Source organism: Citrus sinensis, chromosome 7, assembly GCF_022201045.2.
Source record: "Citrus sinensis cultivar Valencia sweet orange chromosome 7, DVS_A1.0, whole genome shotgun sequence".
NCBI lineage: Eukaryota > Viridiplantae > Streptophyta > Magnoliopsida > Sapindales > Rutaceae > Citrus > Citrus sinensis.
Window position 1 is genome coordinate 4,625,347 of NC_068562.1, and position 140,236 is coordinate 4,765,582.

The 140,236-nt window shown below is 34.8% G+C and overlaps 17 protein-coding genes and 2 pseudogenes across 25 annotated transcripts in view; 12 read left to right on the top strand and 7 right to left on the bottom strand.

Moving 5' to 3' along the window:
• Positions 1-2,484, top strand: part of LOC102618179 (heterogeneous nuclear ribonucleoprotein 1-like) — a 4,804-nt gene extending 2,320 nt beyond the window's left edge. Inside the window, exon 2 of one of the 2 annotated variants that reach the window (XM_015533061.3) lies at positions 1-782. This exon is cut by the window's left edge and continues 964 nt beyond it. Coding sequence is in view for 1 of the 2 variants with exons in the window: in XM_006466362.4 (XP_006466425.3) it covers positions 808-809 (2 nt within the window). In the remaining variant the exon portion in view is untranslated. Of the gene's footprint in view, positions 783-807 lie in introns of those variants that run through there. The other variant, XM_006466362.4, reaches the window with a different exon arrangement.
• Positions 2,485-2,653: 169 nt separating this feature from the next.
• LOC102613211 (short-chain dehydrogenase ptmH) lies at positions 2,654-3,883 on the top strand. The gene has a single exon (XM_006466517.3). It carries the CDS (start codon positions 2,941-2,943, stop codon positions 3,778-3,780), a length of 840 nt encoding a protein of 279 aa, XP_006466580.1. The 5' UTR covers positions 2,654-2,940; the 3' UTR covers positions 3,781-3,883.
• Positions 3,884-9,151: 5,268 nt separating this feature from the next.
• On the top strand, positions 9,152-13,419 carry LOC102617899 (AP2-like ethylene-responsive transcription factor ANT). 2 transcript variants are annotated; one of them, XM_025097583.2, is made up of 9 exons: positions 9,152-9,966; positions 10,057-10,738; positions 10,966-11,048; positions 11,229-11,237; positions 11,335-11,423; positions 11,551-11,624; positions 11,711-11,761; positions 11,877-11,956; positions 12,361-13,419. In XM_025097583.2, the coding sequence occupies exons 1-9, from the start codon at positions 9,645-9,647 to the stop codon at positions 13,014-13,016; spliced, it is 2,046 nt and encodes a 681-aa protein (XP_024953351.2). In that variant the 5' UTR covers positions 9,152-9,644; the 3' UTR covers positions 13,017-13,419. The 2 variants fall into 2 exon arrangements, with proteins under 2 accessions (XP_024953351.2, XP_006466424.2); XM_006466361.3 differs by having other exon boundaries at positions 9,157-9,966; positions 11,880-11,956; positions 12,361-13,315.
• Positions 13,420-23,544: 10,125 nt separating this feature from the next.
• Positions 23,545-25,771, top strand: LOC102617615 (receptor-like protein 44). Its single transcript, XM_006466360.4, has one exon. The coding sequence runs from the start codon at positions 24,366-24,368 to the stop codon at positions 25,179-25,181; it is 816 nt and encodes a 271-aa protein (XP_006466423.2). The 5' UTR covers positions 23,545-24,365; the 3' UTR covers positions 25,182-25,771.
• A 3,505-nt stretch (positions 25,772-29,276) lies between these two features.
• Positions 29,277-35,611, top strand: LOC102617323 (DEAD-box ATP-dependent RNA helicase 16). The gene is made up of 15 exons (XM_006466359.4): positions 29,277-29,621; positions 29,741-29,899; positions 30,002-30,097; positions 30,227-30,355; positions 30,662-30,762; positions 31,240-31,354; positions 32,212-32,343; positions 32,450-32,515; positions 32,728-32,907; positions 33,255-33,350; positions 33,836-33,973; positions 34,573-34,655; positions 34,967-35,004; positions 35,103-35,314; positions 35,407-35,611. The coding sequence occupies exons 1-15, from the start codon at positions 29,439-29,441 to the stop codon at positions 35,494-35,496; spliced, it is 1,818 nt and encodes a 605-aa protein (XP_006466422.2). The 5' UTR covers positions 29,277-29,438; the 3' UTR covers positions 35,497-35,611.
• A 2,979-nt stretch (positions 35,612-38,590) lies between these two features.
• On the top strand, positions 38,591-42,498 carry LOC102616721 (squalene epoxidase 3). Its single transcript, XM_006466357.4, has 8 exons — positions 38,591-39,147; positions 39,742-39,853; positions 40,141-40,315; positions 40,471-40,639; positions 40,852-41,070; positions 41,218-41,493; positions 41,629-41,907; positions 42,007-42,498. Exons 1-8 carry the CDS (start codon positions 38,923-38,925, stop codon positions 42,112-42,114), a joined length of 1,563 nt encoding a protein of 520 aa, XP_006466420.2. The 5' UTR covers positions 38,591-38,922; the 3' UTR covers positions 42,115-42,498.
• On the bottom strand, positions 42,243-45,215 carry LOC102617023 (pentatricopeptide repeat-containing protein At3g49740). The gene has a single exon (XM_006466358.4). It carries the CDS (start codon positions 45,076-45,078, stop codon positions 42,877-42,879), a length of 2,202 nt encoding a protein of 733 aa, XP_006466421.2. The 5' UTR covers positions 45,079-45,215; the 3' UTR covers positions 42,243-42,876.
• A 175-nt stretch (positions 45,216-45,390) lies between these two features.
• Positions 45,391-49,365, top strand: LOC102616429 (endoglucanase 2-like). The gene is made up of 6 exons (XM_006466356.4): positions 45,391-46,390; positions 46,505-46,788; positions 47,002-47,439; positions 47,577-47,724; positions 48,291-48,457; positions 48,819-49,365. Exons 1-6 carry the CDS (start codon positions 46,105-46,107, stop codon positions 49,149-49,151), a joined length of 1,656 nt encoding a protein of 551 aa, XP_006466419.2. The 5' UTR covers positions 45,391-46,104; the 3' UTR covers positions 49,152-49,365.
• A 1,344-nt stretch (positions 49,366-50,709) lies between these two features.
• On the top strand, positions 50,710-51,545 carry LOC102616140 (eukaryotic translation initiation factor 1A-like; annotated as a pseudogene).
• Positions 51,546-52,778: 1,233 nt separating this feature from the next.
• LOC102615847 (putative pentatricopeptide repeat-containing protein At5g65820) lies at positions 52,779-55,836 on the top strand. Its single transcript, XM_006466355.4, has one exon. The coding sequence runs from the start codon at positions 52,935-52,937 to the stop codon at positions 54,849-54,851; it is 1,917 nt and encodes a 638-aa protein (XP_006466418.2). The 5' UTR covers positions 52,779-52,934; the 3' UTR covers positions 54,852-55,836.
• On the bottom strand, positions 55,790-58,876 carry LOC102612909 (DUF21 domain-containing protein At2g14520-like; annotated as a pseudogene).
• Positions 58,877-62,158: 3,282 nt separating this feature from the next.
• LOC102615545 (GTP-binding protein At3g49725, chloroplastic) lies at positions 62,159-68,659 on the top strand. 3 transcript variants are annotated; one of them, XM_052444157.1, is made up of 13 exons: positions 62,164-62,752; positions 63,067-63,131; positions 63,261-63,327; positions 63,428-63,513; positions 63,621-63,733; positions 64,460-64,528; positions 65,926-66,070; positions 66,163-66,218; positions 66,352-66,402; positions 66,518-66,569; positions 66,659-66,715; positions 67,523-67,642; positions 67,750-68,659. In XM_052444157.1, the coding sequence occupies exons 1-13, from the start codon at positions 62,374-62,376 to the stop codon at positions 68,278-68,280; spliced, it is 1,791 nt and encodes a 596-aa protein (XP_052300117.1). In that variant the 5' UTR covers positions 62,164-62,373; the 3' UTR covers positions 68,281-68,659. The 3 variants fall into 3 exon arrangements, with proteins under 3 accessions (XP_052300118.1, XP_052300117.1, XP_052300116.1); XM_052444156.1 differs by having other exon boundaries at positions 62,167-62,752; positions 66,515-66,569; XM_052444158.1 differs by lacking the exons at positions 65,926-66,070; positions 66,163-66,218; positions 66,352-66,402 and having other exon boundaries at positions 62,159-62,752; positions 66,515-66,569.
• Positions 68,660-69,232: 573 nt separating this feature from the next.
• Positions 69,233-72,660, top strand: LOC102615263 (probable pectin methylesterase CGR2). Its single transcript, XM_006466353.4, has 6 exons — positions 69,233-69,583; positions 69,693-69,732; positions 69,841-69,882; positions 70,833-71,207; positions 71,681-71,736; positions 72,273-72,660. Exons 1-6 carry the CDS (start codon positions 69,461-69,463, stop codon positions 72,423-72,425), a joined length of 789 nt encoding a protein of 262 aa, XP_006466416.2. The 5' UTR covers positions 69,233-69,460; the 3' UTR covers positions 72,426-72,660.
• A 228-nt stretch (positions 72,661-72,888) lies between these two features.
• On the bottom strand, positions 72,889-75,466 carry LOC102614971 (pentatricopeptide repeat-containing protein At3g49710). The gene has a single exon (XM_006466352.4). The coding sequence runs from the start codon at positions 75,303-75,305 to the stop codon at positions 73,149-73,151; it is 2,157 nt and encodes a 718-aa protein (XP_006466415.2). The 5' UTR covers positions 75,306-75,466; the 3' UTR covers positions 72,889-73,148.
• A 7,232-nt stretch (positions 75,467-82,698) lies between these two features.
• On the top strand, positions 82,699-84,898 carry LOC102614668 (1-aminocyclopropane-1-carboxylate synthase 3-like). The gene is made up of 4 exons (XM_006466351.4): positions 82,699-83,019; positions 83,118-83,249; positions 83,353-83,513; positions 83,632-84,898. Exons 1-4 carry the CDS (start codon positions 82,873-82,875, stop codon positions 84,599-84,601), a joined length of 1,410 nt encoding a protein of 469 aa, XP_006466414.2. The 5' UTR covers positions 82,699-82,872; the 3' UTR covers positions 84,602-84,898.
• Positions 84,899-104,604: 19,706 nt separating this feature from the next.
• On the bottom strand, positions 104,605-106,726 carry LOC102612601 (transcription factor RAX3). Its single transcript, XM_006466515.4, has 3 exons — positions 106,275-106,726; positions 105,967-106,096; positions 104,605-105,804 (listed from the first exon to the last, which is right to left on the bottom strand). The coding sequence occupies exons 1-3, from the start codon at positions 106,408-106,410 to the stop codon at positions 105,006-105,008; spliced, it is 1,065 nt and encodes a 354-aa protein (XP_006466578.2). The 5' UTR covers positions 106,411-106,726; the 3' UTR covers positions 104,605-105,005.
• Positions 106,727-112,327: 5,601 nt separating this feature from the next.
• Positions 112,328-117,901, bottom strand: LOC102614378 (branched-chain amino acid aminotransferase 2, chloroplastic-like). 2 transcript variants are annotated; one of them, XM_006466350.4, is made up of 10 exons: positions 117,591-117,899; positions 117,419-117,507; positions 116,937-117,114; positions 116,269-116,445; positions 116,049-116,180; positions 115,309-115,407; positions 114,729-114,845; positions 113,614-113,709; positions 113,301-113,413; positions 112,328-112,725 (listed from the first exon to the last, which is right to left on the bottom strand). In XM_006466350.4, exons 1-10 carry the CDS (start codon positions 117,753-117,755, stop codon positions 112,608-112,610), a joined length of 1,284 nt encoding a protein of 427 aa, XP_006466413.2. In that variant the 5' UTR covers positions 117,756-117,899; the 3' UTR covers positions 112,328-112,607. The 2 variants fall into 2 exon arrangements, with proteins under 2 accessions (XP_006466413.2, XP_024954930.2); XM_025099162.2 differs by lacking the exon at positions 116,049-116,180 and having other exon boundaries at positions 117,591-117,901.
• A 2,209-nt stretch (positions 117,902-120,110) lies between these two features.
• LOC102613597 (protein CROWDED NUCLEI 4) lies at positions 120,111-127,192 on the bottom strand. Of its 4 annotated transcripts, none has more exons than XR_369400.4 (8): positions 126,797-127,188; positions 125,178-125,387; positions 124,820-125,073; positions 123,587-124,052; positions 121,554-123,385; positions 121,035-121,440; positions 120,555-120,722; positions 120,111-120,454 (listed from the first exon to the last, which is right to left on the bottom strand). XR_369400.4 is itself a non-coding variant. In XM_006466348.4 (8 exons), the coding sequence occupies exons 1-8, from the start codon at positions 126,971-126,973 to the stop codon at positions 120,615-120,617; spliced, it is 3,342 nt and encodes a 1,113-aa protein (XP_006466411.2). In that variant the 5' UTR covers positions 126,974-127,186; the 3' UTR covers positions 120,111-120,614. The 4 variants fall into 4 exon arrangements, 3 of the variants coding, with proteins under 3 accessions (XP_006466411.2, XP_006466410.2, XP_006466412.2); XM_006466348.4 differs by having other exon boundaries at positions 120,111-120,722; positions 123,587-123,670; positions 123,782-124,052; positions 126,797-127,186; XM_006466347.4 differs by having other exon boundaries at positions 120,111-120,722.
• Positions 127,193-128,912: 1,720 nt separating this feature from the next.
• Positions 128,913-135,807, bottom strand: LOC102613309 (uncharacterized). The gene is made up of 10 exons (XM_052445087.1): positions 135,279-135,807; positions 134,928-135,114; positions 134,514-134,647; positions 134,303-134,415; positions 134,050-134,173; positions 133,432-133,581; positions 133,163-133,318; positions 132,231-132,310; positions 132,100-132,149; positions 128,913-129,227 (listed from the first exon to the last, which is right to left on the bottom strand). The coding sequence occupies exons 1-10, from the start codon at positions 135,696-135,698 to the stop codon at positions 129,088-129,090; spliced, it is 1,554 nt and encodes a 517-aa protein (XP_052301047.1). The 5' UTR covers positions 135,699-135,807; the 3' UTR covers positions 128,913-129,087.
• Between the last annotated feature and the right edge of the window lie 4,429 nt (positions 135,808-140,236).

Consider the following 140,236-nt stretch of genomic DNA (forward strand, 5'->3'; position numbering starts at 1 on the left):
CCCCTGAATTATAGTTGTGAGTGAAAACAATTCAGATGCAAGTTTAGGCCCAGAAACTGTGAATTTGTAATTGTTGCTTGCTCCCTAACATTTTGTCCCCATTTTGATATTTTATTTATTTCTATAATGATCGTGATGTGTCTCTTTCACTCTTTTATTCTCATTTCTTTCCTTACTTTTTTTTTTGGACATTTTTTTTTCACTCATCTGATATCATATCAATCTAAAATATCTTACCTGGGAGACTAGGACTTGTCATTTGATAAAATAATATAAGTTAGGCCAACTTGCATCTGGAAATAAATACAACGAAGACAAGTAACCAAGTGTGAACTGTGACAAGTTGTATTTAACTCAAATAATTCGAGTACCTCTTTTGACTATTCTCATAGTGTTTCCTATTTATTTCTTTGTCCTGCCACAACTGCTGCAGGTTTTGTTTCCTTTTATTGCATATTGAACTATTGAAGTGTGCTGCATGTAGCCATTATTTGTTTGGTTTTCATTTATTCTTTTCACATCTCCTGTATCTCTGAGTAGGGAGAAATTTTAGCTTCTAAAATATTATATTAGTCATATAACCAATAAATAATATTATAACATATATGAATTTACTCCTTAAGAGAATTTTTCTTGTGATTAGGACGTTTCCAAGCGTTTACCTGTAGATGATTGTTTTATGCTCTGTTTGTTACTCATGTCTCTTAATTATTATTATTTTTTTTATATTTTTATATTTTATTAATTTATGAATTTTCCTCTTGACTAAAAATTGATTATTCAGTGTTTTCTGTCCGAATTTTACAGAAGCACCACACGCATTACCATTATGAACAGCAGTGGAGGAGGGAGGAGTAAATTTTATGCTGGAGATTAGAGATGGCACTTGCAAGAATTGTACAGAACAAACAAGAGAAATGAACAAGATTGATTAACATCCTTTTATTATTTGCATCGCAATTGGGTAACATGCACGTTGACCCTTCATAAGAATTTCATTAATTGCATAGTTTAAGGATTGTGATATTCATTTAAAGTGATGCTGTCATTGATTTGCATTGCTTTTCAATTATAAATCCAATTCTCCCTTTTAGAGGTGCGTGCATATTGCACTAACCGATACCATGCCATCCTTTCAGTAAAATTCAACAATTGGTGAAGATTATGCTGTCACGCAAATACAATGGAGTTAAATTAGCTGGGTGGGTGGCTGTCTTTTTCAAAACATTTGAAGTCAAATTTGTCTTACGTCCATTATTAAAAAATACCCAGATGCCTAAACAAACATCCACTTTAGCCTTATACCTTGTGCTTTTGAGGAGACAAATCAAAACTGAATAGCAAATTAATCCATAATTCCAGGACCTTTGCAACCAGGGTGGGTTGAAGGGTTTGGATGTATTCTTGGAAAGAAACCCCACCAATGACCAATCACCATATTATTGGATTGATATATTTTATATTTATATTTTATCTCATTTCATTTATTTCCCAGAAGACTTTCTCTGTTACCACTATGTTTCAGACAGTTTAGGGGTCATAGGAATGTGGTTATTTTGGTGACTGTGCTTTTATGGCTTCAAATTTCAATTAAGTGGATGGGGTTTCACTGCTGCTTCAGGCTTTGCTTGTTGTATAGGCGGAGGGGCTTCTCTATTTGTGATAGGAAATCTAGTAGCATATCTAAGCAGGCCTAGAAGGCTAGAACAAGTCCGGAGTTTAGAGTAGTCACAGCCTTTTCACACCTCATGGTTAGAGGAAATGAAATCAATTCAGTAAGCGTACTTGGAAAAGAAAACATTAATGGATAAAACAAAAATATTGCTAAGTGCTTGCAGCTGTGGCCAAAGTAGCTGTATCTGTAGCTGTAGAGAGAATCTTGTTTTGAATGCGACATGTCAAATTTTGCATTGGACCATGACATTACAGAGAAGAGAGAGCCTGCTGGAGAGTATGGTAAAGCTAGTTAAAGAGAAGTAATGAGGTTAAGAGTTTTTTGCAGAGAAACTGGCATGGCATGGCATGGGTTAATGGTCACTTTATTGGCGGCAAGTTTTTTACAGTCTCTCTTTCTCTCAAAAAAGGAAAAGAAGCCAATTAGCTTTCAAGTCTTATGCATACGGTGTAGCACAAACACTGCCTCTGTGGGCTATGGTCGCTCTCAGATGAGTTGCTATCCACAATGTCCTTTTTCTGATTCTATAATCTTATTTAGATTTTCTGTTCCCCATTTGAAATACCAAACAAACCCCATTCTTTGAAAAATTTATGTGCATTACTCACCTCTCAGGTTATTTAATATTATTTATTACATTTGTTTTTTTTTTTTTTTTAATTTCTTTCTCTTTTCCTTATTGTAAAGAAAAGAAAAGGGGAAAGTTTTCTTACTTATTTGGGAAAACTGTTAAAAGAAGACACGCCGAAGAACTCCTTTTCCATTAGGCTTATGGTTCAGCAAAATGAGTCAAATTAATATGCGTCTTAATTTTGTTTACAATCCTTTATTCCCACATCATAACCTGATGATCACACGCTTGATCGTCATTTATACACAACCACAATTATAAATGCGGTGCTCTGTTTGGTCGGTCGTTTTCATTAATTTATTATTGAAGGCATCGCCCCATGTTTCCCATTGGGAGAATAGAAACAGCATGCTTTAAACCTTTTATAGCCGGTTCCTACTTGCAGTAAGCAGTGTCAGTTGGCATTTTGTGAGTAACCTAATTGCAGAGTCCAAATACAGAGATGGATTCACACTTGACATCTTTGCGACATCAATGGACTGGCCTGGCCGGAGCCGGCCAATTTTAATTGAGACAATAAAGCCCTTGAGCATATGCTAAAGCATATACTAATTGGCGGATGTAACGCGGTAACTCTAATAGCTTATAAGGATGAAGAATCTTGCTGAACAAAATTTAACGAACAAGAAGAAATATGAGTGATCCAAAGGTTGTTCTAGTCACTGGCTGTGCCAAAGGTGGCATTGGTTATGAATACTGCAAGGCATTTGCCGAGCGGAATTGCCACGTCTTTGCATCTGACATTCCTCAACGTATGATGGACATTTCAGATTTTGATTCAGATAAAATTGAGGCGCTTGAACTTGATGTCTCATCAGATGAAAGTGTATCATCAGCAGTGAAAACAATCATGTCAAAAATTGGCCGTATAGACATTCTGGTCAACAATGCTGGTATAGCAAGTGCCGGCCCTCTAGCCGAGCTTCCACTAGACGCTATAAGGAAAGCTTGGGAAATTAACACATTGGGGCAATTAAGGTTGGTGCAAAATGTTGTTCCATACATGGCTTCAAGGCGCAGTGGGAGCATCGTAAATGTAGCAAGTGTTGTAGGAAAAGTGCCAACACCGTGGGCAGGGTCTTATTGTGCTAGCAAGGCTGCAGTGCTTGCCATGTCCGATACTTTGCGCGTTGAATTAAGGCCTTTTGGTATTGACGTAGTGAAAGTACTCCCTGGTGCTGTAAGATCAAATTTTGGCAGTAATAGCATGGAAGGTTTGAGGAATCATGATTGGAAACTCTACAAGGAATTCAAAGAGGCTATTGCCGAGCGAGCTAGGGCTTCTCAGGGTGGTAAATCAACTGATGCTACTTTGTTCGCAAGGCATGTGGCGAAGAAAGTTTTGAGTCCCAGACCACCAAAGCAAATTGCATTCGGTCACATGACTGGTTTATTTGCTATGCTTTCTTGGTCTCCACTTTGGGTGAGAGATTTGTTCTTTTCGACTCGTTTTAGTCTAAACAAGGAGGTCTAAAGATTTGGGGCTGTTTGCCATTTACTATTTTATAAATAATTAGAAGAATGTTCACATGTACTTCATAAATTTGACGCCATTAGATTTAGGTTTTATTTGGTACAACTTTAAATAGAGCTTATTTAAGTAAATCTTTTGATAGTAGAGCTTTTATATAAAAAAAATTTAGTTGTTTGGTTGTCAAAAAGAGTTTTTATTAAAAATTTATAAAATTATTTTAATAAACAAGTTTTTTTAAGTTATGTTATTAAAAGAATAAAATAAAATTGTCAAATAAGTAGAGAATATTTAAATATTTAAACATTTAAAAAAAACGTTTCAACCTCTACTTTCAAAAACTCAATTTGAGCTTTTGCTAATAGAGTCAAAATAACTTATTTAAGCTCTAAAAACTCAACTAAAAAAACAACCAAATAACAACAAAAATTATGATAAGAGCTTATGAGATTAAATAAACACTTATGTCAATTAGATAAATCATACCAAACAAACACTTAGAAAAAACTTTGCTCGTGATGAATGGCATAAGAAATAAAAAATCAAGAATCTCATGACAGGTTGCATTGGATGTAAGTGCTTGAAATTTCGTTTGCTGGTTTAAGCCCTGTGTAGGGTGGTGTAAGTGTAATGTCGATGCAGCTATAGTTAGCTCAAGGGGAATGATTAGTCTTGGGGCTGTCATCCGGTTTGCTCAGGGTGACTTCATTGCGGCTAAAAGCGACATTTTTCCAGGAAGATTCGAAGCTAGAGAGGCTGAAGCGATCAGAGTTAGGGAAGCTCTTAGCTGGTTTAAGAAGTTTGCTTTCCAATCTGTTATTCTAGAGATAGATAGTTTACAAGTTTTCAATACGTTACATGATAAGACTGTTTATCCTAATGGTTTTGGTTCAATTATTGATGATTGTAGAGCCTTGGCTCGTTCTCTAGGAGAAGTAGCTTTCTCTTTTGTTCGTAAATCTGCGAACTCCGTTGCCCACATTGTGGCTCGGGTGGGGGGTTCAATGTCAGGTTCGGATGAGTGGAGGTTTGTTCCACCCCCTTGGTTGGTTGAAGCTTTGGCTGTTTAATGAATTCCATATTTTTCCTAAAAAAAAAAGTGCTTGAAATTCTGTTTCCAGGAATTTGCATGTATTAACATTCATATCAAAGGCATCACTTACAGAAGCCATGTTCAGCATTAAGATTAACGTAAACTTCTTTACTTAGTTCTTCGGATTTGAATTTTTTATTTTATTTCTAACAATAAAATCGAAGAGCTAGTGAATTTGATTTGTCTAATGCTATTATGTGCACATACGAAAGTAACTTTCCGTGCAGGGCATCTTAGCATCATAACTCCTAAGCTTCGCCGTGATATGAAACTTAATTAGGAGACCAGGATCCAACAGTGACTATGCCCAGCAGATGATGTCAAAAGGCAAGAATTTAGCTGTAGTAGCATTTTAAATTATACATCATACTCGTATGCTTCCTGTTTTATACGAGGAATTTGTGAGTTTAGGTCCTTGTCATTGTAATTACGGCACTGACAAGCTATACGCTGAGGGTTTTGCTGAAAAGAGATAAAGATTGTTATTTCTAACATCTTTCCTTAATTTGGCCTTGCAAAGAATTACTGAAGTCAATTTCCATCAATTTGAGCAGGGGTTAATTCTTGTATCCTCGTAAAATATCACTCTGGTCCAGCAAAGGATGATCAAATACATTATTTAAAAATTATAAGTGCAACTAAAAATTAGAGAATCTTTAAAAGACTCAATTAAAATACTTATTACTTACTTTGTGGTAAATTGAAGAGTGAAAAATAAAGTTTTCTCACAAAAAAAATCTCCAAATAAAAATAAGTTTATATTATTTTAATCAAAATTTTCTCTTACCAAAAATAAATCTCCTCGATTTTTTCTATAATCTAGTTGTAATATTTCCTTCTCTTTAATTATAATGATATAAATAATAATATAATGTTATTTGAAGATAGAGAAGTCACTCTTCAATTTTAAAGAGAGAAAATGGCATCCTTATTTGAACATTTTTGTGGATATCTTATTGTTAGTGTAGCTCTCTCAATAAAAGATGAATTATCATTTAAAGAGCATTTTAAAAATGCTATTAGGTTGATTTTTTAAAAAATATTATAATTAATCTGATAGGTATAATAGATATTTTGATGGAATTGTTTTCGCTAACATTAGCGGGACCTACTTAGTGATTGAAGTATAAGTTTCAAGTTAATTCTTCATAAACATAGTATTTGGTTTTGTCTTAGTCCCGGAGGGCAAAATGGTCTATGTCGGGCAAAGACATTTGGGCTCAAACAAATTGCTAATAAAGGTTAGTGAAAGGCCATATTAAAAGCATACAATTAAGAGAAAAGAAATTCCACCAACCAAGCAAGGCCTGAGGGGCTCCCCATCTGCTTCCCGCCTAAGTGTGGCGACCGGTGAATTTTGATAATGAAATAAAGCAAAAAATTTGCCAAGACAAACCACGAGCTTCTTTTGTTAGGCAACGAACTGTTTCTAGTAAAAATGTCATTGGCTTCTTGGGTGGATTTACTCATCATTACTGCAATCAAAAAGAAACTTTGCCTCCAACACTCCACCACTCTTCTTTTCAAAGCAAATGATTCTCACTAGAAAATCTGTCCCCGCAGACTTGTTCATGCAAATTTGCATGCAGCGATGATTAAACAGTAACATAAGATGAAGCCAATGTACGTGTACTGAAGAACCCTAAAACAATGGGGCACACTCCCCCCAATTGAATGCAAAGGCATGGTTCATTTTGCCCTTGTGCATCTGGCCACCTAGTACGAGTTCGTTGCGACACATTATCCTGAACCACCACTAGAACTTACTGCTCTGTTTCAGCTAACTAAAGTAATAAACGCAATACAAACCAGTTTTTATTTACCATTTCGGGAAAGAGATTAATAACTTGAATTTTGGGGAACTTTGGGTTTTTTAGTATCATTAATTCTTGTTGTCGGTGGATGGTGGCCTTGTTAGCCTTAGATTACTACAACTGAAGGAGATAAGAAACAATTTTAGTCCTACAAACCGTGCTGCTTTTGAAATTGAAAGTGGACCTAAAAACGATTTAGAGGAATCCAAACTTGGGTTAGCAATATTCTCCGAGCATTATAAGGCTCGTAATAATACTCCCAAAGGATATAAAGTTTGCATTCTACAAAAAGCATGCTCTTTTTAAGGGCCCTTCACCATCATTCAAGGAATATTGATCGACTTTGAGTTAACTGGGACAATATATTTACGACGAACTTTTGCTCACATAATAAACAAGCATTTTAGTTGCCGTTAATGGCTTTAATGATATACGGCTTTTGAAAAAAAAAAAAAAAACTTTTGACTAGTGATCTATGTCATTCGTCCGGTGATAGAAATTTTTTTTATGTTGGAGCAAGAGTTCAAGCTTTTAGAAATTTATTATGCATTTATATATATTTATAGGTGAGAAGAAAATCCGGTCAATTTTATTAATTATCTCATGGTATATTAAAGACACAAGTATCATTGATCTACGAGCTCAAGTAACAGGTAACATAAATTTACTTTAAACTATTTGTAGGCCCTTGCTGCAATAGTGTGGGTATGGATCTTTTGAGTATATGCATTTGTTAGAGAACCTTATTAAACTAAAAACAAAAAGCAGCTTGGGATTTAAAAAAAAAAAAAAACTAAATTTCAGGTCAAGTTAAGAGATTAGAATGAGAAAAAAAGGGGCTCTTGCCAGGGTCCCCTTGGAGGTTGTCTTGGTGCCCCTACCTCATACTTTTTTGTCTAGAAGCAGGTGTTGACTTTATCTACGATCTAGATGAATCTGAAATAAAGATGAATAATTTTTTTTTTACTGTATCCTTGCATTGCCCATCATTCAATTAATTTTTCATTTAATTTGTTCTTTTATCTCTCAATTAGAGTTTCTGCTTTTGATGGAAAAACATCATACATGGACAAGGATAGGTCTACTTATAAAAATCACGCTGGACCATGTTTTCCCACATGATCACCGTATTAGGATTTCAGTAACGTGATGTCATCCCTGTTCGTTAGATTTTGCTTATTTATTTATTCATGTGGTTTATTTTTTTCTCTTTATTAGCTCAATTTATTGTTTCTTGTCTTTTATTTCGGCTACCCACAATCAATAAACAGTTTTCTTTTGGATTGGAGAAAATACGGCATTGCGATACTTTCTTTCTTATATAATAAATTTTGTTGGCTCATAGATTTGGTATTAAATAACTATACCACCAAAAGCAAAAACAAAAGATTTTGGCATTAAAGTGAATTGAAGTAACCACGTATATAAGATATTGTTTCCTAGCTTCTTAATGATCATCCAAATAGACTCGACAACAACGAACAAACCCAATTGAGGAAGCAAAATAATTTGAACAACATGATGAATTATATTATATATATATATATATGATATAATACAGCTGCCGTATAACAACTACAAAAGGTGCTTGTGTTGTGATTGAACCAAACTGAAGAAACTAGCGAATAGCGATCACCACCAAATATCCGATTTCTTTCAAAGCGAACTTAATTGACCTGTCGTGTCAATCAATAGCTTCTGTGATTAGGGTGGTTCAGGCTTTGTGTGGTAAATTCATAGTAGTGGACTTTGTTCCTGGCGCATTTTTGCTACATCAAAAGAAGTAAATAAATTGTATAAAGGAAAAGGACGGACAAGCTGTGCGAAATAGCGAATCAAGCAGTCGAATTAATTGTAAAAAAAAAAAAAAAAAAAAGAGTGATTTGATTTGCCAAGACTTTCGTACCGTAAAAGCAAACGGCGTCGTCTCAACGTTGTAGGATTGTCATGTAGCCGCTTAGGATCTGTGAGTAGTGTAGGAAGGAAGAGGTAGTAGGGCCAGTTGTGAAGCTGTCTACTGCTGTGAAAAGATCAGATGCACAGTTTGTCTTCTGCCTGTGCGAAAAATCCTATTGAAGCTAAAGGCCCCCCTCAGCCTCAAAGCCTGCCTCTCTCTCTTCAGACACATTAAAAGCCATTAGCCATTAGCTAGCCATTAGCAAGCCCACACTGACTGTCCTTGTTTATTTATTTTTTAAAACATATATTAATATTAATACACTGCACCACCCACAGTGGGACGTTGTTTTTAACCGCTGGGTTTTGGGGATATTTACCCGAGAGGCTGAGCGAGCAGTCATATATCCACTTGAGAAAGTCAGGTTTCTTAGGTTCCAAGTACCAGCTACTATTGCTATACTTCGTGGTACAATGTTCTTGCATTGGGGTTGTTTTTTTTTTTATTAATTAATTTAAAAAAAAAAAAAACGTTTTAAGGTGGGAGGGGGAAGGAGAGAGTCTTAAAGAGAGAAAAGAAAGAAAAGAAAGGCGAGAAGGGTGGGGAGGGGAGCGTAGGGTAAAGCAAAATTAAAGAAGAGGTCTTTCTCATACACAGATCCCTATGGAATGCAGCAAAGATGCCCAGCATTGCTTGTTGGAACTCATTCCTTTTGTTTAGTTTAAAGGAACTTGCTTTGTTCTCATTTGAAATCTTTTTTCATTGAGACAGACATACAGAGAGAGAGAGAGAGAGAGAGAGAGAGAGAGAGAGAGCCCTAGATTGAGTCGCAGGAGTTTTAGATTTGTTTAGTTGTGTAGTTAGATTCACTCCGATCACTCTGCTACTAGAAAACAAAAAAAAAAAAAAAGCCCATGTCTTAACTTTGAAAATGGGGTGAAGAGGTGTTATGATTAGTTTATTAGCTTGCCAATGATTGACTTGCCTAGCATCAAGAGAAAAAGAAAATTGCCTAGAATCTCAGCTAAGTGGGGATAGTAACAACCTTGAGAGTTGAGAGAAGATGAAGTCCATGAACAATGATGATACCAACAACAACAACATTAACAATGATAACTGGTTAGGCTTCTCTTTGTCTCCTGACATTAAAATGGAGGTTCCTCAAGACCCTCACCCCCAAACACAGCCTTCCTCTCCTTCTACTTCTGCTGTTATGCCTCCCCCTTCAGTCCCTTCGAGCCTTTTCCAATGCCTACCTTATGGCTTTTACTATGGCTTTGAAGGTGAAAATAGTAGCTTGTACTCTCCTTTACCTGTCATGCCTCTCAAGTCTGATGGTTCTCTTTGTATTATGGAAGCTCTCAGCAGGTCACAGCAGCCTCAAGGTTAGGCTCATACTTCTACTAGCATATTATTTTCTCTCGGGCTTCGTTTTCTGCTTTGGCCTTTTAATCCTTTTGACTTTTCATGTGAAGGAATGGTGAGTACTACTGCCACGACTACTTCAACACCAAAACTGGAGGACTTCTTTGGTGGTGCAACAATGGGGACCCATCACTATGAAAGCAATGACAGAGAAGCCATGGCTCTCAGTTTAGACAGCATGTATTACCACCATAACCCTGAAAATGAGCCCAGCAGCCAAAATTGCCTAAACCAACTCGAAGAAAATTCTAGGCACCAGCAACAACAGATTCAGGACCAACAGTACCAGTACTATACTACTGGTTTTAGGAGCCATGAGATGTTACTGGGAGACAAAGGCAAAGAAATCCAGGTAGCAGATTGCAATCTGCAGCTCCCAGCAATGGCGGATGATGGGATGCATGGCATGAAGAATTGGGTTTCAAGGAACTATGCCACTGAACAGGCAATGCAACAGAAATTACTTGGTTGCATGAGCCACAATGGAGGTGAATCTGGGGACATTAGTGCAATGCCATATGGAGATTTACAGTCTTTGAGTTTATCCATGAGTCCTGCTTCCCAATCTAGCTGTGTTACTGGTTCACAGCAAGTCTCTCACGCTGTGTCAAACTGTGCGGCTGTGGAAAGAAAGAAAAGAGGGTCAGAAAAAATGGATCAGAAGCAAGTTGCGCATAGGAAGTCTCTTGATACATTTGGGCAGAGAACCTCTCAGTATAGAGGTGTTACAAGGTTAGTTTAGTTACTTCTATATTCTCAAACTTTTTTTTAAAATTTTTTTATTTCTTTATTAATCTGTTTCATCTAAAGTGTTTTTAGAACTGAGCTTAAATTAGGCTTTTATCTTCCAAAAGTTATTTTTTTTTCTCGGCATATTTGTGCTTCCTCTGCCTTTTTTTTGGCCTGTATTTTCCTTATAATTTTTTTTCCTGATTTTTGTCTCCGTATTTTTCTCTCAGGCATAGATGGACTGGTAGGTATGAAGCTCATCTGTGGGACAACAGTTGCAAGAAAGAAGGACAAAGTAGGAAAGGAAGGCAAGGTTAGTATCAGAGAAAGATGAAAAACTCTATGATACGCCACGCTATGTTTTTACTTTCAGTGACTCTGCATTTTCTGGTCAGTTTTTGTTCTTGACCTGAATTTACTATAAATGTATTACTGATTTTTGGTGTTTTTTGCTTGGACGGGGATGCCATTTCAATCGAATGATGATTCTTAGTTTATCTGGGTAATGCTCTTTTCCCATGATATTTATATTCCATGTTTTAACTTATTCGGTCCTTTCATATATTGTTGAACAAGTAATTACAAATTAATAATTTCAGGGGGTTATGATATGGAAGAGAAAGCTGCAAGAGCTTATGATCTAGCTGCACTTAAGTACTGGGGGCCCTCGACGCATATCAATTTCCCTGTAATGTTCTTTTCTTTTTTAATATTAATTTCCTCCGTAATGATTTGATTCTCCTTTCATGTTCCAATATTATTAAGGCCTTTTTCTGTTTTATTTCTGATTAAGTGCAATTATTGTGTCTTATTAGCTGGAAAATTATCAAAAAGAACTTGAAGAAATGAAGAATATGAACAGGCAGGAATATGTTGCTCACTTGAGAAGGTGAACCATTAATTCAACTCATTCCATTACAGTGAATGCTAACCATTTTATCTTTTAGATTAAATCTAAGTATAATTTCTTTGCAGGAAAAGTAGTGGATTCTCGAGGGGAGCTTCAATATACAGAGGAGTAACGAGGTCCTATTATCCTCTTCTTAATACTTGAATTGAAATATTATCAGTAGAATTAGCCTGTTATCAGTTGATAAACAGTTTCTATTGTTTGAGAATTTTATTTTTGTTGTAATTTTAGCAGACATCATCAACATGGAAGATGGCAAGCGAGGATTGGCAGAGTTGCAGGAAATAAGGACCTTTATCTTGGAACATTCAGTGAGTTCTTATGAAGCTTGAGTTTCTTAGGCTGAAACTCTCTTATGATATTACTAAGTACTGTGTTTACTTTGTCCAATAATGTTTGGACAAACAATAAGAGATGAAAGCATGTGTTCTTTATGACTTTGAAAGGCCCTCTTAGTCTTTCAACCATTTTTCTTGTGATGTTTACTTAAGGCTGAACTTTGGGATTGCATAATGCAAGTAGTCAGCAGTGGCCTAAGCTTTTGTTAAAGTTTTGTCAGTCAGGTTTTAAAAAAAAAAAAAGAGCTTTTTTAAGGCTGTTGTTACACCAGATGCATGGGCAAAAGATATTCCACACCTCAACTTGTTAATTAAAATAATTTTTTGAATCAATTTGTAGTAACCTAATTTAAGTTTTCATTTAACTAAAATTTCAGGCACACAGGAGGAAGCAGCTGAAGCCTATGACATTGCGGCAATAAAATTTCGCGGGGTGACTGCTGTAACTAACTTTGACATAACAAGGTACGATGTGGAACGAATCATGGCAAGCAGTAACCTTCTTGCTGGTGAACTTGCCAGGAGAAACAAGGAGATGGGGCCTGGTAATGATGCTCCTAATCAAAACCCTTCTGCTCATAATGGCAACGGGGATCTCATACTCTCTCAGAAGGACAATGAAAGTGATCCACCAGATTGGAAACTAGTCTCATATCAATCATCTCAGCAACTTGAGCATAAAGCACCAAATATGAGTATTATCAATAACTACAATGCTCATTTGTTCTCGTTGGCCCCGGACAGTGTGATTGCGATGGATGCAATGGGCTCAGCTCAGCAAGAAGTTGAGAGCTCAGCCAAGATGGGGAATCATTTGTCAAACGCATCTTCATTGGTGACTAGCTTGAGCAGCTCAAAAGAAGGAAGCCCTGATGGAAGCAGCGTGCCAATACCATTTACGATGCCTCGTACAGCATCCAAGTTGTTGACCAGCCCAACAAACACAGTGAATTCTTGGATTCCTTCCGCGGAACTGAGGCCTGCACTCTCCGTTCCTCACATGCCAGTTTTTGCTGCATGGACTGATGCTTAGACTAGACTTTTAGCAATAGTAGTTTTAAGTCTTTGCATGAACAAAACAAAGCGGAGGGAAACAAAAGTTTGGTTTATTGTGGGGTTTTTTTTTCCCCTTGTGGGGGAAAAGAAAAAAATCAAAATGGAGGTGCATGTGGGACATGTGAACACAAGAGAGGATTTTATTAGCTTATTATCTTTTGAAGATCCTGAAAAGAAATTGGTGGGGAAGGAGCTTTTAAGGACATTATGATTGAAGTCTATGAAATGATATATGCAATATTGGGGGATGACCCCCTCAATGCTCAATTTTCATAATTTAGATTCTGCTTTATTGGTCCTTTTTAAGTACAAACCAGCTCAGCGTTTGTCTTCCTATTGATAATTTAATCAGAAATGGTCTATAATACTTTTTAGCCTTTTGACCATAATATCTCGGATCATAGCACCCGCTGGTTCTCTCTGGCCATAACAACATCATTAGCTACATCGCTATCGCATTTCATATCCTAGCTTTCTCCAAAGCCAAAGGTAAAAGACATTCCATCACCATAATTCGAAGAAAACTGATAAAGGAGGTAATGCGGGTGGAAATGGATTCTTATTTGTGGAGTTCTTTAGATGTCATGATTGTGCTCTAATGGTCCAAAATTATGTGGAATTGTTTGCTAATAATGTTAGAACTTGAAATCAGTTCCTGTAGCAAAAACCTTAAAATATATATTCACACACACACACACACACACGCACTTACTTTATAAGCCCACTGAGGCGTTAACAGCTGTATGCTAATGATGCTGCTTGCATTTGCACAAAAGCTATTTCATGTCCAAGCGTGGGCTTCATATCTTCAATAACCAGTCAAACTTCACCAATGCATGTGTATCACTCGAGTAGTGTGATTTCTTCTCTTCTCTTGCGAACGCTTCACGGGTGTGACTTGCTCTCTCGTGTTCATTTCATGCTCACGAGCATATGGATTCACGAACAATAATTGGAAATTAATTCGTTAAAAACTGCATGCATACGGACATACGGTTGTGTTTTAGACCAAGCTTTGACTTAGTGGAAGGCTTCTGTTCCTTTTATTGACTGCAAAATTTAGGAAGTCAATATTACTTGCTAAAAATTATAAATACTTATTAGATTTCTAGTAGATTGTAACCAATTTAAATAGGAAAAAAAAAACTAAACTATATAGATTTTATTATTCTTTTTGTTTTTTTGCTTTTTTTAACGAAGGCTGTGCCTGTAAGGCTGTAAGTCACACAACTTTGTATTCAAGAATATGGGGTCTCTAAGGTTTTTCCATAATAGCATTTAAACGAAGAGATTCAAGAATATGTGAATTTAACAATTAGCTCCCTTGCAGTTTGGAGTTGGGAGTCATGGAAATGAGACAAAGCTGAAACCCGTTAGCGCGAAGGGGTTAAATCTGCAACATGAAGAAATTCAAATTAAAAAGAAGAAGTTCGTGCGGGACCGGAGGGGCAGCAGAAAACAGTCGTGTTTTCTGAGTTGTTACATCAATGGCTATTTTAGCCAATCAAAACTCAAAAAGTTTTGGAATCGTAAACGCACAGCCAACATGTACCCACAGAGCAGAGGATATCAAATATATGCATATGCAATGGCATACGTCTTTCCTCCATACCATTAGTTAAAGCAAACTGGCACCACAAATATTTAATAGTGCTGGTCACAGCACCTTCAACACCGAATGCGTACAATAATAATTTTTTTAAAAATCTTTAAAACGTCAGTCAAGAATAAATTATTTGAGCATTTAGTGTTATAGGGGTTATAATCCACAACTTAAATGTGTGCGGAGATTTTAGAAGACTGAAATTATTTTATAAGGGAGGAAATTATTTTCATTTAATTATTTTATAATTAAGAGAATACTGAAACTAACTCTCATAATATATAAGCTCGAATTCATCCACTTTCAATATTTTGAGTATAAAGATTTCACTATGATAAAAAGTAGCTTTAATATATTTAAATTCACATGATAGCTCAAATGTCAGTCAAATCATGCGTGATTGACTGAATAGAGGTGCTTGGCTTACCTCTCTTACAAATTCATAAATTAAAATCATGCATGGTTAAGGACTAGTTTGATAATATTATAGTTCTTAAAATAATTAGTGTTAGTTGTGTTATAAAAATAATTAATTATAAAGAAAATCAATTAAATAATTAATAAAATTTATTTTAAAAATAATGTTAGTTTTAAACTATTGTAAAATTTATTTATAAATTTATAAACATGTGAAAATAATTTTTTTATTGTGTATATATAATAATTGATAACTAAAGTAAATATTTTATGATATTAATTTATTTTTTTATTTTGTTATCTCAATATAATTGGCATTACTAATAATATCTTCAAAGTTAATAATTTAAATTTCTAATTACTAAGGAGAATTTTGGATTTTCAAAATAAAAATAAAAATATTTGAAATTGTATTAAGTATAAAATTGATTCTCAAAATCAAATTTTGAAAAACTACTCATTTCTTACTTTTCAAAATCTATTATAAAATTTAGTACTTTTGCCAAAAATAACTATTAAAAAATTTACCAAACCCGAAATTAACTTTTTAAATTTTTTAAAAATTAATTTTGAGTCTTCTAAATAACAATTCCAAATGGGCACGAAATGTAGGGACAAGTCGAGTTCTTTTTCTTGTTTCGGGGCCTGTATTTTAACCACGTTTTTGCGTTTAATCAAGAGATCTTGCCCGTCACCGTAAGGGAAAAAAAGTGATGTTTTCTTCGGAAAAAGGGGCGGAGGTAAAAGAAAAGAAAAGAAAAGAGACTGTTCCACGCCAATAAAAAAGAAAAATATTGTTCTAAACTAAACCGTGTCACCGGCTGACCACTCTCTTTCTCTCAAGATGTGTGTACTGCTAGCTTCTTTTTGGGACCCCAATAGCTACAAAAGCAAATTTGTGAAAGCTTAAGTACTCCCACCAAAAACTAATCGCATTCTTTAACTTTCAAATTTTATTTGATCAGGTCAGCGTACTATAGCGAATTGCCAAAGAGTACAGGATTTTATGGCGGGAAAATTAGGTTCAGAAGAGTTGCCATGTCACGGCATGGAAAAACTTTATGTCAAAATAATTCATGATGATGGCTGCCAGCAACCCATATGCTGTTTAACAAACCCATTTTCATAGTTTAGCAAATACTCATATTTCTTAATCACAACAAAAAGTCTTCGTCAAATAACGTTCTTGTGATCGGATTAATTAGAGGCTTTAACTTTGGGAGGAAAAAGAGAGAGAGAGAGAGAGAGAGAGAGAGAGAAAGTGTGATTAAGGAGATCAGAATGAGTTGGCAAGATTGAAAATTAGTTGCCTATGAAGTATGAATCCACAATGACTGGGATAAGTTGTTCTACAGCTTGAAGATCTCACTTTCATTCGATCGCCAAAGGAATAAGATGATAATTTCAACGCACATCTCTTTTGACTTGTATGGGACACTACTTTTTCTTGTTTTCTTGGTGATTAATTCTGAGTTAGATGCCTTTAACGAAGCAGGCGTGCGCGCCTAATGGCCAACGCAAATCTAAAAGCAAAAAGGACGCGATTAATTAAGATCAAAATGAGTGGCTTAACTCGGCCTTAAGCAGACAAAAGAAACAACTTGACAAGCGATCCCATACAGACTGCTATAACATAACACAGTAGCACATAAAGACAGCAACAGTGCGGCGCCAAGAACAACAAGGTCAAAAGATTTGGTGGAAAAGAACATAAACAAATTTCAACATATGAATTGTCTTCAATTTCATAAAGTTGTACGATATCGTCCAAATTTTCATGCGTCGAGTCAATGGATCAAATCACCGAATTAATTCTGATGAGTTTGTAACGCAACAACGAACTTGTTGAAAAAGGATTCCGGTTTCATCATGTTTCCTTATGAAGCTGTAAGACAACGAGAGATAAGCTGCCATTAATCATGCAAATTAATGTCGGCGGGACTTTCTTAGAAGGTTGCTAAGCCTAAAGATCAGTATTAATTGCAGCAGAATAATTTCCAATGACTCGACTGCTTTATGTGATTGCAGGAGCATCAATAAAACTAATTTCTTCTTCAGTGCAAATGTATGAGACCATCATTTGTGTTTAATTGAAATCATGCATATTAATTAGTGTCGCGCCAACCATCTGCTTATCACATCGCTTTGGAACAACTAAGTTAATCATGTATAGATATTAAATTAAACTTGGTACAATATTTAAATCATCATTTGGCCATCGATCAACAGTAGAAAGATTGCTCAATCGAAATGAAATCTCCTTTAACTTTATATTAGTACGTACCCACCAGTGACAAATCTAAGTGCACTATTGTTTTGGTTTCATGTAATGATGGTGTCCCCATGCAGATCAATAATTCAATTCCCAGTGACCAAACTGAACCTTACTGCATTTATAATCATCATGAATCCTCTTGTTTATTATAGATAATTTGGATTTAAGAAATGTTTTTACATAGAACACGAAGAATAACAAGTTTAATAGTTCTCTCAAAAGAAAAGAAAAGAAAAGAAAAAGTTCTCATAATAGTTTTCCAAAAGAAAATTCTTAATAGTAATTTTTGTTGAATGTCTGAGTCTCTCCAAGTGATTAATTATGAGAGTTTAAGTGCTTGTGTGATATGACTTATTTTAATGGCTATAAGTATTTATTTAATCTCATAAACTCTTATCATAATTTTTGTTATTGTTTTGTTGTTTTTCTAATAGAGCTTTTCAAGCTTAAATAAACTATTTTACCTCTATTAGGAAAAACTCAAATTTTAGGCTTTTGAGAGCATAGGTTGAAAAGCTATTTTTAAATGTTAAAATATCTAAAATATTCTCTACTTATTTAACAATCTTATTTTATTCTCTTCACAATATAACTTTAAAAAGTTTGTCTATTAAAGTAATTTTATAAATTTTTAATAAAAGTTCTTATTGACAACCAAATAACTAAAGTTTTTTGAGTAAAAACTTTAGTTACAAAAGCTCTACTAATAAAGGCTCTACTTATATAAGTTCTACTTATTTAACAATCTTATTTTATTCTCTTCATAATATAACTTTAAAAAGTTTGCCGATTAAAGTAATTTTATAAATTTTTAATAAAAGCTTTTATTGACAACCAAACAATTAAAGTTTTTTTAAGTAAAAACTTTATTTACAAAAGCTCTACTAATAAAATCTTTACTTATATAAACTCTACTTGAAAAGTTGTACCAAACGAAGCCTAAATTCTTTACATATGACTGTGGGAATTTAACTAAAAAAAATGAACCTCAGTCGAACATAATATTGATTTTTTTGAAAAAATTTATTTGACACAATTTTTTTTTTAAAACCTAATGCATTTGGTTTAGCTTTTTTACAGAACATAAAAAAGAGATAAATAGTTAATGTACTAATGTAGAAATTAAGTAAGACCAAAATTTATGATCCCATGTAATTAATTAGAACCATTCAAATTGATGATAATTAACTCACTTGGAATTGTCCCCGGCGAAAATAATCAGGAAAAGTTGGATATTGCCACCCCTTTTTAGTTATTTTTAATTTTTTCCCGAAAATGTCTCTACCTATGTTTGTAATACACTCTTCTAGTTTTTTATTTATTTTTTAAATTAAAACTCAAAGTAGTATTTTGTTATTTTTCCTTTCATAATATTGTTGTTTCCCTAGACACAAATTAAAAAGTTTCTCAATAATGAATTTTTTAATGTCAATCATTGACTTAAACCACACATATTTTAAAAAACAATCTAAAGTAGAAAAATATTCAATCAGTGAGAAATAGAAAAAGAATAATAGATTATTTTAAATTTACGTAATTTATGTTGGTTGGGTAGGAATAGGGTTGGCAATGGGATGAGATTTACTAATCCCAGTCCTGTCGCGTATATGCAAATGGGATGAAAAAACATTCTATTCATGTCCCTATATTTGTTTTTGGAACAAAAATATGTCCCAATCTCATCCCAAAAGAGATGGGATCCTGCGTGATCCCATCCCAATTGGTAAAATTTTCATTCTTAATCGGCAATGAGACGGGATGGGGTGGAATTTGTTAATCTCACTCCCGTCCTGCATATGTAATTGGGATAAAAAAATATCTCACTCCCGTCCATAAATTTTTTTATGAGACAAAAATATGTCTCAATTCTGTCCCAAATGGGATGGGATCCCGCAGGATCCCATCCCATCGGGAAAAATTGACATCCCTAGGTAGGAATGATAGGTAGAAGCACAAAAAAAAAAAGAAGAAGATAGATTACCGAAATGCAAGTGATTTATTGAAAAGAAAATCTAAATGTGTTTAATCCTAATTTATCTTTAAATATAATTCTATTTGAAATGGGGTTTTATAAGAATAATAAGGGGGTGCTAATAGCTCCACCCTCTGGAAAATATCTGGATGAGCCGAAATGCCTGTGACACTTTGAAAAGAAATTGGGCCTAAGAAAGTTCGACATTTCTTCGGGCCCAAAACTTTTTAACCCAAGCCATTGTAATAGCATTCTTTCTTACTGCTACTACTACTAAGCTTTCAAGAATGCGTGGCTTTTCGATTGTATCTTTTTTTTCTTTTTTTTTGACCAGAAAAAATTTCGATTGAAAGGGAAAATCGATTTTTCTGGAAATTCAAAAAGGAATCCGATATTAGTGAATTAGTAGAATTTATAGAGAATCACCTCTCTTGAAGTCACAATCTCCTGTATGGGAAAATTTACTCTAGTTTTAAATGATGTGTTGATGGGGAGAACAAAATGCTAGCACGGCATCAACCCACGGCTTATTTTCCGGCATAAATTGAATAATAGATCCCTGTCTTGCTCATCTATGGATGTAACAAACATTTCACCATCAAATTATGCTGCTGCTCTTTTTCATCTGAGGTTAATTATAGAATGTGATTTATTTTTTTTTGTTTTCCCTCTCAAATTTAATTTTCTTTTCCGGGTTCAGCCGAATATGTTAGGATGATAATATTGATGTTTTGTTTTGAGATGTAATTTGCAAGAAAGAAAACATAACGAGTTGCCTACATGTGGCCGATGATCTATGCTTGAACTAAAGAGATAAAGATTCTTTGAGGATTTGCTAATTTGGTGCTTCACGCTCACGCCCAAGGGGAAAAAAAAAAAAAAAAGGTTTGGGCGGTCTTAAAATGTCTTAAATGAGAACCAACACAAGTTGTCGTCAAGCTTTCGAGACATTTTTTGGTACTTTATGATTTTGAAAAAGTTGTCGCTTGTGTCCGAGGATCAGTTACAAATCACTATCGAAAACCAAAACCAAAAAAATTTAGAAAAAGGCTTTTTCCCCAGCATCATCCCACCGAAGTCCATTTCAATTTGCCTATTGATTTGAAAGCTTACATCAAGCTGGACATTAGTTTCTTCTCCCACCCTCCCCCATAAATTTAACAAAGTTGCATATTCTTTCTTGCCTTGAGAGGCCATTAGAACAGGCTTTATGCGCTTGATTAGACCTTCAATCTGAACTTCTATTGCGGCCCTTTTATTATCATATCGAGCCCCGTTGTCATTTTAATCAATAGGAACACGCGCATGAACGCATCAACAACTTTTGATAAATAATCTCATCTTGTTAATCTAATCGAAGCCACAGCCAATTGTTAATTAATACAAGCCGAAACCCAGTTGTGCTTACCTACCGGACGAGCACCAATAACAAAAAAGAGAAAAAAAATATGATAATGTTAATAATTAAGCTCAGTGGCCTGCCTTTACCAGTGAAGTGAAGGTCAATGCACATAAGTCACATCCAGGTGTCCCCAAACCTTTTCACTTCTTACGCAACATTGCATTTGTCTACTATATATACCCACCACAATAGTGACAAAAAATCTGCCCTTCAATAATAATATAATAACATTATGGAAATAAATCTTTATACACACACACATACACACGGTGTCATTCTTGTGAGTTGATGTCACATGGATCATTACAACAACGATTTTGATGGATTGGTGCTGGTAGGGAAGCGAAAGGTGGCAAAGCTATTGGTGAGTAGACTGGGGAGGGCCTGAAGAGGCGACAGGATTTCAGGGCCCCAATTAGCACCACAAAATCTTAATGGGCCCCACGAGTCCAATGGAGATCTTTCACTCTCAGTCAAATCTCGAAGACCCTTCAACAGTTTTGGTATCAAATTCAAACCGTAACAGTGTGTTGGCTTGCAGGCACTTGTGTCCGGTCCCCTGTTACTTTCAACCGAGGCAGCCAAGAAACCCACATTTTATGTCAAAATTTTGGGACCATTGGTCACTTACTCGATTGAAGAAAGGCCCTGTTCAATCGACATCTGATCTTTTCCAAATTCTGTTGATACAATCGTTTAAGCTTTAACAAGAATATATAATCTTATTTTAGTGGAAGCACTCTTGTCCTTTTATTAAGTTTTAATTAATTTGATTTGATATCGATTGATTTTGGACGCAGATGCCGGTAGATATCCAATCTAATTTTAAGCTAAATACAGTTATCATCAGGCATGCAGTAAGATGGACCGACACAAATGTTAAACGTGAAGTGAAATTAATTATGCATTATTAAAAACTGTAAAAGTATTGCTGTAATTCTATACGTCACTCCACTCACGTACAGGAACTTCAAGATCAATTTATGAACAATCTATTACACATACAGTAAGCAAATGTGCAAAGTAAGCAAACTAATTAAATTCACTAAATCAGCCAGCCAGCCATTGGAAAATCAGTGCACCATAATATCTCTCTCTTGACAGCGACAGAGTGTAGCCTGTTGAGACCAAGATTTGAGAATTGTTGCGTGACGCCATTAATTTCTCCCTCTCTCTCTCTTTTTCTTTTTTTCCCTTAAGTGTGTGCGCTGACTTCCTTCAGCAAAATTTTCTCTCCAAACATAAAAGTTTCAAAGGAACGACTGTAATCGGATTATAATTACCAATTAGGACAAACCCCACTTTCCATTTGCTTTACAATTAACATTAATTCTTTTTCTTAAGCAATCAAATTTTGCCACATGTTATCCGATAATAACAAAAATAACTTTTTTCAAGCACGCCTTAGAATTTTTTAAGGCGACCAATTTGGATACTTCTCTTGCCAAATATTTTGACATTGTTTCATTTTCAAAGGTACTTCCTTTAGGCGAGGCAACTAAACTTGCCAAGTGTAATGTAATAAAAACAACAAATAAACCCATTTTAAAGCACCCGTTAGCGTTATGCCTATGCATATCTTAGCACGAACCAATATGGGTAATTATAAAATATTTAGTATGACTTGTTTGCTGTGAGAGTAAGAATTGCAGAACATATAAAACTACGTTACAGACTCTGTATGTAACAGCTCAATGGAAATTAGTCTTGTATCAGCTAAGTTCCAACAACTTTTCCTCTCTCCTGCAACGCGTGGATGCTCCTCATTTGCTGCGTTACATACAGAATCTGTAACGTAGTAAGGTCCATCATTTGAGTGACAGGCACGCCAAAAAGAAAAAGGAAAACAAGGTCAAGAAAGTCCTTTGCGTACGGCAGCAAATGAGCCTGCCAGTCTCGCCCCGAAAATTTATAAACATTATTTACTGGTGCCAGACACGTGACACAGCCGTCTACATATTCCATTATACGCACCCGAAGGACCTGCTACAAGTCCATAATTTTACCTTTTACTAAAGTCAATTAGCCATTTTGAATTTCTTATTATGATGTCATCCAACAATTTCAACGCATCAAAACTTGTGATTACTCGTACGTTAGAGCTCAGTTTTTGTTTTATTTTATGTATGTGTGTGTGTGTACACAGTTTTTCTTTAAGGAATATATCATTCTTATTTTGATCAAGTAAAGAAAAACACTATGAGAGTGTGTGTAGTCTTTTTTTAGTTTGGTTGCTCTTTTTTTTTTTTTTTTAATATAGACATACTGTTAACTTATATAGTTTAATAAAATCAATTTTTAATATTATTAAATATTAACTCATATAATTTTATAATATATTAAAAAAATAATTCGATTAAACTAAACAGTTTAATTGGATGCCCGTATTAAACAGAATAAAAGTGCTGCACTTGAGAATCACACACTCGCCCGCGCGCAGAGCACACAGTACACACTGAAGAGATCTAGTAAAGAGTAAAGACAATGACCAAAATAGCATGAGATGCAATGGTTTCAGGCCGTACCAAAAAATATATTGTTTAATTTGAAAAACACTGTCCGAGTGTAATATCTTAGAGTTAGTAATGAACCAAACCAGCAGATATCATGTGATTAGAAATGAATGACGGAGTTGAGTGACTGTGAGGCCTCAAAATTTAACCAAATCAAATTTAACCGGATGCTCTGCCTCAAAATTAGTCTTCAGATGTGATTGTGATTGACGAGACGGCTCCGCCAGAGCTTAAAAGCGGAAATATGTACCGAGTGAATGAGCATAGATTAAAGGCATTGAAATCTACAGCCTTATCAGAATAAAAAAAAATTTCTTTTTTTTGGCAATATTCCTCGCCAACAAATTATTGCAAAAGAGAACCTAAAATCAATCAAATTCAATACCACATAGACAGCAGCTGCGGGCTACGGCAATTGCAAATGCAATGGAATGCCGCTGCTGCGTGCCGAGCCTCCACGAATTGACTAGAATAACCTCCATCCCTCAGCGTGTTGTCACTATCTTGCGTCCTAATTTCGCAGCTCATGATCACGTAAATGACCAAAACAGCCCTTCACTCGTTTCAAATTGAAAATCCGACTTTCTGCTTCTCCACTTTCTTTTCTTTTTTCTTTTGCCCTGGAGTGCTTTAGGTAACAGCAACAATAACCAAAAACTTACGAAAAGCTTCTGCCCTCTGTTTCCTCCGTCTCTTTCTAACCAATATTTCAGTTTCTTCTATTCTCTGTTAGCTTGTGTTTTGTGTGCCTATAATAAATATCACACTGCAAAGAGCTCAATTCTTTACACACACACACACAAGAAATTAAAGACCAATCTTTGTATCTTTCGCAAGTTGCAAGCTTCCATCTTAAGTCATAGCAATAGAGAGGCACAGAAAAAAGGTTGATCTTTTCTTTTCTTTTCTTTTCTTGCTAACGTGCACCTTCATAATAGCACGGGAAGGGAAAGGAAGGAAAGATTATTACACAGTCTACAATTCAAATCATATTCTCTTTCTTCATCAGACCCTCTCCCAGAGTGTTGTCATTTCCCCAAGAACTCGAAACAGTAAACCAAAGCTAAACAGAGGACAAACCCCGTCTCTCTCCCTCTCTCTCTCTCTTTATCTATCTGTCTCTGTCTCTGTCTCTGCTGTGTAAATGGCTGGCTGTACGCCGATACTGTTCTTCCTGCTAACGTGCGCCGGTCTCCCTCTCTGCTCATCAGATCCAAACGACGAAGCTTGCTTGACCCATCTAAGCCAATCGCTAAAAGACCCTTATAAGAACCTTCAAAACTGGACCAAATCAACATTCTCAAATGCTTGCAACGGCTTCACTTCATATCTCCCAGGCGCCACTTGCAACAATGGTCGCATCTACAAGCTGTCTCTCACGAACCTCTCTCTTCAAGGCTCAATCTCTCCTTATCTTTCGAATTGCACCAATCTTCAATCTCTTGACCTCTCTTCAAACGCGCTCACAGGGTCAATCCCGGCGGATTTACAGTACTTGGTGAATCTGGCAGTGCTGAATTTGTCAGCAAATCGACTAGCAGGAGAGATCCCACCTCAGCTCACATTGTGTGCATACTTAAACGTGATTGATCTTCATGATAATTTGCTAACGGGTCAGATTCCTCAGCAACTGGGACTTCTAGTTCGTTTGTCAGCATTTGACGTGTCGAATAACAAGTTGTCTGGGCCGATTCCGGCTTCGTTAGGGAACAGAAGTGGGAACTTGCCTAAGTTTAATGCGAGTTCGTTTGAAGGAAATAAGGATCTTTATGGATACCCTTTGCCTCCAATGAAAAGTAAAGGGCTGTCCGTTCTGGCCATTGTTGGCATCGGTTTAGGAAGTGGATTTGCAAGTTTGGTTATCAGTTTTACTGGGGTTTGTATTTGGTTGAAGGTTACTGAACATAAGATGGCTCTTGATCAAGAAGGCAAGATTAGTCAGCTTATGCCTGATTATTAAACTTTTATTATCCCGCTTTCCCTCTTGTCTCTTGATGATTGTTTTCAAGTATGTCAGGAATCTCAATGTGATTGAATTGAAGATGCTTATAATTATTCAGTGAGCTCAATCGCTACAAAATTTGAGGTATGCTTCTTCCATTTTTGCTTTTTTTTTTCTTTTGAAACACGAGTGAGGTGTGGGCTAATCATTCTTCTTATCTTCTGATGGGGTTTTTCAGAAGCTTTTTCTGTTACTGATTTTTTCGAGATTTTTTTTTTCTCAAATTCTTCTGCCCTTCGGTGTTTTTTTTTTTTTTTGAGATAGTATAGTATATTCTACAAACAATGACAATGTATAAACCTATTCAACTGGAGGCTTCAGTGAATTAACTATATCAATGTAATGTATCTGCTAGTACAAAATGTAATAGATTTTCTTGGCTTTGGAGTTTCGACACTTTCAATCTTTGTATCTATCTCTTTCTCTCCTTCTCTGGAAAGATTTTCCGCAGTTTATTTTGTTTTTTATTTTTCCTAAAATACATACTAAGAAACTGGTGGGGATTTTGATGCCCTGAAATGGGTGCATTTAATTAGAGGAAAATACAGTTTGGCCGAGTGGACAGGGGTATTTTATTCCTAGATTAAATTTGAGTGAAGGCAGAATGTTCTCATTTTCAAGAATTAAGAGTAGACATCTCTTAAATATTTAAAAATTTAGGCAGCGCTCCATTAGTATTTATGTAAATTGATCTCAGTTATAGTCTAATTTATAAATATAAGTTATATTATCATGTAATATGAGTTGTACTATAAGTAATAATCTCATGAAATAAAAAAAATTAAAAGGAAAATACGATTTCACCTACTTGAAATTCTAGTGCAATGCTAATGTGAGCCGGGGGGAGACCTGTTCCACCACCAAATGCCATGATGGAGATTGTCCATTTCTCTTTGGCACTTTATTTAAGCTGTTGGTTCCCTCTGATCATGCCAACATTCTGGTCAGTTTTGCCGGTCATTTATCCTACTGGTTTTTGGATTTCATGATTCTATGGGCGCATGTACTTTTATTGCACAAATTTCTGAAACACAAGTTAGAAAGTTAACTTACAAAAAAGTTGCACATTCATGTCTCTCAAGTCCTCTTAACTCGAAGATCATAAAAGTAAAACAATTTACAATTCCATCCATGTTGCCCAATTAACTGTATGTTCTATTACTTTTAGGTTCTTTTGAATACCAATACCAATAATTAAATTCTTGAAGTGGGACAATGAGTTGAACTGCATATACCGTATTGTATTTGGAGAGATGTGGGGTGCATTATTGGGGTGGCTCAGTGGGTTCGTTACTCTGGGTTATATATATTCTAGGCACTTGACTCCCCTTTTACCTGCGTCCTATTGTTTTAGCCGTAGGTGAACAGGCTAGGGCTGTAGGCTCACTTTCTTGCTCCCTGTGATCACACTTAAATTGAAGCAAGCTGGTGCCTGGTGGTGAGATTTAAGATTTTACTGCCCACTGCCCACTGCCCACTGCCCACTGCACACTGCATGTGTTTGCAGTGCCCACCCCCCTCAGCTCTATTTCTGACTTTTTCTTGTTTTCGGAACAGCAACCACTCTACTGGCACCTCTCCAATCTCTTTTCCGTATGAAAATCCCAAGCAAATGATTGAATTTCTCTTTTCCTTAATCCTTTGCAATTTACAAATACTGTAATCTACCAATATTTTAATCTGGAATTTATATTGAATTCTATTTTTTTTTTTATATACATATACTCCTAATATATTTAGAGACCTATCTAGAATATATGCTCCCATTAATATCCGAGGTGACTCTAATCCCGTCCACATTGTTTAAAGAGCACGGTCTCACCACTAAAGTAAAGCCGCACCTGTTTGTGGGGGCGAACAAGTCTTGAAGTTGAAAGTGGATGTTGATCAAAGTGCACGGACTCAACTAATTGATATTGGGACTTTAGAAAAATAAAATCCTTTGTTCCAGAAATTCGGGAGAAACAATAATATTTAAACAAGTAAGCTCAGCTAAAATAGGAGGGGATGCTGGACTATAAACTTGACATTTAACATTTTGGTTGGACACAAAGTGAAGAATGATATTTGTCTTTTGAAGATCCACAAAAGCATTCCAATTTTTGAACAACATAATTAGGCCCACACTTGTCGCCGCTGCAATCGACTGAATGATCGACTGGTTGAGATTGAGCGCATAGTTTCAACTCACACCGAAAGCAGAGATGGTCAAAATGTGCTTTCCATTTCTCACAATAATGATTCCTCCGATAATGGCATGCATGTCATCATGCTTTGCCCCCACCACAAAGCCACACTGATCTTCATGGTTTTGTTATGTTGTTGGCCGTAATGGGTTTCGGAGAATTTTTATGGGGATGGCTTCTGCCTTTTGGTTTCTCTCTCAATCACAACTCACAAGAGGTATGCTCTTGCTTTCAATGCGTGAAAAAGCCTAAAGGGTTTCGCTTCTTGAAAATTTACCTTCGGCCTCTTGGTTATCTTGATTTTCTACCCATTACAAATGAATGAATAAATCAATAATATAATATAGAAATCAATAATATAATATAGCAAAGTCCCCAAGGTTTTACTTAGATATTTTCGTCATGAATTGAACAACCATGGAACTTTACTATTTGGACAACAAAATATTGAAATCTACTATTGTAAGTCACATGCATTGATATTTTGCATCGTCTCCAGGTAAAAGTTAAAAAGAGGGGGAAAAAAAAAAAGAGGAAACAATCCAACTTGTTTGATGGTCGGCTGTGATGTGATTGAAGTTGTTAAAATAGAAGAATTAAAGGAAGCTTTGGTTTTTGAATGTACTCATTTCAGTGGTGTTATGTTACTTTATTTATGTGATTATTAATATTTAATTAATCAATATATTATAGAATTTTCTTTAATTAAATTAAAAAGAATTGTGTTTGTGACAACCATATCTCAGCCTCATAAAAATATATTGTTAAAGTTATTGAAGTCCATTCAAACGTATTGTATAATATATAGGTCATAAATTAGATAACTAAAAGTTTTGACAAAATAATGTACATTTTAATAGGTAAATTGGTCGTTTTGTATAATAAAGGTCGAGTAGATAAAATAATCTATGTTAAGGAAATTCTAATAGTTGGAAGCAGTGAAGGATACGTAAAACATAATACAGAAATTAGATTTAAGAGCAAAATTGATTAATTGTAAAAACTATGGATTTATGTAAATTTTAAAGAAACAACAAGGATTTTTGCTCCAATTTTTTTTTATTACACTAATTTTAAAATAAGAAGCCTACTGATATACAATCATACATCTACCAAGATTTTTTTGCCTTATGATGCAGTTGTAGATTATAGCCTGAACATTCTTTCCTCATTCACTACTAGAGGAATCCCGACTCCCGAGCAAAGGAATATCAACTCCATTATGGGAGATAATCGAGTTGGATTATTTTCACATTTTCTTAAACCCACCAAACAGTTTTCACAATTAGATTTAAAAATCAAATAAAATAAAGTGTTTCCTAATAGGCTTCAGCCCAACCGAGGATGGAAAGAAAAAGTAGATTGTAATTTGTAAAGCAGTGGAACTTCTAGCACCCCTCTAAAATCTTTATAACACCCCTTTTTGTTTTTATTTCCTAAACTATCCGAGTTTAATTTACAAATTACATACTCATGTATTAAAATTAACAATCTTTCCATAAAAATTTCACCCTAAATATGGTAAACTTTCTAAAAGTTTTGTCATTTTTAATAGTTTTATTATAAATACATGCAAATGCTAGAATCTTCAATTATTTCTCCTTATTGTATAATTTTTATCTCTCAAACATCCTATAATTTTCTTTATAATATATATTTTTACTTACAAACTAAAATATAAATATAAATTATGACATGGGGTATTAGGGTTGGTGTAAATTTTTTTAAAAGAATGTTTTATTTAATTTTTATTCGAAATGAAAAATTGAGTTAATTATTTTTTATTATTTAAAGTAATTTTAGTTAAATTAGGTTTTATGAGGAATTTTGAGGTCTTCAATAAAAGTTGGGCCTTCTCAAATTCGAGCCGAAACAACCCGACCCACCCATCACCATCTTCTGTCTCCACTCTCTTTCTATTCTACTTCTGTATACCCTTCAAAAACCCTAAACAATTTACAAGCTCTGAGCTTTAATATCATTGCATACTAGTTATTCCCGAAAGCGCGGATTTCTTTCTGCCGTTTCGATGGGTAAAAGTAAAGAAATCCCATCAAAAGAAGTCAAGCAAGCAGAAGAAGAAGAAGCAGAAGCGGAAGAAGAGAAAAGCTTCGAAGAGCTCGGGTTGGACCTCCGTCTAGTTCATGCCCTTAACAAAAAGGGCATTCAAAAACCCACCTTAATTCAGCAAGCTTCGATTCCTCTTATTCTTGTGAGTTCCTTCCTTCAACTTGCTTTTTTCAGCGTTATTTCAGTTTCTGGTCGGGTCTTTCAATGTTGCAAATTTAATCAGACTTACATTTGACGTGTAATTGTAAAATGGACTACCAGGAAGGCAAGGATGTGGTTGCAAGAGCGAAAACGGGTTCTGGGAAGACCTTTGCTTATCTTCTTCCTTTGCTTCACAGGCTATTCAACGAGTCTTCACCTAAGAGCAAGCTTGCTCCAGCTGCGTTAGTTCTTGTCCCGACAAGGGAGTTATGTCAACAGGCATGTTTTAGTTCTCCCCACTCTGCTTATACCAATATATCTGCCTGTGATTTTAATTATACAGACTGTCATCGGTTGTAGTTATATGATTTCTATGTATAGGTTTATTCGGAGGTTATGGCACTTATTGAGTTATGTAAAGGTCAAGTTCAGTTGAAAGTTGTGCAGTTGACGAGCAGCATGCCTGCGTCTGATTTGGTTGGTTCAATCTTCTTTTGTGTTTTTCCTATCAAAAAATCCTCTTTTGGGTTTTAATTAAGATTTTGTTTAGATTAAACAAGTTGAACTGTTTGCTAACTCCTGTCTGGTTGGTAAAAATGTTTCCAGCGGGCTGCATTGGCAGGACCTCCTGATATTGTGATAGCTACTCCTGGTTGCATGCCTAAATGCTTGTCCACTGGTGTACTTCAATCAAAATCTTTTAGTGATTCACTGAAAATTCTTGTGCTTGATGAGGTGAGGATATGACTCTTGGTATATCAAGAATCTTGTTTTGTGAATTTCAGTTGAGTATTATGACATAAGTTGAAGGTTTACAACTTACTAGCTAGCTTCGATGACATTGGGTGACAGTATGTTTTTTTTATACAACTGTCATCCAACTTATCAATTATATTGTTTGAATGGATTAGGTTCTAAAAAATGTACGCCACCTTGCATTTTAGTGGTAGTTGTGTTCTTCTCTTATTTGATATCATATTTTCTTGACCATCTTATTTTATATTCATTATTAGGAGTTGGTTGATTCATATTTGTTTCCAGGCAGATCTTTTGTTGTCGTATGGATACGAAGATGATCTGAAAGCTCTTTCAGCTGTCATTCCTAGAGGCTGTCAGTGCCTTCTTATGTCTGCTACTTCAAGGTGTGTTTTATGTCATTTTTGTTCAAATCCTATTTTAAAGTTGGGTGATGACAACTAATTTTCTGCCTTACAAGCTTTGATTCTAAGATGATCCAACCTGTCCTATCCTTTTCTCATCCCAAATAAGGATCCTGTGCCTTATGAAGTGGGGGAATCTATTTATTGCCATCCTTCACCTTTTTTATATGAGTGTCAAGTTCACTTTTGGGTTTCATTTTCTGTACTTTATTCCTATACATCGGCTGCCATTACTTGTGGGCCAATTCATCAGCTAAAACTACAACAATTGGTTTTGAAGTTCCCTCCCACCGATTGCATTCTGCATAATTGGAGATTCTGTGCTAGTTATCAACAAAATTAATCTTTCAGCATTTCGGTTAAATCATCATACCATGTAAAAATTATGTTGACTTTTCTTTAAGCCCTGTGAGTGGACTGACAGTGTTCAATGGATATTGCAATTCTGATATTTGGCAGTTCTGATGTTGATAAATTGAAAAAGCTGATTCTGCACAATCCCTACATTTTGACTTTGCCAGAAGTTGGAGACGTTAAAGATGAGGTTATTCCCAAAAATGTTCAGCAATTCTGGGTAAGAATTACTATGTTCTTCTTGGGAATTTGAAGACTATAGCATCTTTCAGTTTCCTTTGATACATGGAACTATATTTGGCCTAAAATATCCTGACATGTTTGAATTATCATTTGTGTTGCCTAATACATTCCTTATAACAATGGTGTCAGTGTTGGATCATGAAAGCCCATTAGTCATTGATTGGTGGGCCTGGATGTAATGCGTTAAACTCTAGGTAAACTTGCCATCAAGTATGTTAAAATTTATTAGAATATGAATAGCATTTGAAGACTATAGCATCTTTCAGTTTCCTTTGATACATGGAACTATATTTGGCCTAAAATATCCTGACATGTTTGAATTATCATTTGTGTTGCCTAATACATTCCTTATAACAATGGTGTCAGTGTTGGATCATGAAAGCCCATTAGTCATTGATTGGTGGGCCTGGATGTAATGCGTTAAACTCTAGGTAAACTTGCCATCAAGTATGTTAAAATTTATTAGAATATGAATAGATCCTAGAAGTAATTAATATGTTGGTTTACAACTATTTTTCCAAGCACAGAACTGGTGCGGCTCCACTTGACAATGGAATTTTGGGACCATGTCGATGGTCAGGTGTTATATTTTTGCTGTTTTTTAAAAAAATTTCTAAGGCCTGTCTTGGCAGATTATTTTGGATTTTATGTTGAAATTATCTCCAAGTAAACTTGTGATACAACATTTCACTCTGTCAGAGTTTTTCATTGTTGATATGCATTTGTCTTGTGATGTCTTCTTGTATCTGTGTTTTATTTGCTGTTGTGGATCAGTGGCTCAATTATATTATTTTAATTAAAACATTTTTATGTTTTCCTTTCCTTCTGTTTTAGATTTCATGCAGTGAACGTGATAAATTACTCTACATTCTTACCCTCTTGAAGCTGGAATTAGTTCAGAAAAAAGCTCTGATATTTACAAATACAATTGACATGGCTTTCAGATTGAAATTATTCCTGGAAAAGGTACTCTGTAGGGTACATTCATTGATTTACATGCTCTTTCTGTGTAATTAATTGATTTGAGGATTAATTTTTTCCATATATTGATGCATATTTATCTTTTGAACAGTTTGGTATCAAGTCTGCTATTTTAAATGCTGAGTTGCCACAGAATTCTCGTCTGCATATACTTGAGGTACGCTCCAATATTCAAATATGTTAGTTAAACTGGCTGAAAATAAACAAATTAATTAATTAATTAATGCTTTTTTTTTAATTTGCTCACATGGTCATCCTGAGGAAGATTGTTAACAAAACTATTTCAAGGTTGATGGCTTCAATGGTTTACAGTCATTAACAAAACTGGAGAGTTAATTTTCCATAACTCATATGGTTGTTAATAATCAGGAATTCAATGCTGGGCTTTTTGATTATCTGATTGCAACTGATGATACCCAAACAAAAGAAAAGGATCAAAGTGATGAGGGTGGTCATGTTGACTCAAGAAAGTCTAAAAAGCATCCCAAAGCAAAGTTAGACTCTGAATTTGGAGTGGTGAGGGGAATTGACTTCAAAAATGTACATACGGTAAGATAATGAACCTGTTTATGATGCTTCTTTGTGTTTAATTACTTTAGTTTACGATGTAAACGAGGCTGGATTGTTATGTGGGCTTAATCCATGAGAAAATAATAACCGATTATCTTCTAAATAGCAATAATGTGCGACTGGGCTTTAGCATTTCATGCCTTTGCTGTTACAATGGGATTCATTTGTCCGCATTTAGGACATTCATTTTAGAAAGTTCAATAGTGGTTTTGTGTCTTTAATTCAATTAAGGTTCTGAATTTTTTTTTCTTGAACTTCGATACAAACTTTTCTTATTTGAAACATGATTTTTTTCCCCCCCGTGGTTATGCCTTTTCTACTTTCAGGTTATAAATTTTGAAATGCCTCAAAATGCCGCTGGATACGTACATCGAATTGGGCGTACTGGAAGAGCGTACAATACTGGTGCTTCAGTCTCTCTGGTGTGTTCCGGTCAAAATTAAGTTTAATTTTTTGGAGGGGACCAGCTTTGCAGGATGGTTGTTGGTCTCTGTCTAATTATAAAAACATTGTTGATATTACCTTTGCTCGTCAATTGATATTTGATTAGATTAGTGACAATCACTTGAAAATTAATTGTACTCTTCCCTGCCTCTTCTCGAAGACAGTTATAGTACCTCCTTTGGTGCCTTGGACTGGAGTCTCATAAAACAACCACTGGCAGGCTTCATTACCATAGCTTGGGGCTTCTTAAATCACTTTTATAGGTGTACATGCCCCTAAAGTGCATTCATGATTCTAACAATCATTCTTACTATTGCATGATTTTTGATTTCTTATTTCATTTTGTATTTTGGTTTAATTAAGGAATTCGAAACATCTATTTTTCTTGGAGCAAGGGATGCATGCTAATGATGACTGTGATATTGGATCATATTTTACTTTCTTACAATTTTTCTGTTAACAGGTTTCTCCAGATGAGATGAAAATCTTTGAAGAAATAAAATCCTTCGTTGGGGATGATGAAAACGAGGATTCAAACATTATTGCACCTTTTCCTTTGCTAGCTCAAAATGCAGTGGAGTCTTTGCGATATAGGGCTGAGGTGATTTCTTAACTTCTTAAACACTATCTTTTCCCCCCATTATACTAGATTGTGAAAATCTTTCATTGACTTGTAATGTTATCAAAGGTAAACATAATGTATAGCTGGCATTGAAATTTTAGGAATTGATTTTTTTTTTAGCACCAACATGCCAACCCAAATTCCACCCTTGCTGAATAGTTAAAACGGGGGAGAAAAGAGTCGGGCATCTGCCTTTTTGTCCCCCTTGAACCTATATTTTTTGGGTTTCTTATATATTTAAGCTGTATTAATACTAAGTGTAAAACATACGTGGGTTCCAGTTGTATTATTTTCTTAATAGATATAGATCCTTAGATCACTCTATGCTGCAAATTCTTTGATGGTTTTGATGTGGATATCTAGGTGATGGATTATGGGGTCATCATGGTTCTTATTGATCAGGTCATCATGGTTTTTATTCTATGAATTATTTGTTTTGTATTTACGCTGGTGTTTTCATTGCCTTGTCCAAAATATTTAAAATATTTGGTGGGGTCTATTGTCTGGCAAAGTAAATCTGGGGTCAAATGTCTTCCAGATGAAAGCTTAATTAGCTGATAAGTTAGTGACGATTGCAGGATGTTGCAAAGAGTGTGACAAAGATTGCCGTCAGAGAATCACGAGCTCAGGACCTGAGAAATGAAATTCTCAACTCTGAAAAGTGAGTGATTGCTGACTACTTTTCTTTGGGAACTTGCATCAGTAAAACATGTAAAAAAAATGTCAAATTCAGATTTTTACTCACCTTTGAGGCTCATACCAGGCATTTTAGTAGTATGTTATTCAGAAACTTTTTGAGTCGTCATGAATACGGCAGTTGAATTTGTATTTAATCTGTGCCATTAATAGTGTTCACTTAACGTGTGTCAGCCGTGTTTCCATTGCCCCATAAATTTTGTATGCCATTTATTATTATTATTATTATTATTATTATTTTGGGGTTTCACTAATGATTGGATTCTCTTATTGTAGGTTAAAGGCACATTTTGAAGTTAATCCTAAAGATTTAGGTAACGAAAATTATAGCTTTTGGTGTCTCTATACCTTTTCTGTTATCCCCATATTCAGTTGAATCTGAACATTTGAGAGTGAATTTGTATTGGAGCAGATCTATTGAAGCATGACAAGGATCTAAGCAAGAAGCCCCCAGCTTCTCACCTACGTGACGTGCCAGACTACCTATTAGATGCAAAAACTCAGGAAGCCTGCAAGATGGTCAAGCTTGCGAGAGCAGCAATGGGAAATAAAAACTCTTCTCGCCGCCAGGGACCTAGAAGAAAATTTAGAAAAAGTGATCCTCTCAAAAGTTTCTCTGCTGAGGTACGTGGCTACTTGTTTGTACTTCAGTCCTTGACTGATTCTTAATTATGCCATATCGAATGCTGATATACGTTGAACTCACTTGGTCTCAGCCAACAAAGAGAGCGGGCAAAGGTAGGATGAAAAGAGAGGGAAGAAATGGGGATGATACTGGTAAGCATAAAAAGAAAAAGTCACTGTGATCCCGTTACTATGTGTTTTTCAATCTGGGGTTATAACCAACCCCTGCAGTTTTGTGTTTGTTAATGTATCGAGTTGGTTTTGTTTTATATGAAGTGGCTTTCAATTTTGATATGAGCTATTATATTATTATTTGTTTAGTTGTAGCAGCAGGATGTAAGGGTAAATGTAGATAATAATTTGAACATGAGAGTGCTCGTCGTCATGCTGATTAAAACACTTCTCTTCTGATTAGAAACCTTCCGCAATTGAGAAACACGAATTCAGGCCTCCAATAACAACCCAGATTAAGTCGTATAAAGAAAAGTGGGCCCAAAAAATAAAAAAGGTTTAAAGTTCCATCTCTCTCGTTTTTTTTTTTTTTCTTCAATTTTTATTTTAATTAAAAGAAAGGCGGCTTCTACGTTCTAATTCTTTGGGTCTGGAAAAAGAAGGATCTAGAAAATCATTAAAAACATGCGAAAGACTTGGCAACCAATTAGAATTAGGCATGCACGTACAACTGCTTTGCCAAAGTTAACACTTAAGCAGAGTAGTTCTAATGGAGCTTGCTTTAAGCAGAATAGTTCTTATGGAGCTTTGCTGTGTTACAGATTCTGTATGTAACACAGCCAATGAGCAGCTTACACGCTGTTGCAGAAGAGAGGACAAGCTGCTGAGACCTGGCTGATCAGCTGATGCAAGGCCATAAAGGACTCGGCTGTTAGTTGCAGATGCTGCAACTTAGTTGAGTCCTAGTTGTTGTTATTATTATTCTGGATCTATCGGCAGTATTGACGTGAGTAAAAAGTCTTTAACCACATCAATCCACATTTTGTTTTGTCCGAGAGGAAACAGTCAATGCCGTCTTCAAAACTATAAACGTTTTTGTTTAAATTAGTATGACACTTTATCGTTACTTGAGTTGAAAAGGGGGTAGGATTCAAATGATTTATATATGTTTTTCTTAAATCTTTTTAATCAACCAATCAATCAATCATATTTTATTATGTTAATTTAAACAAATATTTATGGATCTATATTATTCATCTTCAAATAGTTGAGTGAACTCAGTTGATAATGTAAAAAGTAATGAAAATATTAAATAACAATAATAATAATAATAATAATTCATGTCCACGTGGCATTAAGTTCGAAAGCTCAAGTGAAGTGAAGACGTAGTTGATAACTCAAGTGTCAAATTTCAAACATGACCATCCAACGATATCTTATTTATTATGAGATTGGATGGGAGGAGGAAGCATGGTTGGCTGGCTCTCCCTCCCAATCACAACAACAAACAGTCTCGTAACTGGTCTCTCTCTCTCGCACAATTGAATTATTTTTCCTCAAATAAATGTTTTTCATTTGCATACACAATGGTCACTAAAGTTTCAGTTGCAGACGGCAGTTGAATTTGCAACATTTCATTTCTCGTTTTTTCGGCAACGCGCATGTTTAATTCTATACGACGTGGACGTAACAGTAACAGGTGAAAGAGAGTGCGATATAAATTCAGATACATCTTCCGAAAAATACAACTGAATGTGAGATGAAAGCCGCCATTTTTTTATTTTCCCTCCTTTTTTTTTTTTTTTTTGAATTTTCGTTCGTAAGATATTAACTAGGTCACTAAAGTTTTTAAGTTTGACCCAACCCAATTATTAAACTGTAAATCGACCAACATTTGACATTGAGAGAAGCTACATTTTGATAAATGTTTGTTTTTTGCAACTATTTACAATTTTTTTTATAATTGGTCATAAGGTCTTTGCTACTTATAATAAGAAATTTTTTACTTTAATTTGAGACATATAATGTAATATTGAGAAATTATAATAATTTTTTTTTTTTTTTTTTACTCTTATATACTACTATGACTGCAATGTTCATGCGAAATAGGGAACATGCAATGTAGGATATAGAATCATTCTATAGGTTTGATCAAAATATCAGACAGAAAATTGGCAGCGAAGTGCCCATGTGATGTGAAGTTTAGCGGTAATTATTTTTTCATTAAAGATGATATCATAATCACCAACCGTTCGTCATTATGATGGGTAGGTTCATGTTAAATGAATATGGAAAAATTTCATGTGACAACTCATGTCGGTGCGCGCAATTTTTGATGCTATCAATGCCCCCCCAAATTGTCATCTGTCACTGTAGTGTATATAAAGAGTATAACAATATTATATTATTTTTGTTTGAGGTATTTAGTTTTTATGTTAATTGACGTAGTAAATAATGTATTATTATCATTATTTGATCAATTAATGATAGTTAATTACTAAATCTTATTATTATTTTTATTTAAATGATAAAATTTTATTAGTGACATATAAGTAGGATTAAAACTATGTATCTCAATTAATTAAAAGTAACTATAATTTGATTTTCTTTCTTTTCTCTCTCTCTCTTTTAAAGATTAAAAAAAATTATTTATTTTCTCATTCTCTCTTTTCATATTAAAAAAATGGCTCAAAACGAAACCCAAACGTGGTTTTCCTTTTTAAAGGAAATATTATGCATCATAAAGATTTTTTTTTTTTTACCATAATTACAGTTTTCAAAGACATTCTTTTCACAATAAAATGATCACTCACTTATAGCTATATTTGTTATTGCTTTTATCTTAACAATGCTATTACTATTATAAAAAAATTTGCAACATACGGTAATGATAATATTATTAGCATTGTAAAAAAGACAAACTCTAAGTTACATTTCATGTACTTTTCACAATATTCATGTGAGTGAATGTAAAAAGTACATGAAAGGTAACATAGGGGATCCAATGAAAAAAAAATTGTTCTAACAATAAAAATAAGTGACAGATGCATGTTTATTTATATATGAAAAAAAAAATGATACATAGTGCATAATATGTAAAGGTAACAAAATCGTAAAATTAAAAGACTATTGAAGAACATTGCAGGTTGCAACACTTTCAGTAGTTTCATTAATCTTCAAGACTTGACCCTACACACGCTGTCTTAATTTGTCTCATTCCGCGTAGTTTCAAATCTCCACGGTGGCAAAGCGTGAAAAGGAAAACAGAAGAATCCAGTTAGTAAGTCCGGCGTAATAAATTATAAAAATATTAATTCAAATTGAATGGGAACACACTGGCAGTAACAGCAGTTTGCAGAGGGCAATGTCGTTAAACACCACAACTCTAAGTTCTCTAACTCTAACTGTAACTAGTGTTTATAATAAGAAGCGGCCTCTCCCTCCGAGTTTCTCTCTCCTCACCGATCTGTCTTCACCACCACAAAACCCCACGAAAAAACAAACAAAAACAGAAGGAGCCAGCTGGCAGCTGCTGCTACTGCTGTTCCCAAAACAGAAACGAAATCTTGATCAAACAACGACCATCCATCTTTCTTGCATCATCAACCTCGGGTTCTCACCGTTTCTTCAATCTTTCTACCGAGAACAAGGCTTCGATGGATCACTACATTGCGGGCACTCTCATTGCCGCTGTGTTTCTCCTTCTCTTCGTTGTCCGCCGCAACGACAGTAAGAAGCCAAGGAAGGTTTCCACGACGTACAAGACGCAGAACGACGTTTTTCGGAGCTCTGTTAACGCCGGAAAGAATGGCTCCCCTACCGACGTCATCATTGTTGGTGCCGGTGTTGCCGGTGCTGCCTTGGCTCATACTCTTGGCAAGGTAAAATCATTTTCTTCATTAATTTTCCTGGGAATGCACCTTTTTTTTCCTTTCCTCTTTTTTGGAATGGTTGTTTGATAGATTATATATTTTATGTGACTTTTACGCACGGAATCGATTCGTAAACTTGGCATGATTATGTTATTTTATTAGATTTATGATTGTAATGGGGGCCCTGGTGGTTGGGTTAAAGAGTTTGATGACGCAGTCGCCGAATAAACTTGTATCGACAAATTGACCCAACTCTTCGTTGCTGCTGCCAACACTAGCGTCAATAAAAATTTCTAGTGATGAATGGAATCCATGAAACAAGAATTTTGAAGGTTAACTTACTAAATTTTATTTGGTCGTTAGGTAAGTGAATATCATCAATGTATACGGATCAATATATATGTACATTTGCATAATATCTGTTATGCTTGTATATGTGATCTTATTAACTTTTACATGTAAGATAAACATGCCGAAAACTCTGGGAATTTTCATGTTAATTGCATCTATTCCTTTTGACAGACACCTAACCAATTGTCTTCACTTGTTTTGATTGGAAACCTTCTTTTGCGAACGTCTTTATATATACTTCACTAACCGCAGGATGGAAGACGAGTTCATGTGATAGAAAGAGACGTGACTGAGCCTGACAGAATTGTTGGTGAACTGCTTCAGCCTGGAGGATACCTGAAATTAGTTGAATTAGGTCTTGAGGGTATGTATTTAAGGGAATGCCGCCTATCATTTACTTGAACTAGTCTTTTAGGAGGTTGGATCTTTTAACGCCAGTGAATATTGTTGTAAACAATGATCTGTATGGTTTAGTATTTGGTGGCTGTGCGCTCTAATTCTTCATCACACTTAATATAAAGCCTTCTTTCGATTTATTTTAAAAGAAATTCAAAAACACAAAAAAGAAGAGCTAGTTAGCCTACAAATTAACCTTTGCCGATCATTGTTCGATATTGTAAAATGTTACAATATCGATGCTCTTGGTTGCAGATTGTGTGGAAGAAATCGATGCCCAGCAAGTACTTGGTTATGCTCTTTTCAAGGATGGAAAAAGTACAAGACTGTCATATCCATTGGAGAAATTTCATGCAGATGTTTCTGGAAGGAGCTTCTACAATGGGCGTTTCATTCAACGGATGAGAGAAAAAGCAGCTAGTCGTCCCAAGTACTTATTCTTGCTTCTCTGATTTGAATCATTGTTGCTTACTTGTTAGTTCATCCTGAAGTTTTCCTAATTCATGCAACCACTAATTTCAAGTGTTAAGTTATGTTAGTTGGCTCTTACTCTTCTGGCACTCTTTTGTGCTGAATTCAATTCAGTGTACGACTGGAGCAAGGAACTGTAACATCCCTGCTTGAAGAAAATGGGACTATAAAAGGTGTTCAGTACAAAACTAAGGATGGTCAAGAACTTCGTGCTTATGCTCCTCTTACAATTGTTTGTGATGGTTGCTTCTCAAACCTGCGCCGTTCACTTTGCAAACCAAAGGTGAAATTTCCACTTTATAGCATATAATAAATGCTTTTGTGTTTTGTTTGACCAGCTATCATGCATAAATTATTCTCTGGTGATCAAGAAAGTTCTAAAATCTCTGTTAGTTTAGCATGCTAGAAATTTCAATTGTTTTTCCTGATAATCAGTCTATTCTCTCATTTTATCAAGTTCTTTGAAGCTAATTTATCAGATCAGCTTTTTGACAGGTTGATGTGCCCTCTTGTTTTGTGGGCTTAGTCTTAGAGAATTGTCAACTTCCTTTTGCAAACCACGGGCATGTCATTCTAGCAGATCCTTCACCCATCTTATTCTATCCAATCAGTAGTACAGAGGTTCGATGCTTGGTTGATGTACCTGGTCAGAAGGTACCTTCCATCAGTAATGGTGAAATGGCCAATTATTTGAAGGCCATGGTGGCACCTCAGGTATAATTTGATTTACATGGTTTTGGATTATACAGAGTATTTTGAGTACCTCGATGGGAGTTGTATCCAATATATTTTTTATCCCCATTTCCCATTTCTACTTCATCTGGAGCTTCTGTGGGTAATTGAAATGATTGTTTGTTTCAGGTTCCCCCTGAGCTTCATGAGGCCTTCGTTTCTGCAGTTGAGAGAGGCAACATTAGAACTATGCCAAATAGAAGTATGCCTGCTGATCCCCAGCCTACTCCTGGGGCCCTTCTGATGGGTGATGCTTTCAACATGCGTCATCCTTTAACTGGTGGTGGAATGACTGTGGCGTTGTCTGATATTGTTGTACTCAGGAATCTTCTTAAGCCACTCCATGACTTTAACGATGCAGCTTCTCTTGGCCGATATCTTGAGTCCTTTTACACCCTGCGCAAGGTTAGCTACATTAGCATGTTGATGTAAATTATCATTGCGGTTGCAGTAAAATGGAGTGTATGCATGTCTTAGGCTTATTATTTTGTTCATTCAGATTGTTCTGTATCATACAATGAATATGCTTTTTTCTTGCAGCCAGTGGCATCTACAATAAATACTCTGGCAGGTGCCCTTTACAAGGTGTTTTCCTCTTCTCCTGATCAAGCAAGGAAGGAAATGCGCCAAGCATGTTTCGATTATTTAAGCCTTGGAGGTGTCTTTTCAACTGGACCAGTTGCTCTACTTTCTGGTCTAAACCCTCGCCCCTTGAGTTTAGTTCTCCATTTCTTTGCTGTGGCAATATATGGTGTCGGTCGTTTGCTACTGCCGTTTCCTTCACCTAAGCGCATGTGGATTGGAGCTAGGTTAATTTCGGTGCGTATCATTTATCACTTATGGTCATGAAATTTTTCATTATATATACGTTCCCAATTGGGGGGTTTTCAATTAATTGCAAACATTTTCCTTTCGCAGGGTGCATCAGGTATCATTTTCCCCATCATTAAGGCCGAAGGAGTGAGGCAAATGTTCTTCCCTGCCACCATACCTGCTGTCTACAGAGCCCCTCCTGTTGAGGATTGACGGACCAAACAAAAATCAATGTAGCTGAGGCTTTGTTGCTAATAAGGCCGTGCTTCTTGTATCTGAACCTCCATCAACCTTAAGGACATATTATATGCAAACTGCCTTTGTTAAAAAGGGCAAAAAGATAGAAAACAGAAGAACGTGGACATTATATAATTATTTGTGGTTTCGAGGATGCATAAAATCATACAAACAATCCCATAATTGTATTGTATGATGCTTTATTATCTTAAAACTGAAAGGGATATCAATTTGTAAGTCTCAGTCCCCAGAGAAAGAAAAACTTCTCATTTATGTTAGGCATATATTTGTAAGATGCCTCTTCAACTGGATACCCCTTCCAATTAAAGAAGTGATAAGCAATTGAAGGCTTTTCTCGTACCATGTTGTTTACGGTAAACATCTCATCTTGTTGGGCATGGTCGTCTAGCTCTGATTAGGTGATTTATGGCAACCACAGCTTCAAATCCGGTCTGAACCTTGTAGTAATCAATAATCCAAATTACTATTGTAGTAATTGAATGCACGTAGAGATGAAGAATCCATAATTTGCCTTCCAGAAAGAATAAATGTGCAAAAAAAGGGATGACAGAAGAAATAAAAATTTATGCCGCTTCCTTTACGGTGTGATTCCCTCAAATTGGCACTGATGTCAATGTAGGGAGAAAAAAAAATCAGTAGCGGGATCAACAGTTTGCATAGAGAGACGATCTATAGAATCCAATCGAGAATCAGCGACCCCTTTCAATATCAAACCTGTCATGACCCGATCCAACTGCAACCAGGCTGCTTCATCACCCCGGTTCTCTTCAACAGTTCCCTTATATTAGCAGCTTCTTCCCATAAACCTGCAGCTGCATATATATTTGATAAAAGCACGTAAACTGATGGCTTATCTTGTTCACGCTCAAGGAGCAGCCCAGCGATGATTCTTCCAAGCCTTAAATTACCATGAGCTGCACAAGCACTAAATAATGCCCACCAGTTATCAGAACGCGCTTGAATATGCTGACTATTGATGACTCTCTCTGCCTCATCAAGATACCCTGCTCTTCCAAGAAGGTCAAGCATACAAGATAAATGATCTTCTGCAGGGATAAAGCCATAATCATTCACCATTGAGTCAAAAATTCTAGTACCATTGTCAACTAAGCCTGCATGGCTGCAAGCGGAAAGAACAGCTGTAAATGTGGCCTGATCAGGTTTGATCCTACCTACATCTTGCATTGCCTTGAAACAACCGACAGCTTCCTTGCCTTCTCCATGCTGTGCATATGCGGAGATCAAGGCATTCCAAGAAATAGTATCCTTTTCAATCATCATATTAAACACTCTCAAAGAACAATCTAAATCGCCACATTTTGCGTACAATGTGATCATGGCATTACCTAAAGACATCTTTGAGATAAGATTATTTTTCAAGGCATAACCGTGAATCTGTTTCCCATGTCTCAAGGACGATATGCGAGCACAACTACTCAAAGCAACACTGAGGGTATATTCATCTGGCCTGAGTTCTGACATCAACAATTCAGAAAAATGCTGTAAACCCTGCACTGGAAAGCCATTTAAAAGGAAGCCATTTATTAAAGTATTCCAGGTGATTATATTTCTGGGAGACATGTTGTGAAATATTTGATAGGCTTGTTTTATCCTCTCATTCTTTGCATATGCAGAAATCAAAGCATTAGAAACTTGGATATTTGTGATGATCCCATTTATGAATACAAAGGCATGAATCATCTCTACCATTTCTATGAACCCTGAGCTTGCCAATAAACTTCCAAAGGTAAACTCATCTGGTCGGATTCCTACACTCTGCATTTCTAGATAGGCCAAGATTGCTGATCTACCAAGGTTCCTCTGAGCATAGGTCGATATCATAGTATTCCATGAGACTATATCTTTTTCTTGCAATCTTGCAAAAATCATGCAAGCCTCATCTATTTTCCCACAAGAAGAATACATGGTTATTGCAGCATTGCTCACAGAAGTATATGCTTCAAACCCACTCTTCATGGCTTGGGCGTGTACTTGATACCCAACTCTAGGACATAAGCAGGCACTCATGACACTCACAAAAGTCAATTCACTGGGTCTAAGAGAAGCTACTAGCATATCCCTAAACCTTATCAAGGCCTCTTCGACTCTTCCTACACTCGCCAAACCATCCATCATTACATTGTAACTAATATGATCGCAAACATAACCTTTTGCTTCTTCAAAAACCTTACACGCATCCACAACATTTCCACAGTTAAAATACATAGTAATCAGCGCATTAACCACAGAAACTAAACACGAAAAACCACTTTTAGTCACCAGTGAATGGAGCTGCCTTCCGAACTCCAACAGCCCTGCATCACACACGCTTAACACGCTAGCAAAGCTATAGTTATCACGCCTAACATCCAATTTGTGCATTTCCCGAAACAAACCAATACCGATATCTTCATACCCATTTTCCGTACAACCAGTAATCATCGCATTATATACTGGCAGGTCCCTGTCTGGCATTTTATCAAACACTTCACAGGCGTAATCAACATGACCCATCTTAGTGCAGGCCGACAAGAACGTCGTCCAAGAATAGACATCTGGGTTTTGTATCTCACTGAATACCCTTTTGACGGAGACCAAATCTCGCGCGTTTTTATAGAGTGAAAGGATCGTATTTGCCACGTGTGGATAAGCTTTGAGGCCGGCGCGTAAAGCGTAGGCGTGAAGTTGGTTGCCGAAGGCGGCATTGCGGAGGTTGGCGCATGCTGCGAGGGTTGTAGAGAGAGAGTAGATGTCAGGTTTGAGTTTATGGGAAGAATGAATTTGGATGAACAGATGGAGGGCATCTTGATAATGGCCCGAGCGACTGAGGTTTGCAAGTGAAATATTCAATTTTAAGAGCAGCTCTTTACTGGTGTTACTGTTTCCCGCTATGGTAGCCGTTATGCGTCTTTGCAACATTTGAATTAATCATCTCTGGGGAGGTCCCTTTTTTTAAGTCGGTCGCAGCATGATATTGCTTTGTAGTGTGATATTGCTTTATACGTGTGTGTGTGATGGGTGCTGTCTTTTTCCATTTTTTTCGTAAAGAAATTTTGTTTACAAAAATAAAAGCTTTTGGCAAATTAAATACTACTTCCAACCCTTTCACCAAAATAATAATAATAATAAAATAATAAAATAATAATAATAAGAATAATAATAATAAATAAATAAATAAAACTACCCCGATTCACTATCCCCTCGGTTTTGATTCCATCACTCAAGGCCAAGGTGAAGCTAGCAAACGCCAAACTCGAGTATATATGAATCAATCAAATAAATGATCATGGAATCATCGAAACAAATTTTGTCTTCTCTATTTTGTATTTGTCGTCTACATCACCCATCAATCTCATTTAGTATAAAATCTAAATGTCATGATTGGCAGCGCGATAACTCTAGTTCTAGAGAACTGCATACGTCTGAATCATGAGAACTTTTCTGCTTAACACGGCACCAAAGCTAAGTAAGTCGTTTTATTTCTCATATTCGCTTTGTTTTTTTGCATAAACCATTAATTATTCTCTTGACTTCCTTGCCTGCTCGATAAGAATGTACGTAATGCAAATGGCAATGCCAGACTACGTCATTTACCGGCTTCAACTTTCAATATAAACGACAAGCCGAACCACTGCCGTTCTGTGAGATAGTCGTCTTATGACTTGAATAACGTCGTCCCTTTCTATCAGCCGCTATCAATCAGTCCCCGGCCAGGGCGCAATCGCTGCTATCCATTTCAACACTGGTCCCACTAAATCTAACGGCAGACCGTTCACTCGAAGGCCGTTACCATTTTCCACATCAAAATGATTATCTTTGCCACTCTATAAAAAGAGGGGACGCCCCTCTAGATTCTTGGCTCCAATTTTCCAAATTCAGTTAAAACCACAGTGAACATCAATTTTGTAAGTCTGTAAACTCTTTGGAGCGAAAAATATCACGAGAATGATGGCATGTTGCGGCGATTCAATGGAAGATGAAGAGAATGGCAAGAAAATGGAAGCTGATCAGGATACTAACAAGGATCATACAAAAAGATCAAAGCTGGGATGGTTCTGGTCGCTGCTGCTGTTAATCTTTGGAGCTGTTGTTATAACGATGAGTGTTCTCACAATATTAAAATATTTTGATTACCTCAAGAAAGGTCGAGGTCCACATCATCACCAAGAAATCGTTGAAAATTATGCCAATGCTCTTGGAATATCCATGCAGTTCTTCGATGTACAAAAATGTGCTCAACTTCATTCCTCATCCTCTCTGTCTATCTTTGTAGTTCTTTTTTTCATCGAAGTGTAGACATTTTATTTTGTTTTTAGTTAACGAAAATAATGTTTTGCTGTTGCAGCTGGAAAGTTGGTGAATAATAAGATTGTATGGAGAGGGGACTCGGCTTTACATGATGGAAGTGAAGAGAATTTAGACTTGTCAAAAGGGTTATATGATGCTGGGGATTTGATGAAGTTTGGATTCCCCATGGCTTTCACAGCAACCGTGTTGTCGTGGGCGATTCTTGAGTATGGTGATCATATGAATGCAGTGAAGCAACTTGAGCATGCTCAGGAATCCCTTAAGTGGATCACTGATTATCTTATCAATGCACATCCTTCTCAAAATATGCTCTATATTCAGGTAACCTGACAATTGTCAAATTGTGTTTCATTCCAAATCCATTTGCTATGCTTATTTTTTGGATTGCAAATTAGTATGCAATTTATGCTTGCTCTTGATTATTAAACCCTTGCGTTTGAGGTCCAATAAAGTTTGGGGTCAACAATCAATTTGCAAGTTATCATAAAGGAGCTGATCTTTAAATTGTTGTGTTTGATCTCTGTGTGGTTCAAGGTGGGTGATCCTGATTTGGACCACAGTTGTTGGGAAAGACCTGAAACCATGTCAGAGAAGAGGCCTCTCACACAGATTAACACAACTTTCCCAGGAACAGAGGTAGCAGCAGAAACCGCTGCAGCAATGGCCTCAGCATCTTTGGTTTTCAGAAGGATTAACTCCAGTTATGCTAATCTGCTCCTCATGCATGCACGGCAACTGTTTACTTTTGCGGATACTTATAGAGGTTCTTACAGCATGAGCGTGCCCCAAGTGCAGAAGTACTACAACTCAACAGGATATGAAGATGAACTCTTGTGGGCAGCTACTTGGCTATATCATGCAACCAGAGATCGATCATACCTTGAATATGTGACTGATATAAATGGCCAAGCATTTGCTAACTGGGGAATTCCAACATGGTTTAGTTGGGATAACAAGCATGCCGGATTGCAGGTACATATAACTTGCTCCAAAACATATTGTATTTTAGAAATGCTACTTGACCTCGAAATAAATTTTACTACAGAAACGTTAATACTACTACATTCCTCTCCACTTTTTTTTTTTTTTAATTTCCTATATTGGAGCAGGTTTTGTTATCTAGGATAAATATATTTGGTTCAGAAGATGTCTCAGAGACTGAGAATCTAGGCCTTCAGATGTATAGGAGAACTGCTGAGTCCATCATGTGTGGGCTTTTACCAGATTCACCAACAGCCACTTCTAGCAGAACAGACAGTAAGATTCTTCCCCAAGTAATCTGGTTTTGTATGCTAACCTTTTTCCTTTTGTGATATGATTTCAAATGGAATAATGAAACTATATATCTAATGACTTTAGGAGGAAACGAAATCATACTTCTAAGGAAGCTCATTTTTACATTGGTATTGGTATAAGTTGAAAATTTTGCATAAATAATGAACTGCAAGAGGCTGGAACATATCAATCATCTTGGAAGAAATGCAAGCAGTAGCCAGGAGAATGATTGGCTTGCGACCTTGTAATCTAAGGAGATTTTCTTGAAATCCCTCTTGATGAACATTCTGCTGTTTCTCATCAAAACAACCTGTAATAGTGGGAAATATTCCTTTATTCTGTATTACTTGCTAGATCCTATCCTTCTAGATCTGAATCGAAATTTAAAATACAAAATACACAAGCACGATGTTCAAGAAAACTGTATTTGATCATTCTTTCTTTTTTTATCCACTTCTTTTTTTTTTTTTTTTTTTGGGCATATTGACAGTGTCACAGTGGTCTTATTTTATGGAATAGAAGTCTAAATTATATTTATGTCAATGCAGGTGGGCTGATATGGATTGTAAAATGGAACTCTCTTCAGCATCCTGTGGCTTCTGCATTCCTTGCTGTTCTTTATAGTGACTACATGATTGCATCCGGGACTGAAACGTTATATTGTAGTGGGAAATCCTACCAGCCACATGATCTTCGCAAGTTTGCCATTTCACAGGTATGCATTGAAAGCCCGATTGTATAAAATGGTTAGATAATGAACTTGAACTTCTCACCTGCTATGTTCAAACATTGAGTTCTCAGTCCCAGATCAACATGGCTGCATCATTATAATTATCGAGTCAATTTTCATCCCAAATAATTAGTATATTAAACATGAATTCTCCAAGTAAATGTGTCTATCTACTATATTTGCCATTCTATAGCCCCACGTACTTATCTTTCAACTTCAAGAAAGATTTTTGGCTCAGAATCCGTGAGCTTCATTTAGGACACTTCTTGATAAATTTGGCTGAAGATATCAACCTGAGTTCCTAAGCTACTTTGGTAATTTTCTCCTTGATTGAAAATTCTTTCAGGTGGATTATTTGTTAGGCAAAAATCCAATGGAGATGAGCTATCTTGTTGGTTACGGCAATAACTATCCTTTGTATGTACACCACAGGGGATCTTCAATCCCGGCCGATGCTAACACTGGCTGCACAGATGGATTCAAATGGCTTGAATCTGAATCTCCAAATCCCAATGTAGCTATTGGAGCTTTAGTTGGTGGCCCTTTCCTAAATGAATCATACATTGATTCTCGAAATAACTCGATGCAAGGTGAACCAACCACTTATAATAGTGCACTTCTAGTTGGCCTCCTCTCCGGCTTGGTCACCAGTTCTCAGATGGTCAAATCTTACACATAAAACAAAAAAGTACTAATAGAAATCAGTCTAGTCTGGTTCTACCATATATAAATGAAAAATACTGAACTACTTCACCTCCATGACCAACATCCAGTTTGGTTCTCAGCAGAATATCACTGCCCTGTAACATAATTGATGTACAAAACATGATGTAACGCGTTTTACTTGCCTTGATGGCCATTAGCTAGCAATGTATATTACGCTTTCAGTACAAGTTACCCCTTTTTTTCCTCAGTGTTCCATATCTTTTTGAAGTTAAGGAAATCTTTAGTTACTATGGTTTTCTTATTTGATCGCTTAGGAAACTAAATAGCAAACCAGCCTTCTCATTCGGCCTCTGTCTAAGCCGTAAACAGAGCTCACCTGTTTTATTATTGATGGCTCAAATATAGCAAGGCAAAATGAAAATGATACTTCATCTCGTCTAAATACAGCATTTCATTCATTTGTCATATACAGTACAATATATTTAGGAAGGAATTCCTGGAGGATCTGACAGTGACTGAGTGTGCAGGCCACGTTTGTTTATCAGTGACTTCTTCTGAAACACTCGTGGCTTTTGGGAGATCCTGCCTGCCTGCCTGCTTGCTTGACGTGGCTCATGCTCATCCTGTAACATCATGATAAAAAAGAATACACAACCGATTAATATATGTTCAGCATTCAACTGCATCACTGACACCAAAACAGATTCCCCAAGATTCAACTATCAAGATTAAACAAGCAATCTCTGTTCAACCTACCCTTTGGCGGGTCTTAAGTTCGCCTGCAATGTTGAGATAATAATCCCTTTCATAGCCGAAGTCCTACCCAAATATGCTTTGTTACACAAGGGTATGGGCAAAAACCGCCAAGCAGAGGGAGTTCTTTGACTCCTCGATCAATATCTTGATTACCCTAGGTGACACATGTTTTGATTAATTTAAAAAAAGTAGCACATTTTTTAAAAATACTCGAGTGGATGACAATCCGTTAACTTTAATGAGAATAGTAAATTAATTATAAAATGACATTTTTATTCTAGAATTAATTATAAAATGACGTTTCTACCCCTATAATAGTTACAAAATGATGTTTTTATCCCTACAATTAGTTACAAAATATGTTTTTATCCCTACTCAATTATTTTTTATTTTTTAAATAGAAAAAATTATAAAAAATTACATCTAAGTTTAATTAATGGGCTATTTTTTTTATTAAATCATACAAATTTAAAAAAAATTCTTGTCGAATCAAACAAACTTTTCTTATTAACGACAAAGTTTGATTCAACCAGAATTTTTTTAAAAAAAAATTGTATGATTTAATAAAAAAGCCCATTCATTAAATTTAGATGTAATTTTTATAATTTTTTCTATTTAAAAAATAAAAAATAATTGGGCAGGGACAAAAACATATTTTGCAACTAATTGTAGGGATAAAAATGTTATTTTGTTACTATTATAGGGGTAGAAACATCATTTTATAATTAATTCTAGAGTAAAAATATCATTTTATAATTAATTTACTATTCTCGTTAAAGTTAACATAATAAAGTATTTTGAAAAATAGTGTCATCTTTTTTAAATATGTCAACCTATATGTCACCCTAATATAGTTTTGAATCCAAGCTCAAGTTTTGAAATTGAAAGTCCCGTTTAACGCATCGCAAATTAAAGATGGCGAATAACAAAGGAAAAGGAGGCAAGAAGTTCAAGAACCGCAAGAGGGGAAAGAATAATGAGGGTGAGGACCAAAAGAGAGAGCTGATAATCAAAGAAGAGGGCCAAGAGTAAGCTGAAGTGCTTCGAATGCTTGGAAACGGACGCTTGCGTATGCATTGGCGGCACCAGGCGTTTCTGCCACATCCGCGATAGCATGCACAAGAGAGTTTGGATTGCTGCTGGTGATATTATTCTTGTTGGTTTCAGAATTTATCAAGATGATAAAGCCGATGTTATTCTTATCAACACGCCTGACGAGGCCAGGAGATTAAAGAATATTGGTGAATTACCTGATGGTACTAGGTTGAATGAAGGGTTGCTGCTGATTTTGATGATGACCCCCATGCTGGTACTTCTGATAATTTCATTGAGTTTCAGGATGAGGATATTGATAAGATCTAAATTTTGATCTTCTAGAATTTAGAGTTTATTATTTAATCTACACTCTAATTTTTTTTTTCATTTTTTTTTTCATGCAGTAATAGCGAGCATTTATTACTTCCCTTTTGATTTAATCTTAAGTTGATTGCCATATACACTCTCTGTGTTTTGTGGCTCTAGTCTCAGAGAACTGTCGTCAACTTCCATACCTAAATCACGGGCATATCATTCTAGCATATCCTTTGCCCATCTCATTTCATCAAATCAGTAGTACAGAGGTTCGATATATGTATGATTGATGTACCTTAGGCAGAAAATACCTTCCATTACGAATGATGAAATAGCTGATTATTTGAAGAGCACGTTTGAACCTCAGGCATATTTTAATTCTAATACATGCACGTCTAATTAATCGGGATTGTATAGAGATGATATATATTGATTAATTGGCTTTTTGCGTCGGCAGTTATTTTTAAAGGTTTAATTACCAAACAAAAGCATGCCTGCTGACAAATACTAATAGTTGTAATAAGTGGCCTAACACAAAGTCGATACCTTTTGCAACAAATTTGTGTTCCAGCAAAATCAGGGAAAATAAAAAAAGAAAAAAAATCATCGTTGTTATGAATATAGCTCTTCACCACTTGAGGATTTTGCAGTGTGTTTTACGCTTGCTTATCCAAAGGATGTTGTTAACTAAATAAGAGCACCAGCTCAGCCATGCCATCATTTCCACCCCGGTATGGATCACCTCAGTCAAATGGTACGAGCAGAACACTGATAATAAGTCTTCTACGGACAAGGGCCAACTAGAGATGAATATCAGCCAGAGGAATGTACCGACCAGAGACGAATGCCGAGCAGATACCCATTCCCCAAAGAGCAGGAACACGATCTCACGAAATCACGACAGTTGCACTATACCCAGAATCGTCAAGGGAGACACGGTGTCCCACGTTTACCCACAATGTAGCAGTTGGAGTCCCATAGGGGGCTGCCACTACCCAAAATAAGGGGGGATGAAAGGTAAACGGAAAAGGGGGACAGCGGCTATAAAAGAGAGAGAGACCAGTGAAGAAAGGGGATAGAAAAATTGAGAGAAGGGAAAACTCTGCCAAATTGTAACTAGACCATTTTCAATACAAACTGTGAGCCATTTATAAGCAACTTTTCGAATCTAAATTACACGATTTTCCCATAAACACCTTGTGCTAATTTAGGCATCGGAGGATTTACGCCGATAAAACCACCAGCGTCTCTGATCCACTTTTGTGAACGCAAGCTTAGTGGGAAAATGAAGGATAAAGATCTGATCGGGTCAAGGGCGAGCAAATTTCAGCATCAACAGATGTATCACATACCATGGCATTACCATGTGTATCGGATGAATTTGAATTAAAAAGGTATTACGCGCACAACTCCCCAATTTCCAATTGAGTTGTGATAACAAATAATACGTCGCCACTTCTCAGAAATAGAGAGGCATGAGTTTAGTATGAATAGAGGGCCTTCCATTTTGTAGTTGTTATATCTCTCATTTGACAGTATTCAGAGTTGCTGGCCATTCTATTGCACAGTTTAAATTTACACCAATCTTTTTTTTTTTTTTTTAATTTAAATTATACGTGAATAGTTCAACAATCGTAATATCATTATCAGTCTTGCAGCGAAACAAGAGTCACAGTTCTCTAACAACAAGATGCAAAGATCATCTTCAAAAGCGTTGTCACTCTTGACCAAACACCGCCGCTTCTCATTTGCCCCCAGACCAAACACCACCACCTCCCACGTTGAATCAACTGCAACGACAACAAATCAGTTGAACTCTAACCTCGTTTGTCTTAAAACCAAAGAAGACGACTGTAAGTGTAACAACACAACGGACACCCACGGGAGTCATAATGAATTCTCCCACGACGTTGAAAAGATATTCAGAATCTTAAAAAAATTCCACTCTCGTCTTCCCAAGCTAGAGCTTGCTCTACAACATTCCGGCGTCGTTTTGCGCCCTGGCTTAACCGAACGCGTGATTAACCGTTGCGGTGATGCTGGTAATTTAGGTTATAGATATTATATGTGGGCGTCAAAGCAACCCAACTATGTTCATAGCTATGACGTGTACAGGGCCTTGATTAAGAGTCTTAGTAAAATGAGAAAATTCGGCGCCGTATGGGCTTTGATGGAGGAGATGAGGAAGGAGAAGCCTCAGTTGATTACGACTGAAGTGTTTGTTATTTTGATGAGGAGATTTGCGTCGGCAAGAATGGTTAAGAAGGCTATCGAAGTGTTGGATGAGATGCCCAAGTACGGGTGTGAGCCTGATGAGTTTGTGTTCGGGTGTTTGCTAGACGCGTTGTGTAAAAACAGCAGCGTTAAAGAAGCAGCTAAATTGTTTGATGAAATGCGTGAGAGATTTAAACCGAGTTTGAGGCATTTTACGTCGTTGTTATATGGTTGGTGTAAAGAAGGGAAGTTAGTGGAGGCTAAATATGTGTTGGTGCAAATGAAGGATGCTGGTTTTGAGCCTGATATTGTTGTTTATAATAATTTGTTAAGTGGGTATGCACAGATGGGTAAAATGACTGACGCTTTTGAGTTGTTGAAGGAGATGAGAAGAAAAGGTTGTGACCCTAATGCAAATTCCTATACTGTTTTGATTCAAGCGCTTTGTAGGATGGAAAAAATGGAGGAGGCAAACAGGGCTTTTGTTGAGATGGAAAGGAGTGGATGTGAGGCTGACGTTGTGACCTACACTACTTTGATAAGTGGATTTTGCAAGTCGAGAAAGATTGATAGATGCTATGAGATTTTGGACAGTATGATACAGAGAGGGATTTTGCCAAATCAATTGACTTATTTGCATATAATGTTGGCTCATGAGAAGAAGGAAGAGTTAGAAGAGTGTGTGGAACTGATGGGGGAGATGAGGAAGATCGGTTGTGTTCCTGATGTTAGTAATTATAACGTAGTGATCAGATTGGCTTGTAAGTTAGGGGAGTTGAAAGAAGCTGTTAATGTTTGGAATGAGATGGAAGCGGCCAGTCTTAGTCCAGGGACTGATAGTTTCGTTGTTATGGTTCATGGGTTTCTTGGTCAAGGTTGTCTTATTGAGGCTTGTGAGTATTTTAAAGAAATGGTCGGGAGAGGTCTTTTATCTGCTCCTCAGTATGGTACCTTGAAGGAGTTGTTGAATTCTCTATTGAGAGCTCAAAAGGTTGAAATGGCTAAAGATGTGTGGAGCTGTATTGTTACTAAAGGATGTGAACTTAATGTGTATGCATGGACAATTTGGATTCATTCTTTGTTCTCCAATGGACATGTTAAAGAAGCCTGTTCTTATTGTCTGGACATGATGGATGCAGATGTAATGCCCCAGCCAGATACTTTTGCTAAGCTCATGCGTGGTCTGAAGAAACTGTATAATAGACAAATTGCAGCAGAGATCACAGAGAAGGTGAGGAAGATGGCTGCAGAGAGACAGATCACCTTCAAAATGTATAAACGACGTGGTGAGAGGGATTTAAAAGAAAAGGCCAAGAAGCAAGTGGATGGGAGGAAGAGGAGGGCTCGTCAACGCCGGTGGGGCGGAGGCCGTAGTAAGGCTAAGATTCTGTAGTTTTAATGAGTGACTATTGTGAAGTGACTAAAATTAATAACACAGAGTACTCGGTTTAGACTGGTTCTGATCATGTGCTTGATAAACGCAGAAAGTCCTTTGAACACATGGGTAATTGTTATCTGAAAGGCAATTTTACTCCAAAATCCAGAGAAATAATGCACTGTTGGTTTTCATATAGCAATTTTGTGGCTTGTTAAAGGCCCTCTGTTTAGAAGTATGACACTGCATGCTGTGTAGTAGTTGGTTCTGCTGAGAAGTGGCAAGTATTGTTATCCAACAATTTTTTGTATCCAAAATAAGTATCACTGATTTGCTGCTTCCTTGGCATTGTTGCCGATAATTAGGTAACAGGAACACTTTGATTCAAGAAGAGAACACTTACTGCAGGATGAACAATCTGCAGTCACTTTCTTGGAGCATTACCTTGAGCATATCACAATAAGGTGCTTTGCCAGCCACGAAAATGACTATTTTCTTCCAAAATCTTCTGTTTTCTGCAAAATCTGCATGGGGATAGTTGTTTCTAGTAATGCTTGGATGCATTCTATGCGTTCATAGGAACAGGCAAGTAGCAACTTCTCTGGCAATGGCATAATACACATACATTATTTCTGAACTACCGATTGTTTTTCAAACTATTGGTTGTTGACCTACTTGGGATATTTATAGCCTCTGAGTTTCCTGTGTACTGAGGCTGTAGTTCTGGCACTTATCCTAGGCTGATGTATTGATTGGTTTGAGAGATACCTTATTTCATCAGAAGTTGAGCAGTAGTATACTGTAATAAAAAAATTTCTTGCTACTGTCAAAGCTTTAAACATTCTTCGGTACGTTTGCTATTCTCATGGTTTGTCAGTAACAAACTTTCAATTACAATTTCTAAGTTGCTAACATTTTAGACATCAAAATCTAATAGTCTACTTTCCACCCTTAAGCTTGTAGTTTGCCCTGCTCTTGAATGAAAACAAATTCCTTTGCTTTATTTGATGTATTGTTCCCTGTATATATTTGGAGTATATACTTCTATTGGAAGATACTTAATTATTAGTTTCGGCATGATAGTCGGTCTCATCATAGATCTCCTCCTATTTGAACAAATTAAGTCAGTGGGGCATAAGTTGTTTGAGAGTATTAACAGAATAAAATTTCACAAAAGAGATTATCTCACATACTTGTAACAGCTCTTCAATGACATCTTCTAGTGTAATAATGCCAACCGCTTCCCATTCTCCATTTTCCATTCGCTGTGGATCATCAGTGATATGCAGAACTTCTGAGTGGAAGTCCCTACTCCAATTCTTGCTCGTAGAGGCTCCTCGATGAAGATTTGCATCATGTGACAGCCTATTCCTCTTCTTGAGTGATCTCTTGGTCTTTAAACATTTTTCTTTGAGATGGCTTTGACCATCAACGTCCACTCTCACTTCCCTCTCTGAATTTATGATCCTTTATTAACCGTTGGAAACAATTTTATAGGAAAGAATATTGACTTGACACATTGGTCATGCCACAGGATAGAGTCGATGCTTACCATCGGTTGAATGTTCAATAGGGACATGAGGCTGCTCTCTGTCATTCTGATGCCTTACAACAACCGCCATATGGCTATGGCCTTTCTGAAACTCATTTAGTATGTCGTATAGAGGCATTGTTTCTGAAACCCTGGCGCAAACGCCATGCGAATACATTTTTCAATCTTCATTCAGTATTATGAAAGTGTAACTTAGCTTTGCGTAAATGTTATGTTATTTGCCTAAGTAAACTCAGGATTGAATGTCAATTCTCTTCACAATCAGTGGTTCTCGATGTCCGGAAATTTTGAAAGCAACTTCAATCATTCTGGTATCACAAGTAGATATGATGGAACTAGACAATTTTAAGATAAACTAATGTTTGAATCTCTACAAGGCAAATATTCTAGATATCTTGTGCACGTCGATTTATTTAGGAGTTTAGGAAGGAGTTAATTAGTTCCCAATAAATCTTAATAGTTGTCGAAGGGTGATGGAATAGACACTTTCATTTTACAAATTCAACATTAATAAGGGATATTGTCCTTTTCAGTTTTTTGGGTATCAAGCTTTTCTGGTGCAGCAAGTTCCACTCGAATGTCCCAACCTTACATTATTCTTTCGGTTTTTGATAATCGCAGGTGCTCAGGTTTCTGCTGAAATATTATCAGAATTTTATATACACACTACCATCTAAGTCCTGTAGTTTCAGTTCAAGACATTACAGTTGGTAGTTATACTGCATCGACAAACTAAAGGGTGTGTACATTTATGTACATTTTAATAATTATACATAAGACATTTGATCATAGTAGTAAAATACCTAGGAATCCTGCGTATGCTGACATTTTTCACAGGTACCTCATCTTCTGGATGGATAGTTAATAAATTCTTCACCTACAGCAACATAACACATTTGTTAAGTCCATCATAAATCACATTAATCACTAAAAAGTCACTCAAATGTTGGAAATAAATTAAGCAGGAGTTACCTAAATGAGTCCAATTATGTTTCTTGGATGCTGATAATAAACTGGCACTCTGCTGTGCCCTTTCTCCAAAACTAGCCTCATTAAATTTCTGCATAATGCCAATTTATACATATGTGATGCATATCATCCAGTCGTCATTGCTAGAGAATCAACTCGGGGTACTAATACTATATTTATGGTTACCTGTCAAGTTTGAAAGAAACATCAATTGCAAAGGTCTCAGATGCAGGAGTCATTGCATCCCTTGCTGTTTTCTCACTGAGTTCAAGTGCTCCTGTGATGATTGTTGTCTCATCTCGCGTCAATTCTCCACCTTTGCCAGCCTGCATATCAGCCAATAGGAAAGAATTATTTGCCTTAACGATAAAATTCTGCTCCTTGGGAAAAACAGTTTCGCTGTAATAGAATCAAGAAATCTTAGGATTGATGGTAGTAAGCCTTAAGATCATACCTCGTTGCCATGCAAATCAACAAGTGTTTTCAGTTCAGCTCTGCGAAAGAGTGCTTCATTTCCTTTCCCCAACAGAAGGTCCAATAACTGTCCAAAATACCACCAATAGTCACTGGCGTATGTATATTAGCCACGTGTAAAATCTGAATCCTGTAAGTATATGATAAGAAAAATGTTTAGATGATTTTCACCTTGCTTACTGGAAATGCAATAGGAAAACAGATCCGAACAAGAATTTGCACAAACGGAGCAACTTTTGCACCAATAGCCAAGCCATATCGAGCACACACAGCCTGGGGGATTATCTGCAAGACAGAAGAAGAAATCTCAATTGGTTTACAACCAAAAACGAAAAATTATGAGAATCTGTGTGTATCTCCATCCATCGTTCCATCTGGCTGCAAAGAATCTAACCTCACCGAACGAAAGTATCAAAGTCACTGATATAACAATAGCACCCCAAGCTGGGACCAAGCTATCAAGAAAGATGGGAAGGGCCTGAAATTAAAGGGAAGAAAAATATTTCAACCATGCTTGTTTTTCCTTAATTAATTATATGTTACGGAGCTGTTTAAAACAATGTGTCTTAAGAACTGATACCTCCATGGCAGCGGCATTGCAGAATAGTAGAGTGCAAAGCAGTAAATGTTGTCTTCTCACAACAGGGAGTATCTTTGCTGATATAGAATATAAGACAAGACAAACGATATTTTGATAACTAGGACACAGTTGAATTGCATTCAGAAACAAACAATAGGAGAACAATTAATAAGCCATAAAAATGAAGAGATGCCATGCCAGAGGTCAGCCATATGAAAGTATATTATACTTACAAGCATGTTTACGGTCACTGGGTGTTCCAGAGTTGGCAAGAACTTCAAGGTCGACGAGGCTCATTGACATGAGGCCTAACGTCAAGCCGGACATCAACCCAGCAAATAAAACTAGCAGTGTCACTACAACGACGCGAGTGAAGAATCCTGTCTCGCAGCATTCGTACCTGTACTCCGCAGCCATTAACTTTTTTTTTTCTTTTCTCTATATCTCTAATATGATGAATTCCCTTAAATTAAAACAGTACATGCTATTTATACTTAAAACGACGAAAGTTGTAGTAAATGAACTTATTCTGACTCATATACGACAACGAATGGCAGAATGGAATCGGATTCGACTCTTTTTCAACTGAAACGTCTGGAACTTCGCTTTACCTCCTTTTAGCATTTACTTGTTTCGAAAGGAATAGGAGACGAAAGTGGTCAATAGGATAAAGTGAACATACTGTTATATTTTGCATGTTGATTTTAATATGCCGATTTCAGTGTCCCTTTCTTTTGAGCCATACACACGCACAGACACACGTATATATTTATAGGGTTCACATGCAAGCCAAAGTCAATGTAAACCAAAATATGGATGATCTATATATATACATACACACATGACCGACGCAAGATTGCTGGTTTTTAAGGAAATTAACGTGCACATGACTAGTTTTTGAGTCCGCAATAGCTACCTAACCTTCATCTTCGTCGGATCCGAAGTACCTGGATCAACCAAAATACCGATTTTTTCTGAGCTAATCATTTTCAAACGATGTCCGCATTGTTTACAGAATACATTTTTGACTTAAGAAATTGTTATAATTGACCTCATAAAATCTTTTGCATTAAACTCATAAATGTTTGTATTTATCGAATAAACATTCAATTTCTTATAAACCTTCACGTACTATCTTGTTCAATGTTTATTCAATTACTCTTTTACCAGTAAATGCAATACACGCATTAGGTTAAGCCATAATGATGTCCCCAACAAATCAAAATTATGCGTTACTCTACATTAGGGATGGCAAAAATCCACACGGGGATGGATACTCTCGGAGATTTTTTTCATTCGGGGAGGGTATGCGGATAATTTATACTCAATTTTTTATTCGGAGAAGGGATGTAGAAATTTTTATATCCAATTTCTTATTTGGGGAGGGGACGAGGATGAGGTGGAATCCCCATCCCCTACCCATTTCCCCATTTTAATTTTTTATTTTATTTTTATTTTTTAAAATTACTAGTAAATAAATAATAAATTTTGAATTATAAAATTATAAATATTGGTAAAAATAACAAATATCAAAATATTTATATTATTAAACTTTTAGACCTAATTAACTAATTAAAGTCCTAAATTTTTATTTAAGACATTAAAAAAACCGAGTAAATTCTATTAGCCCAAAAATTTTGTTTTAATTTTAATATTCATTAAATGTTTTAAACTAAAATCTATTTTATTTATTTATTTTTAGATGTTATAATTACCCACAGCGAATCACAATTTTAATATCTAATTTAATCTAATCTAATCTAATTTAATCTAGTATTTGCTCTTGATTTGCTTCGACTTAACTATTGTGCTGTAAAGGGAATAGTCTACATTTATAAAGTGCCCACGCCACCATTGAAAAAGTTAATTTTGAATCTAAATTCGATTTTATTTGTAACAATTTTGTATTAGACTATTAATTTATTCACGATAGTTTGTAAAAGAAGTTTGTATCCCTTACATGCTGCGTTACTTACTAATTTAATGTATGTGACTTTTGTAATGGACATTAATGTAAGATATATTTCAAACTTTACTTTTATTTGAATTTTTTATTTTAATATAATTAACTCAAAATCGAAAACAAAAAATGTATTAGTTATTTGGGGATCGGGGACTCTTGGGGATCTCCTGTTATTATTCGAGGAGCAGATACGAATTCTCTCAAGTAATTCTGACGGAGACGGGGACATACGCAAAATATCGGGGATAAATACGGGGAGATTGGTCCCCTCCCCTCCCCTCCCAATTGCCATCCCTACTCTACATGTGGCAAGAGACGTAAGATATGGTATCTCATTCTCTCAAGTGGGGGAGGGAGAGAACCCCTATTGAATTGGATATTGAATTCTTGTTTTTTGGTCATCCTGTAGGGCAGGGGCAGCCCACGCGAACGTTCTTAGAGATAAGGCATCACTATAATGTATTGAATTCTGAATTTTTTCACTAATTTAATCTTTGGCTTTCGGTAATGCTGATATGTTACAAAACTTTTATCAAGTAAAATTTCTAATTTTAAACACAACTTTGTAGCTATTATATTTTTTTTATTTTTTATTTCACATTTTATGTTACCCGTTATAAGATTTATATTAATTCCAACTTATAAATTTACTTTATGTCACAAATTCTAAGAGACTCATGCTCACTGCTAATGTTAATATGGCAGCCAAACTTTTGATCTTTTTTATCACATGTAGATAGGGAGACGTGACGAGTCTTATCCTCAAAATCAAACTAAAAATAAGTCGGTTATGGTAGAACTTTGATCAAGTTAGAAAATCCATCAAATGCCACTTCCCCCTATGAACCAACTAATAATCGTAATCATGGATTAAGCATAAGTTTGCCATATCCTAGAGAGAATAAGGCAATAAGCTTACTATCCTCAGTATATTCTCCAGTAAGGAGAGGGTTTCCTCTTATTCCTTTTCTTTTTGCGACTTTTCTGAGCTTTATTTGCTGAGCTGTTATTTAGTAATAACAGGCTGAAAATCAAATTCCTCTTCAACGTACGTTTGCATCACAAAGATTCGCTGGATCCAAGTTGCTATTGTGAGCTTTGACTTGGTATTCAGTTATTAGTTCAAGCACCTTTTGCAACTTACTAAGAAACCCTTTGTCCTTGTCAGGTTCACCTGCATAAGGACTTTTGATAATGATAAAATCTAAACAGTCTACCTTTGCGGTTTCGTCTTCGCTTCTGTCTCATTACGAGGAACTCACGTTTGATCGCAGCTCTCATTGTGAGAGGCTGGCGCAAGAACTTGGGGCGGATTCACATAGAAGTTAGTGTGGGAGATTGACCCCACTCAACAAAATAATAATAATAATAATTATAATAAATAAATAAATAAAAATTATCATTGCGCCACCCATACATAATAATTCCTTCCCTAGTAAACTTGTCCAATTGTAGAGGCAATCCAACCCCTCGAGCAATGGCCAATCGGCCTTGATAAGTTTTGGACTCCAATAAAACCAGCTTAGTCCATAAATTCGAATCTACGCATGAGAATGGGCTTGAAGATCTATATTGTAAGGATCAAAGTCTGCTTTCCACTTTCCATTGGAACGACCGAAATACAAAATGTAGATTTAAATTGTAATGCCATAATCGAATGGCAATCACGTCCTTATTAACCCAAAAAAAAAAAGAAATTAGCTATCACGTCTGAAAACTGGCCGCTAATGTCATACCAAGTCCCCCCGAAAACATAAATTTAAAACATATGATGAGTCTGAATGCACACTAATTAATTTTTAAGACCACTGGAGGATAGGCCCGATATCTCAGCCCAGCCCCCCTGAATTTTGTACGCCTTCGGCCTTCAGTCGCATTTGCATCGGACCAACCCGGACCACCGTTACGGCCGTCACAACGGGTTTGTTTCTTACTTTCTTCTACGGACTGTCTCATAATTCGTAACTCGTAACAAGTCTGTGTCTCACAGTCGAAAGTTGAAATGTTGAGAGCAATCTCGGTGGTAAAACGAACCCAGTTGAGGTCGATAACACAAACTCTAACTTTTCCAATTTCCCTTCACTCTTATTCATATTCATCATCAAAGCGCCAAACCAAGGACAACAAAGACAAGGACGACTTACACGACGTCGTTACGCTCTTCAACAGAGACCCAGATGACCCACCACGACTCTTCTTGGTCCAGCCCCGCCTGAAGCCCCCCACCTTCTTACAAGCCAAGCTTAACGAAGCTCTCTGTCTTGCCAACTCTCTCGAAGAACAGCGTGATGGCTACTTTGACACTGATTTCTTTGATAAAGAACTGCCCCCTCATGTCGTTGTTCAAAACCCATCTCTTAAATCTGGCAAAGCTCGCGCAGGTCTGTTTCTTTTTCCTTGTTCTCTGCTGTTATCTTAGTTTTAATTCATTGATATTTACATCTAAGAATAGACATTGTGTTAGAGATTTTTAATATGAATTTTAAGTTCGTGCTATTTTCATTGTTGCTTAAATTTGTGTATCTTTATGCTCTTATGTAGTTCATTTGGACTTTGATGATTGGCTGAGAATATGATATGAAAGGCTAACCAGCTACGAGTGTTTTTTTTTTTAATGTTATGCGTCCAATTCCATTTTTCTTTCGTATTTGCGGGTCCTTGATGCTGACGATGTATCTCTTTTGACTGTGTGTAGACACATTTTTTGGACCTGGGACAGTGGAAACTATCAAATGCCACATAAATGGGGCAGAGTCTAAGGCAAGGAGCTTCTTCATCTTTATGTTTCAAAAGTGGTGGTGCTTTTTATTTTCGGTTGTAAAAATCAATTTGCCTACCATGTCCTTCTGGAAGTTCAACCATGACTGTAACCGTGTATGATTTTAATAGGGCGAATTGGATGCCATTTTTGTCAATGCTATTCTTTCTGGAATTCAGCAAAGGAATTTGGAGGCAAGTAGTGCCTACTCAGTTTTTTTCTCCCCTTGCAGTTAGCTTGCTTGAGTCCAATGCTTATTATTACTCTTTCTAATATTTCCATTTTGAATGACAGAGAGCTTGGGGAAAACCTGTATTAGATCGTGTGGGCCTTATAATAGAGATATTTAATGCTCATGCCCATACAAAAGAGGCAAAGCTACAGGTTCTGTTAGTAGTTTTAATTGGGAAATTCAATGATATTAAATTTCAGTTTGATCTTCTGAGAAACCTAATTCATTGGACATTTTGGTGGTTGCATGATTTGAACAGGCTGAATTAGCAGCCCTTATGTATAAGAAGAGTAGACTGGTTCGAGTACGTGGCCCGGATGGCCGCCTGACTTTTGGGGAAACTGGTGAAGCTGAAGTTGTTAGTGCCCGAGGGTATGTTATAACCCAATTTCTCGAAGAACAATTCTAGGCTGTTATTTGTGCCTGTATATGTTTAGGAATTGTATTCAATAGGGGAAAAAAAAAGTTTCGCTTATTCGATCTATGAGCAGTATTTACACCACATGCCTGGACTTACTGATGTAATTTGATGTAATTGTCCATGTTTCTGGGAAAATTGTGAACTGTGTTTAATTACACGTACTTCAATCAGAAGTTCTGGTCATCATTTTGAGGGCCATATGCAGTTAGGAGATACACTTGTCACCTGCCCCATGTTATTGATGATTTTGGGTCCATTAGAAGAAACCTTTATTCACGTGGTTTTTGATGGTTCTGTGCTTCACTAATTGGCATGATTTATCCTCCCTTGATTGCCTACACATGGCCCAAATCACTTCAGAATCACTCTATATTCTCTTTTTAGTGTAATATTGTACTGGATGAAAATTTCCAATTATTTTTTGCTTCTTAAGAGTAGGAGAATATGGTATTTGCTTCAATGTTGCTTGTCATAGCTTTCGTGCCTCCTTATCTGAACCCTTCTTTCATTATATTCCTCTCTCTTGCACTTAAGCACAAGCACACGCTAATGCATGCAAATTGTGTGGCTCTGCATATGTGTGCTTAATTGCTTATAATAAACTGCCCTGCATTTTTGTGCTTATAATAAACTGCAGTTTTTAGAACCATTTTTTATGTATGTGATATGAATTGCAGGAGAGGAAGTGGGGGACGTGGTTTCATCAGTGGTGCTGGAGAAACTGAACTTCAACTTCAACGGCGAAGGTTGATCCTTGATACTAGTTCTATTATTTTTCTTCACAGTCAGATTCCTTTTGTTTAATTTTTTATTCTCTGTGTCCAAAATAATTTACTCACTTGATTTTCTCTATTCTTAATCTGTTAAGTTTGGTATTTGACTAGTCCATATTGACTTTTACATTTTGGGGGATTTTTAAAGCTAGAAGAAACGCTTGCCTAATGAATAAAAGTTTTCAGGATATTTATGTATTATTCAGCTTGAAAAACTCCTGATGTCAAACATATTTCGTTCAAGATTGACTCATGCATCTTCTTGTGTGAAAATAAGATGGTCCAACAATAAAAAGGTTTTGCTTCATATAAAAATGGTCATGGTCACATTCTTAAGTTCTTTTCTGGGAAAGTCGAAGCCTTCTTCATATGTAATTGAACTTTATTCTACATTCTAAGGTTTTGTGCCAAACATCCTCTCCAGTAAAGCAGCTGTCATGTTTATATTATAAGTTAAATTTTGCATGAACTATAACTTTAAGTTGTGTGTGACTGTGCTTTTTGGCTTGTTCTCATTAGAATTCACACAAGATTTTGATAGGCAATACTTATAGCATTATGGCAAGGTCATAGGGCAGATAAGATTAATGATTTGCGTACTTTCAGTAGTGTTTTATCAGTGGTTGTTCTTTATATTCTGCTGTGGCACTGCATTGTAAACTTTTCATTGTCTTTCTCCCTCTATCTCCCATTGTACTTGCTATTAGTTGTCTTTACCACGATGTTTATATAATTGATGCAAACAAATAGAGGGCAGCAAATTGCTGTGGGATACAGGGGAAAACTTGTTCAAACTCTGGCTGGCATATTGGCAAAGATTCTGAATTGGAACTTACTACTTAAGATGGAATAACTAATTGCTGTCAGCATATGCTGATGTGCTTGTTTCAGTTCAGTGTGTTCTGTTTTGGGGTGATTGCATGGTTACAACTTGTCTCTAAATTGTTTATTGCATCTTAATCTGGACTTCATTGATGGAATAGTTGTCCGCTTTCTTTTTGGATCGTATCCTTATGTACCCTGGCTTATTTTTTTATCACCCATATAAAGCTTTTTAATAGTGTTCTTAAAGAGGAAAATCTAAGAAGAATGAACATCGATACACTCTCCTAGTTTGTGGGTGGTATGATGCATGCATTCAAGAATGCCTCATGCATCAGTTCTGGAGTTTGCATTAAAGACTCCTGGGTTTCTTTTTCCTCTCTCTCTCTCTCTCTCTTTCTCTCTCTTATTTTCATCTTTGCTGCCGTTCTGTAAGCCTTCTCCAGTTGTTTTATGAGTTGTGTCTGTGAGATTTGTATCTCAATTATTTTCTTCTTACATCCCCAATGAAAGAAGTTGTGACTGGAGTATATTCTCTGAAATCTCAGAATTTTAGAACGGCGGAGTCATTTGTTATCCCAAATTGAAGAGGTTCGTCGTACTCGAGCTGTGCAACGGGCTGCTCGTAGGAGACATGGTGGATCAGATGGTCGTGGTTTAGCCACTGTTGCTGTTGTAGGGTACACAAATGCTGTAGGTGGTCCAAATCAGCTGAAATATTTTCTGTCAGTTCTGAAAAGTTAAGGTGAACGTGTTGCTTATAATCTCTCCTTAACCATGGGCAGGGAAAATCTACATTAGTTGGTGCGCTCTCTGATAGTGATCTATTTAGTGATGCACGGTATTTCTCTACACCCTAAGCATTTGATTATTCAGATCTAGATTCTTTGCCATGGTTAACTTCAATGTTAAATTTTAATTTTTAAATGACTTGTTTTTGTCTAAATGGTGCCATGGACTTCAAATTTGTGCAGCTTGTTTGCGACATTGGATCCTAGATTAAAGAGTGTCGTTCTCCCTTCCGGGTATCTTGATTGTTAATGAATCTATTTTGCTTGTCATATGCTGAAAGATGATGATTGAAAAAAAAAAAAAAAACCCTTGCTTATCTGATCTCATCTTGTGTATTATGTTCAGAAGAAAAGTGCTTCTTAGTGATACAGTGGGATTTATATCAGATTTACCTTTGCAGGTAACTGAAAAGCACAAGCAAATTGTTTTGTTTCCTTATTAATATTGGCATTGTCCTTCTTTGTTATTTACAGAATTTTGATTTTGTAGTTGGTGGATGCATTTCATGCAACATTGGAAGAAGTGGTGGAAGCTGACCTCCTTGTGGTATGATTATCCTTGCCCTCTCTTTTAATTACAATCAAAATCATAGTCATTATTTACTTTGTGGATTGAGATTGGGAGGTTATCTTTCTGGGAGCGAACTCTTGGGGGGGTAAATGAAGCTATCAAAAGCAATTGTTGGATAACTTTAGGGATCCAGGCAATGGCTGTACTAAAAAGAGTGGAGTCTTGAGAACTAGAATAGATATTTTGTCATTAAGGGGCTGTTAGAATTCAACTTATCGATAACTGGGAAAAAAAGGTTGAATTTCAGTTTTAATTTCTCAGTTTAATTATCCAGTTTCTCAATTTTTCATTTTCAGTTTTTCTGGTTTCTCAATTTTTCATTTTTTTATTTATTTTTTGATTTGTCAGGTTTCCAGTTACAATTTTAATTTAATTTGAGATCTAGAATCAGATTCTTATTGAGGCCATTGGAAATCCAACTGGATTGATAACTGATTAAAAGTAGGACGGATTTCAATATCACAATTCTTCAGTTTCCAGTTCCTCATTTTTCAGTTTTCAGTTTTCAGTTTTCCGGCTTTTTAACTTTTTTATTTCGATTTTTCAAATTTGCAATTGCCAGTTTTTTCAATTTTCAAGTTTCAATTTCGGATTTTTGGTATGTTGGTTTCGATTTCACATATTAATTTTGTGCACCCGATATGGCAACAGTTTTGCAAGTTTTAACGAAGTATACTGTCAATTCAATTTTGTACACTCACCATATTTTGGTAAAGACTATATACAAAATATGGGAATTTCTCATTGATCAAAACACCTGATGAAATTTCTCACTTCATGTAGCATGTATTAGACTGCACTGCTCCTAATCTTGAAGAGCATCGGACAACAGTTTTGCAAGTTCTTCAGCAAGTAGGAGTCTCGGAGGAGAAGCTTAAGAATATGATTGAAGTTTGGAATAAGGTACTGCAACACAGTTTTTTTACTCTAATGATTCTTTAAAAGATTGATTTATGATTTTGCGAACTTCTCAGATTGATTTTATATTTATGATTTTGCAAACTTCTCAGATTGATTATCACGACGAAGAAATGGGTGATGTTGAATATATAGATGGTGATGATATCAGTAACTTCTCAAGAGCTGAGGACGAAGTCATGACATCTGAGCCTGTAGATGTAGAATGCATTGATAATTATGGTGGTGATGATGCTGACAACAATGATGGCTTTGTGTCTGAGGATCTTGGAGAGAGCATAAATAAAAACCACAATGACTACTCTGATGGCTGGTTACTATCGGGAGATGAACAAGACAACGTTGAAGAAGAGTTCTGGAAGGCTGCGGAGGACCAACAACCTGAGTCTACTAAAGATGTCTGTGTGATGGAAAAAGATTCCCAATCTCAAGACCAGCATGCCCCAGATGTCAAAATATCTGCCAGGACGGGAGTTGGCTTGCGAGAGCTGCTGGAAATTATTGATGAAAGGCTGAAGACACTGGACGATAAGCAAAAGTCTCCAAATGTAGTTGAAAGGGATTTCTTTAATAAAAAATGGAGGCCTCCTCGCACAGAGGACAGTAGTGTGGCTGTTCAATAATAGTAGGATGTGTTATTGATTGCGAATCACCATGTGTTTGGGATGGAACAAGGGCTCAAAAGGTATTCTCTCTTCCAAGTTCCACCGCTAATATTTTTGTTGTGGAAGGAAAGCATGTGGCATGGAGAGGGATAAGAATTTGTGCTGGAATCATTTGATACGAACAGGAAAATTGTTGAAATAAGCCTGATGAATTCATCTTCACTTGGAGGAGCATTCTGGTGCATGCTGAACCATGCTTGGGCTGGGAGAGTTCAGATGTCTGTGGGAAGCGGTTTTGTAGTTTTGTTTCGGCTTTGGTCTTTTTTCATACATATTTGTAGTGCCTGTGAAACATCAGAAAATATTTTGTGCAAATAAAATTTGTGTGAACCGTGAAGATTTATTACTTCTAAAAATGAGAAGAAAAGAATAATTTTATACACCAAAGATCCAGAGATGAACTAAATGCTGCAAGCATCACTCGCTGGCTCGAGTCATCTCCGTTAAGTTCTGACGATCAATTTAGCTCACTGCCAGACTGCTGTCTGCCGACACTTGGGAGTCGACGCGTGCTAGTCATTTTTTTTAGAATAATGATACAGTCATAAACTCTTGTACAAATTTATTTTGTACAAACTGATGTGGCATGATAAGATTGGTTGAATTAAATATCACTTGACCTACATAATTTATTTTTATTATTTTATATTTTTATTCAACCAATATATTATTACCACGTCAGTTTGTACAAAATAAATTTTTACAAAAATTTATAACTGTATCATTATTTTTTTCTTTATCCGCCCCATCTCATTCCCATTCGGCTATTCCAGTATTCCCATTCCCCGTCCCATACCGACGCAAGTCAAAGTCAACTACATGTCTAATTATTTACTACAATAATCAAATAAAAATAATTGCCGATATTAAATTAAGTTAAATTAAACTAAATGACACTCGAGCACGATCACATTCACAGCAGCTCTCCACTACTTAAATTCAACTAATTTGTATGCATTCGATGATACCTTTTCCTATCTAAAGCGCTAGAAGCTTACAGCAAGCTCTGATTACAGTTACAAAAGCACAGATCTAAGATCTATAACATCCGCTCAATGCTGTCCTCTTATTTCTCGATCTAAGCTGAACTCTCAATTCGCATCGCTCTCTTCAATCACCATCACCTCATTAATCAGTCATGTCGAGGCGTCCTGTGAGTTCAACTCGCCGATTAGTCGACACTGGAAGCTTTCCTTTTACTGGAGCTTTGCAGTCCAAATCCCGATCTTCACCTCTCCTATCCGTCGGCCTTGTCCTCGTGGTACTGATACTGCTTCCTTATTCTTTTTTCCTTTTTTTGTAATTTATTTATTCTCTTCGCTATTTTATTGTCGATTGTTAACACCTTTTTTGTTCTCTTAATCTTACAGGGAGCATTCCTTCTTATCGGCTATGCTTTCAGCGGCTCGGGTCTGTACACGTACCATGGATTCGATGTAGTGTAGTTGTAGTTGTGTTAGCTATGTAATTCAGGAAATTTACATTGTTATTTTATTATTATTTTTTTCTAATATACAGGTATATTTGGAGGCGATAAAGCAGCTGTTAGTAGGATCGAAGGTGAATTATGTTTGCATTTAGTACACTGTAATGGTTGCTCTTTGTTCCTGCTTCTCATGAATGAATCAAGTATGGAGTTTAGGGGCTATGATCTGTTTTTTAATTACTCAAAAATTAATTTGGAGATATCACTGAAAGTCTTTTTCTGCGATTCTGTTGTTTTGTTCAGTTGTTGGATGTGGTAGAGATTATGGCAGAGAGTGCTGTGAGTGAATAGGTTTCTGAGATACTGGTATGGGGGTTTGCTTGTCATCTGTCTCTTTCCTTCATTAAGCCCGTTTCTTTTTAGCACAGTTTCCTTCAAATAGCCTCTCACTGCAGTTCTCCTCCATGCCTAGCGTTCTCCTTTATGCCCAGCGTCCTAGAGGGCACAACTATCTCCCTGATAAAGGGCTGTGAGTGTGTGCGTGATTGTTTTGTTTTGTTTTTCTTTTTTTTTTAATTCTTTTCATTTTTTTGGTGCCTTTCCTCAGATTGTGTTGTTAGTTGTCTTATTGGTATGATAAAGATATCAAAACTATGGAGTAATTTGACAAGATACATCTATAACTTGCAGATCAATTTGGCTTCTCTCTCTCTCTCTTTGTGTCTCTCTCTACCGCATCCTTTCATTGATGCCGTTTTTGATCAAGATTTCAATGAACATTAGTTTTCTACAGTTTATTCCCTAATATTGGTAATTCTCGAGTGACCTATGGTGCATTTGCTTATTGCCCAAAAGCCAACACTGACCATAGGTCCCGGGAAATCCTAGACAAAGCATCAATGTTTTGCCTATTTGAGCCTTTTAAGTATATGATAAGTTTATTTTATTCAATTCTATTTCCATATCAAGTCGCGACTTTTAACAGTTGTAGTAGAGACATAGAGCAAAGTTTTCATTTTTGACAAAGATAAGCTTATCCAGCATTTTTCTTTCAATATTTGATTGCGCTTCATTTATTCTGTAGGTGACTTTTCTTGCACATCAGAAATCCAAAGAGCTATACCTATTCTAAAGAAAGAATACGGTGATAGCATGCACAAAGTTTTACACGTGGGTCCTGATACCTGTTCAGTGGTCTCTACACTGTTGAAAGAAGAGGAAACCGAAGCATGGGGTGTGGAACCGTATGACATAGAAGATGCAGATGCTAGGTGCAAGAGCCTTGTGCATAAAGGCATTGTGCGTGTGGCTGATATCAAGTTCCCCTTGCCTTACCGGGCAAAGTCCTTTCCTCTTGTTATTGTATCAGATGCTCTGGATTACCTGTCCCCAAAATACCTAAACAAGACTCTTCCAGATTTGGCAAGGGTGGCTTCTGATGGTGTCCTTATTTTTGCAGGTATTTCCTCTATGTTTCACCTCATGAAATTCAGTTCAGATACATGCGTTAATGTATACCTCATTGGACTTGCAATAGAAGTCAGTTAAGAAGTTTAGTTTCTCTCAGTCCCTCTCTTCATCTCTTATGTGTTGAGCATGCACAAAACAACTGCTGAGGGGGGGCAACTCTAAGCATTGGTTTATTAAATCTAAAGCATTGAATCTAAACTGACACTCTTCCTGCTAATTCCTGTTTATCATATTCAACGATTAGTAGTTGTATTACAATGAGAACTATGACTGCTTTCCCTTATGCTACCAATTTAGTATTCCTCCCCTATACCGATAGTCCATCAAGTCAATTTTGCAAGGTATTTCTCTTAGGTTGTCAAGCTGTTACTGTGACCTCCTGAATGGTACAAAAATTTAATATGAAACTTTGTTTTTTTGGTGTGTAGCTATAGGCTTGACTTATTTTATTTTCATTATCAGGTTACCCTGGACAACAAAGAGCTAAAGTTGCAGAATTATCCAAATTTGGACGGCCGGTAAGTGGCATTTTGCTGCTTTGTTATCCTCTGTTCCGACTTGATTAGTTGGCAGTAGAAGTGGCTGTGAATTAACTTCTAAGTTCTTGTCTTATCATTACCTCCAAAAAAAAATTGTGACTAGGGACAAACAGAATTGGTAGAAGAGAATTACAGGGTTAAAAGAATCAATAATTTGAATTATGCCATGATCCGATTTGGGCCTCACATGGATCACCGACCTTCATTAAATTTGAAACCAGTGGTAAAGATTCTTTAGAAGATAATCTGTTAACAGCTAGTGAAGAGGAGGATATTGACTAAAAAGGAAAGAACCAAATGAACAAATATGCAGAAAACACTTTAATGATACATATAAAGAAATAAAATCAAGGATAATTAAAATTTTTGAAACAAATAATGGGTAGAAACTAAAATACCTTAAGTTCCATGACTATGACGTGCTTTTTCAACGTATTATGGCCATTTTCAAGTACTTAGTTTTAACATTAGTCACATTTTGTCTTAAAAATGATCTTTTTTTTTGGTATTTAAAGGCAAAAATGAGAAGCTCCTCTTGGTGGATACGCTATTTTGTTCAGACAAGCTTAGAAGAAAATGAACCTGCTATGAAGAAGTTTGAGCAGGCTGCATCCAAGAAGTCATACAAGCCCAACTGTCAAGTTTTCCATCTCAAACCATTAAGATAAAAGATTTATTTGGACACACCATTTTTTGCTCACCTTGAATTAAGAACTCCCCAGGAAAAGGAAACAAGAAAATACAAAAACAAAATATTGCTTCCATACTAGATACTTTATATGTTGTGTTATTAAATTTGATAATTAGCGGGGAAAAAGGTTGATATCACCTCTCATGTGACAATAACATTATGTGACCAACATTTATATTAATTTAATTGGTGGCACGAATATTTGTTTTTCACTTTTATTGTATGCATTGAATTTCACTTTGACATTCTCGTGACACATTGTATCTGTTATCGGTCCAGTATGAACTGAAATTACAAAAAATGTTTTATACCATGTCAAATGCAAGGCTTACCCCTGTGATTGATGTTGTCAGGCTAAAGAAAGATGGGATATCCCAAGTCAGTGATTAATTTTTACGTAAGCTTGGACATATTTGTTGGAAATTGCATAGTATAGAAAATCGGAGAAGAGATTCAAAATTCCATTGATCAGATAGGTTCATACATGAGACCACGGCCAAGTTATATTTGATAGAAATTCAGGGCTACCATAAAAATGAATTGATTGTATGATAAAATCTTAGTGGCCTTTTCTTTTATCATAGTTGGTGACAGCATCTGCCCTCGTAGGCTTGAACAGTACCGTGCCTCAGTACTCGGTAATTCCCAACTGGTAATTCTCCCATGAGAAAATAACTAGAAGCTTGGATCTCAAGCATTGTCACCAATAATCTCCACAAGAGCACCGTCCGTCTTTGAAACAGTGAAATCTATAGGTATCCCTGACAGTGATTTCCCTGCCGGCGATTGCAGAGATAAATTTGATTGCATTGTGGCAATCCCCACATATTCTCAGGTTCTTCATCACAAGTATAGGCTCCCCATAACTAGTTGAGAGAAGTCCAAATGCAACTGCTAGCTTCTCACTGTGATGCACTAGCCGCTTCTCCTTCTCTCCATGCCCTATCTCATCATCCTTAACTAATGCCCATCTCACATCTGGCACATAGCCTGCTTGCTTCATCTTTCTTGACATCTCCTCCAGGTAATTGTGAATTTCCTTGATCATCGGATGTGAACCATCTTCAGCAACAAAAACATGCATCTGCTTCTTCACCTCAATCCAACTAAAACCTGGTTTCTTCTGTACTCCTCTATCACGCATCAGCCTTCTGATTGTCGCAACCTCTTCCCATTTACCAGAAGCAGCATAGATATTTGCAAGCATAACATACGGAACAGCATTTGAAGGTTCCAGTTGGAGAAAATGGTTGGCTGCTTTCAGTGCTAGGTCCATGTTTCCATGTGTTCTACAGGCACGAAGGAGTGAACCCCAGCCGATGGAGCCAGGGTTAAAAGGCATTGCCTCAATAAGTCTCTCAGCATCAGTCAGTTTGCCTGCTCGACCCAAAAGATCAATCATGCATGAATAATGTTCTCCTTCTGGTTCAAATCCAAACATATCTTTCATCATACTAAAATACTTTTGGCCCTCCGCAACTTTTCCAGTGTGTGCACATGCAGACAGGACGGACACAAAGGTAATATTTGTCGGGGGAATATTTGTCTCCAACATCCATTCAAAAAGACGCAATGCTTCCATCCCAATCCCATGTTGAGCATAACCTGCAATCATTGAATTCAATGAAACAGTATTATGCTCCGGCATCCTATCAAATAACCGCCTTGCATCTTCGAGGTTTCCACATTTTGAATACATGGCAACAAGGGCATTGTTTACTGAAATCCGATTCGAGCGAATCTCAATTTTGATAGTCAGTGCATGAATTTGCTTTCCTAGGGAAGGTGACAAGTTGGAGCATGCACTGATCACACAGACAAAGCTACAGTCATCTGGGTGGTAACCAACCCGGTTTAACTTCTTAAAACAACCAAGAGCCTGGTCACTGTACTCCTCTTTTTGTGAGTAACCAGAAATCATCGTGTTCCAAAGAACCAAATCCGGCTGAGGAATCTCCTCAAAAACCTTCATACAATCTCTCATGTCACCACTACATTTTGCATACAAATCAATCAATCCACTCCCTATATGAGAATTTTGATGAAACCCACTTTTGATCAAGTGAGCATGAAACTGAAGCCCTCCTACCAAATCCTCCAAACTCGTAAACGCAGTCAAAATACTGGCTAACGTATACATATCAAGACCCAATTGCAGACTAACCATCTCTTGAAACAATTGTAATGCCTCGAGTCCTTCTCTATGTTGCCCATATGCAACAACCATTGAATTCCAAGAAACCTCATCTTTAATCTCACCCATTTCATAAAACACTCTTTTTGCCTCATCTAAGAACCCGTTTCTACTATAACACGTAAGAAGTGAATTATTTACAGAAGCATAATGATCAAATCCACAATAAATCGCGAGACAGTGCAACTGCTTTATCAAACAAAGATTGTTAGAAGAAGCAGTGATCAACCCGGATAAGGTAAAGCCATCCGTGTCAAAACGCTTCTCTCTCATATCCTTGAACAGGCTCAACGCACTTTCAGTGTCTCCGCAATCCGCATATGCTGAAATGAGGGTGTTATACGACACCAAATCAGGTTGGGGAATTTGATCGAACAGTTGGCGGGCAGAAGCAATACGCAATTGTCTTGCATAAGCGGCGAGAAGAACGTTGAAGGAGAACACATTAGCGTGCTGGGTTTGGTTAAAGGCGTGATGGGCTGCAGAAAGGCAGCCGCATTTGGAGTAAAGGAGGATGAAATGATTGGAGAGATAGGCGGAAAATGGTACGAGGTTTTTGAGGTAAAGTGCATGAAGGGACTTGCCAGTTACAAGGTCTCGTCGACCGACGCATGTCTTCAAAACTTGGCGGAATGTCTGGAGAGTCCAAGAGTTTTGGATCATCTACGACTTCATAACTTTGCTCCAAAGACAAATGACTCCTCTACCTTGTACCTACCACGTTTTGGTTTATTTCAGATATTTCTAACTACAATTTTTGCTTTGAAGCTATTGTCCTCTTGTCGGTTTTGCCTCCAAAGTCCAAACCCAACCCACACTGTTCTAAACAAACTATTGAAATATTGGTGGGCTCAAATCAAGCTCATGTTGGGTAATCGAGAGAAACCCCTTGAAGTCGAATTGGCATGGGCCATGCTCTTAACAATCCTTGTCAAACGCCTATTGCTAATGCCACTTCTCACATCAAAGTTCGGACTGGGTTAGAGAACATTTTTGTTGTCGTTGTTGTTATCCTTAGTTGGGCTGAGTGACCCTAAAGATGCACAATTCGGAGGAGTTGGCTGGACCAGATCAGTCTAAGTATCGAACATTATTTTTAAAATAGTCAAACACTGGTTTCAAAAAAATATTTTATACTAGGTACAAATATTGTTTTCATTATCAAAAACAAAATGTTAGTATTTTTATTAAGGAAATTGTAAATATATATTCTTTAAAAACACTCTTATTAAGTTATTTTATTCAATGATTTATCGATTGAAGCTTATAAAACAAAAACCATTCACTCGCATATAACAAGGCTAGCTAACCAAAATTCGAGCACGCAGGCAGCTGTATTTAAAACCCTGGAATTCTGTTAGAAAGGCTCATGTTTTAATGCCACTTATAAACCGACCACAATTTGCTAGAAGCAGAAGGAAGTTGCTAAAATGGAAGGCATGGTGCCAACCAGCCACTGGCCAGGGTTGGATCTGTAGAGACATGCCACTCAATTTTTCACTTATAAGTGGGTCTGGGCCCATATATCACGAACTAGGCTGCATCCCTGGCCCATCAAATTTGGGTGCTCCTTCATCAGGAACCCATCATCATCTTTCTATGATTGACAGAGTACATTGGCTAGAATTCAAGAGAGCTACCTGAATCCTGATTCAAGGGAAGATGGACCCAAACAGCTGTAACGATTATAAATGAATGGTCACCCATTGGATAACCAAGACTGGCACTGGCTCCATCTTAAATTTCCCAACTGGGCCTTTCCTTCACCCATTCACCCAATTTTTTGCCCTTTTTCTGCCCCTTACAACTTGGACTCCTTGGATTAACACTTGCACCTATCCCCGCCTTTTATTTTACTTTCTTTTTCTATTAGGGAGAGAAATGGCGAAAGAGAATCTTATTTTGGTGCTATAAATCAAAACAATAATAATGCTTCACCATCCATATATTTTTTACTGCCTCGTCTGAGAGGAGAATTTAAAGAGTTTTGAACGTTTCATCTGTTGGAATAATAATAATAATAATAATAATAATATTTAATATCTAATTTTTATATCTTATACATCATATACAAAATGAACTGATAGTAAAGTGTATTTTCCAAGCTTCTTTTCTATTTATAGATTGTTTCGGATACGTGCCACGACTAAGATCATTAGTTTACAGTGATTTCATGATTGGTTGATTAAACATTACGCCTAGAAACAAGTGCAATGCATAGATCATATTGAGATATCAATCTAGAACATATAAACTATAGACTTGTTCAATCTAGAAAAACAATACAAAGGAAATAAGTTAAACAAAAGAAAACTATGAAAAGTCTAAATGAGCATCTACAAATTGATCTGATTTAGTGAATAATTTAAACCCATAGATCAGATTAATTAAACTAATCAGTGATCGAAGTTAGAGAAAGTTTTGCCTTGGTATGCGAAATACACAATTTAGTCAATTCTTAACCTATAGATAAAATAAACCACACGACCGGAATCCCTAATTGACATGACTAATCAAACTTTGAACCCTATCCTAAATGCAATTAATATTGAGTCACTGACCCACCACGAGGGATGGTAGCATTTAAGTCTAATATCCTTTTCTTACAGCTTATGATGATAGTGAAAGGAGTCCTTGGGAGTAGGGTTAATTTCAAGTGCAGCCTTCGCTTACTCAAAGTTGTAATCCATGGGAATGAATTGAAGTTGTAGGCTTGTAGCTAGCGTATAGGCCATCATCACCATGTACGTACGAACAACAATCACTGTCAATCTAGGCTGGACTCAGTCACCATCTGAGACGCATGCAACAGTGCGAGCTGCATCTGTCTTGCATTTGATTTGAATTAAATTGCCGCTGAAAAAAATTTGAAACGAAACTCGAAACTTAGGTCCCTGTGATGTATAAGTTGAATTACATTCCATGCTTCCTTGTTATCCATGATTGACCCACTTGCTTATACCAAAGACAAAAATATAGGTGGCTCTAGCAAGAATATCTAAGGCTCAGAATGGGTCCTGATTTTTATAGAGTCTAGTGCGACTTGGAGCAACTTGATTCTCTTTTGTCAATTTGAAATGGATCGATCCATCAATTATCAGATTAATCATGGAATTGCAAGGATAATTTTGACAACTTGATAAACGTTTTATAATTTTCAAGTCAAAGCAAAGTTGACATTACTGTCAATATGTCTAATATTTAGTTGAAAGCAATAAATTCACTATACGCTTCTAGGATGCTTTCTATTTAGTTTGACCTGGAAATTCTAATGTCAATTTTTGTTTTTCACTTCCGTTTCTGTTATATAAATTGATTGTTCTATCCTTTTTCACTTGTATAATTTGAAGCTTTTGGAATATTATGGATAACGAGTAATATATATATATATATATTCTGTATTGTCTCTTAATTTCATCAATTACCGGGATGTCCGTAAGCGGATATGTTAAACAATATTTTGAAATTAATCTCGTGATTAGGGTAAACCAAGGAAAAATAATAGAATACTAAATGTATTATACTTGATAGGAAAAACTCATTTTTTGGGTGAAATTAGTTCCTCAACTAGTTATAATATAAGCTTGAGATAGCTCTCAAATTTTAAGCTAATTTTTTAGTATAAGATAGGCTCATGCCCCACAGGTTTATCTAATTTTATGTTGTATATCATAAAATAAGTTTATAGGCAAATCCAAAAGTAAGTTCTCAAAGACTTATTTTATATTTCTTACAAGGAGCTCCAAAGAGGAGGGGAGACTCTTTTAACCAATTGTAAAAGAGCACACATAATAAGAAACGGTAGAAGTTGTAGGATTAGGATTCCTAATATGATCATGTATTGAGCAAATAATTCAATTACTAATTGATAGTTAATAAATAAATAAAAAATAAAAAAAGTTGAATTTTATTCATACACTACTACTAAAAGACACATAGTAGAAGATCTTGAAAAGCTCAAAAAAAATTACATTAGAAGAGGGTCATTTTCCGAAGTTGTATATGTTAAGCATACTTTAGACATTCTTAACATACATGACATAATTTTGCTCGATGGACGATTCAAGAACATTTATTAAATTATAATTTGCATCTCAAATTTTGGATATATATATTTTTCACCTAAAATTTTTTGTTTAATATATAAAAATTACTCAAAAAACTTGTTTAAAATATTCCAGAGAGATATATTTTTCGTTTTAATTTCTATATCACTTTAAAAAGGAAATAAATCTGTGAATAGAATGTCATACATGACTAGGTCTATATACTTGCACAACGCCATATGTATCTATAGAGAGAGAGTGTGTATGTGTGAATGAGGGGAAGAATCTGAAAACATGGAGAGGGTGAAGTGCATGTATTAAACAGTGAAACACACAAAATGCTTTCCGTAACGTTGTTTCAAAGGGATATCAATGGATTAATTCCGATTATCTATCTAACTTTTTACCAAGATACGAATGAAATCATTGAAACCCAACGTCTAACACACATGCTCTTGCAGTTCAAAATACTTCTCTTTCAAACACGCACATTGATAATAATACATCACATTAGTTTGGATAAGAACCAATAACGGCCATTTTAAATGAAGTTGGACTTATCGAATCAGGAATCACAGCCTTCTATTTATATGAAAACACAAGAACTCTGAACAATGAAGCATTTGACTTTCTCGCCATCCGAATACGGAGAGAATTGGAGATATCGATGTTACATTCATTACCCATGACATTCACGTTGAATTTTGAATTGATGTACGTTCTTATAAGTATTTTTCAATCCACAATTTTCATTCAAGTCAATGCCTAATGAGCCTTGCTGTATTTGCTAATTTGTTGAGAAGACTTAGGTTTCACTTTAGCTGTCTGTCTGAGATTTAAGTGTTCTGATTCCGCAAATTTAGTAAACTGATTACGCATAGATTTCGTTGACTTGTGTTAAATCTGGGCACAGATTGGCCAAGCTAGAATGCATCAAATTTTTATGAAAGACAAAGAGAGAATTGAAGGTCAAGGGGCCTACGTTATTAAAGAAAGGAAGCAAATGAGCGATGCCAGTGTCTCCTCGGAAGAGTGAGGGGGATGGAATAACGTGAGCATCATGTTATGTGTCAGCAACAGACCTAGGTCTCAAAAATGGTCCCCGGACCCCGAGCCTACATTCCACCATTCTTGTGTTTTATGTGGCTCTGGGTGGTGGGGGCATGTAAACGAGGCTTTCACGTGCCCTAATAACCCTTATTCTACTACAAACCACGTGGCCCCCCTCAATTCTTCATAAAACTTATTTGCCCAGCCCGTATAAACACTAAACGCCTCTTAATATTTTATCAGGTCTTCTAATTTAAGTTGAATATATAAAAATTGAATTAATCATAAGGGATACGGTGCAATAAGTGTATTGGACAACCCCATAATTAGTAGACCTTGCATCAGCCAAAGGTGCTTCCAAGTTCGACGATCGTTTGGACAAACCAATAATTTTGCCTCCATGCATACGGATTTATGATAAGCTAATGCACAACACTCCACGATCGCAAATTTACTGACTATGTTAATCTTCAGTTTCGAATAAATATTACATGATTAATATGGGGATTTCGCATCATGTCTTCACTTGTCGTTCCAAAGCTAATTGAAGCCAAATAGTCGCAAGTTCTATCAATCAGATCACTAGCTATATGAGAGGGCCCATTTGTTGCATGGTAAGAAGAATCGAGGGACCCTATTATGGGAGTTGTCCGCAAACGAGTATTACCAAAAAAAGCTTTAAATTGGATTGTTTTAGCTTAATGTGGGCTTATGGGTATTTTCGGCACCCAAAAATTCTGACGACAATATTATTGTCCTTAAAAAAAAAAAACCATTTGTCAAATTTTTGCCAATAACAGTCACTTTCGAGTTCTGACATTTCATTTCATATAAAACTTAAAAACTTTTTTTAATTGTAGTTTAATCTCAATTCAATTCAACTATTTCCAATAATATATATCTTTATCTACGGCATACCGGACCAGAACCAATTTTGGACAGAAGCCACATCCGAACACATCGTTCTTATAGTGTGTTTATGACAGAAAGCAAGGACCTCCGAACGTTGACTTCATAGGCGGAAAAGAAAAATAAAATAAAGAAGAAGAAGAGAAATAAAGAGAGAGAGAAAAGAACCATATTTGGGCTCCCGCAAATTTGAGTTTTGTGTTTTGTGTTTCCTCGCTTTAATTTTATTGCTAAGGGGTTAAGATATATCATCATCGATCAAACTTAATTAAGTGCATGGGGCTCTCTCAAAATGGTCAAAAGGTGATCATCATGTCTTCCACGTCTAAAGGGAGAAGGGGCCGACTCTTAGAGATTTTTACTAGTCAATGTACCGCAATATTCACCGAGAATTAACATATCATAGTCTGAGGTTTACTTCGCTGTTGCTTCCTTCAAGTGTATTAGTGTGACCCAGTAAATTAACCTCAAATTCTAAAGGATCAAAGAAAGTTATTTGCTAATGAGCTGTCCCTCAAACCTTTCTTGATTCCGATGTGATAAAGTTAAAAGAAAAATTGTGCAATAAAAAAAGGGAAGAAACTAAGTAAAGATCCGTCAAATCTGGGAGCGGACTGCCCCTTAACCTCTTACCGCCATCACCTAACATTTGCTATTTTTTTCCCATCCGCCAATATTTATGCAAAATAAAAAATGATCACAAGTCCCTTTTAATAACTTTTTATAACCGAAAAAAAAAACTTTTACGTCACTTTTAAGGGGTGATCAATCTTATGGTTTTCATCTCCCTTTTTCTTTTTATGGTTATGATTAATCTGCTACTATTTAGAATGGAACATATTGAAATCTAGGAGCTAAAACTAAGGGCGGAAGGCTGATTGCAAGTTTAAAGCAATAATTTGATACTTCTGGTTCTCGAATCTTCATCTCATGACCTATACTTTTAATATATTTGCCTAATCATAGAGGAATAAAGATGTGTATATAATAAATACCAACCAATCTCCACCATCCGTTCGGTTGGTGATATTATGAAAATATGTGACTATCAAGTTCGATTTTAGTTACTAATCACGGCCGTCCATTTATTACGGCAACCGCTTGATTGAGAATTTTGTAATATTTGGAGAAGACAATATGAAGGCCTATAAAAGACATTAAGCACAATGAAAGGAGAAATAGTTTTTGCGATTCACGCTGTTAGGACTCGGTTCTCTAATTTTTTTTTTTTTTGCTTCAAACGGTAGGGTTCCGTTTGGTTTGTCAAGATCGAATTAACATAAATGGATGACTTAAGCCGTATGGCTTTAGCCAATTTAATTTACAAATATACATTCTGGTGCAAACTCTTGTGCGGCAAAATCACATCTTTTAATTTATTTCCAACTTGAGATAAACGTTTGACTTCAAAATTCAAATCAAAAGCTTGCTCGCCTGCTTGCTTTCTAGGGTCAATCAACACAAACAAACATTAAGTGAAAAAATAAAAAATAAAAACAATTGCAAGAGAGAGAAAATGGCCGACATGGGCTAGATGGGCCACGTAGCACGGGGAGCATCTGGACCAGGGTGCATAGTCGAGGGTCCAAATTAACATGGAATTTGTGGCCTTGTGGGTCACGCTAGCCACTTTTGATGAGATTTGCTGTCGGTTTGGCTTGGTAAACACGACTACAATATCTTTTTCTGCCAAAACATTAAAAAATTTTAAAAAGAGGTTAATTTTTCTTCGTTTTTCACTTACCACAACACTCGAAAACGTTATGGCACATGAGTGATGCACAATTACTGTAATCATTCCACGCGACTTTGAAGCTAGTGAAACGTACTTATTAATTGGATAAAAACTTGGAGTATAGAAGTGTGCGATTGTTTGGAGGGACGGTGGATAAAGCGCGTATAATTATCAATTTCCCTAATAATGTAAATTTTTAGCAAGGTAAAGAAATCCTGTCTGGATGGTCAAAAGTTTCTTTGTCAAGCTGTCGTGGCATTCTTTACTTACAAAACAGCTATATATATGCCCACATTGTAATGGACTTCTCCAATACAATCCTCCAAATCAAGAGTCTTCAAACTTCAAATTAAATTGAGACTTCATAATCTTTTCTCTCTTTCAATTCCCTCTCAAAAGTTCTTCCGGCACGTTCTCGCTCTCTGTCTTTTGCTTTGGCACTAGATTCTATATTGTACATCTTGAAACACTTGTGGACACACTGATTAAAATGGGACTGCTGTCCGGGAAAGCTACATGCAATACTCATGGGCAAGATTCTTCATATTTCTTGGGGTGGCAGGAATATGAGAAGAATCCATACGACGAAGTGCAAAATCCAACTGGAATTATTCAGATGGGTCTTGCAGAGAATCAGGTAGCCAGCTAACTACAAATGCCAGTTTAATTTTCAATAACATTTCATCTCAGCAAAATGTGTCTCCTAACATTCATTTTATTTCACATCTTTTTCAGCTCTCCTTTGATCTTCTTGAATCATGGCTCGATAGAAACCCAGATGCCGCTGGATTTAAGAGAGATGGACAATCCATTTTCAGAGAGCTCGCTCTCTTCCAAGATTATCACGGTCTTCCTGCTTTCAAGAAAGTAAATAAAATAAATGAATAAAAATTAATAATACCAGTATAATTTGTTATACATGTCCATTCTTATCTAACGATTTTCTTTTTCCAACATTAATTTTATGCAGGCACTGGTGGAATTTATGTCAGAAATAAGAGGAAACAAAGTAACTTTTGATACAAGCAAGATAGTCCTCACAGCCGGAGCAACTTCTGCCAATGAGACTCTAATGTTTTGCCTCGCTGAGCCAGGCGAGGCCTTTCTTCTCCCCACTCCATACTACCCTGGGTAAATATCTAACTTCATAAATAACTTTCCTGTTACCAAAATATCAAGTAACATATCATTTTATCTTGATGCATGCATGGAATGTACGTTACTTATACTAATTTTTAATTGTTTGCAGTTTCGATAGAGATCTCAAGTGGCGAACTGGAGTTGAAATTGTACCAATTCAGTGTACAAGCTTAAACGGCTTCCAAATCACTGAAATGGCTCTTGAAGAAGCTTATCAGCTAGCTCAAAAACGCCACCTCAAAGTTAAAGGAGTCCTTGTCACCAACCCCTCTAATCCGTTGGGCACAACAATGAGCCGCAATGAATTGAACCTTCTTGTCAACTTCATTACTGAGAAGAACATTCATTTAATAAGTGACGAAATTTATTCCGGGACAGTTTTTAGCTCCCCAGGCTTCGTCAGTATCATGGAAATTCTCAAGGACAGAAACTGTGAGAACACTGAAGTTTGGAACCGAGTTCACATTGTCTATAGTCTCTCAAAGGATCTGGGTCTCCCTGGTTTTCGAGTTGGTGCAATTTACTCCAACGATGACACGGTTGTGGCCGCTGCCACAAAAATGTCCAGCTTCGGCCTAGTTTCTTCTCAAACTCAGTATCTTCTCTCTGCTTTGCTCTCAGACAAGAAGTTCGCACAAAACTACATTTCCGAGAACAAAAAGAGGCTTAAGCAAAGGCACAGGAAGCTTGTGTCGGGCCTTGAAAAAGCCGGCATCAGCTGCCTTAAGAGCAATGCTGGCTTATTTTGCTGGGTTGACATGCGACATCTATTGAGCTCAAACACATTCGAAGCTGAAATGGAATTGTGGAAGAAAATCGTCTATGATGTCAAGTTAAACATATCTCCTGGCTCTTCATGCCATTGCACTGAGCCAGGCTGGTTCCGAGTTTGTTTTGCTAACATGTCTGAGGATACTCTAAAGCTGTCCATGCAACGATTGAAGGCTTTCGTGGACTCCATAACCACAACTCTCCACAATCAAAGCAACCATCAATCCATCAAAAATTCTAGAAGAAGGTCCTTCACTAAGTGGGTTTTCCGGCTATCGTTCGACGATCCTATGACTGGTGAACGATAGTTTGGTGTGTCGTCAACTCTCAAGTCAAGTGTGAACATAAACTGTCCATTATCTCAAAATTTTTAACCAAATATTTGGTTGAGTTTTTTTTTTTTTTCAATTATAAAAAACTAGAAAGTGCACTCTGTCCACGTGGATGTGAAGTGGCTTAATTAGTTTCGTTTGTAATTGTAAAACTTGAGCGCCCCCCCCCCCCTGCAGGAGAGAGATCGATCTTCTAGATGAATCATTCAAAATATACAATAACGTAATTTTGCATATGACTTATTAATAATATAAAGAAAATAATTAATGTTACTCTTTCTATTTAATAATTAATTTTCTGCTTTTGTACGTACGTACATGTATTGTTTGTTACAACGATAAGCAATGTTAACACGTAATGGCGGCAGCACGATAAGTGGGTAGAGACGGTGACTTGAGCTGCCGACGTCGGCCGGTAGTCCATTAATTGTGTCTCAACCGACCTTATAGATGAAAGATGATTTATCATCATTAGCAAGTACTGTATTAATGGTGACTCTTCACGTTGTTTAAGCCATATGAGAAGGAAACTCTTACCGAACAAAATATTATATAGTGTTATGTGTTGGTTTTTGTGGGTCAGAGGCCCAAATAGTCAAAAGGACATTTGTTTTGGTGCTAGGGTTTCCAAATTGTACATTCCTTTTTTGGAGTTGAACCAATTAGAGCAATAGAACTTGACATTTTGTTCATAAACTCCATTGTGCCGTTATAACGTTGTAAACGTAGTCTCGAATTCTATAAAGTTCAGAATTCTTTAAATATATATATATATATATTTAAAAAAAGTGTAAATAATGCTTTAACCTTCATGGTTTGAAATCGTCACCAACTACACAAGCAGCACAAATAAAAGAGGGAAAGAGTTGCTTGCAAGAAACTTTAAAGTGCTTATTGCCCTTTTGAACTTTCCAGGAATAATTAGTGCTTAAAAAGTTGTTTTTGTTTCCGTAGAGTTTACGCGGTTCTAGCCAAAGTCTGCTTTCGTATATGATTTAGTTTTGGGAGACAAACTAAATCATGCCCGTAATTAGTATTCAATTAATATTTAGGAATGAAAGCTCTTCCCTGAGTTTTCTTTTCTCTAATTAATTAAACGGAATTAAAATATACGATTGCATGTGTTCAGTTATTGGGAAAATAATAGAACCAGGATTCTATTCTCCACAGATCTTTTGGGACTATAATTAAATATTATTGTATTTAACTGTAGCTTGATTTTCTCACTATTTTAACTCTACTGACCATTTTCTTCTTCTACCACGATCTTAACAATTCACCATATACATTTTACCAACCAAATTATACTATATGTATTGGTTTTGGTATATAATAAAACACGACAGATAATTTCAAAGAGAAGCCAGCTGAGGAACATATATATGCATATGCTACATGATCGATTCATCCTGGTGCTCTCTTTAATAAGTTATAAATATTGCGGCAACAAACAAAATCGTTTTATTATTTATTTTCCGAAATGATGCGTGTGTACATTTATTTATATTTATATAAATGTATATTGATTTATGGTATATAAAGTGAGTAAGCGTAGCACTATCTTATAACTATACTCCTATAAATTATAATCAGTGACGTATCATTTTGGAGCTAGCAAAGGCTGAGGCTCCTGCTTGATTATAAAAAAATTTAAATTCATTTTAACATTTTTAATTGATTTACCACAAAATGCTTGTTAAAATTTTTGAATAACTAAAACATCAATATCTTTATACAATATTTTAAAATCAATGGTTGAATAATAGTCTTATTGTATACATAAAAAAAAAAAAAGATATATTTCGTAAGTTTGTTAATAAAATTATCCTTCAACATTTGACAGTTATAAATGTATTGAATAAATATTTAAAAAAATTATTTTAGTATTTTTTAGATATTTTTTTAAAATTAAATTACTATTTAAACTTAACCCATGTTAAATATAATTTCTGACATCGTCGCTGACTATAATGTTCTTATAATCATAATATCTTTATTTTCATTATTATTATAAAAAAATCATAATTACCTTTTTCAGTAAAAAACAATAATATATATATATATATATATATATATATATATATATATATATATATATATTGAGCAAATAAGGCTGTCATTAGTTATAGAGTTTGCATGAAGACTCTTGAGGCTTTACCTAAACTCCAAATTTCTTAATTAGAGTTACAGTCTCTTTGCTTTTTAATTAATTTCATTTTCTTGGAATAAAGCTTCTACGTGTACACAAAAAAGATTGTCAATTTTCACCGAGAATTTACAAAAAAAATAACTGACAGTTTGTGGTTAATTTGAAATATAGGTAATTCTAGAGCAAATGACCAATATTCATTTGGTTTAATAAAAAAAAGTATCTTAAATGAATCTTCAATAAATTTCGTGGTGTTGTGTGAACATTGATTTTCCCTTTTTAATAAGACAACTAGTTATAAAAGTATACGTACAATAACATTCTTATGTGATGTTAAACTTGAGATGTTAAACTTGATTTATGGGTCGAATTAATGAAACAATATAATTTTAAAGAAACGATATACGATAACTGATTCAGATACAGCGATGCTTGTGAGATACAATAGCAGAATGATAATTAAAAATTAAAAAAAAATGTAATCCAATTGAAATTAACAAATTCAATTAGCTCTTCTAATTTCGACGATTGGGTCATTATTTTGAGGTAGATATTTAATGATTGATGAGGTTGAGATTTTATTTATTTTAACTTATGAGAAGAATATCTCTTCGATTTTAGAGATTCAGTTTATCTATAAATTTATTAATTTAATTAGTCGGTCAAATGCTTCATTGAAGTTTTCAACCCATACTCTATATTCAACACACCAAATAATTAAAAAAAAATTCAACCTATCGTCTAGCAATAATGGTAGTAGTAATTATAATAACAACAACAACAACAACAAAAACTTATCATTTGTTATTATTGTTGTTGTTATTATTATTAGTAGTAGTATTAGTACTAATACTACTACTTTAACTAATTATTCTTAATTAAAATTTAAATAGATGATTGAATTGAATTGATCAATCATCTAATTATTCTTAATAGTACTAATACTACTACTATTACGTTACTTCCTCACATGCTACTTCACACGACCAGGCATAACTGCAGATTGAATTGATCAATGAATTAATTTAAATAATTAATTATCACTCAAATTTAATAAAAATAAGATGAATCTAGTTAGGTATAAACTTCTCCCTCATCAGAAACAGAAACTATGTGCTATATATAGCCTTCTAAAATAAAGTTGATCATTCAACGGAGCCAATAGATTTGCTTTCTCTACTTGTAAAAACGAAAAAGAAAAAATTAAACTCTGATCATTTGAGAATATTATTTGCATCTATAATATATTTGTAACAGTGATAAGAATATTTTAATGTTTAAGCAACAGAAAATGCTTTTGCTGTTAAAGTGGGAGTTGCATTTAATTTCTAAAATATGACGCACCATTCATAACTCTTGAGTATTACTGGTCTTGTAGTAAGAGTCACAGCAGCATGTGCCGAGTGATGGAGACGAAATATTAATTATTAATGTTACTAGGACTTTAAGAAAATAATAATAATAAGCATACCCAATTGTTTTCAGCAACGATAAATGTTAAATCTATAATTGTATACAATTTTTGTTGTTTAGTCTTTTATTTAATTCATCTATTAAAGTGTTCTCTTTTAATTTTCCGTGATATGCGGCTAATAGCTATCAAAACTTCCCATGATCCTTGCATGTGAGGAGGGGTTTGGTAGCATTAATGGAACAGATAAAGAAAATATAAATTTAAAGAAAAAAATATAAAAAAAATGAAAGTGAGAATTTCGGTCGCTTTCCATGTTCTTGTTTACTGTTGACTTAAACAAATATGCATGTGCCCTACAATTATACTGGAAACTACAAATATATATGAATTATATGAAATGAAACTTTGGCTTCTTTTAAACATTATTATTGGAGTAGAGATTTTAGCGCACATTATTGGTTGTTCATTTATATAATGAACTTAATGGGATAACTATTTTCCAATTTCAGATTAGTCAACACGTTTTTGTTAAATTAGTTTCTCCAATGCATTCGATATTATGGGCGGCAGGTGATGGATTGTTTGCTTTTCAAGTTTTGAGAATCCTAAACCTAATTGTTTATTCTATCAAATCTTTACTTGAAAAGAAAAAAAATGTATATTCAGTTTGGTAGTTGCTAAGAACCTAAATTATTTGATGCAATTTTGAATCATTTTCACAGCAAAACAAAATTATTTTTTCCCCATTTCACTTTTTGTGAAGATATTTTACGATCAGAAAAACATAAGAAGTGTTAAAAAAAAGAAAAAAAAAATCGAATACTTCAGTAAATTATCCGTTGTCAAATGCTTTCTACAAAGCACCAAACAATCAAATGAAGAATCAATTAACAACACCTGAGAAAATGTTGTTAATGCTGATGAGATTCCAGATTTTAGACTTATTATATGAATTATTATGACTTTTTGGCAAAAGTAGTTAAAGAATAAGCTAGGGAAACGAAATTTCCTTGTTAAGACTTTGAATGAATCCAAATAAAAAACTGCTTCAAAATTACTTTAATTAATTAGCTAAAAAGACAATAAAAAGGCATGGAAGGGATAGTAAAAGCCTAAAAAAAAAATGCTTATGCCGGGCATCGGAAAAAAATTCGCAGACATGAAAACAATTGACTAAAGAAAGCTGTGTCTCCACAAATGCTTACAGGCCAACATCACTTAGACACCGATCACCCCTTTAATGTCCTTATTAGAAGTAATACGAGACAATGAAAAGATAGCAGCTAGCTAGCTAGGCAAACCATAAGACTTTATCCAGTATATCTTTTAAATTCTGCCAGGGCTAATTAATTAATTTAATTTTTTTTGTTGAAAGTAAGTAATTAATTTAACCCTGAAACGAAGAAGGGTGTAGATTTTTTCAGATCACATGGCCATGGGTATGGGGGTCATGTGGAATTCACACGAGGAAGGGCAGGGAAGCACATGCAAAGGGAACATAGAACACCTGCTGTATAATCTATTAATTATATAAATACATTTAGAAAGCGTGTCAAGAAAAGAAAGGGGGACCAATAAAGTGTTGGCTCCACTGACAATGGAGTCTCCTAAGTGGTTTGATTGAGTTTGCTCTCTGGTTTGAGTTGCAGGGAAGTCGTCTTTGTTGGGAGAATCTGTATCTCCCGATTCGAGTATGGGACTTCTAATTTGAGTTGTGGTACGAGCTTAAAAGTGTCTCCCACAATTGGGGCCCTCCCCATAATACCTCGTGGTTAAGAAAAAAAAGGAAGGGGGGGACTGTTGAAGGAGCAACCTGGTATGCTTTGCTTTGGCTGATGCTCATATCCATGGGAACAAGATGGGCCATATCGATATGGCTCTTTCTGCCTTTGCCTCCGAGCAGTAATTGCTTCCTTGCCCACTTCCCATACCGATACAAATTCTAGTATCATGAATTTGGGTCCCATCAGGGCTCCAGATGTATATTGCTGTCATTTATTTTTGGATTTTGATATTTGAATGATTGAGATATTGAAAGGTTTTCCAAATAAATATTTTGTCTTTATTCTCACGGTCATCATCATAGAAAAATATATATATACACATATATGTTAGTGACTTAGATTGTATAACAAGCCCTCTTGGGCTACTTGAAAAGCAAAAATAGAAAATTGAGTTTTGTCTATTTGGAAAGAAAATTCATTCAGAATGAATCTGCTGGTATTTAAGCAAACATTTTTGCATGAGTTATATTTGATATTACTTAGTAAAGTGGAGAAGCTTGAAGTTATATGTACGATATATGGTTACTCTTGTCAAACAAGTAAGTATTTTAGATGGAGTATTCGGATGTCACTAATCCTACATCTTAAGAAAATAATGTTAAATCACTTTATCTTTTAAATCTTGATTACAAATTATGTTTACCAAATATTTTATTATTGTATTTATATCTATTAGACAGTTATATACCAAACGGAGTTCAAATAGAGCAATATAAATGTATATAAGTGTATTTAGAAAATGTGGGAACTTTGCATAATTCAAGTGCAGAACCATGTAGACATACGTTATGGATGCCAGAAGGACCACAACTGGCATGTATAGTTGCAATTTACATTTTCTTTTCTTGTTCGTACAAAGCTTTGAGAATGAAATTCTTGAATCCACGCCAAAAGAAAAGGAAGACGCGTTTGGATTTGTTTTTCAAGGTCAAGAATGCGAACTTATATTTGACACGCAACTTGAATATCAGCGACAATTTGATGGATTTTAGACTTTTAATCAAGGCCATGGATAGTCGCTGCTTAAAAGTTTGCCGTATTTGAAACAAATCATTATTCCAACGAACTTTTCATGAAAATATATGATTTTTAAACTAAATTTGTTTTCCACTCGCTCAAGATCATGCTGCGGTCTCACGAACATCAGCACTTAAATTTTAAAGAAAGCGCATGCCATGTTTATGTCATTAGCAGCAACGGGTTACTGCACTCGTGAGGTTATTTTAGCCAACATTTGTCTATGCCTCAATGGAGCTGTTTTTTTTTTCCCCCCCTCTCTTTTTGGCAGAAAATAGAAAACTTGACTTCACATTAAGAATGTTTTTTTGGAGGAGAATTTTATAATTGAATCATACACATTCAATTAAAAGTAAACACAGCATTGAATTGCCAACCACTCATTGATCAAGTCATGAACACTTACAATATTCTCATTTTATTATTGATAAGGTTGATAGTTCTAGGCCCCTTATGTGCTTTGTGAAGGTCGAGTTTCTTTCAAAATTTGAAACTATAAATCCAACCCATATATTTAAACTATGCCACTTCTCATGTGCTTTATATATAAAAGTTAATTTTTTTCGAAATATATACAAGTATATTTGACTTATTTTAGATATTGACATCCGGACTATGCAATCATAAAGCTGATTTAATTTAAGAAATTTTGATATATAAATCTAATTCAAAGAAAAAAAAATATTTTATTTAATTTGATTGGATACTTGATCACTACATTAATAAGATGTAGAGTAAAATTATATAAACTATACTTACAAAAAGAAAAATTATAAAAATTAGAATTGTTTCCATTTGTAAAATTGTATTCGCAATATATTAACAGGGAAAAGATCAATGGCCCCTTAAATTACACTTATTTTAACACCATCTTTTTATCTTTGGATAAATGATTAATCAATAGTATAGTTAAGATTATATGTGATTAATTACATTGACTATATTTATAACTAATTAATTGACTATATTTATATCTAATTAACAATATAGATATTTTGGGCCCAGATTTTCTCACTCCAATTTACTTGTTCCTTAATTCATTTTCTTTAATCTCTCTTTGTCATCTTTTTTAGGGTTTCATAGTATAACAAAAGCTTGTTGAAGAGAAAAATAGAAAAACTGCAGAATGCTTCATATATATATATATATATATAGTGAAACTTTAAAAGATAAAAGCTTCATTTCGTATCTGTAAAAAGTAAATCACAAATATCATGTAAAATTAAGCAGCCATTATTGATCTCTATAATTGTGGACTGTAGATCAATTAATATTGGCTTAAATAAATAAATAAATTATTTTCATTGAAATAATTTCGTCCCACAAGTACACTTTGAAGATCGATCATTGCATATGTGTTTCAGAAAAACAAAAGTTCTTCAAGTAAGTTGATTCAACTGGAATTCTATTACAAATGCATGAAACTAAACACAAAGTAAGAGGTAAGTGAAAAATAAAAAATAAAAACTATGGAGGGATAAGCAAATAAATAGAAGAGAGAAATGTTAATTAAGATTTACCAATTATATACCGTTAGTTATAAGCAAATATATCGTTAGTTATTAGATCGATCTAATCTTTGCCATCCAGTAGTTATAAATCTAAGGGCTAATAAATGATGTAAAATAAGTATAATTTTAAGGGGCGATTAATCTTTTTCCAAAATGATAAATGATACATGATAGTGTTTGTGATTGATTGGTGATGGTGATAATAATGATGATTTGAGGAATATTCGTTCGGAGGATTGATCGAGATAATGGTTATTGATTGTAAGCCCTAGTACACTCCTTTCATGTATGTCTGTAACTCTGTATTCATAATTAATCATATAATAATGGATAGATTACAAACTTTTCTAACATTTACGCTAGAAGTTTAAACCTTTCTTTCTGTCAAACTAGGGAATACAATTTACGATACCTAATCAGCCAATTAAACATAAAAAACCAAAAAAAAAAAAAAACAATTATAATCGATAAAAGTTCAGCGCTAACCTTCATAGAGGTGTATAGAAACTATTAGTGCATGCATGTGTTTCATGTATGCAACAACTGTGCAGTGACAGGTATCCAAAGCCAACACATTCGATCTGAGAATTAATTGAATAAGAAGATGAGGATGATTCTTCCATGAAACTTCACACGAGACCAAAAAGTTATAGCACTAATCGAATTCATGAGGACATCTTTATTAATGGGGGACGTGTCTATTGTCTCAGCGACCCTTTTTGAAAATTGCGTTTCTTTCTCCCAACATTTGCTTTCTGTGTTGCTGCAAAAGAGAGGGATAATCCCCAATATTCCGCACAAGTGTCTTTGCCACTGCCACGCCCGTCTGGCCGCACGAAATTATCGACCGATCTTGACAATTTCTCACCTTGTCATATACGGATTAGGCCAATTTGGACACTCCCCATCGCCCCAATTCATGATTGTGTGTCTGATTCTTTGTCTTCGGATCAAGATTTTAATAAGGTATTCGCTAAAAGTTGTAATAATTAATAACTACACCTCACGATAACTACTACCATACTTTTTTCATTTCTAGTGGAATTGACAGAGTTCAAAGTTTTGTTCTTATTAACAAGGCGCCATTCGATATTTGGATATTCACTCTATCATTTTTTTTTTTTTTTTAACTATCACAAAAATAATTCTTTTACTTTTTTTCTATTCTATTTATGTCAATTTAGATCCATAAATGTTTTGTGTCATAAGATTCAGAATAATTATCATAAATTCTCCCATACTATTTTTTTATTTTATAATTATTTTTCTTACTAGATTTTCACATGCGTTAATTATGACTATTTCGAAGACTATAATTGTTCAATTGTATTTTTTATCTTATCAGACTTACTACATATAATTTTACACAATAATACTTGGGATCTCAACATTTGAGTACCAGTTTTAGTTCCAATACTATATGTTACTCATCTAATGGATGATAAAGGTGAAATTACTTATTACTCTATTTTATCATCCAACAAATGAATGTCATATTAATTGAGGTCAAAATTAGGATTTAAATGTTGAGAACTCTAACATTACTCTTTCTCACACTCTTATTTATTGAAAATATCTTGATATTAAAAAAGAGGTCTAAATTAGGGGTGCTCATGACTCGGATTCTATAGATTGAACACCAATCCATATATGATTCAAAATTTTGCGGATTATAGATTTTAATTCAATCCAATCTATAGATTGGTAAATTAAACCAAATGCAATCTATATGTCCATCAATTGAATGGATATTTGATATAGTCGACATCCGATCCATTATTTTGCAAATTTGATGCAGATTAAAATTTTTCTATATCCAATCCACAATACAACTAAATAAAAAATCTAATATAAAAATAATTTTGCAGTCAATCAAATTCAAAGTTAGACAAAATCTAAATAAATTAATAGTTTAAATATGTGTTTAGGAACGCTATGTTAATAGTCTTTATGCCCTCACCCAGCGTCTATTAATTCAATCAACATTTGTTTGAAAACAAAAGAATTTGGAAGCTATAGAATCATTTCAACCTTACTCATTATTCTCTCTTAATAAATTTATGAAAAAGTTGGAGTAATGTGGTTTCACCTTCCATGTATACAACATAGGTGGAGGTGGTGACTCACAATGACTAATCTTGAAAGACCGCTATTTCGTCTAAAGAAGTTGTTCAAAGGTTCCAACTTTAATACACCAAAAAGAAAAAAAGAATCTTATATGTTTTTTTAGATTAATACATGAAAATTAGCTAAAATTTTAGAATTAAATCAATATACAAGTTGAAACTTAAAAACTTGGATAATTGTTGTCCGTGTTCACCTCTAACTAAATTTTAACTTATTTATTCACTAATAGTACCATATTTATAAATTTTAAGTTTTATTCTCAGATTTGCTGATTTTTATGAATTTATAAAAGTAAATTCACATTCATTCCACTAACTGCAAGTTTTAATATTTTCAATCCAATGCAATCTACTAAGATTTTTTCGAATTAAATGGATTGAGCAAATTAAATTGTACTTTGAATACCCTAGTTTGAATCCATAGCAAAACTTTATGGAGCTCTTAATGTATTGTTACACGTGCCCCTCACACTCTCATTATAGAAGGATCAGGATTCTCTCCTGATCTGATCATGTCCTGAGCAAATAACTCAATTGTTCATTGATAGTTAATAAATAAATAAAAAAAAAGAAGTTGAATCTTACTCATACACTACCACTAAAAAATACATGGTAGAAGATCTTGAAAAGTTCAGAAGAGATCAGATCAGGAGATGATCTTTTTCCATTATAGAAACCCCTCACACTTTAGAAACTGGCTTGCATATTTGGAACAAATGTTGGGGTGTATATAGCATAATTAAGCACATGGAAACCAACTCATTAAAGGCCTGTTAAAACCCGGCCGCGCTTGCAAGGCCCATAATGTTCCCATTTTGTGCGAAACAAGTTGATTGCTATTAAGGTGCGCATCTCATTAAAAACCCCTTTTATCCCCTTATTTTTACTAATTATAATTGGCGGGGGCCAGTGGGGCTATTTGAAGTTTTGAACGCAAAGATATACTTATTAAATGTATTTACTCAATAAATCCATTATCAAAATTTAATTTTTTTTTAATTTTATAAACCCATCTTAATACGCGCCATGCCGTCATCGCCTTGATATAGTGATTTCTCAAATTTTATTTTCACTGGTTCGTCAACTCTTCCTCCGTCTCTGCAATTTTTTCTGCCCTATCTTCATCATTGAACTTGTCAAGATTTCACTGTCAAATCTCCCTCTATAACTACTACAAAACTATGAAAGATTCAATAAACAATAATTGATAATAAAATTGTATTTGTAATCCTACTAAATAACAAAATAAAATTCAAGCAATCTAAATTTTGCCATCCTCACATGACTGTTTTCTTTTTATATATAGCTTGGCCAGCAAAAAAAAAGATTTAATTGTCTAAATCCGAAGAAATTTAACTATGAAAAATTTATCGGCAAAATTCAAGAAGAGGTTTGCCGGCTAAAAGATTTTAGCCTAGTCCAATCATTAGCAAACTCGAAGAGATGAATCAAAAAATAAATCAAAGAAAATGAGTGTACAGTAATTTAGGTAGTGGACATTTTTTTTTAATATTGCGGTAATGAACATTCTAGTGTAAAAAAAAAAAAATTAAAGGTGAGTTTCATAAGCATTTGCCCCATCCATTATAATTTTCATTTAATGTAAAAATTACATAACATCTCTTATGTTATCCTCATTGACGTGGATTTTTTGTATTGATTCTTTTGTTATTAATCTCAAATCGCCATTAAAAATTTTAAAAATTCATATATGTTACATTTTTCGTCACTCAGAGTTTGATGATTCTTTGGACAAACTAAATACATATAATAGAGGAAAATGTGAAATCTCACGTTAAAAATGTAAGATTAGCAAATTCCTCAACCATCCACGACCATGAATATTCAATTATCTAAGACAGAAAAAAAAATAATAACTCTTCTTTCTAACCATACAATTTTATTTATTTATTTATAAATGCCTTTAAGGAGATTTGACCTTTCTTCTATTCCTACATCTCTGTTGAAATCATTTCTTCACTCTCGTTAATTCTTCATATTCCTCTCTCTATCTCTGTCATCTCAGCCACCACTATTGAAAAACTAATATAATGTTTTTCAGTTTGCATGATTTATTAAAATGTTAAAAAAAAATTAAGGAGAGAGAGAGGTCAACTGGAGGCTCATGATCATAATTCATAAGCTTGTCTTGGGAGCCCCTATGTTACAATTAATGTAACATACACACTCAACAACAACCACACAAATGATGGACCCACACAATTTGTGTGGTTATTGTTGAGTGTGTATGTTACATTAATTGTAACATAGCATTTGCCGCTTGTCTTAATCGTTGTCTGCTTGGTAATTATGGCATTAGATGGGGTGTAGGTGGTACCAACAAGAGTAGACATTTGGAGATGGGGTGCTGATTAGGTCAAAGGTGGGGCACATCTAGAACTACTCCTCACCGGTCACCTCATGGGTGGGCTGTGACAACGATCGTCAAGCGAGCCCTATATTGAAGCCTATGGAACGAGTAATTTGGGCTTTGTTAGAACAGGCTGAATCTTCTCTTGTTCATCTCACTAAATACTAATGGTTCAGACTGTCGCCAGATATCGAAATAAAATGCAACTTAACACCCTTCAGTTCAAAGTGATATTAAACTTCGTCAATAGTATTTCAAGAAATTTGATCACAACTGATGTTTCATTTCATAATCTAATAAATGCATGTCACATCAAAATTCAGTAGCATCACTCTTTAGCTTATCGTAATTTTATAAAAAAAGGCAAACCATTTGAGTTATCAAAGCTATGCCTACAAATATGAGTTTTCATAGTCATAAATGAAAAAAGTATATAATAACAATCACCTACAGAAACCCCAAGCTACGACCTCTCTCTCTTCTGCCTCACAATCACATTTTTCATCTTTTTTTTTTTTGGGCAGGCAAAAGGTCCTTTCGATTCCCTTTTTTTCTGGTAGAAAATATCATTTTCGTATGTTTTCAGTTTTTTTCCTTCCTTATCCTTTTATCTTTCCAAATGTTGTGAAGGTATATTTTCCCATAAATTTTGTGCAATAGATATTTCTTCTCCTCAGGTTTTGATATGCAGGAGTTTTTGGTTTATTATTACCTTTTTTTTTTTTTTGGTGTTTATCAAACTTCTGTGTTTCAAGTATGGGAGTTTTTAGTTTTTTTTTTCTTTTTCTGGATATTTTGGTATTGTTTATTTCTAGTAAATCTTTACACATATGGAAACCCAAAAGGTCATTCTAGCTATTTGAATGATATGGCACTATATCAATCTAAAGAATCAACAATGGTGACAGGAAAAACTCTAAACGAGCATAAGAATTAATTATCTTTATTATTAGCGCTCAAATTGTTATACGTACATCTTTACAAATATTTTATGATAGCATTCACACATAATTTCTCTTTAGATTTCAGTAACACACTAGTGATGGTTTTACTCTACTGTTTATTGTAACAAATATACAGTAGTTTGATATTCTTGCCGCGAATGTATATGTATTTTTTTTGGTCTGATAATAATGAAAACACTTTTTTTGGGGGGGGGGGTGTTGGAGTTTGCGGTTGGAACGAGGAAAATATTGACATATTGTATAGATTATCAAAAGAAAGATGGGGAAGAATAGTGCCTACCAAATGGTTGGCTGCGGGTAGCTCTACGATTAATGAGTTCTTTCAGCTAGTTTATTTCTCGTGCTAAACACTCTCAATTTCCCAAATGAATAATAGTCCTTTTGTCTCCGCAAATTTTATCATTTTCTTGTTTTCTGTGTAACTACGGGGCTGACGTAGAAGCAAGTATTCCACTCCCAAAAACCAATAATGCCCACAGACTCAGACTCATGCCCAAAAGCCAATTCAAACCTGGCTTGCTTGCCCTCCTGATCAAGCCTCCTTGAACTAGAAAAACTTTTTATTTACTGACATGCAAACAATAGATGTATAACAGAGAAAGAGAAAAAAGTTATGCATTAATAAATTGTACTGTTATTTTATTGATCCAAATGCAGCCAATCTGAACAAGAAATTAAAATTAATTGATCCTTTTATTTTTTTTTATCAATAAACAACCTCCATCTTTTTATCATTCTTGTCAACAGCCAAACCAAGAACAAAAGATCGCTGACTTCTTCTCCCTGGAAAAAGAATAATCTGAGATATCTTTTTTTCCCACAAGGAATTACCAATTATTTTACCGAATAAATACAAAATTTGCTAACTTTAAAATTTAAAATAATTTTTTGTGTTAGTGAGTGCCACTATCTAGTAGGATTAATTTATTTGATTCTAGTGCAATTAGAAAATGAAAAGTTTGAAACAGGGTCATAGCCTGGCTTTTGTCCTGGCTTGGGTGACTTAAAGCCCACACTGAATGTTTCATTTGTGCTCTTAAAAGTAACCTATTAAATTTTTAAAAATTTGTTTGCATCTTCAATGGCTCTTTCTACGCTGCCGCTTCTTCTGGAGGATGCTTTCTCCTGGCCCCGGCTTTACCGATATTATTCATTTAGGTGTAAACTTTGGCGCCAGCAGCTTTCAATCATATTTCAATTATGAGAATTTTGGAAAAATAAAAAGAAATTCTTAATTGGATGCATGGTTTCATATATAAGCCCCAAGACACTAATATTTGGCCGATAATTAAGGATAGATTTATTAGTTAAGGATATTAGGATAGTTCAATAGTAAAAGATTATGGCATGTACTTTCCAGATTTTTATTTTCTAAATTTCTACTTATAGTCTTATTAATAGCAATAAGAACATATAAAGTTTGACTGTATTATCCAACTGGGTAGATGGTACTGAGGCCTACTAATTAAAGAGAAAATTGGGTGATCAAACACTTGTATACATTAAATTTGAAGTTGAGGACCTTTAATCTGAACTTGAAGATATTCAATGAGCAGCAAGGTAAGTCATATATATATGACATATGCTTTTTGCTTCTCATGAATTGATATCACTGCTTACACTATATGTTTTTTAGGATATGAACTTTATTGAATGAGATTGAGGTTAAGTTTCCTGGTCTTTTTCTTAAACAAAGGCTCAAGTGCTAGTGGAGTTTATTTGAAGCCATTCATGTTATATATATATATATGCATATAATACTTCACACACACACACACACGTTTCTTTTTTCTTTTTTCTTTTTTTGGGGTTCTGCCTTCATTTATATCATACTATCTACACAGCATTGTTCTTAAAAAGTAAATTTAGCCCTTCTAATATAAAGTCTATCTTCGAGAAAAACTTGTAATATTACAAAATCTTCTCTCTTGAGAAGATTCTTGGGTGCTCTAAAAGCATCATTTATTTTCATTCACTCTTTTATCATTTGTATACTTTAACCAATCATGATGATACATATACACACGTGGTAAATAGTGAACAGATAATGAGCAATGCTCCAAAAATACCAAAGACTTTCTCTCTCTAATAACATGTAGTAGCCAAATTAATAATGTGTGACGGGAACAAAACAATGGAGCAACATCTTAGATACATCTAATTATGGGTGGGCTAGCAGTTAAAACAAAAAAAAGGGAATAACACTAGCTATAAGTTAAAAAATAAAAAATAGAGTAGTGATGGGTGCATAAAAAGTAGACATAATCTCTAAAAGACGAAAAAAAAACACATAAAAATTTTCGCTTGAAAAAAAAATCAATATGAGACAATTTTTTTTTTAATCTTTAGTGCTTTTGTACAAGTATCATTATTCTAAAAAATAATATCAATAAAGGTCATATTAATAATACTACTATTAATGATATTTTAAATTTTTAATTATCAATATGTCAAAAACTTTGAGGGCATATGTTGAGAAAATATTTCTCTCTCAGTTTTAAAAATTAGGTAGAGGCAGAGCTCTCTCCGCACTAACAATGCGAGTGGATCGCGTAGATTCCCCTGCAAAATTTGTGAAGGCAAACATTTGAATTATGCCTCCATAAACTTGATTTTATTGTTTCAATAAATATTTTATTATAAATATCAATAGATTATAATATACGTACAAAAAAAAATTATCAATTTATTCACTATGATTGGTCACAGTATATTGAAAGTAAGGAATTGAGATTTCAAATCCTCTCACACAAATCTAATGGAACGAATGAGGTATGTGGGTGGAAAAAGAAATTATCATCACATGATCATATGCACTAATACAAGGCAAAAGTAACGGTAAAATTCAGCGTTTAGAAATCCATATGAAATTATCATATTTTCTTTTTTAATGACTAAAGAATTTCGACTTCAATTATGAGGTTATCAATGAATTAATAAAAACGCAGATAGATATATTGCATGGAGATTCATATAATCATGGCTACAGCAGTAACGATTTCTATCATTGAATTGTTTATTGAAGCTGCCATGCATCTGTTACATATTTTATTGCCATATGCTTCGTTGAATTTGTATCTTTTGCTGTTTGTTGAGAATGTTTGAACTTTCAAGCATTTAGAAGAATTGTTTTTAGCCATTTGTATTTGCCGACAAGCTTAAATAATGCGCATTTTCTCGTACTCTCTCTGACAAATGGATATGAACATTATCCATCAGTTAAATTTAAAACATGCTTGGGTTTGAGCAGACATAAACTATTTTTTTATACAAATTTTAATCGGTTGAAAATCAAATTATGGAATTATATAAATTTAATTTAGGGAAAAAATAATAAAATAAATGAGCAACAACCTGTAATGACAACAGATTGTATTATAATTAAAATTAATGGATTAAGGGCATTGGAGGCTAATTTCAAAACTTGAAGAGTATAGTTGATATTAGACTAAATCTTAGGGTTATTCATAAACATATCCCTTCTAATCAGACATATAATATTAAAAAACCTCTTGTTGGGTGATACTGTTGTGATGATGAATAAAAGATATGTTAAATGATTGATATTGCAGTCGGAATTGAAGACTTTTTAAGGCATGTACACATGTGGACAAAATCAACTAACAATTTCAAAGTCGTGCATGTCAACCAGTTCTAATAATTTTCATTTGAGAAAATTCTATTTAGCCAATTTAACAACTCACAAGGGAAGTGAAGATGAAAACTAATATTTTGACTTAAAACTTTCTAACAACGTACTATGCCCATATATGCGTACTGTCAATCTGTACCGTCAGATGTAGTTAATGGAGATCGAGTTTTGGCCTCAGGTAAGTAATTATAGTAATGATCCAAAATTCAAGTTTCATGATTTTTAAGTTTGCCTTTCTTATTTTTTTTATGCCTAATAAATTTTTAAGTTTTGGTTTGATGCGGGCAGGGCAGAGCCCTCGTGTGGTTTTTTTTTTATTTTTATTTTGTTTTTATTTCTTCTATCAATTGAGACAGTTAGTTAAGAGCCCAATGAATTAATTTGAATTAATACTAATTTAATTTAGCCCAATATTTTTAGACTTTTTTTAATTAAATCTTTTAAATTAGTAGTAGTGACACTTGCTATTACTTACAAATACTTCTTGAACTTTTTTATAACCCATGCTATAAGGCATGGGAACAAAGTTGATGCGCCAAACAAGAAAGGAATTATCACGACATCACAAGCTGTATATATAGAATAGAATATCGATGCCAATCGATTAATATAATCAACAGTGATGAAATCATCAATAGCTCACGAAGGGTGTGTACGGTGTAGTAGCGTGTTGAAAGAGTAAAAAAGACAAAATCACAGAGGAAGTGTTAAGCGATGAGGATTGAGGGTGAAGATGTATATATATCCTAGGGTTGATGATAAAAGAATGATGTGTACATACCGCACATGGACGAGTCTTCATCATGCAATTGATGGTAAAGTGGCATCGATCAGCAGCCCTAGTTTGCTAAAACAAGCTGCAGGTATCAGTCCACATCAAACATGCGTAACAGTTGTCCAACAGCTGAAAATAGTCACTTGTGTTGTGTGTATAGTTTTGAGCTGGCGTATAAAGACAATAATAGTTCTCATAGACTCTCCTTTATGCTTTTGAGTTTTCAATCTTTTACATCTTTGTTAAATGTTAATTTCATTAGAGAAAGAGTAGCTAGTGATTGACTTTGATGTCCCCATTTCCGCTAAGCCAAGGCTAGCGACTTGGGATATATTTTTTTGTTGAGCTTAGTGCTTGTTCCTCTTTTAAATCCTTTTGACTTGAGAGTATGGACACATTTGATATCCTGCAAATAATTGATATGCTTTTATCTTTATTAGCATTTTTGTTTTGAAAATCGTTGACATGCTTTTGTTTGTTTACCTGGCATACAGTGCCTTTGATTTGCTTGTTTATTAAACTAATTAATCAATTAAGTGCTATTTATCCTTTACATATTATATGGTTATGATGACTGAAAATCTAATCTCCACCACTTTGTTATGCTTCCTTTATATATGATATTATACACCAATGGTTAAATAAATGAACATATGAAAATTATTTGTTCGTTTTAAGTGAATATTTTTAAATCATAAGATCCTCACCCAAATAAATAAATATATAAAATCTCAAGGCATTAATAAAAAATGATAAATACTTCAAACTTAGATCCAGTGCTAACTTGAAATGTGCTTTTTTTTTTTTTGCATTCTTCTATAGCGCATGCATTTATAGTGGTGTACGGTTTATGTTACATATTATTTCTTACCCAATAACCACTAATTATAATTAAAAAACTTAGTACAAAATTTATCTTAGACCCAAATCTCAATTCAATTCAGTTTTGACTTACTTTATTAGAAAGTACTAGTTAGGTTTGAGTTTATCTTTTGCAGAATATAATATAAATATAGCAACTAATGAAGCCAATTATGAAATGCATAGAAAATTTTTATTTGATGGAAAGTTTTTATCATGTAAATGTTTGTTGTTTCCGTAACTATAGTAATTTTTTTCTTCTTTTCCATTCACCATTAGTTTCATGTCGATGAAATCATTAAAAAACAACATAGAGAAGATATATTTTATTCTTATTGATTCTTACGTACAAATATTCTACCTATATAGATATTTGAAACATAAGTAAGGAAATTATATAATTATGATACGATAGATACAAAAATTGAGTCAATCAATCTTTATATTGATTGACAATCGATTTTTGAGTTGTTTGGCAAAGAATGAATTTTGTCTCATCTTTACATTGATTCTTCTGCAAGGACATTAGATCCCTTAGTAAGTGTCGTTATTAAAATGATTTCAACTAATTTCTCTTTAAAACTAATGCCATGAGCAAGTCATGATAACAGGTTGAATGTAAATATGTAATGAGGATGACACCATGAATGTAGTGGAGTGGGTACGTAGTGAAACTACTGAGATTACGTAAATGAAATTAAAGGAATCTTCAACTTCCATTGATGGAAAAGTGAGAGATCGATTTATGAAAAATAAAATAACGCTGGCTTTCTTCAAAAGGATTAATTAATAACTCCTAAAGCTAAAAGTACTTCTTTTATCTATCAACTTTTTCAGCTTCTGCATTACAAGAATGGAGAAACAGGAACTCATATTGCTGCCTCATTAATAAGCGTCAGCCCCAATAACAGCTCTGAAGTCTAGACTCCTAGATATTAAATTTTCCTGATGTCTGCTGAATTTCATTGAGATTGAAAATCGAGAGTACTGATAAAAAAGCAGATACTTTTATTTTATTAATTACTTAATAATTTTATATATTAGAGTAGAAATTACAGTACTCAAAATATGTAATCCTTCTCATTCTAATTGGAACTACCTGAGATGGACTGATACAAATTCATGTGCTTTCACAACTGTTATTGATATTGCAGACATGAAGATAAAAATAAACAAATGCAGCCATGTATTTGATGCCCTACACGCTAGAGCCGAGCAAGTTGTAGCCAAAATCTCAAAGCTACTTTATAATTATACTATTATTGCCTCTGATCAATATTTTAGGGAAAAGCTTGTCATGTGTGTTAATTAAAAAAAAAAAAAAAAGCGATCGGAAAAGTGGCTTTACTTTTGTTGCATTGCAATTAATTAGGAAATTAAAGATCACAAATTTCTTCAAATTAAACAAAAGTTAACAATAACAAATATACGTGTATATCAAAACACATGAATCTACACAAAGCTGTCAGCAGAAAATGCACCTACACACACACACACACACTCACTACACATTAAAAGAGAAATACTAACCCGGACGAGAAATTAAACTGGTTAAACACCAATTAAAATAAGAAACTAGAAATTGTTAAAATGGAAATTAATAGAAGTGCACAATAATGAATCTCTTAATAACACTAATAATAAATTCAAAAGGGTTTTCTGAAATCTCGCCGACAAATTGAAGGAGCTAGCGATACAGATTTTACACCATCGATCCCATGCAGAGTATTATTATTATTATTATTATTATTATTATTATTGATGGCCAAAGTACCTTTCGTCTTCAAAGGAGGTAGATTCTTGTGGCAAGCTTTGTTGACAAGTTTCATAATCAGAAACCATTGTAGAATAAACCAAAGAGCTCATATCTTCCCAGCTGCTACTTTGATCAGCAGAAGTACTATTCCCAGTAGTGCTGCCACTGACATACAATCTCTCCAATTCTTCCAACTGTTGATGATTATTGGTATAAGCTGCATATTGATCATTTAGCTGCTCAAACGGGAAGCTTGCTAATCCTTGAGACATATTTGGAGCAGCGCCAATAACGTTGTATTGGGTATTTGGTAATTGAGTACTGGAAATATTCATGGACGTTGGCGAGGCAATTGAAAGCAAGCTCATGGTGTTACTATCATAGAGTAACTGATCATCTTGGGATTGGGCCAAAGAAGCATCAAAAGGGCAAGCGGCTGTGATTGATTGTTGATGATGATCACCATCACAGAATCTCCCTCCAAGCTTGATCAACAGGTCCTTAAGAGATGATTGGTCTTGTTGTGAACTCACCAGCGGTGGTGTGACAAAAGGTAGCTCAGGCCAGTAAGGGGTTTGGTTGTTCATCATGATATCGATCCCTGCAACAGCTGGAACCACTGAAGTAGTCTGATCAATTTCTCTCTTGATCATCTCCTGCTTGAGGCAGCTGTTACCACGCCGGGCCTGCTGTTCTTTGCGTTGCTTGCCTAAGAGCTTCTTCTTTAGCCTTGTGTTCCAGTAGTTCTTGATATCATTATCAGTTCTTCCCGGTAATTGAGCAGCAATTATAGACCACCTATGCATAAATATATGCAATTGTCTTTTAATTTTTCATGCACGACTCAATAATTAAAGCCATAAACAATCAGTTAAACTTACAAGAGCTTAATCACTATTACTAGAAATATTATAACTAGAAATTAGTTGAGTTCAATTAATCAATAAATAATAAAATTACCTGCTTCCTATGCTTATATAGAGGCTGCAAATAATGTTATCTTCTTCTTCTGAGAAACCTCCATGCTTAATGTTAGGCCTCAGATAATTTAACCATCTAAGCCGACAGCTCTTGCCACATCTCTTGAGCCCTGAACGTATTCCACGCATGAAATACATATTGATAGTACTATAATTATTAACAACATATGCATGTTCAAGAATTACTTAATTATTATAGATAATTAAGTAAAGGCTAGTTTTGTGTTTAATTATTATTAGTTGTTAATTGAATTGAATCGAATTGCATAGATACGTATAAATACGTACCTATCTTGTGAGGCAAGGCAATCCAGTTGCCGCCGGTGCCATGCTGCTCAATATAAGCTTTGAGTTTGGCATCTTCCTCAGGCGACCACGGCCCTTTCTTCACGTTGGCTTTGTCACAGCAAGGAGCTCTCCCCATGTTTTCTGTTTCTTCTAGCTGGCTCCAATACCTTTTTTTCTTTTGAAATTTCCTTGAGTAATGATGATGATAATGCTCTATTGTGTATGTGTGTTTATATATATATATATATATATATATATAAGAAATCAAAGAGAGAGAGAGAGAGAGAGAGAGAATAAGTAGCTGGAGAAGGAGAGACAAGGAACGGTCACAGGATTTCAAAAAGTCGATTGAGAAAAAGAGGATAACTTTATGTTTAATTTTATAAATATAAATAAATAATTGGGGAAATTAGAAATGCCAGAGAAGGAGACCAAGTTTTTTTCTCATTGTCTTTCTTTCTTTGTGTAGAATCTACACTGATCCTAATACACACACACACATACATACATGTGTGCTAATAATCCGCCGTCGCCATTGACTCCGTCTCTCTCTCCAATCTGCTCCGTTAGCTTTTATCATTAGGATCATCAAACATCTGCTAGGTTACGTGATGGGAATGGATGATGATCATGATCGTTCATTTGATGGACCCATATATTGTTTATACATATATCAATTCACCATCAGCTGCTGAAATTAATGGTTCTTCTACTCTCTACGTAAATTCATGGCTGCTTAATTTATACGATACAGCTATATATATATATAGCTAAGTCATCCTTTATTTTCTCGCATAGACATCTAAGTCATCCTTTTTAATATGATTTTGTCGTTCAGTTATTTTTGTTGGTGTTATATATATATATATATATATATATATATATATATATATCCGTTACTGTCTCCTTAATATTATTATTAGCATGTCAGTTGACATTTGTAATGTGCTATTACATAGATTATGGATATTATTTTGTAATTTTTGTATTCTTTATGAATTATCCTTTAATAGAGATATTTGACTAAAAATTTTATGAAAATTAACGACAACAAAAATCTCCTCGTGACTTATTGTGGGAGACTTATCCCAATTAGATTAAAGTACTGCCATAGAGTTTTTTTTTTTTTTTTTTCATTTTTCCCTTTTTTCCGACTCCCCACCCCCACTTTGGGAATATATTATCAACAGGGTATTCTAATCCATTTCTTGCATTGTGCTATATAGGTCAAATGTTGGGAATTTTACGATCAGAATATATATTGAGAGAATATATTCTTGTTAGTAAGAATAATCTAGAAAGGAAACAATTGCCATACTACTATTATGTGGAATGTGATAGAGGGTACTCCGTTATGGTTGGTCACCAGAAATGGCCAAACAAAGAAGAAAAACTACAACGAGAGACACCATTGAATCAAGGGAAAATGATAAGCCAATCACTTGGATTTACCTCATATATTAAAATATAATTTCAAGAAAGCTTTCAAATAATTGCACAATACATATAATACATAATAGCTTGCTTTTTCCTTTGGCCAATCGAACGAATTATTATTAATCAATTAATGACCCATATGACATTTGGTACCAAAATAATATAATCAAAGAGACGACAGAGATACATAGTACTGCTCTGCTAATTAACAGGAAAAACAAAGCCCACTGTCATATCAATTACGTCAGAAAATGAGACCTTATTGCCTGTCTGTTTCCTTTTTTAATTTATCTATTCATAAGAGAGCTAATGCATGAACATAGCCAAGGGCCAGGGGAGAGAGTTCAATGAGCTTCCAGCCTTCCACAGTTCCACTGCCTAAAGAAAATGAAGGCTGACTTGACTCTAGATGGAAGGGTAAAAGTCAAAAGAGGGGCATTAAATAAATGGTGGGTTGATTTTTCACTGTGTTTAATTAGATTTTGCCTAGTTGATTACTTTTTCAAATTTTAACTGTGTTTGTTGCAGGAAAATTAGAATACAAGTACAACGTTTTCAACACGCAATAAGGAAATAGTCGTCTTGGTAGCCTACCCTCGCTTTTATTTTCCTCAGTGTGTATGTAATCTTGGACCTACTTGCCTTGACACCGTCTTCCATCGCAATCAATCTCAAGCTTCTTCTTTTTTTTTCTCAAGTTACTTTCATAACGATTCTTTCTCGAGGTGTTATGTAATCATGACATGTCCCCTATAAGGCTATAACATTTAAACAATTACAGACCAAATAACTACAGAAGGGTTTTAGTTTTCTGAAATCGTATATATTTAACCCTAAATATTACCTCTTTGGCAAGAATGTTTAGATGTTATTTATAACTTTTACACGCTTTATATTAAAAACTTGTAATTATAGCTTGGAAGTTGTAAATGTTCGATCAAAAAAAAAAAAAGCATATATACATTTGTTCAATTCAATCATATTTAACAAATAATATCACTTTTTTATTTCAGGCTAAAACTTTTATTTCACAAAAGAGATCACAACAACACCATAATCCCAAAAGAAACTCATTTTTAATATGCTTTAGCTCAAACATGTCATGTAGCATCAAGATGCATGACTGGTTCCTTATTGACTCATGTCACGTTTGTAACAAACTGAGATTGGGAGAAAAGTATTCTCCATCATTGACTGCTGCCAATGTTTCTAAAAAGAAAGCAATGGAACTTTTCTTCCTTCATCAAACAGCAAAAGTCAGTCAGCAATGCATTTTTTAAAAAAAATCTCTCTTTCTTTTCTTTTTCTATCCCATTGCTACAGCGCTGGGGTTAAAACTCTAGAAAGAGAAAAGAGGGTGAAAAGGTCAAAACCAAAAATGAAAAAATCGAAGATAAGACAAACCGCAGGTAATCCCCAGATGATAAAAACTTTTGAAGTTTTCTTGTGAGTGGTAATGGGTGTGTGCTGTCATACAATTGTAGCATCTTTATTAGACCGTTCTCACAAGCCAATAGTTCAATGAAGCACCGTCTTCATTGAAATCTTAGATTAAAATATATCATTTAATTTTTTTGTCACTTTCCATTAGTAATGAGTTAGACTTCTTTCCTACCAATCACATTTAATATTATTAATAAAGATTATGGAACCATTAGGGCAAATTCTAGTGGTTATAATTTATATCTTACAATTATAAGGTTATGAGTTCGAGTCCTCACAATATATTGTAAAGATTTAACTTCATTCTTTAATTTGAGTGAAGAGAGTTTTCTTTATTTCAAAATGTGAGTGAAGTAGAAATCTGAGCTGTATTATATAAGATTTGTAAATCAGTCACAATAATTATCTGATTGTAAATATCAATATACTAATCTCATGAAATATGACTTATAATATGAGTAATAATCTCATATAATTAAAAAAAAATTATGGATATTTGTGAGGAAAGCGAAGGATAAGAGGTAATTGAAGAAGAATGATTATTTCTTTCCTTTCCTTTCTTTTGGTTGATGGGATGAAAAGAAATTGTACGGAGAGGTTAATCAATATTAGTGTGAGCAAAACTTATATGGTAGAAAGAAATTTTATTTTGTAAACTTTTGTTTAAGAACATTATACATCTTAATCTTGTAGCACGAGAGTTTAATCAAGATGATAAAATTCAACAGCGTTGGAGGGTTGGAGTTGTTGTCGACACGAGTAGATTTGAAACGATCTTGCTATTATGTTTCACAATAGAAAATTCCAGAATTACATGACCAAACATTATTACTGTGCCAAAAAATATGCATCACTTTTCTTTGTTTAATGTTACGTAATAATGATGTCATTACAAACTAGGACGAAACTAACTTGCCTCCGTTATACCAAACATCCAATTTTGACATTTTCTTTAACAGTCCTCATTGTTTTTAGTAAATAATAAAAACTATAAATTTTAAAAACTTTACACAACAAGCCTTAATTAAAATATAATAATTTTAGAATTCTAAAAAATTTATTTGGCATTTTCTTTAGCAATCTCTACTGTTTTTGGTAATATTAAAAACTATAAATTTCAATAATTTTACAAAATAAACCCCAATAAAATATGAAAATTTTAAAATTCTAAAAAATTATCTCTCTCGGTTTTCTTCTCAATCATTTTTTTTCTGCTTTGATCTTAATTTATTCATTTATCCAACATATAATTCTTCTAAAATATCAAAAAATAGAGAGTCTTCTAACCACATAATTAGATTAATTTTTTGAACACAAAATCTCATAAAAATAATGCTTGCATTCTCTTAAAAGAAATCTATTGTGTTTATTTTTATTTATTTTTACTACTATAATAAGAAAAGAACTATATCTTGCTCTCTATAACCAAATCTAAACAATTAGGGTCTGTTGAATGCGGTTAAAGATGGTGACATATGTTTATTTTACTAAAATTTAATTCCAATATAGTGTTTGGCATGGATAAGTAAATTAAAAATAATAGAGTTTGTGCCAACCAAATTATCATATGATAATTAATTTTTTGCCCTAAGGGGACCCTTTGAATAATTTTTTTAGACTAAATTTATATCTTATGCTAACAATTATAAGGTTATATGATGTTGAGCAAATTTATAGAAATAAAAGTTAATTTTCATTTATTTAGTTAAAATAATTATTTATCCTTATAAGTAACACTATCTTAAATGGTAAAACATTAAATGGGTATTTATTTTTTAAAAAATTATACTAAAAACTGGGATTTTTTGTAATTGATATTTTAAATAAATGGATGTGGGGAGTATTTTAGCAAGTTAAAATAATCCATCCATATTTTTGTATATCTAAATATATTCATTTATTAAATTACCTGGACTCATATAAAAATCATAAAATATTTTGATGGACTTATGTGTCAAAATCTTGAAATTTAACCTTTTTTTTTAAACAAGAGGGGCTGCAACGTTAATAATCAAGTAATTGCATCCTTGTCGTTGGAATAACTTTTACAATTCTTGGGTTGGATCACAAAAAGACAAAAAATAGGGTACCAAATCACGGTTGCAAGCTAGCTGGACCCTACAAACTATTATATAAACTGAATTAGTAACTTACGTGACATGAATAGATTGATTGAAAAGTAAAAATAGTGTCGAAATTAGAAATAATTACGTAGACTTTGTGATACTAACTCAATTTGTATACAATATTTGTAGAATTATTTGTAGTTGTATCACTATGATATGTCAAAATGCAACCTAAACCAAGCCTGTAAGGTTTTCAAATGTTTAATCTTGACGTATATGTATATAATAACTGAGGAAAATATAATATAGTTTATGAATTCTGATACACGTCACATTCAAACCGATTGTCGTAGCGTCTATGATTTAAAATGATCAGATTTTATACTTAATAGTAAGTAGCATTTGCAAAAAAAAAAAAAAAAAAACAAACATAAGCCTTCTAATCCTACAATAATGCAATAAACTTTCTAAATGTAATATTTCAATAAACGAATAAACATGGATATGATCATATGAAGGAATGGGCTATTGGGGCACATGCCCCCAGCGGACATCCACATAACAAACAATAAGCTTTTCACGCCTACGTAAATTCCTACATTATAATTTATGGTGTTTAGGATCTAATTGAATCTGCTCAATTCACATAAATTTAATTCTTAGATTGGTGTATTGGATTGAAAACTTTAAAACATGCAATTTAGTGAATTTAATATGGATTTGATTCTACAAATCTATAAATCCATAAACAGGAAAGTAATTTTGTTTTAGATTTAAACAAATAATTAAAAATTTATACAAGTGCCGCCAGTAGTAAATATAACATTAAGTTAAAATAAAGTTACCCATATAATTACCTAATTATAAGACCTGAAGGGGGTTTAATTGAATAGTTTTTAAGTAATTTTATTAAATTAACCCCTCGAGTTCGAATACTGAAGAAAGCAGAGGATTAAAAGATTTGACTTGAGCTTTCTAGCTCAATTTGTTTGAGCAAGGCGTGTGCCCATGAAAGTGTTCGGTTATCATAGATCTTTATTTTTTGAAAATAATTGGTATTAAAATTATTTTATATTAAATTTAGTTTGCATTTAATTACTTCGTGGATTCAATTAAATAACACTTCACTTTCACTTTATTTATATGTACCCAAGTGTAGCCAAATGGGATGCGGGATGTACTAAGTGGAACATACCCAGCAACAAATATTTCTCATAGTAACTTGAGAACAAATTTGAATATCAAACATAAAGAAGGCAGCAAACTAAAGAAATCTGAGTCACCACCGTATATTTAGACCCGCCAACAGCTCAGTCCAAGGATCAGTGAACCTATGAGAGATGGACAGATTTGAAATGCAAACCAGAACCAGTAACTTAACCATGATCTAGCTGAGCTCAAGGGTCCAATTCATCTTGTCCGCTATAAGACCCATCTGTAGTTGGGTAAGCACGGAATATAATTGCTGTGACACCGCACCGAAACCACCCTCCCCGTAGGATACCCTGCATGAAATACAAGATAAATATCAACAGTTATTTATTTCAGAGACTTCAAATGAGCTCCAGAGACTCAATTGAGCACTTGCCAGATGTAAAAGTCCGGTGTCCAAAAGATCACCACAGTGCTCACAGCCCTAAGAGAGAAATGCTTGCTAGGACATACATTATACGACAAATCTTTCTTAGGCCAATTAGAATAGTCTAAGGGTGGATCATCAAACCTCACTATGCAGTCATCTGTTTCCACTTTATTATATAGGCTGTAAGTTAAAACTGCTAGGCAGTGAATTCTTTTCATATTAAAAATGCATGATGATCCAATCATGACAAATTATGCATCTCCTTTCCCTTAAAACTTCAGATATGCCACAATCACCTAGAGAGCAATTTCCACAGCAACCAGGTAACAAAGTCCTTTACTCATGCACTCTCCCCAGTTATTTAATTTCATTTGGTTGGGGTTGACATTTAATGAATACAACAGAAATTGCTCTTGCATGATCTTTATTAACAAAAGCAGCAAATGACAAAGATAAACGGCTGTTGATTCATTCACCAGCTAACATACAAGTTATTACCTTTTACCAAGATAAGTGATGCTTCCCACAGGAGATACAACAACAGCTGTACCAGTACAAAAAACTTCATCAGCATCAAGTAACTCCTCCACTGTCACAAGGCGTTCCTCAACCTGCATGTTCAAATGAGAATTAGGGATCTTAACTTATTCAAGAATCTATTTGCCCAGTCCAGCTAGTGCATGATAATACATGAGAATGATCTGTTTATAAAGAGCACTACCCTCAAAAGTACTGAATTGCCAACCCTCCATTCTCATAATGCCACATTTATTCAGTCACGATTTTATTTCCATAGCTACATAGTAAGTACCTGGAACCCTTGGCTTTGAGCAACATCAATTATACTCTTTCTTGTAATGCCAGGTAAGATAGTTCCTTTTATCACAGGAGTGGATATAACATTGCCCTAGGAGCACATCATAAACAAAAAAAATATCAGCACTACTTACATCTATAGACATAATGCTTCATAAAGGGTGTTGGAGAAAATGAATAAACCATATAATAAACATGTAGATGGGATCGAAGTAGACAAATAAAAGTCATTTTCAGACATTAAAACTTAACAATAGTCTTGCAGGCTACTTTTTTTATAAAAGTTCAATCATTTAACAATTTTAGAAGCCAACATACAAACGTGAAAAACTCATGGCAACAGCAAACTTTTCCTCGTAACATACTAATTTTAATTTTTTTTTTTTTTTGAGGAGAATTTTAATTTTATTTAAATAAATTGAAGTGCTGAAAATATAGGTGCAGTTGAGACAAAACAGAACTAACACATGCACCCAAAAATAAAAAATTAAGATAAGGAAAAAAGGCAAGCAATCATACTGCTAAATCCTAACCATTTGTTTTGTACAAAGTAGTAACAAAACAGAACGTTACTGTACATGCTTGATTCTCTCAGAAAAGCAACTCATTATCTTGAAAAAAAAAAAAAGCCTTTTGCAAGGCTATAGCTGGAAGGCTGCAATATAAAAATGTATGATTCAGTGCATACATAAGAGTAACACCATTAACAATCCAATCATGATATTCCAGTAAAAGAATGTCTAGACTCCAGCAAATTTTAATAAAATATATAAGCAACGTTAGCTAGAGCTCTAACAGGAACATGGCAGAGAAAGTGTTGCCATTGCTGAAGGCAGTGGCATGATTGTCAATTTTTCATGATCATGCAAGTCACAAAATCACATGACATTATTGCAGCATGAGAATGTAAAGTTCAGATGTTTAGAAGCTTTACTAAATGTTATGTAAAATGATGCATAACATTTTTATGAAAATATGTGAGGTGGCTAAATACCTTTGCCTATAAATACTTAACATTCAATAGAAATTTCTCTTTGTTTCAAACATAAGCAAGTACAAAACTCATGAACATTAAAAAAAAAAAGTTACTTCACTAGAAACGTTAAATACCTTCACGACAAAAATGTTGCAAGAGGAAACCTCTTCCAGGTATCTCTTGTGAACACAATCAAGGTAAAGAACATCAGAATAACCTTTGGCCTTCGCAGCAGATTGAGCCTTAAGAACCTACATATAAGAACCTTGTATTCATTAGTAAAAGTGTACTAAAATACAAAATTTAATGATTCAGAATTGTGAACACCACCCTCACTGATCAAAAGGTTAACCATGCCACCGTCCTGATGCCTTCAAACCATGATAAATATGCTTACACATTTCCATATATAATGATAGGATAAAAAGTATTAATGTAAAAAACTCATATAGTCAGAATGTAACACTCATGAGTACAGATTATAAAGAAGATATGAGTGTACTTGCTCGCTAAGTGTGTGAATTTGTGTAAGAGAGCCCATACAATTTCAGCCTATGACCAAAATTAAAGCAACTAAGCAAAAAAGAAAACATTAACATTGGGATTTGAACTGACTGGACAAATCCCTCAAACAAAAAAGCAACAACTGGCAAAACAAACTTCGCAAAGACATAAATGTAGAAACTTTTAAAAGGGACCGCAGGGTAGGCTTACCGCAGCATAGTTTCCTATAGTCTTTACGCCTCCAGTTCCCCCAGGAGTTGCACGATGTAATTCATGCTCAACAACCAAATTTATGGGTGCAATGCCTTCCTAGATCACATACACAGAAACAATCAACTAGAGAATACTGGCAAGAGGATAGGACATTGCCTTTAGAAAATGAAACCAAATGAGATTCTGTACGTAAAGGTAATTAATTAGTCAGGTGCATACCTTTTTTTTTAAGGTGTAATTAATCTATGTATAATTAGATTTGTGGCAGAGAAATTAATGAACCACTAGTCAAAGTTTCTAAACAGAATCTTTTGTATTCATCCCAGAAAAAGAAAAATTTTCACAAACTAATTTCAAAGAATTTCTTATGAACTGTTAACACTAACCGTAATATTTTTCTAGAAACAATTAAAGTTGATTAAAATATGAAATATTCCATCATCACCTTTAACGTGAAATTGAGCATCTAATACTGCATTAACCAATAAAAATTTAGAATTAGAAGCAAGGAAAAGATTTACTAAAACAACTTCCTCGAGAAGGACAACGCAAAAAAAGATAAAGTAATTTGATCTGTGTATGTATGCATATATGTGGTGTCTTTTGGTGCATATGCATATGTCCATGGACATATATCATAAAAGCCAGAGTAGTGACAGAAAGCAAGGAACAAAGACCATGTTGTGAGTTGCAATGTACACTTAGTCTCAATTAGCAAGCAACAAAACATGACAAACCTTAAAGTAGTTCCCAACAGGTGAAACATAAATCAGAAATGTATATTCAGGAGCAGGTGCAAGACCAAGAACAGCTCCACTTCCCATTAGCAATGGCCTGATATATAAGGAACCTTTACCAGAAGGAGGGATCTGAAACGAGATATTAACTACTGAATGTTTACAGAGCACTTCTAATTAACAGTTATACATGGAAATCCAAAATGGAAGTATGTTATACCCAACGTTTGTTTGCTAAAACAGTAGCCTTAACAGCTTCCACAAACTGTTCAACTGATGGTGATGGCATGCACATCCGCTCCGCACCCACCTGCATCCGCATTGCATTTTCCTCAGGACGAAAGAGAAGAATGTTACCATCTTGTTTCCTGTAGGCTTTCAGGCCTTCGAATAATCCCTGATTACAAACAAGCAAAAAGTGGAACGACACATTATGATTAAAGCAACTTAACACACACCATAATAAATAATGATGAAGAGAAGTTAATCTGTAGCAGTTGATTTCTAAAAAGGAACAAAAATGAAAAATGAAAAATAAAATGAAAAAGAAAAAAAGAAGAATGATGATGTATACATTGCAGAGTTAGATGCTAAAGAAACAATTATTTTCCTACTTATCTTCTTTTACTCAATTTTACAGGATTTTATGTATTGAGCTTAAGTTCCAGCAACGAGATCTATTTCTAAGTAATCTTTTCCTTACATCGGTCTGGTTCAAGTGAATCCTAGCCTATTAAAATTTACAAAACTACAAACCAGCCCTAAGACTTTCCTTGTTCATAAAACCTTGGTGAGTGCAGAGTAAGAATCAACATCTAACAGTAAAAAAATTCAATTATAAACAACATGAAAGAATATGAATAGGACTTGAATGAAGAAGGGTCAAACCTGGCCATAATTTAAGACTCCAGAGGATGGACTCAACTCAATGTTACCAAAACGCTGTAATTCACCTTTAGAGAAGTTTCCATCTCTTCCACATTTCATGACGTACATATAATCAGTAGGACAAAACCCAAATCCAAGGTTGTCCCAATCTATGTCGGCTAATTGAATCGTTTCATTGCTGTTTCACAGAAATGTCAACATATCAAACCAACACTCTTGTTCTCAACACACAAACACACACAACTCCTAATATGAAAAATAAGAAAATCATTGCTTTGAGTTGTAGCATTTCTTGGCTGACTAATTTAAATATTAACCCTTAGTTTACTTTTGAAGGTTATTATTGCTATCATATAGTTATCCCTCGATCATCTATCTATCCTATTTACAAAATCGACAGCGAATTCGAAAAGATAACAACCAAACAACGTAAACACGAAAAACAAAATTATATTTTTTTGTTAGAAAAAAAAATTAGAAACCTGAGAGTATGAGATGAAACGGAAAAAAGCTTGAAAGGAGAGTCCGTTTGGTTCACATGGTAAGGAGTGAAAGCAGTTTGCTTTTGAAGCTGCATAAACAGAGGATGTCAGAACTTTTAACCAAAAAAGAAGAACAAGAAGCAGCGATTCAGTGATTGGTGAGAGCATGGACCTTGAGAGATAAGGGAGGAAGGCAATGACGGCTTTGTCCGGCGGCGGAGGAGAAGGAATTGGGAATGGGGAGGAAGAGCGTACAACCATTACGTGAAGAAGCGAAAGGACAGATTAGGCTATTCGGCTGAAGGCCAGCCATTACTGCGCTGCTGCTTCTCTCCATATCTCCTTCTCTGTGGAAGCTGGGTTCCTGATTTTTCCTTTATTGTTAAAGTCCTTGCGTGGATTCTTGCTCCTCTTCTTTTTAACCTAACAACACCCACTAGACCTTTTTTTTTATTTTTTATTTTCTTTTCTCCTCTTCTTCTTTTAATTTCCTTTTGTAACAGTAGACTTATTAGATTCTGGACCAGTAGCTACGTCGCAATTGACGGCCCGCGTGTGCGTGCGTGTGCGTGTGCGTATATATATATTTAAACGCTTATATATATAGGCATGTGGTAGCAGAGTCTAGTATTGTGATGTTCATTTACATGCTGAGTGCTGGGACTAATTCCACATTAATTTTTTTTCCCTCGTATTGGGTCGACAGTTTTTGTTATTCTTATTTTCAGTATTTTTAATCTTTCAAACGTGGGAGAAAGCTATGTTAACCCGGGGGTAAAGTATCCTAACCCTTGATCTGCACTGCAGTAGATGAAATTTAAGGGTAATTTTTAAAAATCTCCCCTGAAGTTTGGACTTATTGCAAATAGATGGCGAGAATCCGTTTATTTATAAAAAACCTCTTACCGTCAGTTAATTTTAACATTGACCGTTAGTTGACTGTGCAAAAATAATATTACCCTTAACAATAGTTTGTAGACTGACATAACTAAAAAAAAAAAAAATTGTTGGCGCGAAAAGCACAAATCTTATTTTTTGACATTTTTATCCTTGTCAATTCTAGAAATTTACAATATCATAGGTAAAGATTATTTTTCAAGTTTTTAATTTTATCTTTCTTGCAGGAACTTTAAGGAAATATCAATAATTTAAAGAGGATTTTTTAAGTTTTTAATTTTATCTTTTTTGTAGGAACTTTAAGAAAATATCAATAATTTAAAGAGGATTTTTTAAGTTTTTAATTTTATCTTTTTTATAGGAACTTTAAGAAAATATCAATAATTTAAAGAGGGTAAAATAGCCAACAATTTTAGTTTTTTTTTTAGTTATTTCCGTCTACAAATTATTGTTAAGGATAATATTGTCTTTGCACAGTCAACTACGGTAAATGTTAAAATTAACTGACGGTAGGGGATTTTTTACAAATAAATCAATTCTCGCTATCTACTTGCAACAAGCCCAAACCTCAGTGGAGATTTTTAAAAATTATCCGAAATTTAAAGTATAAAATTAAGACACGTATGCATCTGAAAAGTCAGATTTGTCTGGTAAACGGAAGGTCAGTGTGAAGGAAACAATATTATTGCACATAACAACTACTACTCGGAGCAATTTGATGCTACAAGTTGGTTAAATTGTTAATTTAAGAGAAACGTATATGCGTACATTAGGAGCCATGCAAATGTTGGAAATAAGTAATTAAATGAGAAAAGGACTTGCCAATGTGTTAAAAAGAGAACAAGTCAGATGATTCTATAATCTGCTTACTTCATAAGCCGCCACTTTTTTTTTTAAAAAAAAAATTATTTCTAAATACAACGTTTTTGTCGGAGCATAAAATTAAGTAGCTCAATTCCATTACTAGACTAATGTCTATTTTTTCGCTTTAAAATTTGGCAGAAGACACGAGGACCAAATCACTAAGCCACGACGTATTTTGAACTCTTAATTGATTACTACATATCAAAGCAAAATCAATTTTTCTTTTATGGAATTCCAAGTCAACAGACGAAAGAAATCTACTCAGCCCTATTTATTTTCGTTGGCGTTGGTCTATTAATATTCGGACAAATGGTGGAAGGACGGAGAAAATATAAAATTTTAAGGGTTCATAACATGGAATCCATTAAAATATTGAGTGATGATAGAATCAGAAACTCTTGTATAAATTTATTTTACACAAACTGACGTGACATTAATTCATTGATTAAATAAAAATATAAAATAAAAAAATATGTGAATGAAATAATATTTAATTCAATCAATCTTATCATACCATATTAATTTGTACAAAATAAATTTATACATGCATTTATGACTATTAAACCTATTAATTTACTCAACAACCCATTTCCAAAATTTAAAAATTCATACTTTATATATCTATTATGCCCATAGAACCATGATTCTGAATTAATTATTTTCTTTTTTCACACGGCTTCTTTACCGCGCAAAGAAGGCTGCGGCAAAGTAATATCGTAAAACTTGAGGAGAATCATTTCCGGCGAATACTAACGAATTCTTGTCAGCTATTTTCGTTCAAAAATGTTAATGATATCTATAGAGTTTGATTGCCAAGTGTCCAAATTTGAGAATTTGAACCCTAACCGAGAATTTGAACCGTCTGATTCAAGATCAGCAAGACAAGAACCAGCTAGAAGGTTTGTAAAATATAATTAAAAAAAAAAATCACTAACTCTTAGAACAAATTCACTTCACTTGCAATAAAAATAAATAAACACCAACTTCTAGGAAGGAACTGATCTCCCCCAACATAATTAGTCTAAAACTCTACCAAAATAATGTAGGAAACTCAGAAGCCAGGATACAAGCAAAATACAAACCACCAAACTTCTTTCAGCTTTCCTCAAGAAACCCACACAGAGAAAAGATCATTTAGGATGGACAAAAATTTACAAATTTCTAACAAAGATTACAGTTACCTAAGTCATCTACAATTTGGGCCACCAGCCGCTAAAAGGGCAGTCGCAAATCATATCAACTAAAACCCTCAGTATATTAATCACCTTCCATAACCTGAATCACATCATAAAGAGGAAATTGTAATTGGTGCACAAATTTGTTAACTATACCATCACTTGACGAATAACAAAACCAGGAAGAGGAAGATAGGTACTTCAGTGCAAGCCAAGCCAGATCCAGCATTCAAGCAATAAAATGTAGCTGCTCCAAAATTCTACTTCTTCTGTTTTGATCTTGTCCTGTATGCAATTAGCTCTTTGTTCTTCTTACTGTTGTCTGACTGGACAAGCTCACATTCTAGCTTGTGTTCACCTATTTCATTCTGAGATTTGCAGAAATGAAAAAATACATGAATTTCCACCTCGTGATAAAGAAAAGAGAGTAGAGCAAAAGAACAAGAAAGCAATATTTCAAAATCCTTGATGATGATGAAGACAGAGATGAAGGAGTTTTTTTTTTTTTTTTCAAAAAGGACAGATGGGTATAGGCAGCATTCTTATTAATTTGATTAAGATGATTAACAGAAGCAACTTATCCCATCATATAAACACACAAGTAGATCATGCAGAAATAGCGAACAAGAATCATAGGCCAGTATTATATACAAAAAGGAAGTATGTAAGAACATTAGTACCTGAGCCTGACCACACTCAGTAAGATCCTTCACATTTCCCATTTGCTTCTCTTGTACCATTCCGTCTATCTCAGATACATATGGAAGGACAACATCATCTGTATGGGCAGGAGTTGAATGATCATTTGTACCTCCAACTTTAACAATATCTTGAACTGATTCCGCAACAGAATTCTGCGAACCATCTATTTTTTCTTGATTGATGAAGTTGTCAGCATCAGGCATTTCACAAGTCACTTCAGAAATCTTAATGATCTTATCCACAATTAGTATGCTGGCCTCTTCGTTACCTCCTTGGGTGTGATTGTTTGAAGTCAATGTATGCAGACCCTCGGGAACATTTGATTTGTTTTTTGAGGTCAATGTATGTTGATCCTCTGGTAGATTTGATTGTTCAGCAACTGCACTGAGAACAAATACATCAAATTGTTAGATTGTAAGCAACTAAATGCATTCAGATGTAAATACACAAATAAATAATAAATTAAAGACACTGATTTTAGAGATAAAGCATCGCACCCGTGGTTAATGGCCTCTTCAGAGGAATTTCTGGGAAAGTCTTCTTGTTGCTTCCTCCTCTTGTTGTTTTGCATTAGCAATTCTGATGGATCAACACAATCTACATCAACCCTTCTCTTCCTAGCAGCATGAATCCCGTCTTCAGACACTGATTGTTTACATTTTTGAGCGGCATTTTGATTGTTTTCAGATTCCAAATCAACTGTTCTTTTAACAACCTCATTTTCAGAGGGCACTTCAAGTATCACTTTTGGCTCTCCAAAAGAATATCTCACCGGCTGCCTCTTCCTAGAATTAATAGTCAAGCTGGCATCTTCATGGTCAGATGTTGGAGACTTTTCTTCATCATTCTCTATGGAGTTCTCACCCGAATGTTTAAATACTAAATCAGCAAATCGCTTGATCCATGAAAAGCGAGCAAGACTGGGAGGAGAAGCACTGGCTGTCTTTTGCACAGAAGGAGTATTGAACCTATCACCATTGTTGGTAACATCAAACTTCTGATCTGAACCCAAGTCAGCATGCGCTAAACTAGTTTGCTGATTCAAATGCCTTTTTGCAGAAATTTTCTTTTGGCTATGCTCTAACCTAGAACGTTGCATCTCACTGACAGCCATATAATCTACGGCAATTTTCAAATCTTCCAACTTCTTTAGGCGTTCACTCTCAGCTTGAATCTCTTCTCTGTCAGCATGCAGCAGTTGTCTCTGTTCTTCTAATTTCTGCCTCTGCACCTTCAGTTCCTCAATGGAATTATTTAGCTCAGCCCATTCCCGGTCCCTCCTCTGACGATCCATATTGATCTCCATTCTCTCAAGATCAAGCCTCTTAATCTCTAAAGTGACTTGCTCCAACTCTTTTTCCGCTTTTTCCTTCAGAGAGCTAATTTGCTGAAGTTCTCTCATTTTTTCTTCCTCAAATGCCTTCTCTCTCTCCCTAAAAGAACTTTCCAACTCTTCACGCCTTTTTTCAATACAATTCTCGAGATCCCTCTTTTGCATCTCAATACCTAATAAAAAATCCGCACGCTCTTGTTGAATTTTGGTGAACCATTCAGAATGCTCGTGCACCATCTTATTCATGAATTCTTCTCTCTCGCGGTTTAGTGAATCAACATCGCGTTTATGTTGATCTCTCATTGCATCCCTCTCTTGCCTCAGGCTATCACGCTCGTCCTTTAGAGACTTAGAAACAACCACCCTCTCAACAGCAACACTTTCTGCTTCCTTCCGCAGTTCTTCTCTTTTTTCATCAATCATTTCCCACTCGGCTTCAAACTTAGCCTTCTCCAATTGAAGTTTATCTGTCTCAACCATAAGCTCCAGTTTCTGAGCCCTAACCACATCAAGTTCTTCTTTAAGTTTAATCTCAAGAACTGATAATTCACCTGCCTCACTTTTCATGGCTTCTAATTTGTCCTTTGCACAATTGACTTGTTTCTTTTTCTCATCCAGAGAAGACAAAGACTTCTGAAGGTCTGACTTAATTATGTTAACCTCCTCTTTCTCCTTTTGTAAAAGTGATTTCTTCAAATCCGCCTCCTTTTCAAACGCAATCAATTTATTTTCTTTCTCTTCAAGTAGATGTGATCTCTCTACCAAATCCTTCTCTTTATCCACCAATGCCCTTGACTGAACTTCCAAATCATGTTCCCTTTCCAAGAGCGACTCCTCCCGCTGGCCAAGATCCAAATCCCTCAACTCCCAGGCCCGTCGCTTCTTCTCAATTTCATCTTCTGCCAACTTGTACTTTATCGCCAGCTCAGCCTCAAATTCAGACTGCTTCACTCTCAAAGCAGATTCATGATTGGCAATAATCTTTTGAATTTCATTCTGCATTGTTCACAGACAAAAAAAATAATAAAATAGTTGAACAAGTATTTGGATTCATTTTTGAAATATGAAACGCCATTCAAGCAGAAAACAAATTAAAAAAAAAAAACTTAACACTCAGAATGATGAATAATAAAAGTTGAAGCCTACTCATTCGACATTTATTCCATGGAAAAAAGCAACTAAAACCAAATAACTCACAGATTCCTTGCTTGCAAGTGTTTCTTGCGAAACAAGTAGCTTTTGCTCTTTCTTTTGCAGCGAAGCTTCCCTCTCAATAACAGCCTGTGTGCATTCAATAGAAGAGTCATATTTTATATAATTTCCAGTAAAAAGGACATGAAAACATATTAACACCAAGTTTAGAAAAAGAAAAGGAAAACTAATCGTATAAACCTCTTCTCTTTTCAAGAGGGAAACCAAGGTCAGATCCAAGTTAGATTTCTCTTCATTCAGGGCTTTAAATTTCTCCTCAACATTTGCTCTTGAAGCCTCTAACTCTTTCTCTTTTCGACTTAGTTCCTGCAATTTACTTAAGATGTGGTCTTCTCTTTCATTAAGCAAAGTTTGAGCATCAAGCAATCTTTCATGTTCTTGCTGCAAAATCTTCTTCCTATCGCTTAATGATTGCCTCTCACGGATAATCTCTCTCTCTTTTTCTTCACAACTAAGACATGGCAAAAAATGTTGATTAATACATTTAGTATAGAAGCCAGCTTGCAAACTTAGGTGTGTCGTGCCCTTAAACATATGAATCAGAGTCAGCCGAAAACTACAGCAATAATTTTGAACTGTGTGAGCGTTGCAATTTCTTCCTAAATCCTATCCATTTTTTGCTTACCCATTCAAGTTCAGTAAATTCTACCATAGAATCAGAACAAATTGCCTCAGTTTAAGGTCACTACCACATACATGGAGTTCTTTATAATGTGACACATGCTGTTATATGGAAGATATATTGAAATTGCAGACACAATTTTGGTTCAAACATTAATAGGATACTAAAAGAATCACACACACACACGAAAGAAGAGGGCCTCAGCAGAAAATCAATTCACAACAAGACTTCGACAGAAAAATGGTTCACTTGCTCAATTAGATTGTCAAAGATTAAATGAGTAGCTTGTCTTTTAGCCAAGCTGAATTTTGTACTCATGCACAAAGCCAGGACCTGAAATAATCCTATTTCCTCCAAAGTTTAAGAACATGAACTGTGACAGACACAGTGGTATAGAGACATATATAGATCTCAAATGAGTATAATGAAAAGGCATGCAATAAATAAGCTTTTATTTTTCCTCAAGCAAATAGTTAGCCTCATAGTGTTAAGAACATCAGGTCCATAAACACAACCTTACTCAAACAGGGTTGAATGGATGTATCGTAACTAACCAATTCTCTGAAAATACCAAAAGAAGATGAATGAAAACATACTCGGCCTTGAAAGATGCTATACGCCGAGAAAGATCATCTTCACGAGCTACAACATCCTGTAGCTTTCTTTCTGCAGATCGATGATATCTGTTAGCTTCAGCTTGTAAAGATTCCGAAGCATGCAACTTTGCCTCAGCTTCTGCAAACTTCTTCTGTGCATTTTCTACCATACAGCGTGCTTCAGCAAATTTACTGTCAGCTGCAACCTTCGTTTCGGCAGATTCTGCACGTATTTCATGCACGGCCTTCTCAAGCTACAAAAACCAGGCAACAAGTGAAAAAAGAAAAAAAAAATTGTAGGGAAGTGCGGGAAAAGACAATTTACTTCAACCAAACAATGATCCTGATGGTATCTTACACTGGCTATACACTCTTTCTCAACTCCTAAAGTCTTCTTCAGACTCTCTTCTCGTTTCCTTGCTTCAGCTATTGCAGATAAGTGAGAAGCTTGGTCATGCTTCTGCAGGAGTTCAGCTGCCTCGGCAGAAGCTTTAATTTGCTCATACTTGGAGGCCAACTCCTTCTTTTCTAATATGAGGAGACCCATGTGGTGCTGGTGCTCAAATATCTTCAAAATGTAACACTGGCGTGAGATAACAAATATTTGAAAAATAATACAAGGATAGCATAGGCACAAAATTAGACAAAAGTAAAGCATTACACCAGCAATTTACAGGGGGAAAAAACATTTTTTGCAGCAAAAGAAAAAATAAAATAATGATTAATAACTAAAGATTTGATAGGACCATGCAAAAAAGCATCAAATATTCTATTTTGCTTAGCAAAGCACTCAAAAGCTCAGCCAAAGGAACAATATATAATAGCCTTCTTACAATGAAACCATTTGAATTTACAAAATAAATAAATTACATTATATAGAGAATATATTAGAAATGCATAGATAAAACATAAATCTTAAATATTTTGAAACAATTCCAAAACAGTGATATATAAAACAACAATATCACCGATATAATCAAGATAAGAATGCCTCCAAAAGCTACTTGCTAGACAAACACCACCGTTATAATCAAGATAAGAATGCCTCTAAAAGCTACTAGCTAAACCAACACCTCTATCATCAACCTTGCATGATTCAAGATTAAACAGTTAGTAAGTTCCACACTCAAAATGTTAACCGTGCATTCTCAAGAAGCAGATTAACATTTAATAACACATGTATTGTCACTGTATAAAATCCAAAAGAATTCTCAAGTACCAAAATTTCCCAAGCAAAGAAGAGACTTAATACTTTTTTTCTTTTTGGGTACAGGATTACCTAAATATTCTCCATTTGTAGACATGGGAGATCTAATAATAGAAGAAAAGAAACTAAAATTTTCAATTAACAGTTTTTGCAGATCCGACTTCAGCTTCCCTGTACAATTCCTTCTCAATACATAAAATGGGAGAATTAATTAGTACATACAAAATAACAAAGCCACTATCACATGAAACTTTTAACATACAATGAAAGGAATACATCAAAGCAAACCTTAATAGAGACCGTGTAAATAAATATCTTTGGGAGTTTGATTCTCAAATCTAATTGGCAGCTGGGGTTACAGAAAGTGTATTAAATATATTCTATATAAAATCAATCTTTTTGAAAAAAAAAAAAATCTATTTACTTTCCTCACCCTCATATTTAAAGATTAAAACCACACACTTAATCAGATTAAAATCTAAATTGAAGGGAAGCGCACAACTGCTCTTAATTAGCAGGACAATTCAGTGTACGCAAATCAAAACTGAGAAGCTTGTACAATGTCTTTTAGTTTTGTTCAAATAAAACAGTATTTGGAGCCTTGACATTCTTCTTTTAGGATGATACGTAACATTCTTGTGTTTCTTTTATTTTTTCAAATTTTATGCAACCCACAGAACTTAGCATACAATTTAATTCAAACAACACAAAAATGAAACAAAAATCAAGACAACAAATAAAAAACCATACTTGAGTGGATATGAACGAACCTCGGTTTCAAGTTTAGCAATATAAGCGATGAGAGCAGCCTTGTCTCTCCGTTTAATAGACTCTTCATCAAGTCCAGCCTCTTTAAGCCGCTTCCAGATCGACTCATCACTCAAAGGGCTCTGCAAAACCCTCGAACTCGGTGTGATCGAGAGCCGCCCCGAGCTAGGACTCGCCATCGCAGAGAAGGAAAGCCCTAGATTCTAAGATCCGGCGCCGCTCAGTGACTGGTAAAGCTTACTCTTCACGTTTTTTCTTCAACTTCTTCTCGCTTTTTGCTTTGCTTTTTCTCTCTCTTGAGATGCCGAGAGTTGTAAGTGACAAAAACCCCTTCACTAACTACTGAAAAAAAATAATTTAATTTGCAATAATAAAATAGAAGACTGAGTTGTCTGTGCCGAGTTGTAGAAAATAAAAGGAAAAAGCGGGACCAGGTTTTGACGAGGAGAGTTTTTGATAATGACAAGGTGGAGCGGCGTCGTTTAGGATGACTTTTGAGTTTTAAGCCGCCATTTTACTGAATTAAAAAAAAAAAAAAAGGATTTTAATTGATATTTTGGGGTCTTCGGATGGAAACTAAATAGTGACACTCGACTCTCCACGTCGTCCTAAGCTACAAAGGTTTGTTAATTGTCACTCGGTTGGGCCTGTTTTGTTGTTGGACGAATCTGAACCAAATTTTTTTATTAGAAAATATATATTTTTAAAAACAATAATGGCGAATTTCTTTCATAAGGATAATGATTCTTTTCCCACTTTACCTTCACCTTTTATTTATCCTCGTGAGATTCCATTACTTGATGGTTGATAAAAATAAAAAATATATATATTTTAATCAGACAAACACTGGTAATACACAAGATTCTACCAGGCAAAGATGATCGGAGAGTCTCTGCTTCAATTATTTTTTGGGCGTTTTCTCACAAAGTTGTAGTCTTCAAAATAGAGCGGAGCTATTCCGCCCCCACAAAAAACTTCTATTTTCAAATGAAAATTACAGTCAAGAACAAGAGACGCGATGAAAATTAATTGGCAGAAGTATTTGCTTTCGCTCTTTGATGAGAATATTAGTCGTTTCACGCATAACGCATTTGATACAGCCATGTACTGCAGAAATCATCTTTGATTGTTGCAGCAGGGGGTCGGCGGATATAGCTCGCTTGAAATTCTTGATATCATATCGTTTTCTCTTTTTATTTTTTTGAATTAAACTAATATTTGTCCACTTTACCCGCCCAGAATGTTCCTTTCTTCTATAAGGTCTTTCCTTGGTCAGGCAAAACGGCAGGAGTTTGAAAATCAGAGATTCAGAATGATTATTGCAAAGAATGGAGGGCAAAACTATATTGCAACAGTGATATAGATGTATAGTTGTACAGTTGTATTATAATAAGATTCAGTGACTGAAAGCAACAGAAATACCGTACTACTGTTGCAACATAGCTGGACCCAAGAATGGAATCGCTTCGATAGGGCAAAATGGATGAGAAGAGAAGGTTAAGAGGACACCAATGTGATGTGATGCCTTCAAAGGATCCCTTAATGTCAACTTAATGATAATGCTGTTTTAAAAGAATAATAATAAATAAATAGAAGACAGAAAGCTCAACCAAGGACCTGGGATTTTACAAAAATTAGAGTTGTTTGTGAATCTAAATTCCATTGTAATACATAACTCCTAAATCGTGATTCATGATAGCAAATATGTCATATCAACCATCCAAAATTTGTTGGTGTCTGTATTTTTCCAGGATTAAACAAGTTTCAATGATCCAACTATTGCCAAACCATGTCACATAAAAACCAGTATTTACTATCTAAATCTGTGCAAGGACAGATACAATCCCAATTCTCAGTATCAGTCCACAAATCCCATGAAACTAACTGTATATTTCAAGATGTATCGTTGCTGGCAGGGTAATACTTAAGGAACTACCTTGAGCAGGATGGAATGCAGAGTAGGTTTTGGTAAGGCAAAATAAAAAGAAAAGAGCAGTTGCTTCTGACCCTATCAGATTCCATCCAAAAAGGTCATCTTGGTAAAGGAAACATGCAAGCAACATAAGGAAGAACTGGTGAACACATATACCGCCTGCAAACTATCACCCACACAGAACGTCAATGTAACTTCATCCCCTTAGGGAAAGAAAAATATCTTTCTATTTACAATACGAGGTTCCATAGTGCCAGTGAAATGTTTTGACTGAGAGGAAATGTCAGCTGGCAAAATAGAATAAACAGATATTAAGAAAAAGAGATTTACACAAATACTTATCTCGACCATCTTTAAGTCCTACATGTTGAAAGTTGCTTTCTTCCCCCGATAGTAGTTATCAATCCAGTCTTCAATCAGCTTAATTTCAGTTTCCCTCTGCTTTTTCAACCAGTCTGGATCCTCATTGGTAGAAGGACGCAAATCCAAGTGATGAGCACCTGATGAATGGCAAAAGGTATTGACCGCTTCTAGGATTAAAAAAATTGCAGCTTAGCTATATATGATAATCACATATCGTTAACTCTTTCATTTGCATTTGATTACTAACATATCACTTAGCCACAAATAATGTAGTGAGCAGTGACCCCACTTACACTTCTGACAGATTTACACAAATAGCCAACTTATCAAACAGTGAATGGCATCATGCAAATCACTTGGAAAATATAGCTTCAATTGGGTCCTATCTCATCAGATAGGGAAGTGTCTTTGCTGCATAGGTCACAAAGTAATGGTTGGGTAGACAGATAACCTTGTTCAGACATATATATTTATGACGTCAAAAGATCCAATGTACTTTTGCAATTAATTCAGCATGCCAAAAATTATCAGTTTCATAATTAGAATAAAATATCACAAATAGCACTGCTTGCAACAATTCGAACCCCCACAAAAGCATTGTGGGGGTAATTACATCCTCAATTGTATTGTGTAATTGAGTGGAGGCAGTATTCTCCCTTACGAAATATAAGTGGAGTAGACATCCCTCGAATATTAGGAGGGTTAAAATGTGGGCAATACTTGATAAAATTTAATGTAAACTAGTCCCAATAATAGTTTGATTGTAAATATCAGAAGTTGTCTCATTTAATATGAATTATAGTCAGATTGTATTTTCAATGTCAAAATAAATATCACAAATAACTAAATCTGACAATAAATTCGTAAGTCTCACAATTTTCAAGATAAGTATATGCATACTTTCATGCCTGAAGCTTTAATTGAAATTCAACATTTATTTTCAGATATATAGCTTTTTATTCCTTTTAAAGACATCTCATCTCACCTCACATAATAATTGAATTTCTGTACCAAAAAATAATAATATAGGAAGGTGATCCACCTAAAATTTCTAATGAATTCCTATTCAAATAACTTGTACTACTTTGGTGCTTTACAATCAATAATGGATGATTATCATAGCGGAGCTAAAACCTTTGATCTGGGGGGTCATGTTGTTGGATGTAATAACTAATTGGGGTCAAAGTACAATAAAGGCTACTTTAGCTGTTAAAATTATAAAGTAGATTGCGGTCTTTTTCTAATGAATGATAACTAACAGGGGCCAGCTCAAATTTCTTATCCTAGCACTTCTTTTTTGAAAAATTATGATGCTGGGGGTTCCACAATTTTTTTGTTCCCTTCGGCCTTTTATGGTTCCACTATGGCAAATCTTAGACCATAAAGAACATTCATTATGTGTGCGACTTAGGAAGAACATGAGGGTACCATGCCCCTCCGTGGCCTTTCCTAGATATGCTGCCCTTGAAAAACAAAACTGCATTTGGAGTCTAGACATCCTGTAAAGAACCCTTAACATACATTTAAGTAACAACTGATTGGTGCATGAAACAAATTCAAAAGGATGGTTGCATGGTTGCATTGAAGATTAACAACATTCTTACTGAGGCCTTAGATCAGCAATGAGGCAGGCGAAAGACCAAGAAAGTCAAGACCACAGGCAAAGCCACAAAGGCATATCAATCAAAAGCTACTACTCCTCCTCATAACGCTGAACCACAAAAAAGGGGCTGCTGGCTTTATTTAGGTAATTACCTTTTGAAGTCAAACAAGTGTACGGTTAGCTTGACAAATTGACAACAATCTTCCCATGCCTGCCTGATCTTGATTACTGGGCCAGATATGAAATCAAGCTAACGACCCTCTAGTTTTGGCTTGTTTGACCACCAATTATATGGAAATAGAGTGGAGATAGTGTTTTTAGGTAGCGTTTACTTTTTGGATTGGATTGGGAATCCTGGGGAGTGGGAATCCTAGGATTGGGAGTGTGGAGTGGGAGTGGGAGTAGGTTGTTTACTTACACTGGAATGGAAGCATGGAATGGAGATCAGAATCCAATTTATGTGTTTACTTTGTCTTGGATTGGGAGTAAATAGTTTCAAATTACAATTTTATCCTTATTTAAAGAATTATAATTTTTAATTACAAAACTAATAAAAAATATATTTAATGAATAATATTTATTTTATTATATTTGTAAATTTATTATAATTATTAATATTCTTAATTATGAACAATAAATTATTAATTTTAATTTTAATATAAAATGAAATGTTATTTTATTTTATTTAATATAATTATATTAAATTTATTATTATATAAAATAATAATATAATATTATTTAGTACAAAATTAATATTTTCTTAGAATAAAGTATTTATTATTATTATTAAATAAATATAGTACTATTATTTTTAAAATAAATATAATAATATTATATTTATTAATTCTCTATTAATATAATAATATTATTTTAAAATAATTTAAACTTAGAATCAATGTAAATTATTATTTAGTTAAATATAATATTATTATTTAAATAAATATAATATTATTTATTTTATTTTATTAATTATAAAACATAAAATAAAAAAAAGGGTAGAAATGGGAGAGGTGGGAGTGGATTCCCACTCCCACCTCCCCCAATGGGAGTCCCACTCCCACTCCCCACTCCAAAAATGGGTGAGGCCCACGGAGTGGGACTCCCAATCCCTCCCCATTTTAAGTAAGTAAACGCTGGAGTGAGAGGAATCTACACTCCTCACTCCCACTCCAGCAAGTAAACACAACATTAAAGGATTATCTATCAGCAGGTCCAAAATCATAGTCCAGTGGCAAAAATAGTAAGGTTGGAAGTCAATGACCATCTCACCTAAATCATTGCAACAATTGCTACTATAAAAATCAAAGTTCACCCACCAACCAGTTCTAGGCGATTCTGGTGAATTCAAGACATGGTCACCTTAAAATATAAATTCAAGTGAACATATAGAAAGATGATTTCAGTACCTTCTTCTGTGACAAGAGCAACAATAGTTTCAGATAGATTCTGCAGAACACTGCAACAAGTAATAAAACACTATCAGAACAGTGAAGCTTAGGAAATAATAGCTATCACCTGAGCTTTGTGAAGAAATCACCTGCCACCACTCCAAGGATCTAATAGACCGTTTGAGAAAATAATGTTACTTCCAAACAGTTTCAACACACTCTTGATATCCTTCACGAAAATAAAAAGAAAATAAGTGTTGAATGAGATAAGCATTTTACTTGCAGTGAATCATAGAATCATAGAACTATGAGCTATTTGTTATGTATAGAACACGACAGGTTGTTTACTTAACATATCCCACAGAGCACAAATGAGCATATTGTATGTTTTCATACACTAACAATCCATTTAGAAATAGGCACTCACTGTTACCACCCTGCTATTATACCTAAAAGAGCATCCTTGAATCTGTAGAATCAGGGGTTCTGGAAAGTATTTCATAAGCTCCACTAATTGTAAGCAAGTATAGTTACAATAACAAAGATGCTCTTATGCCATTCGAAAATTTATTTTTATTAATAAAATATCTATAATCACCCGATTTGAAACTATTGAAACTTAAGAAGACAGTAATGAGATAAAAATTACAATAGATTTGAAATTATATCCTGATCAAGACAAGTTGCTGAGGAATCACTTCATAGGTTTTCAGGTTATCAAGACTTGAGGAGGAAAAAAATACAATTATAATAAGTCATTTCCCAATTTTTATTTTTATAAATAAATGACTGCTTGACCACCCTGGTGAGAGTGAACTCGATCCCAAGACCTCTCGTGCTCCTGGAAGAGACCTTACCTACTGAGTTATCAAGTACTCACAATGCAAGTCCAACCTAATCTATATGTATAATTCAAACAAAAACTATGATAAGGGAGTGGACCAATAAACAATTATAAGGAAGAAGCAAGCTGATTATCATGCATAGATTTGTTACTTCAATCATATGAACGCCATTCTACCCAAACAATAGATTAGAAAGAGACAAGTTTCACTCCATCAGATTAAAATAATTCCCATACATGTCCGCCAAATTCTGTGGTTATCCATCGCGGTCTTGGTATCACGTTGAAATCATTCCAGCATTCCTCTTTAAAAGAGGAGTAATTATAATCATATGCAGGAAACATGCTTTTATCTCGGCTACTAGACATTGGCATAACCATCTCAGTGCATGCCTAGAGAGGAAAATAAACCAATGAGAGAGCATAAGAGATTATGATACTTTTAAGATATTGATGTTACCATATGTAACAATTATTTGAACTATAGCACTACGACACTGTCACACCTGCCAGTTCCACCCATCCAAGCCGTGAGGATCATCATCCAGTTGAAAGCAGTCAACATCTCCAGTATAATTGTAATAGACACTTACTCCTTCAAATATGCGCTCCAGAATGCTGGTAGCATCTGGAGCATTGTCAATTTTTTTGCAGACCTACAAAATTCGCATGGATAAATCAGTTCAAAGAAAATAGAAAAGCAACCACAGTCCATATGAACACATAATAATGTGTGATAGCAGTTGGATACAAGCTTTGGAGCAACATGAACCCGTTAATGATCACCTCTGAAGTAAGTTAAAAGGTTTATGGAAAGTTCGAAGCAAGACCGAAATTTTCAGTTTCATAACAGACTTTACCTAGCAACTGAGAAAATAAAAATCAAACTACATATAAATTTTATAAGACATGAAACAGTCCAGTCAGGAATCCTAGTAAAGAGTACACCATAATGAAATACATTATTCCATAATCAACATAGAAGCAAAGTGAACTAAAGATTGCCAATCTGTATTTTCAATATGAGCAATAAGATTTACTGTAAATCGGTTTTATACACACGTGCTTGAGTGCATGGGTAAAAATTATTTGATGATGCCAAATCAAATACAAATCCAGCTAACCTCTCTTATTGGGTATCCCGGCAAAGGCATCATAAAGTCAGAAGGATATGGGTAATCCACCATTGCCAAGTAACTATATGCAGATTCCAACCAGTCTGCAAGATCCTCTGTACTATTTAACTCCCTGTCAGTCAAACACCAAGCTCAAAAATCAAAGAAGTCAAGTCGAACAGAATAGTATAAATAAGGATTTTCAACTCAGTAATGAAAAAATCCATCACTGAAATAGAGATATACATTTCCTTTTTCTTACCGACATAGGTGGAAAGTTTTAGTCAGTTCAAGAAGTCCATTCTCCTTTTGGCCCACTGATACCAACTCACCCCAGGACTCCTTTATAGTGTTGAAGCAGCTGGCACTTTCACGCTACAATATAAGATAGCAATAATATCGTAAGACATACACTGATTATTTTAATACATACTTAAACCAAAAATTAAAGTAACGGATACGGCATTGTACACCTTGAAATCACTGGATACAATGTTGTAAAATGTTTCTGGTGGGACAATATCTTCAAATTGAAGAATTGGCGCTGATGAAGCAAGCGCACCAATTGCAATGTGAGGATACTTTAACCTCATCCATGCAGCTAACACTATTCCATTAAAAAAACAAAGTTAAGACACAGCCCATTACCAATACACATTCTATCAATCTATTATCAGCCCTTAGCCTAGCTATGACAATGAAGATCTGGACAAATACTCTACGTAAGCAAATACAAGACTTACTAATCCACAAACAATATCACCAGTAGCATAGCATAGCATTAGTTATTAATTAATGTTCTTAGCAAAAGACATTAAGTTACCTGGAGCTTTTATCATTTCAATTTAAGTGACAAAATCAAAGAGAATGAGGAATGTATTACTTACTTCCACCATATGATCCACCAAATAACACTACGGGAGAAGCTTCAGCCGATAAATTCTGCTTCAGGTTAGTAATAAAGACAGCAAAATCAGCAAGAGCTTGCTCGGCCGTCAAATATGATAATGTAGTAGCATTTTGATATGCCACTTCTGTGCTTCCATATGGCATCGACTCACCATAGTACCGATGCTGCCATTGAAATTTGGTTTACAACTCCAAACTTAACAAGTAATCACCAAAAAAAAATCTAATTCAACGTTTTCATTTTGCATATTATTCGATAAGCTAGAAATAGATGATTTAAAGGTTAAAAAAATAAATAAATAAAAATTAGAACTTGTGAATGAACAGACCTCGGGAAAGACAAGCATGGCGCCAAACCTGGGAGCGATGTCCCACACAAAGCCGGAATTAACGGCGAACCACTCGATGTCGCCTTCGTTGCCACAGTAGAGGAAGATGGGACCCAGACGGTTGGGGCCCACCCAGTGATCGGTGTTGATCAGGTACCTTTGAGAGAATGTCGGGAGATCAGCAAAGCTGAAGTGGTCGAGTCGTTGCTCGAAATATCGGGTCTCATACCGGTACTGCTGCTGTTGTTGTCGTTGGGGGGGTTCAGTTAGGTGTGACAATTTTCCGACGAAGCGTGGGGCCCGCCTGAATTTGGACGGCTGTGATGCAAGTGATAACGGAGATAAAATGGAGATGATGACGATGGTGATAACAGGAGAGAGATACAGTGAGTTTTGCTTTTGCTGTCTGGTTTTTGGCATTGTCAATTTCGGCGTTCAGCGACAGTGAGGACTGAGAAAGATAGCTCGTCTGTTAAACTGTTTGATGTCGGATTAAAGTGGGGTTCAGCTGTGCTTTGACTAAAGGGGAGCTTACTAAAGACAGCTCTTTGGGTTGGTCTTGGAAGAATCGGAGCATTAGGGCCGATGATGGGCCTCCCCAGCTCTTGGTGGTTTTATGGGCTACATTTGGGCTTGCTGTTGTAGATCCAAAATCTTTCCTTTTTTTTTTTTTTTGGAGAAAAATGAAAAAAAGAAGAAAGTAATAAAAATCTAAATCGATTATAGATAAACTCATTCAATACATGTAAACTGGTGTGTTAACGACAATCACACAAACAAGTAGAAATTGTATCATCGTTCCCCTGAGATTGAAATTGGATCAGCTTCAGCAATATCAAAAAAATAAATGAAAGGATAAGAACAATATTCTTTATGCATGAAACATGATAATATTAAAAATATTATTTAATGAATAGAGAATATAACTTAGGTTACTTCAAGAAGAGGTGTGAAAGGAGCGAGTGGGTGGGTTAATTCGAAATGTCTTAAGAGTCAAAATGCATATATTTAAGTAGTGCGTCTCTATTGAGAGGCAGACCGAATAAGGATGTACATACAAAGCACAACCTTTGAGAGAATATTATACATGCATGGAACTCAAATCACATCACTTTGTAACGTTAGAATTCTAACCCTTCGTAGTGGGAAGAATTTAAAGTCTCTAAACTAAGGAATATCAGCCAAACTGACCCTATAGGCAAATTAAGCACGGCATATCCCTTCTTGATCTTGTTGATTCCATAAACGGTTGGTATTAATTTGTGATGATAAAACTATGTGCGAATAAATTCCATATGTCTCACCCTCGTATCTTACTGGCTACAATTATATTCAATAACTGTGTCCGAATATTTAATCAGAATAAGGTATTTTTCCATATCTTAGAATATAATATTATTTTATACAGCACGACGTGTCAGATTCTTAATATTACACACGCACACACATACACACACATATGTATATATATTATGCCGAAAAAATTAAAACGGAGCAAATGGGATACAATTTTAATTAAAATATAACTAAGGGTGTAACATATGGAATTTCGATAAGGTGCTGACTTTAGTAATAGACATTTAATTTACATAATACTTTATATAGAGACAAGATAAAGATATCGTATCTTGTGTGTGTATTTGCTAAAACAAGGTAAGGTATTTATTTCGTTGGTGTGTGGAAAGATTGCGAGCGGGGCCAGACTCACGTGGCAACATTTGTCTTTCCTACCTCTTGCGTGCCGCCCACTACTTTTTTGAAGTTATGGGATTCATTCGTTCGTCGTAAAGAAATTTAAAAGATAAAAAATGCAGAAAAGGGCGAGACAGGAAAATGAAAGAAAAATGGCAAAGCCACTAAAAGCACGTAGGCACTCAATTATGTGCTTGAAAGTTATCTGTTTTAAGTTGTTTTTCAATCAACTTTATGATTAGACTTTCATCATGATCACAACTGACAGTGGAGTACAGAATACTCGATGTGTAAAGACAAAGACATCGAATCCTTATAGATTTATGAAAAGAAAGAAAAAAAAAAGTAAATGTACAAAAACTTTATGTGAAAATAACATTAATTTTTTTTAGATTAATATGTTTTGTAATTTTGAAAATAAATACGATCATTTGAAATTAGGTTTACAAAATGTTAAATAAAAGAAAATAGCAATATAAAGACATAAGGTGAGTTTAAGATTGAGGTTGGACAGCTGTAACTTAAAAATTACAATTCTAAAGTGTTTGGTAAACACTATCTATTATAACTTACATAGCATATTAATATGATTTTTTACTTATATGATAGAAAATTTATTATATTTTTAATAATTTCAAAATTATTATTTAAATTTTATATTTATTACATATTATTAACTCTAATTTCATAATTATAGTTTTTTTTCCACAATAACTATAGCTTAAAAACTACAATATCTCAATCTTAAATAAGACCATAATTCATGTTACTATTTCTGAGAATTGCTCGGGCATTCATGACGCATACGATGCATGCACGATACATGATTCATGATAAACCAAACTCCTACCATTAATAAACATTGAGCGTACAGCAAAATTGAAGTCATTATCAAAATTTGACTTAATTTGATAATTACTTAGAATTTTATAGTATAAAGTTTAGTTGTTATGAAAAGATAATGGAGTCGATTGAAGTTGATAAAGACAAATAAGATTTGGTCATGATTCGATGATCTGTTGATGATGAGTCGTTCATCCAGAAAAGAGAGAAAGAGTCAATGATAAAATTTACTTTTTCATATTGTAATCATTTTCTAGCTGGGTGCCCAACCTATCCCCAAAGCTTTGGGGCAAAAGTTAAAACAGATACAAATAAAATTAAGGAATTTTCAAACTCTAGAAGGCTTAAGGCTTAAGCCTAGGATAAGCGTCAGTCGTCACCACCAGTCCGCCAACAACTAATTTGTAGGAGAAGGCCGAATACAATCCACTCCAATTTTTAAGCGCCAGCGAGAGAGAGAGAGAGAGAGAAATGCATAGATGCGAAGGTAAAATATATATTTCAATTCTTTGAATTTTTATGGGTAATTTTGTTCAACTGTTTCTTCTTACCTTTTTTCACACTCCAAAAGAAAATCACAGTTCCCCATCGATGATTGATGCGAGCTCCTCCTTTGTCAAAATCATCATTATCACTGATGGTCGTTAGACGATAACATACAAGAAAATAAATCTCAATTATTTGTATTAATATTTTATACAAACATGATGTAAGATTATTGTGTATAGAAAAAAAATAATACATTAATAGTCAGTCTATGATAACGAATGATGTATTTTAGTTAAAGATAAATGCTCTTTTAGTATCTATAATTTGAGTTAATTATTCAATTAGTCCTGTATTTTTAAAAATTATTGAAAGAGCTCTATTGATACGTGTTTATATTTTCGTTAAAGTATACTTAATAATTATTTATCTTTCACATGCTACATATCGTGTTGTTTGAATTAAACAAAAATACTATTTTAACTTTTTATCCAACAATTACGGGAATAACGGCATAGATATTTTAGGTAATTATTTAAAATCAGTTTAACAATTATGTAATTAGCTCAAACGGTATGGCTAAAGGGGCATTGCATTTACCTTTAATTAATGTCACCCATTATTGGATGTTAAATTCAATTATTCGTCATCATATTTTAATTTCTCTTATAGTGGTATATTATTTGTTGGCTAGCTCCCACGTCCAGCCACTTGCCCTTAACTTCTTGGCAATCCAATAAGCATTCAATTAAGCTTTTACTTCAGGAAGCCACTCCCATAGATTATACAAAATTGCAAAAGACGTATAACCTATTGCGAATTAAGAGGAGAGAAGGGGGGGTGGGGGGAGATGATAAATACGTAAGCTACATGTATATAGAGAGTTATTTATGTTAATTAAAAAATACATTTTCTTAATACAACTTATCAATAAATTTAATTGCCACAGAGTGTTTTATATTGTGATTTTTTTTATTGACTATGGTGGCGTTTGTTTTTTAACTTAATGACTTAAAATGACTTAACTTAATTAATTAAGTTAATTAGAGGTGTTTGTTTTTATAACTTAATGAGACTTTTTAGATAATTTTGACTTAATAAAATAAGCTAATTTTTTTGGCTTTTTACTTAATGGAGAAATCTGAATTAAGTCAATTACTTGCTAATGTAAAAAATATCCCTGTTTTATAATTTATTTTTCATGTCTATCCCAAAACTCACCCATAGATATTTACCCCACATAAAAATATCCTTGTTTTTTCTTTCTTATATTATATACGATAAAATTTGAAATTTATGGTATTTTATATATTAAAATTTCAAAATAATTATGTATTCACTTGAATATAGTTTTACTTATAAATGTTAAAATATTGTGGTATTTAATATATTATTTATTTGACATTCAAATTAATAAGGATACAAATGTAAAAGTACTCATTTTCAGCTTTTTAAGTTGAAAAAAATAAACAACTTAATACTTATTTTTCGAGATTCAGACAAAAAAATAAACATATTATTCAGATTTAGACATTCAGACCTATTCAGAATTCAGACTAATCCAGGTCTATTCAGATTTCAGACAAAAAAACAAACGCCACCTATGTCTTGATTTTTTTTATTGCAGTTTTTGTTGTTTAAGCCTTTTTTAATATTAAGGTGATGTAACTGCAACTATTGTGAAAAAACCTATAAGTATGAAATAAAAGTTAGTAATATGTAGTATTAAGGTGATTTTTATTTTTATTTTTTATCATACATGTGCAAAATCAACTCAACATAACTTTCAAAATACAGTAGTTAGTGTTTACCAAACACTTTAGTACTGTATCTTTTAAACTACAGTTGGTTCAATCTTAATCCAAAATGAGGCATTAGCTTGCAACATATAATTTTTTTTTTTTTTGTTTACTAATTTTTCACTTACAATTATTAAG

Coding starts and splice junctions, on each gene's coding strand:
- LOC102613211 (XM_006466517.3), top strand. CDS start 2,941: ATGAGTGATCCAAAGGTTGTTCTAGTCACTGGCTGTGCCAAAGGTGGC.
- LOC102617899 (XM_025097583.2), top strand. CDS start 9,645: ATGAAGTCCATGAACAATGATGATACCAACAACAACAACATTAACAAT. Junction 9,967..10,056: donor CAGGTCACAGCAGCCTCAAG/GTTAGGCTCATA, acceptor TTTCATGTGAAG/GAATGGTGAGTACTACTGCC. Junction 10,739..10,965: donor CAGTATAGAGGTGTTACAAG/GTTAGTTTAGTT, acceptor TTTTTCTCTCAG/GCATAGATGGACTGGTAGGT.
- LOC102617615 (XM_006466360.4), top strand. CDS start 24,366: ATGGCTGGCTGTACGCCGATACTGTTCTTCCTGCTAACGTGCGCCGGT.
- LOC102617323 (XM_006466359.4), top strand. CDS start 29,439: ATGGGTAAAAGTAAAGAAATCCCATCAAAAGAAGTCAAGCAAGCAGAA. Junction 31,355..32,211: donor AAAATGTTCAGCAATTCTGG/GTAAGAATTACT, acceptor CTTCTGTTTTAG/ATTTCATGCAGTGAACGTGA. Junction 34,656..34,966: donor GAAATTCTCAACTCTGAAAA/GTGAGTGATTGC, acceptor CTCTTATTGTAG/GTTAAAGGCACATTTTGAAG.
- LOC102616721 (XM_006466357.4), top strand. CDS start 38,923: ATGGATCACTACATTGCGGGCACTCTCATTGCCGCTGTGTTTCTCCTT. Junction 41,071..41,217: donor AGGCCATGGTGGCACCTCAG/GTATAATTTGAT, acceptor TGTTTGTTTCAG/GTTCCCCCTGAGCTTCATGA. Junction 41,908..42,006: donor TTGGAGCTAGGTTAATTTCG/GTGCGTATCATT, acceptor TTCCTTTCGCAG/GGTGCATCAGGTATCATTTT.
- LOC102617023 (XM_006466358.4), bottom strand. CDS start 45,078: ATGTTGCAAAGACGCATAACGGCTACCATAGCGGGAAACAGTAACACC.
- LOC102616429 (XM_006466356.4), top strand. CDS start 46,105: ATGATGGCATGTTGCGGCGATTCAATGGAAGATGAAGAGAATGGCAAG. Junction 46,789..47,001: donor AAAATATGCTCTATATTCAG/GTAACCTGACAA, acceptor GTGTGGTTCAAG/GTGGGTGATCCTGATTTGGA. Junction 47,725..48,290: donor CACTTCTAGCAGAACAGACA/GTAAGATTCTTC, acceptor ATGTCAATGCAG/GTGGGCTGATATGGATTGTA.
- LOC102615847 (XM_006466355.4), top strand. CDS start 52,935: ATGCAAAGATCATCTTCAAAAGCGTTGTCACTCTTGACCAAACACCGC.
- LOC102615545 (XM_052444156.1), top strand. CDS start 62,374: ATGTTGAGAGCAATCTCGGTGGTAAAACGAACCCAGTTGAGGTCGATA. Junction 63,514..63,620: donor CAAAAGAGGCAAAGCTACAG/GTTCTGTTAGTA, acceptor TGATTTGAACAG/GCTGAATTAGCAGCCCTTAT. Junction 66,219..66,351: donor GATCTATTTAGTGATGCACG/GTATTTCTCTAC, acceptor AAATTTGTGCAG/CTTGTTTGCGACATTGGATC.
- LOC102615263 (XM_006466353.4), top strand. CDS start 69,461: ATGTCGAGGCGTCCTGTGAGTTCAACTCGCCGATTAGTCGACACTGGA. Junction 69,584..69,692: donor CCGTCGGCCTTGTCCTCGTG/GTACTGATACTG, acceptor TTAATCTTACAG/GGAGCATTCCTTCTTATCGG. Junction 69,733..69,840: donor CTATGCTTTCAGCGGCTCGG/GTCTGTACACGT, acceptor TCTAATATACAG/GTATATTTGGAGGCGATAAA.
- LOC102614971 (XM_006466352.4), bottom strand. CDS start 75,305: ATGATCCAAAACTCTTGGACTCTCCAGACATTCCGCCAAGTTTTGAAG.
- LOC102614668 (XM_006466351.4), top strand. CDS start 82,873: ATGGGACTGCTGTCCGGGAAAGCTACATGCAATACTCATGGGCAAGAT. Junction 83,020..83,117: donor TGGGTCTTGCAGAGAATCAG/GTAGCCAGCTAA, acceptor CATCTTTTTCAG/CTCTCCTTTGATCTTCTTGA. Junction 83,514..83,631: donor CCCACTCCATACTACCCTGG/GTAAATATCTAA, acceptor AATTGTTTGCAG/TTTCGATAGAGATCTCAAGT.
- LOC102612601 (XM_006466515.4), bottom strand. CDS start 106,410: ATGGGGAGAGCTCCTTGCTGTGACAAAGCCAACGTGAAGAAAGGGCCG. Junction 106,097..106,274: donor TGCCTTGCCTCACAAGATAG/GTACGTATTTAT, acceptor GAATACGTTCAG/GGCTCAAGAGATGTGGCAAG. Junction 105,805..105,966: donor TATATAAGCATAGGAAGCAG/GTAATTTTATTA, acceptor ATTTATGCATAG/GTGGTCTATAATTGCTGCTC.
- LOC102614378 (XM_006466350.4), bottom strand. CDS start 117,755: ATGGAGAGAAGCAGCAGCGCAGTAATGGCTGGCCTTCAGCCGAATAGC. Junction 117,508..117,590: donor TTCCTCCCTTATCTCTCAAG/GTCCATGCTCTC, acceptor CTGTTTATGCAG/CTTCAAAAGCAAACTGCTTT. Junction 112,726..113,300: donor ATCACTTATCTTGGTAAAAG/GTAATAACTTGT, acceptor TATTTCATGCAG/GGTATCCTACGGGGAGGGTG.
- LOC102613597 (XM_006466347.4), bottom strand. CDS start 126,973: ATGGCGAGTCCTAGCTCGGGGCGGCTCTCGATCACACCGAGTTCGAGG. Junction 124,053..124,819: donor ATAGCATCTTTCAAGGCCGA/GTATGTTTTCAT, acceptor GCCATGTCTTAG/TTGTGAAGAAAAAGAGAGAG. Junction 123,386..123,586: donor CACTTGCAAGCAAGGAATCT/GTGAGTTATTTG, acceptor TGAACAATGCAG/AATGAAATTCAAAAGATTAT.
- LOC102613309 (XM_052445087.1), bottom strand. CDS start 135,698: ATGCCAAAAACCAGACAGCAAAAGCAAAACTCACTGTATCTCTCTCCT. Junction 134,648..134,927: donor TGGTGGATCATATGGTGGAA/GTAAGTAATACA, acceptor TTAATGGAATAG/TGTTAGCTGCATGGATGAGG. Junction 133,582..134,049: donor CGGGATACCCAATAAGAGAG/GTTAGCTGGATT, acceptor CGAATTTTGTAG/GTCTGCAAAAAAATTGACAA.